Source organism: Macaca nemestrina, chromosome 5 (assembly GCF_043159975.1).
Source record: "Macaca nemestrina isolate mMacNem1 chromosome 5, mMacNem.hap1, whole genome shotgun sequence".
Classification (NCBI taxonomy): domain Eukaryota; kingdom Metazoa; phylum Chordata; class Mammalia; order Primates; family Cercopithecidae; genus Macaca; species Macaca nemestrina.
This window is the reverse complement of record NC_092129.1, coordinates 36,490,756-36,634,934: the sequence shown is the minus strand read 5'-3', so window position 1 is coordinate 36,634,934 and position 144,179 is coordinate 36,490,756. Positions and strand designations below refer to the sequence as shown.

The 144,179-nt window shown below is 39.0% G+C and overlaps 2 protein-coding genes and 2 pseudogenes across 3 annotated transcripts; 3 read left to right on the top strand and 1 right to left on the bottom strand.

The window, feature by feature from the left end:
- Nucleotides 1-10,229: 10,229 nt before the first annotated feature.
- CCN2 (cellular communication network factor 2) lies at nt 10,230-13,422 on the top strand. Of its 2 annotated transcripts, XM_011714145.2 has the most exons (5): nt 10,230-10,495; nt 10,610-10,832; nt 11,057-11,308; nt 11,440-11,651; nt 12,040-13,422. In XM_011714145.2, the coding sequence occupies exons 1-5, from the start codon at nt 10,430-10,432 to the stop codon at nt 12,334-12,336; spliced, it is 1,050 nt and encodes a 349-aa protein (XP_011712447.2). In that variant the 5' UTR covers nt 10,230-10,429; the 3' UTR covers nt 12,337-13,422. The 2 variants fall into 2 exon arrangements, with proteins under 2 accessions (XP_011712447.2, XP_070952578.1); XM_071096477.1 differs by having other exon boundaries at nt 10,289-10,832.
- Nucleotides 13,423-55,197: 41,775 nt separating this feature from the next.
- On the bottom strand, nt 55,198-143,952 carry LOC105465611 (ectonucleotide pyrophosphatase/phosphodiesterase 1). The gene is made up of 25 exons (XM_071096476.1): nt 143,713-143,952; nt 103,305-103,377; nt 100,975-101,091; nt 99,814-99,939; nt 98,846-98,906; nt 95,520-95,617; nt 93,377-93,456; nt 91,614-91,733; nt 90,415-90,524; nt 88,761-88,826; nt 88,397-88,469; nt 84,863-84,971; nt 83,486-83,617; nt 80,901-80,932; nt 79,722-79,849; nt 78,439-78,508; nt 76,845-76,932; nt 75,549-75,718; nt 73,908-73,959; nt 72,486-72,640; nt 70,112-70,241; nt 68,961-69,041; nt 67,662-67,794; nt 66,000-66,162; nt 55,198-62,502 (listed from the first exon to the last, which is right to left on the bottom strand). The coding sequence occupies exons 1-25, from the start codon at nt 143,950-143,952 to the stop codon at nt 62,332-62,334; spliced, it is 2,778 nt and encodes a 925-aa protein (XP_070952577.1). The 3' UTR covers nt 55,198-62,331.
- LOC105465612 (volume-regulated anion channel subunit LRRC8B pseudogene) lies at nt 123,165-125,554 on the top strand (annotated as a pseudogene).
- Nucleotides 131,463-131,842, top strand: LOC112423825 (selenoprotein K-like; annotated as a pseudogene).
- Nucleotides 143,953-144,179: the final 227 nt, after the last annotated feature.

The window sequence follows — 144,179 nt, the reverse complement described above, 5'->3', positions numbered from 1 at the left end:
AAGAGCGTCCATTTGGTTTCTCTAGGAACTTTTGTTGTATTTCTTTTTTTTCAAAGAGGCAGAGAAAATAACCATGTTTTCGACTGTCAGTGTTAAAAAATTAGGTTGCACCTTTTGTAGCTATTAAATGCAATTGTATTATTCAAAGGGACATTTCATTTTCCACTTGCACAGTTCTCTCTATTTTGGAATTGTCTCCTCTAGTTACTGAACTTAATAAGCTTAAATGCCCCCATATGTACAGAAAGGGTTCAGTATTATCCATATTGTGAGGCTGTATGACATCATTGTATCCAAGCCCTTTCATGCTCATTTTACACAGACTAGCACTTTCTCACTTTCTTTCTTTCTCTCCTTCTCTCTTTCACTTCATGACGTTAATGGCAAAAACTAGAAACTTACATTTTCTCCCTTCTCCTACAGCATCAATATTGCCCACATGCATGTGCACGCCCACACATTCACCCATGGGGATGTTTTCCAGATACAGCTTTTGCAACTATCACAAAATTAATAAATCCAATATTAAACAGTGCCTAATTTTTTTACTATAAATATTTCTACTTTCACATAGGTATTAATCTAATCTGTTTAGGTGCTTTAGACATGGACGTTTTTAATAATAATGACAATTGGTACCAAATTACTTAAACTGTATTTTTTGCTGCTTTCAAGAACTTATACTCCCCCCTGTGGCAATTTGATGACAAAAACAAAAACAAATAAAACAGAAGAAAACAGGATCCTGAAGACAGAATCATAGTTCATAAATCATTCACAAGTTCAAAATAATGGTATGTTTCTTGCTAGAAAAAGGCTGTCGATACAAACTGTCATGATATTCTTTTTTTATTTTAAATGTAATCTGCATAGTACCTGACCATGAAAACTACTGAGCTAAGTGCTAATACACAGCAAATGTGCTAAGGTAAAAATTTAGTATATAAAAATATTTAGAGATGAACTAAAAGGACAGTTTTATTTTACTTTAATGAACATTTATTGAGTGCTTAGTCTCTGACAAGCATTGTTCTAGATGCTTTAGGATTTCTTGTTATTTAATCCTTACAAATTGTCCCAACAATTCTATGAAATCTTATGAAGTGTGTGCCATTATTATCTCCAGGTTAACAGAAGCAGAGGCTTAGAGACATTAAGTAGTTTGCTTAATGTCATGCATTAAGCCATATTAACATTTAATCGTATTATTAAATAGAGAAATAGAGAAAAAATATCTCCTGAAATGGTGAAAAAGAGAAATACAAAGTACAGCAAATTCTATATTCAGATCAATTTTATGATATATCTATTTCTAAAACATTCTGAATCAAGATAAAAATTAGGCCTCACTCAATCCAAAATGGCTAATTTTATGAAATGCTTTAAATTATAAAATTAGCTTATTTTAAGTGACAAAATTTCACACTAGAATGTCAAGTTACAATTGTTAAAAATCTTGTTTAATCAATTAAATATGAGCCAAGTTTATGTGGGCAGGTTTTATTCTTAAGATCTTGAAAACGGCCGAGCGCGGTGGCTCACGCCTGTAATCCAAGCACTTTCGGAGGCCGAGGCGGGCGGATCACGAGGTCAGGAGATCGAGATCATTCCGGCTGACACGGTGAAACCCCGTCTCTACTAAAAATACAAAAAATTAGCCGGGCGTGGTGGTGCGTGCCTGTAGTCCCAGCTACTCGGAGGCTGAGGCAGGAGAATGGCCTGAACCCGGGAGGCGGAGCTTGCAGTGAGCCAAGATCACGCTAATGCACTCCAGCCTGGGCGACAGAGCAAGACTCCATCTCAAAAAAAAAAAAAAAAAAAAAAATCTTGAAAACAAAGTATAAACTCCAGTTTTTTTGTTTGTTTGTTTTTGTTTTCAATGATGTACTAGCATCTTCCCCACCTCACTGTACCTTTGCTTTTCTAGACCCAGCTTGGTGGAATATTCGGCTGCCAGAAATAGTACAACAGGAGTATTTCCCTGCCACCAGCAATGCCAGGAAAAATAAGGAAGCCCAAGCAAAATGACCCCCTGCAACACTTCACTAAAGGGTGCCAGGCGATGTAGTTATGACATAAATACATTTGGTGAATTGCTTCTGCCTTGTGGTCTCCTGCCCTCAGATGCAGAGTGTGAGAATTCCCCTCGTCCTTGGCGCTTACAGTAGACAAAATGGCTTCCAGATGGTGGTTTCTGCTCAACGTAAGCTCATTTTCCCTTCTTGGAAAGTTGAATATGATGCATGAGAAAGACAGGAGTTTGGACTTCTTGAGTTCACTTTAGATGAAGGCCAGACTTCAGCGTGTAAAATGAGAACACATGAGAGAAAAGTGGTCCCACCACACTGTGGGTGCCCCCTCTGGGGGCTGCTTCAGAAGCTGACCAGGAAAAACCAGCTTGACCCATGAGGGATAGTCCTGCCTCAAAAGCAATCAAAGCCAATCAGGGCTGGGATACATTTGACGGTGGTAGTGCTCAGCCCTACTGCAAAGCAGCATTGGTTCAAAGTCCATCTGAAGCTGGACTGGAAGTTTGCTTGCTTACCTTCTGAGCTGAAAGCAAATAGTTGGAGCCTCACGAATCAGTCAAATATGGAAACAGCAGGGAAAACCACAATTAAGAAGAACCAACATAGAGACATTAGAAGTGATAAAAATGCCACAAAAGATTCAGTTGAACAAAATAAGTGTTTATCATCTGTATGTGGCAAATAGCTTAATAGTGATGTTATTTCCAGACATTAGCAAGTCAATGGTTATATGAAATGTAATCCTGTAGTTGTTAACTTTCACACACATGTGCAGGTCAATAAGAAAATTCTCTCATTATAACCCCACCATTCCTAGACAACCTTCAATCTCTCTGCCATGTGTAGTTATGACAAATCGCATTCCATTAACAACATGAAACTAGTTATGATTCAAATCAAATCCTTCCATGGCTAAAGGAGAGAGGGAGAAAGCTGTAACCCTGAAACGCAAAGCATATCCAGTTTGAGAAAAGTACATTTTCAGTTAAGTCAAGTTCATAAAATAAATATCAATAACATGGCAGGACATGTTTATTAGGGGAAACTCATGAAAAACCTATGTTGATAGTAGACATTGCTTCAGGGCTGATGGTTTGTCCCAGACTCTGTCATGATATTTATTCCCACGGGTAGCTTATCAGTGAATGATGCAATTATTCAAGAAGCCCTTCATGATGTCTGTGGTTGGTCCCAGAATCAGCCTAAGCAAGACTGCACAGCGTTAGACTGAACACTTTCAGTGTGGGCTGAGGCTGACATCAGAGCAGAGCACACCCTGATATTAAGCCTCCCAAAGCATACCCATCATCTTACTCATGTTTTCTTTTTTTAGCTGCATCAGTTAGTGAGTGGATAAGAACATATCTTTCTACATAGCAAAGTCACAAAAATCTTAATTGTTAAAAAAAAAAAAAAGCAAATCTAAGCCCAAGTTTCTCTACTAATACAGATCAGTAAGCATTCTCTTTCTACTTCATGTTTATCTCAGACCACGGCACAATACAATATGGCCAGTTAGCCCACAGGCATTTTATATGTCTTCTAGGGTGTGTTCTGTAAGAGTTTAAGATCTGAGATAACTATCTTAAGGACACACAGTGTTCAGAGATCACTGTATATAGAATGTAAAGAAAAGAAGCTGTGAAGTTTGGAAGAAAAGGCAAGGGGTGTTCTCTTCAGAAGAACTGAAATCAAATTCACTTGTCCCTTCTCCACCTCTAACCAGGCTTGTGTATGTCAGCATTACTGGATCTCAATTTCCTCACTTGCAATATGGGTAGAATAACACCTAATGGGATTCTTATGATAATGAAGTAAGATGGTATCCGTGAAAGGGCTTTGTAAATTAAAAATTTCTACATAAACAAAAAAGAATGCAGTCAAAATTTTGAGTATCTATTGTAGGCACCCAGATAGAGCTCTAAGAAGCATTCCTGCTAAATTGATCAGATAAAAGTGCCATTGTGCATTCTAACGTCAAATTAAACAATGCATGAGTTGACTTTTACTTCAAATCTGATGATGTCAGGATTTTAAATAGAATGTGGTTTTTCTTCATATGTGGTGAAAGTTCTGACTTAGAAGATAAGATACCTTCCCAAAAAGCCTTATCCAGGTGCTCAGATTTTAATATATGATTCCCATAGGCGTGGTTATTTAAAGATTTACACACAGGAAAATGTTTAGAAACTCTTTGCATGATTTGAACAACTTGGTTTTTAGCATTCTAGACCATACTGGCTACCAAGTTTGCTTTTAATTTGAAAACTTACTTGTCACCATCATGGCAACACAGTTCACATTACAAAATGAAATGAAAGAAAACTGTCAACCCAAATACATGTAAAGGGTTAAAGTCTGTAGCATTACATTAAGTAAAATACCACCTTGGTTTCCAAGAAATACAAATCCAAAGAAAACATGACGGATACAGGCAATCATAATTTTTAGTTGTTTCTTTATTATTTGCATACCATATTCTTATTAGTGATGAGTTACACATTTTTCACTGAAGAAAGGAAGACTATTAGGAACTCCCTAACTCTCCCCACCCTCCAAAAATAAATGAAATCTATGAACTTATAATGGAGACAAAGGGAATAGATGCTATCAGGTGACAAAAATAAGCTGAGCACAGAATTTTATTGTAGGTAACCTGAAAACTATGATTAAAATGCATGCCCACATTACCATCGAAATGACAATATAAGGGATATAAGAAGCATAAGACAAATTTAAAAGTTTCATTTGTGGCCCGGCTCGGGGGCTCATGCCTGTAATCCCAGCACTTTGGGAGGCTGAGATGGGCTGATCTCTTGAGCTCAGAAAGTCGAGACCAGCCTGGGCAACATGGCAGAACCCCATCTCTACAAAAAAAATTTTTTTTTAATTAGCTGGACATGGTGGTGTACACCTGTAGTCCCAGCTATCCCAGCTACCCAGGAGGCTGAGGTGGGAAGATCACTTGAGCCCAGGAGGCAGCGGTTGCAATGAGCCAAGTTCATGGCACTGTACTCCACCCTGGGAGACAGAGCCAGACCCTATTTCAAAAAACAAAAAAGGAAAAAAAGGTTTTCATTTGTTAAATGTCTCTATCAATCCTGAACATCTAATCTAAAAAAATAAATAAGAGGTAGGATTTGATTTTCTCTGAGCTCTCACCTAGCTTTCACACTTTAAAACCCATGCAGAGTTGGACACTGTTATAAAATCAAACTGTGATGGGCTTTTATAGTCAATCTGAGTTGGGCTTAGTTTTAAGAGCAAGGAAGAGCCATTGAAGAATGGAAGAGAAGGGCAATTTTAAAACTCTAATACATTTATGAAAGTGCTTTCAGAAATATCGTCTCCTTGAGCTGTACATTAACTGTGAACACGTGGGAAATTTCAGGCTGAGAAACAGTGGGTGTCTTCCCTGAGGTCACCAGCAAGCAAATGGCAGCTATGGAGCTCACACCTTCACCTCCTAGCCAGTCCTGTAGGCTCTACCTAATGGTATTCCAGGGAGTTTGAAGTTGTGGGAAGGGACTTCAGGCCTCTTGGCCAGAGGTGGGAGCACATTTCCAAGGATGAATGATGGGGCCTGGTTTAATCTGCACCCCTTTCCCACCCCACAGCAGAATCCCTAGGAATACATTCATATATATTTCACACTAGTCCTTTCAAAATATTTATCCTTTCACTTACTTCTATTATTTGGGATAAGATAGCTAGTCCCAGTTCTCTCTTCCTCCTAAACCTATTGATTGGGTGTCCCCAAATCACACATCTTAAGGAATGCTTATTTCCTCTGTTTTTCATTCCCACTCACTTAAATATCACCTTAAGTATCACCAAGGGGATGCTTCACATTCAGCCCTGATGAAGCAAGGGGCTGTAAGTACTCCTGGTTGCTAAACCGTGATGAATTTGGGATTCCTACCCAGGCTCATTCCAACCTAGCAGCATCCTCATCCTCTGTCACTATCTTATGTGAACAAAAGCTGACTAGAGGCAATGCAGGATTCTAAGTAAACTATTTTTTTTAAGAGTCTAATTAACAAAATAAGTGAAACAAACAGTAAGTTGAAGGGATATCATCTTAAAAAACAAAACTTCTTTTCCTTTCTCACCCCTCTGGCCTCCAACTCCATGCACAAGCGAGGAACAGGCAAACATAGAACACAAACCACATGCAACGGCCTTGATAGCCTTCTGACAAATACCTTTGTGTTAGAAAATGTCCTAAGAAAGTCAGAGAACTAATTATAAGGAGGAAAAGGCATGAAGGTAATGAATGTAATTTAGATAGTAAACATCCGCATTTGTCTTCCCCCCCATGAACTCCCAGCGAGTACGCCCTCTCCTTAACCCTCATCTTAAGCAAACAGGAGGTCATGTAAGCCAAACCAGGGTCCCTGAAGATTTCAGAATAATATTTATTACTATTTTACAAAAAGCTTCTGGGATACCATTTTTTTTTGGTAGGATTAATTTACATTATTGAATTTGAGGCATGCTAGAAACATCGGAAACCTCTCCCGACCCACCATAAGGACAAATTGCTCACTGTCCAGATGCCCATATACGGCCAGACTTCCTATAAGTCTGACAGCTCCGTGTATGCATTGCGTATGGGTCTTGGCTCTGAGTCACATTCCTCCGGTATGTTTCCCTGGGAGCTTTGATTTCCGCTATGAGGGCTGGCACTGACTCCTACTTGCTCTTATAAGAAAATGTCTACAACTGAAAGTTGAAAATGTGCAAGATTCCTTCTTTAAGTACACAAACACTCCAACCCTGGCCACTTTTCTGTAGTCCTGCCAGGTTTTCTCTGTGACTGATACCTGATCAAGAAACTTTTTTTTTTAGGGAGGAAAAAACAACAAAAAACATAAGGGAAGGAATGTAGTACATCCACAGCTGAACATCTTACAAGACCTAACCAAACGACCGGTACAAATGATGCCCTAGCAGACACATACACATACCTTATATAGCTTGGTAAACAGGACTCAGTGGCCAGCTTAGTTAATTCCTCATTTTACCACGAGGAAAAAAATGCTCTCTAAAAAGCATTTGCTAGATAAATACTTGCTTACAAGTCAAAATTAGTGCATCTTAACCATTTTGCACACAAATTCAAAGACCTTTTTCTCCCAACTCTGACCTGCTGTCAGTCAAAAGGACTGAGGTAAGTCAAAGTTGGACGAAGTTATAAGAAGCCACTATTTCCCACTTTACCGCCCAGGCACACGCAAACATTTGCTGAGTCATTTATAATAGTGCAAGAATTCAGATCCCATGGCATGAATTAAGGATGGAGTGTCAGCCTTTCCCTTTGAGTTTCCTGGCATTTGATGGTCCATATCACAATAAAAACATACTTCTGAGTCTGTGAATGTCTTGGGTGTCTTCTCACATTCTCTCTCTCTCTGGGTGTGTGTGCCTGTGTGTGTCTGTCTGTCTCTGTGTCACTTTCTTAATAATAATCTTTTATTTTAACTCCTTCAAAAAGAGATTCGATCATAAAGCCTCAACCTAACCTGATAATGCACAGAATCTTTTTCTATCCCGAGATTTCACAAGTTCTATATATTTCAATATGCTTATTTTCTCTTAAGCAACATTAAAATCATCTATTGGGAACTGACTATAGATTTTTTTGAGACTTCGAAGGACTATGAGAATTTTATAGTAAAACCAAATTCTTTCTCTTGACATTTTTAACAACAGAGCAGAATGGTAATATACTTACTATACACAGACAATGAAAAAAAAATCAAGAAAGACAAAACAATAAAGCACCAATTCCCTAAGAATTTTCATCTACTCAGCTCTCACTGAACCCTATTAAATTAAAAAAATTATGATTACCTCCATTTTTTAAATGGAAATGGGAATATGGCTCCTACGTGTGACTTCCCTGAGATCTGTGAAAGGCAGTTCCAAGAATACAACCTAGGTCATCCAACTATAACCCAGTACAACAATTTATCCCCTCCATGAATGAGTCTTCCTGCTACATAAGTGAAGATGTTGGTGGTAGCTTTCAGACTTTCCTGAGGATTCAGAAATTCCCCAACCCTTCTCCCATCTACCTCATTCTGCAAGTTAGGCGAGCTCACCACCAAGCCCACATCCCACCTTAGGTGAGACTTGTACTGCACATCCCTACCCTTCCCCAGCCACCACACCTTTCCAACCATTAGTGGTAGATGTAATTGGGGGTTTAGGTCTTGAAAGGTTTCACTGTGGCTTCCCACATATTTTGGACTTTTAAAATCATCCACAAGGGAAGAAAAAGTTGAGGGCCAAGTCGCCTTTAATACACATGTGGCTATTAAGTTAACTTGGAATGTTCCTTCTTTAAATAGGAACTCTTAGGCCTCTTCTTTTTGAGGAATGCTTGGAAAGGACATTAAATAACAATGATAAAAATTCTTCCTGAGCTTCAGAGGGCACCCCCGCCCCCTTGCTGGCCATTCACACTACTGACATGCAACTACACTGTACAACATGTGGCTGGCTTAATGAAGTAATTGTGCACAGATGATATGCTCTGTGCTGAAGTTGGAGTGGTTCTATTTCTTCTTGGCTATTTTTCAATAGAATGTACTGAAACTTTAAAAATTTGATCAGCTTAAACAGGCTGTTTTCAAATGATAAATCTATAATACGTTGTTTCTAAAGCTGATCTTTGCACCAGAAATAGACATGCTTATCTTGAACCCATGCTCTGAAGCATCAACAACTTAAAGGAATCTACTCATTGGTAACACCAATGTCAAATGATGCGGTATTACAGAATACGAAAATGGTATGGCCCTAGAATCACTCTCCTTATATAAAATGGGAACTGGAGTTATTAATAAAAGCCACTAAACAATATAGATTCCAAATGAAAGCACAGTGAACTAATTGGGTCCTTAGTGAAGCTAAGTAGCACTATATTAAGAAATGGAGATATGCTTAGGTTTATTGGCCATATTCGACATCTGCACACACCAAGGGAGAATAAAACCTATTCTTTCCTTGTCCTGACCTCACTCCCTCAGGCTGCACGCTCCTTGGGTAATGAGAAGTCAAGTAATGAGAAGTCACAATCACTATTCATAGATGTGTGGGGAGTCACTAAAAATATATTATTCACTGTCAGTCTTAGTTTATATCCACATACAACGGGGTACACTGCTCTTGTTATGGAATTAGGCTCTTATTTTAACAAGACAAACCAAATCCAATCCACATTTGAAGATTATACGTTTTAATATAAGAAAATGCACTCATTTCTCAAAGACCCTAGTGAAGCTGTGTTTAAATGCCCCTAGGTGAACCCCCTTTGAATCCCAGTGTTCCCACCCTGACACCCAGAGCCCCTACCTACCCAACAAAGAATCATTTGCTCTGGTAGAACAATGGATCCATTTTTCTGGAAACATTCATGGCCACTCGTCCCTTGTCCTTCCCTATATAAAACTCCTACATATATTAAGAGAAAACTAAGCAAGAGTTCTGGAAATCTGCTCCAGGAGACTGCATCCTGAGTCAGACCCCCGGCTTTGTTCTCTTTTTTGTCCCAAACCCGTTACCTCAAGTGACAAAGGATCAAATCTCAAATATAGAATTCGGGGTTTTCAGGTAGGCATCTTGAGGATTTCAAATGGTCAAAAGCAACTCACTCTTTTTCTGCTCTTTGGAGAGTTTCAAGAGCCTATAGCCTCTAAAACGGAATCATTGCTAAGGAGGGGGGAGAAATCTTTTCGAATTTTTTAGGAATTCCTGCTGTTTGCCTCTTCAGCTACCTACTTCCTAAAAAGGATGTATGTCAGTGGATAGAACAGGGCACATTTATTCGAAAAAGAAACGATATAAGAAATAATTGCCAGTGTGTTTTTAAATGATATGAATCAAGAGTGGTGCGAAGAGGATAGGGTAAAAAAATTCTATTTGGTGCTGGAAATACTGCGCTTTTTTTTCTTTCTTTCTTTCTTTTTTTTTTTTTTTTTTTTTTTTCTGTGAGTTGGAGTGTGCCAGCTTTTTCAGACGGAGGAATGCTGAGTGTCAAGGGGTCAGGATCAATCCGGTGTGAGTTGATGAGGCAGGAAGGTGGGGAGGAATGCGAGGAATGTCCCTGTTTGTGTAGGACTCCATTCAGCTCATTGGCGAGCCGCGGCCGCCCAGAGCGTATAAAAGCCTCGGGCCGCCCGCCCCAGTCTCACACAACAACTCTTCCCTGCTGAGAGGAGGCAGCCAGTGCGACTCCACCCTCCAGCTCGACGGCAGCCGCCCCGGCCGACAGCCCCGAGAGGACAGCCCGGCGCGTCCCGGTCCCCACCTCCGACCACCGCCAGCGCTCCCGGCCTCGCCACTACCCGCTCGCCGCCACCGCGCCCTCAGTTCCGCCCGCAGCGCCAACCATGACCGCCGCCGGCGTGGGCCCCGTCCGCGTCGCCTTCGTGCTCTTCCTCGCCTTCTGCAGCCGGGTAAGTGCCGGGAGCTCCCGCTGCGGCCGGCGGCTGCCAGGGAGGGACTCGGGGCCGGCCGGGGAGGGCGTGCGAGCCGACCGAGCGCCGCTGACCGCTTGGTCCTCCCCGCAGCCGGCCGTCGGCCAGAACTGCAGCGGGCCGTGCCGATGCCCGGCCGAACAGGAGCCGCGCTGCCCGGCGGGCGTGAGCCTCGTGCTGGACGGTTGCGGCTGCTGCCGCGTCTGCGCCAAGCAGCTGGGCGAGCTGTGCACCGAGCGCGACCCCTGCGACCCGCACAAGGGCCTCTTCTGCGACTTCGGCTCCCCGGCCAACCGCAAGATCGGCGTGTGCACCGGTAAGACACTCAGCCCCCGCCTCTAGGTGTCCGGCCGCCTCCTCCCTCACACCTACCGGCCCGCTGGAAAAAGAAACTGCTCGTACTGAGTTTCTTTCACCAGCTGCTGCCAGCCCGCCCCCTGCAGCCCAGATCCCAACTCGCATCTCTGACACTCTGGATGTGAGCGCCCCAATGCCTGACCTCTGCATCCCCCACCCCTCTCTTCCCTTCCTCTTCTCCAGCCAAAGATGGTGCTCCCTGCATCTTCGGTGGCACGGTGTACCGCAGCGGTGAGTCCTTCCAGAGCAGCTGCAAGTACCAGTGCACGTGCCTGGACGGGGCGGTGGGCTGCATGCCCCTGTGCAGCATGGACGTTCGCCTGCCCAGCCCTGACTGCCCCTTCCCGAGGAGGGTCAAGCTGCCCGGGAAATGCTGTGAGGAGTGGGTGTGTGACGAGCCCAAGGACCAAACCGTGGTTGGGCCTGCCCTCGCGGGTGAGTCGAGTCTTCCTCTAAGTCAGGGTCGTGATTCTCTCCCAGGGAGGGAGTCCTAATTGTGCCAAGTGAAGGGGGTAAATATCTTATCCAGGCGTTTTACATGGTGTTTTTGTGCTCTGCTCTCGCAGCTTACCGACTGGAAGACACGTTTGGCCCAGACCCAACTATGATTAGAGCCAACTGCCTGGTCCAGACCACAGAGTGGAGCGCCTGTTCCAAGACCTGTGGGATGGGCATCTCCACCCGGGTTACCAATGACAACGCCTCTTGCAGGCTAGAGAAGCAGAGCCGCCTGTGCATGGTCAGGCCTTGCGAAGCTGACCTGGAAGAGAACATTAAGGTACATGTTCTGCTCCTATTAACTATTTTTCACAGGAAAAACAGTGGATAGGACCCAACTTAGGGCTCTTGCCACCCTTGTTAGTATAACTCCGTTATCTCCAAAACTATCTAGCCATTGAGCTGTTTTGCTGGAATGAGAGCTTGTGTAATAGCAACCACAAGTTTTCCACTACGAAATCTTCTGCAGGGTTAGTTAATTCAAGACATTCCAAGAGAGGCCCTGGCTATTTTTGGACATAGCAAATGAGACTCAAACTTCCTCCCCTCAAAATATAAACAGAAGTCAGACAACAGAAGACTAAAACACAGAGGGTTGAAGAAAGCCACTCCCCTTGTAGAGTTGTTGATTTTTTTTTTTCCTCTTTCTTTTCCCTTGTCTATCTTAGAAGGGCAAAAAGTGCATCCGTACCCCCAAAATCTCCAAGCCTATCAAGTTTGAGCTTTCTGGCTGCACCAGCGTGAAGACATACCGAGCTAAATTCTGCGGAGTATGTACCGACGGCCGATGCTGCACCCCCCACAGAACCACCACCCTGCCGGTGGAGTTCAAGTGCCCTGACGGCGAGGTCATGAAGAAGAACATGATGTTCATCAAGACCTGTGCCTGCCATTACAACTGTCCCGGAGACAATGACATCTTTGAGTCACTGTACTACAGGAAGATGTACGGAGACATGGCGTGAAGCCAGAGAGTGAGACATTAACTCATTAGACTGGAACTTGAAATGATTCACATCTCATTTTTATGTAAAAATGATTTCAGTAGCACAAGTTATTTAAATCTGTTTTTCTAACTGGGGGAAAAGATTCCGACCCAATTCGAAACATTGTGCCATGTCAAACAGTCTATCAACCCCAGACACTGGTTTGAAGAATGTTAAGACTTGACAGTGGAACTGCATTAGTACACAGCACCAGAATGTATATTAAGGTGTGACTTTAGGAGCAGTGGGAGGGTACCAACAGAAAGGTTGGTATCATCAGATAGCGTCTTATACGAGTAATGTGCCTGCTATTTGAAGTGTAATTGAGAAGGAAAATGTTAGCGTGCTCACTGACATGCCGGTAGCCCCAGTGACAGCGAGGATGTGCATTCTCTAGTCATCAAGAGACTGAGTCTAGTTGTTCCTTAAGTCAGAACAGCAGATTCAGCTCTGACATTCTGATTGGAATGACACTGTTCAGGAATCGGAATCCTGTCGATTAGACTGGACAGCTTGTGGCAAGTGAATTTGCCTGTAACAAGCCACATTTTTAAAAATTTATATTGTAAATATTGTGTGCGTGTGTGTGTGTGTATATATATATATATATATGTACAGTTATCTAAGTTAATTTAAAGTTGTTTGTGCCTTTTTATTTTTGTTTTTAATGCTTTGATATTTCAATGTTAGCCTCAATTTCTGAACACCATAGGTAGAATGTAAAGCTTGTCTGATCATTCAAAGCGTGAAATGGATACTTATATGGAAATTCTGCTCAGATAGAATGACAGTCCGTCAAAACAGATTGTTTGCAAAAGCGAGGCATTAGTGACCTTGGAAGGCTGATTTCTAGGTAGGAAATGTGGTAGCCTCACTTTTAATGAACAAATGGCCTTTATTAAAAACCGAGCGGCTCTATATAGCTGATCAGTTTTCTCACCTAGAAGCATTTGTTTCTACTTTGATATGACTGTTTTCCGGACAGTTTATTTGTTGAGAGTGTGACCAAAAGTTACATGTTTGCACCTTTCTAGTTGAAAATAAAGTATATATTTTTTCTATAAATGGCTTGGTTATTCAATTATCCTTCTAAACATTTCTGAGTTTTCTTGAGCATAAATAGGAAACTCTTGTTAATCGTAAGGTAATTCACCAATAGTTTTCTAAATATTTTTTATTCTATATATTAATAAATTGATTATTCCATAGAATTTTTATGTAAACATACTTCACACTGAATCAAGTATCACAGACTTGCAGGTACAAACACCACATTGACTACACAGTCATTTTTTTAACAAAAAAATGTGTTATCTTCACAGAACTTTATAGACATTTTAAATTCAGTTCTATCTAGAATTCTTCAGTCTCCATTAACCCTGCTGTATTATACTTGGTCCTTTTGGCATTTAGTATCTCTCTGGCCATTATAGGTTAATTTCCAACCCTTCACATCACAAACTAGTCTATGTGCCTTGTATGTGGAAAATGTTTAAATTTTTAAAAAAAATTTTATGCTCTAGGTCTATTTCTGAACCTCATTACCTGGCTGTTAAATCTGAAAATTATGAAATGAAGTCCTCATTTAAATGGAGCTATGTCATAAGTCTTGTTGTGTATAATTCTGTTTTCAGTTGCCATGATAACCAATGACAAATAGATGGCATAAATAGAAAAGGGAGGATGAGCAAATCTGCCATTCATTAACATTAATAGAAATTTGTTTTGAAAGTAATTCCTCCATTTGCCCAAATCTTTGACTTTATCAGACCTCCAGATTAATGGATCCTAACTTACCAAGTGGTTTATACATGAGAAAATGGAATTGTTCAAGAACACTGGTGTGGAAACAATATTGTACCTACCCAGGTAGGTTTTGACTAAAGAGTGAACCAAAGTGAATGGTAAACAAAAGAAACACACCAAAGGCAACTAGAGTCTTCTCCACACGAGGGTAGCTGGGGATTCTAGGGGAAAAAAAGATTGCAGACAGAATAACCTTTCCCAAGGTAATTAGCAATGTTGTAGTGCCAGTGTCATTTGGACAGACAAAAATACACCTGAAAATAAAGACTAGCTCTACAAACAAATGTCCACACCACAAACCAAAGGGGAAACTTCCCGTGTTCAGAATGTGAAGAGAATTTATAGTCAAAGCACGGGGCTTTAAGGATACACTCACATCTGTATACAGCAGTGCTGCCAGGAGCAGCACCCCACCTCCCCAAATAAATGCACATGTACACATACACCTAGGCATGCACACAGAGTACACTGTTAGTTCACACTTCCTCTCTGTCAATTCCTAACTGCAAAGATGAAGGGCCATACATGATGAACGAGCCTGACTGTGCTGAATGAGAGCATTCTGGAAATACAGAAGTAGCAGGAAAAGCATAGATTTCACAGTTTCCAAATACCCACATTAAAAAAAAAAAGAGTCACTAGATTGCAAAATAAAAGTCCCACAGGCAATATTTGTAAGAAAATTAGATGGTAATGCACACTTTCACCCCCCAAATATCAGAGGTAGGGAGTGCCAAATCATCAACCACCATAAGATCTGCACTGTGTCAGCACGTGTGTGAGAAAAGCAGAGAAACAACAAGGTATCTGATGCTTCTGAGAACCCGAGAGCTCTCAAACAGCCAGCAGGTAGTCACTAGATATATAGAAGGCCAGGGTGAGAGCAGCTGTTGAACCTAGTAGGGGTTTGGCCTAGCACTCCAACAAAACTTACAAGCCAGGGCTCCCCTCCCAGGAGAAGACCCCCACACTCTTGGAAGTGGAATCTAAATTGAGCAGGTCACCAGACAGATATTTCTCAAAAGAAGACACACAAATGGCCAACAAGTATATGAAAAGATGTTCAACATTACTAACCATCAGGGAAATGCAAATCAAAACCACAATGAGCTATCACTTCGCACTTGTTAAAATGACTACTATCGAAAAAAAACCAAAAGATAACAAAATTGTCAGCAAGGATGTGGAGGAAAAAAAACTCTTGTGCATTGTTGGCAGGAATGTAAATTAGTACAGCCATTATGAAAAACAGAAAGAAAGTTCCATAAAAAATTAAGAATACAATTACTACATGATCTAGTAATCCCACTACTGGGTATATACGCAATGAAAAAGAAGTCAGTATGTTGAAAAGGTATCTGCACTTCCATGTTCACTGCAGCACTATCCACAATAGCTAAGTTATGGAATCAACCTAAGTGTCCATCAACAGATGGATGGATAAAGAAGATGAGGCATATATACACAATGGAGTGCTCTTCATTAAAAAAGAAGAGAACCCTGTCATTTGTGACAACATGGAGGAACCTAGAGTACATTGTGTTAAGTGAAATAAGCCAGGTTACAGAAAGAGAAATATAGCACTATCTCACTTACGTGTGGAATCTGAAAGGTTGACCTCATAGAAGTAGAGAGTAGAATGATGGTTACGAGGGGATTGGGGTTGGGGAAGAAAGTTAGTCAAAAAATATAAAATCTCACTTAAGCAATAAGAATAAGTTCAAGAGATCTATTTTACAATGTGATGACTCTAGTTAATAATACGTTCTATTCTTTAAAAATGCTAAGAGAATGGTTGTAAAGTGTTCTTAGCACAAAACTCTAACTATATGAGGTAACGCATACGTTAATTAACTAGATTTAGTCATGCCACAATGTATATATACTTCAAAACATTATGTTTTACATGGTAAATTATGACTTTATCTGTCAATATAAAATAAAAATTGAGTGCGTCAGGGACAACAGAGACATTAAAGGATTTGGATTAAAATGAGGAGGGAAACAGAGGTTCAAAATCTCAGAAAGTAAACTGCAATATTTTTAATGCTGCATGAAAACAATAAAAGAGGGAGGTCTGTGAATTTAGAAAATTAAACCAAACCTCCTTCTTGAGCCAAGTTTAGTAAAACTAATTTTATATAAATTAGTAAAACAAAATTACTGAAGCCAAATCCCTACGAAGTCACTATATTTAAAAAAAGAAAATAAAGAATAGAATAACTTCTCTGCAGATAATAAAAAATGTGAGAAATACATACCTATAAAACATAGCAAAATATGAACTACTATTTCAAAAGAACATTAAGAAAATGATGTTGGACATAAATGATATTAATAGTAAGGAAATGACTAATGACATAAAATAGCAACATAAATCAGAATTACCATAACTTAAAAATATAGTGTCAGAAATCAATAGAGATTTAGAAATAAAGGAACTATATCAAACTAGAAGGAACATAAGAGTGAATAAACTCTAACAGATAAGAAGAAAAAATGTTTATATATAAAAGAAGAAATAAAAATGTTTAATAAAAAGCAATAAATATTGTGGATAGGCAAAGAAAATCCAGTATGTGGAGGGTAGAAATTCTTAAAGAAGGAAAAAAAAAAAATCCTAAAAGCTATAAGTAAAAAAAAAACTTTACTAGAATAAAAAAATATTTGAAAGCAAGTGTTGAAAGGGCGTGCCATATGCCTAAACAAATCAACCAACACCAAAACACATTCTAGTAAAACTGCTGGAGTTTAAAGAAAAGGGAAACGCTATTTAAACATGAAGACAAAAAGAACATGAGCCTTATAAATAAAAAGAAAATTAGCTCATCGTTAGATTTTTTTAATAGCAATACTTTATGCCAGAAAAAAAAAATGGAATAACTTATTTAAGATACTTAAGGAAAGAAAATGAGAGTCAAGAAACTTTTATCCTCTAAAACTGACTTTCAAGAATCAAGGATACAGACAAACTGTATGTGAAGGACACATACAAAATCTTGTATGTTAAAAACATACAAGAATTCAGGGCATATTGTTCCTGTGAGCCCTTCCTGAGGAACCTACTAGCAAACAAGCTCAAACACCACAAATGTCTGAGAGATATTAACCTAAGGACTGTAGTGAGAATTGAATATAGCTTAAACCCGGGAGATGGAGGTTGCAGTGAGCCAAGATCACGCCACTGCACTCCAGCCTGGGTGACAGAGCAAGACTCCGTCTCAAAAATAATAACAACAATAAATTAAAAATAAAAAGTAAAAAAAAGAAGAACTAATTGCTCACCTTCTGGGAGTGATAAGGAACTGATTCAATATACACAAAATATAATTTTTTCTGATGACTTCAGTATCATTTTGTGTGTGTGTGTATTACACATCTCTCAGTGCCTCAGAAAAGACAGGCTGAATCTTTGCCAACCCCCAACATCACCTAAAGATGGCTTTTTTAAAAAAATAAATAATCTTTTAGTCAATAGTGCTCATCTCATGATGGTTAGTTTAAAGTAATTTTCTATTTCTTTTAATAATTTTTAAACTTTTTCAAATTTTCTGAAATGAATACACATTATAGGAGAGAGATTTTTGAAAAAACAAATATTCCATCTCAAAAAAACAGCAAGGAAAAGTGTTCAAGTATTTTATGATTTTCATTTAGATGAAACAATCCACAATACATAAATAAGTAAATAACTTAGCTATTCAAACCACTATATCTTAATTAGCCACGTGCCTAAGAGTACATGCAACACACATAGAATCTCTAGGGAATGCACATATTCATTGTATATTCAGTGTTTAACTCCATTTCTCTATGCCATAAATAAAATGGTGAACGATTTTCCTCTGTATAGCTATCCCTTACCTCATGAATCATACTAATTATATATAGACTGTTCCTAAGACTAAGAATAAAATAAGCAAAATAAAATATATTCTTAAAATACTGTCAGATTCTAAACCTAAATATAGGATTCAAAGCAATAGATATGTAGACCCATCTTCTATATTAGATGTTTAAAAGATAGTCAAAGAAGGGTTAGTAAGAAATGAGGAGCATCATTGATTAATTCGAATTTCTATCTCAATAATATAAAACATTTATATTAGGTCAACAAATTCTAACACAATTTTTGTCAGCACAGTTAACATGTATAATTTAGATAACTACAATAACTTTTAGTCTTTGGTATATATTCAAGAGAAATGAACAAAAGACATACAAAATTCTCAAAGCAGTTTCGTCCATTCAAAAACTGAAAGTAAAAATCTGAATTCTGTAAACAGAAAAATTGATAGAGTGTAGAATATTTATATAACGGAACAATATCCATCAATTAAAAAGTGCATTTCCCCAAAACATGTTTCTTTGCCATATTTTGAAATGGCCCTGCAAAGTTGTTCTTTGTGGGGGAAAATTTGCACCTCTAAAGAATCTCTCTTAATATAGCTAGATCTTTTTCTTCCAGACTCTCCCAATCCTAAAGAGATGAACTATGATTTGAATAGGAAACATTTGTCACTTCTTGTCTCTAAGGGCAGCCACTGTAAGACTTCAAAAGAACTTGGGTTTCCACAATGTTTATCTTAACCTGAACATTCCCTTATTCCCTATCTATCCCAGGTTTTTGTTTTTTGGTTTTTTTTTTGATACAAAGTCTCTGTCTGTCTCCCAGGATGGAGTGCAGCGGCACGATCTCGACTCACTGCAACCTCCGCCTCGCGGGCTCAAGCGATTCTCCTGCCTCAGCCTTCCGAGTAGCTGGGATTACAGGCGTGCACTACCACATGTATTTTTAATAGAGACGGGGTTTCACCGTGTTGCCCAGACTGGTCTTGAACTTCTGAGCTCAGGTGATCCGCCCGCCTCGGCCCCCCAAAGTGCTGGGATTATAGGCATGAGCCACCGCACCCGGCCTCTATCCCAAGTCTTTAGACAAACTCAACCAATTGTCAATCAGAAAATGTTTAAATTCACCTCCAACCTGGAAGCCTCCCCTTCCCCCTACCACCCGCCCCACATCTGGACCAAACTAATGTATTTCTTAAAATGAATTTGATTGATGTTTCATGCTTCTCTAAAATGTATAAAACCAAGCTGTGCCCGGACCACCTTGGCCACATGTTCCCAGGACCTCCTGAGGGCTGTGTCCTGGGCCATGGTCACTCATATTTGGCTCAGAATAAATCTCTTACAAAAAACAAAAAGAAAAAAAGCACTATTATGGTGAATGAAAGAAGTCAGGCACAAAAGCATACACAGTGCATAATGTCATCTATATGAGATTGAAGAGGAAGCAAAACTAAGTAGTGATAAAGTCAGGGCAGTGGTTACTTTGGAGGTGGGGGCATGAGAGAACTTGGCTCACATTATTAAATCTATAATATATTTCAATTAAAAAGTTTAAAAATTAAATAAATATATTCAATAACTTTTTCTTTTTTTTACTTTAAGTTCTGGGATACATGTGCAGAACGTGCAGGTTTGTTACTTATGTATACATGTGCCACGGTGGTTTGCTGCACCTATCAAGCCATCATCTAGATTTGAAGCCCTGCATACATTAAGTATTTGTCCTAATGCTTTCCCTTCCTTCGCTCCCACCCCCTAACAGGCTCTAGTGTGTGATGTTCCCCTCCCTGTGTCCATGTGTTCTCATTGTTCAACTCCCACTTATGAGTGAGAACATACACTGTTTGGTTTTCTGTTCCTGGGTTAATTGGCTGAGAATGATGGCTTCTAGCTTCATTCATGTCCCTCCAAAGGACATGAACTCATTCTTTTTTTACGGCTGCATAGTGTTCCCATGATGCATATGTGCCACATTTTCTTTAGCACTTTTTAAAAAGAATTTTGCCAAAATATTAAAAGTGATTATTTAGGGGTTACTTTTTTCATCTGTATTATATTCCACACTTTCCAAATCACTTACAAAGAGTAGTTATTCCTTGTAATTAGAAAAAAAAAAAGTCTTATTTTTAAATATTTAAGATGAATTCCTGAAAAATAATGCTCATAACAAGTTTCACTGCATAATTAAATTTCTACAGCACCATATAAATGCGAGATTGGAAGGACTATTTAATGAGGATAGAAACTCAAAGATAGAAGTACCTATAAGAAGAAATTCCCTCAAAAGGTATAAATGTCTTAGGGAGTCACTGAATTTCCCTTTTAACATCCCATGTGTAGGCATATCAATTTTTATTTAAGTCTCAGAGGATGGGTTGCTCTCTTTCAACATTCATATTTTTATTAACTTATCAGCAGGCTTATTCATTGAGTCATAATTCCAAAATAAAACTAATGAATAGAAACTGCTGAAACTATATGTTTATGTATATATAATGGGACGGAATCAACATCATTTAAGTATAGAGCATGACAAGATTTTAAGGTTTCTGGAGTCCCATGAGGAAAATAACATCTCACTATGTGTGTTCCACTTCAGCAATAAGGGTTATCAACACATTACATCACGTGTGTGTGCACTACAGTAGGATACTGACAGGCAAATAAATAGAAAATACCACTTTTATGAAAAACAAAAATTGCTCTTATTTACTCTGCCTTTATCTATTTTTAAAAAAATACAAAAACTAACAAAACCAAAAATTAGAGACACTAGTTCATGAAATATCTTGGAACTGGCAGGAGAAGCCAAAAGAAGGGAAGAGATAACACTGTCAGTCATTTTTACTTACATGTGAATAGATATTTTAAAGCAAATTCAGCTTTTGTTTTTAAGTTACTCTACATAGACTCACTTTCATACAAGAAACCAGGTTTGATGAAGGGCATCTAGGTCCCTTCCCTGCAAAAGCTGGGCTATAAATAAATACTGTAGTAATTACATTTTTAGTCCAAAATACAATAAAGACAAAGAGAATGATAATAAGGCCCATGAATCTAATTGACTGAAAACCATTTTGTATTCATTATCTTGTATTTTCAAATAACCTTCAGTCTACCATCATCTTTATAAAAACAATGCACAAAAACATGTAAAGTGTTTCAGTTTAACTGCTCCTGTGCTCCACGAAAAAGTTGGAGTTTAGAAAATACAGACATGTAACACAAACCATATGTAATCCAAGAGTCAAAAAAGCAATTTGAATTGGGAAATTTTGATCAACATTTTGAACTTAAAAATCTTCATTCACCAACAATGTTGACTGTTCTCCATTTTTCAATCCCATATATGTACTTGGGATTGAAGTCCTTTAAAATGGAAACACTTAGCATTAAAAAGGAAAAGATAAACTGCCATTCTTTCAGTCTTTTTAAAAATGTTCTTTTATGTCATTCCAGAGGGATTTATTTTTAAATGAGAATAGGCCCAACTCCTTATTTTTCTCCCCAATCTGAATTCCTCCCCAGCTAAATTCTTTCTGATCTGTGTCATCCTTGTTCAGTATTTGTTATACCCTCTCTAGGGAGGTATGATCAAACTCTAAAAATGACATTAAATCCAAGAGCTTAGGAAATATTTTCTACAACGTAAGACTGGTTTGTGTGTGGGTTTTCTTGCATTTTATTTATTTGTTTGTTTTTAACCTTTAACCATAATTTGAGCTGAAGACTCCCAGTGTGAAGATTATTTTATGTCATTCATAATTTTAAACTCAGGGTTATTAGGCAAGCTTGCATATTTATGTTAAGGAGCCCTGGGAGGTCTGGGCTATTTGCCAGGACTCTGTTTACATAGATGCCTCAATATCATATCCGGATGTGGTTAGAGAAAGGAGGCATGTAGAGCATCAGCCAATGCCATGCTTCTCTTGCTTTTGCTATTTGGGGGAAGAAGTTATATGCTTTCTAGTGTGAACTTTAGGAGACAATTTCTAGGGAGGACAGGAGCTCTGCCTGAGCACTGGGAATGTATGTTCCTGTGTTTGGCCTCGGTGAACAGCAAAAGAAAGTGGGAAAGGCAACTAGGAATGGGATCCTGGATGGTATGAAACACACTCGTAGTTCACTCATAACATTTCTTGTTGGCATTCATCCTTTTTAATTTGAGTCTGTCAATTTTCTATCTGTGGTTTTAGTCTTTCCCTAACATGGTAGTTTAGTGACCACACATATGCAGAAGATGCTCAGCTAACCGGAGTACATAGAGGATCCGTTTGATGAGAAAACATTCACCAATATTTCAAGCCTGAAGCCCAGAATGTCTGTCTATGGGACTCTTCTATCAGAGGTATGTATAGTAGCCAATGGAGATAATAAAGGACTTTGAAAAAACAGTGTGGCATTCTAACTGCCCCCTAGGGCTTCGTAAGGAGCCTATTGAGACCTGGCTTGGGGGTGCTGCTAGAAATCAAATGCTCCCTCTAGCTATTGAAGAAATCCGACGTTTTGTAGAGATGTTTGGGATTGAGGTCCTTTAAAATTGAACATTTTAGGATTCACTGAATGAGATTCTAGGGGAATGGAAGTCATTAATCACTTGGAGCAGCATTCACCAGCAGGAAGATCTGCAGGGAGGTGCTGCTGGTGGTAAGGACTCAGGCCAAAAGGAGTGGCTGCTAGAAGCTGCTGCTATGGAAACCCATGCTAATTACTGTTGAAAGGAGCAACCAATGGAAGCTGCCATGGCCAGGAGCAACAGCCAAGAGGCTCTACTGGGAGATGTTTGAGAGCACCATTGGGTGTATCTAAAAGAGCTCAGTCAGGGGATCATCTGCTTGAAGAATCTTTAGGGTGGAGGGTGTTGTTTTGGTTCTGTTGAAACATGCTTAGGTGAATCATCTTTGATTTTGGAGAAAAAGAAAAAGACTATTGGTCTTATTACCCTCCACACTAAGACAGCATCATAATTTCCCTCAAAACCAGCTTTTCTGTGTGATTCTGTATTTCTATTACCAGAAGTACGAATCTACTTGTTACCCAGACAGAAACACCCCATTGTCAATGAATCCTCCATTTCCCCTTTTTCGGTTTTAATAATAGTTAGATTTTATTTCATTACACATCTATCTTGAGGAAAATATAAATGATAAAAGATCAGAGACATTCTTTCAATAAAAGCAATTAACTGATTAATTCAAACCCCTGTGGTATTGGGTTGCCATTAGTAGTACCAGTGGTCAAATTTTTTAAAAGCCAGATTAAAATAGAAATTTTATTCAAAAAGGCTACAGTTGGCCCTTGAAGAACATGGGTTTGAACTGCACAAATCCACTTATACATGAATTTTTTTCAATAATAGCTATGCCGAGGGACAGCAAAACCAACTCGTACTCTTTTCCCTTCTCCTCAGCCTGCGCGTCATGAAGACAGCGAGGATGAGGACCTCTATGATGATCTACTCCCATTTAATAAGTATTAAATATATTTTATCTTCCATATAATTTTCGTAATAGTATTTTTTTCGTTTTATTTTCTCTTACTTTATTATAAGAATTCAGTGTCAAATATATACAACACACAAAATATGTGTTAATCTATTGTTTGTGTTACTGGTAAAGCTTCCAGTCAACAGTCGGCCAGTAGTAGTTAAGTTTACGGTGAGTCAAAAATTTTACGTGAATTTTTAACTGCGCAAGGGGTCAGCACCCCTAACCGCTGTGTTTTTCAAGGATCAACCGCACTGCAGTATGGGGAAGGGGACTTTGCAATAGGGAGAACACTCTAATTGCAGGAGCGGCAAAGTCTAAAGTTTGAACAGAAAAAGGCCTTTCTTTTATAAGGAGAAGTAAATAGGGCTAGCAGGAAGTTTGTGGTTTGTGACAGAGTGGGGCAAGCGAATGGGGGTAGACAGATGGCATGAGAGTGGCATTTGACAGTAAATTTTTACTCTCTTTGGTCACCGGATTCTTGGAGCGAGCCACTGAGAAGATATTCTGTATCTTAGCATTTGCTTAAAAGCTTGGGTATAAGATAAAGTTCTGGGGCCTGTAGGGAGAAGCCTGACTAACATTTGGTCAAGCCAAGTCAATGAGCAATTGTGAGGCTTGAGCATAGCACAACTCACAGTTTCAACGTATGTATATGTATACACAGACATAAATATAGAATGGGTTTCTATATGCACGTAGGTGTATGTGTATTTTCTGTCAAGTGAACTGTGATCAATCCTAAGAGCTGTGACACCCCAGAACAATTAACATATGTAGAATCCAAATTTTAATAATGTCCAATAAAAGGAACTAGGGTTTTTTGGAAAAATGGCTGATTTCATGGCTCAGGCAAAGAAAATACAAGATAAACCTGCAAAAATCTGTGGCACCAGCAAGTAAGAAATTGCTGAAAAAATGTTAGTTTTATACTGAAAAGACACCTTGAAGGAGCTCCCAATAATTAAACCTGAGGCAATTTAAGCAAAAAAAAAAAAAAAAAAAAGTAATGAGTCACAAGTACCAGAATAACTCCATTTCTTTTTCACCAACACTCAAATATTTGAACTTCAATTTAGAGATTCATTTATATAAAAAGTGGTTCCAGATACAGTCATGGGCCCCCTGTCCCTCCACCCACACATGTTTTGGGGAGTTTTATCTCCCAAAATATTGGAGAAAAATTTCCTTGCACTTCCAGCAGTGGGAGGAGGAAAGTAACCCTTTTGAAATACATCAGAGTACCCTTCTGAGCAGGGACTACCCTCGGGAGAAAGTATTTTACTAGAATTTAACCTGTGGGTGTTTTGTCAGAGTCTAACCAATTTAACACGAGATTCTTACAGACAATAATTAGTTGGGTCTGATTTTTTGTTTGTTTGTTTTTCTTTGAGACAAGGTCTCCGTATGTTGCACAGGCTGGTCGTGAACTCCTACGCTCAGTATCCTCCGTGCAGTCTCCCAGGTAGCTGGGGTTACACAAGTGCACCACCACGGCTGGTGTGTTTTTAATCTACTCTAACATGCTCTGTCTTTTAATTGGCATATTTGGACCACTGACCTCTAAAGTGATTATTGATATAGTTGGCTTAATATCTACCATATTTGTTACTGTTTTCTATGTGTTGCCCTTGTTCTTTGTTTCTTCTTGTGTTCCACAGGGCTTTTGTCTTTTGTGGCATTAACTGAGCATTTTACATGATTCCATTTTCTCTCCTTTCTTAGCAAATCAATTCTACTTTTTTAAAAAGTTTTCTTTTTAACGGTTGCCCTAGAATTTGCAATACACATTTACAACGAACCCAGGTTCACTTCCTTTTTTTGTTTTTTTGTTTGTTTGTTTGTTTGTTTGTTTTTTTGAGATGGAATCTCACTCTGTCACCTAGGCTGGAGTGCAGTGGTGCAATCTCAGCTCACTGCAACCTCTGCCTCCCGAGTTCAAGCAATTCTCCTGCCTCAGACTCCTGAGTAGCAGGGACTACAGGCACCTGCCACCAAGCCCTGCTAATTTTTGTATTTTTAGTAGAGACGGGGTTTCACCATATTGGCCAGGCTGGTCTCGAACTCCTGACCTTGTGATCCACCCACCTCGGCCTCCCAAAGTGCTGGGATTACAGGCTTGAGCCACTGCACCCGGCCCAGCCAGGTTCACTTTCATATAACACTATACAGCTTCATGGATAATACAAGTACTTTACAATAACAAGTAACCCGAATTCCTCCCTCCTGTCCCTTGTATCATTGTTGTCATTCATTTCACTTATACATAAACATGCATATATACACATGTACACACACAGAGATATACATAAATGTACATAACTTCTCTAAAAAATACAGTTTATTAATTAAAAAGTAGTCTCAGGCTGTAGTACCAGCAAGGCAACTGGTGGGAGGATATACAAAAAATGCAAACAGTCTCTGGAGGAACACACCCTCATCTCACATCCCACCTCATTCCTCTTGTACATCTAGTTCCTAAGGGTTGAAGGGAGCTCCTGGAAGGATACAGAAGCAGGTTTCTCTTACATATCCGGTCACATGTAACTGGGAAGGAAGGCATCCCTGGTTTCACTTGGGATGATGCAGCTGCTGCTAACAGCTCCTACCAATGAGACTGTGAAAATATTGGGCCTGGTTTCCTCGGGTTGGTGATCAGCTTTCTTCCTGCCTCTTCAGTCATTGGGAAACCATTCCCAGAGAGACAATGACGCCTCTCTTTAGCCCCACAATCTATCCACACTGCCAAGCCTAAGTGCGGCTTCCTAAGGGGGCTGATCACTGGCTAGTCCTATCACTCCTGCTCTTCCTCTAACCCCTCATATGCTTCAGTGAGCAGTGGATACCAAAGTCTTCTTTCCTTTTTTCTCAGAAAGCTTCCTAAAAGTGAGACTGAGTTGGGCTTTCCCCATCTTATTCCCAGGCACGAGGTCCCTTCTTGCCCTGATGATGGAAGTCAACACTGCAGGCCATCCTATCTTCAGAAATTTCTAGACAAGAAGCAATTGCCAATCTCTATTCACATATTCACATAACTCCAAACTCAGAAAATCTCTTCTAAATCATCTCCAACTTTCCATTTCCATAGTTCTCATTACAGGCCTCACTATTTTTGACGGCAATGTGTGTATGAGTCGGCTAATTAGTTTTGCTGTTCCACCCTCATTCTCCTTCTTAATTACTGATGCCAGATTAATATCTCTGGTCACATAAGTTTGTTGCTCAAAAAAAAAAAAAGAAAAAAAAGAAAAAAAATTAAGTAGCTTCTTAACTATTATCAAGATAAATACTAACTTTTCTGTATGGTATCAAAGATTTTCTGCAAAATAGCCTCGAAGGAACGACAAGAATCTCAAATTACTCTTGGACATACCTTTTATGCAAAAACCAAACTGGACTTACTCGTATTTCCTAAATAGTTTCCACATGTAACTTCACTTAATCTAGTGTCTCTGCCTGAAGAATTCTCTCCTTGATCTTTTCATAATGTATGTGTGTATATGTATATATATAAGCACATATACATTTATATTTAAGTCAACTTCACTTAGGATTTAAAGCCCTTCCCAGAAGTCAATTCCATGATCTTTGAATACTACCCTGAATCCCATAACCTCCTGGCAGTTCTCTTTCCTTTAAGATGCCCTAACAAATACTGTTCATAACTTTATCATTTATATCAGTTTTACCCATATTCTAGTTTTTTTCTGTCCATAGTAGCCAATAGACAAATGTGGCTATTGCATTTAAATGAATTAAAATTAAATACAGTGTAAAAGTCAGCCTCTGTGTCACAGTAGCAATATTTCAAACCCTCAGTAGTGACATGTGGCTAATGGCTTCCACACTAGACAGCACAGATATAGAACATTTCCATCATCACCAAAAGTGACATTGGAAAGCACTGTTCTGGTTGTTTATTGAAGTTACTTTATTCCTTCTCCTTTCAGCTCCAATTAAAAAGGAGAGAGTGTTCGGAGATGAGGCTGGGAGGGTTGAGGAAGTCTAGGTCATAGAGACCTTGTAAACTATGCTGAGGTTTCGTTTTAAACACAAGGAGGCTGTGCATGGTGGCTCACCACCTGTAATCTTTGCACTTTGGGAGGCCGAGGAGGGCAGACCACCTGAGGTCAGGAGTTCGAGACCAGCCTGGCTGACATGGTAAAACCTCTTCTCTACTAAAAATAAAAAAATTAGCCAGGTGTGGTGATGCATACCTGTAGTCCCAGCTACTTGGGAGGCTGAGGCAGGAGAACTGCTTGAACCTGGGAGGCAGAGGTTGCAATGAGCCGAAATCATGCCACTGCACTCCAGTCTGGGTGACAGAGGGAGACTCCATCTCAATAAATAAATGAATAACATAACATATAACATAACATAACATGACATAATTAGAGGTCATGGGAGGATTTAGATGTTAGAAAGATCATTCTGGCTGCTGAATTGAGAAAGGACAGGAGCAAGAGGGAGGAGGGAGAGTGGGGAGGCTACTGGAGAAGTCCAGGAGAGGCACATGGTGACACGGGTGGGAGCTATGTTGGTGGAGGTAAACGCAGTGGTCAGATTTAGTGCATATTCTGCACTTGGGACTTGCTGATAGGTTGGCTGGGGGATATTAACAGGAAAAAAAAAATATCACCCCAGCCTTTTGCCTAAATGAATGGATAAACTGTGGTGCTATTACCTGGCATTGGAAAGACTAAGGAAGAAGTAGATTAATTTTTCTGAGGAGAGAGGTTTTATATTTTAGCATGTGTTATATCTAGAAGCAAATCATTTGATTCTGGGGCTGCTACTGTCCATAGGCTTGCTACCATGAAGGCTGCTACCTTTCTACCTGGATCCCAAGCATTTGCAAAAGCCACCACCTGGACACTCAGTAGACCATTTTAATTTGAGGTCAGGTGAACTTCGGAAGAAAAAGAGCTTCCTAAAGTCATCTGTTATGGCTCTTATTACAAAGAGAGAGAAAAGCTAAAGACCCAGAGAAGCAGGATGTCTATATTATTCTATGCATGTGGTGGACATTTGTTACTTGCTTTTATAGCCTGACTTCCAGTCTGATAAGTGTACTTAATCTCTCTCTAGTGCAGGAGTTTGCAAACTATGGCCTGTCATCTGAATCTGGCCTACTCTCTGATTTTGTAAATAAAGTTTTATTGGTACACAGTCATGCCCTTTTTAAAAAAAAAAAAATGTAGTATCCATGGCTGCTTTTGAGCTACAGTGGCAGAATTGAGTGACAGATTGTACGGCCCACAAAGGCTAAAAATATTTACTGTGAGGCCCTTTTCAGAAAACAAAAATTGCTGATCTTTGCTCTGGTGGAACCATTATTACCCAAGTTTCAGCCCATGTGCTTTGGGTAAAGCTGACCCCACTCATGGTCTCTAAGGCTTGCCTGGGCTAAATCAGCCTGCACATTCACTGCCACTGTCATGAGTGATGGCTTCAGAGGTAAGTGTTAGCCTCTGCCTGCCTAAACCATGAAAGCTCAAGAATTTTGTTGGGACTTCTGTGACAAAGATTGTAGCTTTTTGTGCTGGTTCTGAGTCCAGAAAAATCTAGCTCTGGAAGTGCCAATAGCCACCTTGGAACAGCTTATCTGAGGCTGAAGGTACCGTAAAGAAGAAAGAAGAGTTAATGCAGAGATATAGAAAGTACTAAATCCTGGTGATATGTTTTCAGCTTCTTTATCCCTCTCTGTCACAGTAGCAATATTTCAAGCACTCAGTAGTGACATGTGGCTAGTGGCTTCCATTCTAGACAGCACAAATATAGAACATTTCCATCACCAAAAGTGAGATTTGAAAGCACTGTTCTGGTTGTTTATTTTATTATTACTTTTTTTTTTTTTTTTTTTTTTTTTTGAGAGACAAGAGTCTAGCCCTGTTGCCCAGGCTGGAGTACAGTGGCATGATCTCGGCTCACTGCAATTTCTGCCTCCCAGGTTCAAGCACTTCTCATGCCTCAGCCTCCCCAGTAGCTGGGATTACAGGCACCCACCACCATGCCCAACTACCTTTTGTATTTTTAGTAGAGACGGAATTTCACCATGTTGGCCAGACTGATCTCGAACTCCTGACGTTAAACGATCAGCCCACCTTGGCCTCCCAAAGTGCTGGGATCACAGGCGTGAGCACTGCGCCTGGCCTATTCTGGTTGTTTATTGAAATTACTTTAAGCCTCCTCCACATGGGATAATACAGAAATGTTCAGAATAATGCAATAATCCCAAGCTTCCAAAGAAAGACAATCTCTCCGTTTAAAGTTTCATTGCCTGGTCAGATGGTTGCACAAGAACACTTAAAAGTAGCATTCAATCAGTCAATCAATCAATCAATCAAAATAAACCAGAAACAACAACAGCAACACCAGAATCTTAGCAGTTTCTACTTTTCTATAATTAATAAAAGGTTATGTTCTTCTGAGTCAAGGTACCTCATTTAAGCTCAGAGAAGAAAGAACAGATTCACACCATATGGAAATAAGCAGTGTGTTAAATGAAGCCGTTGGGAGCTGAATTGATTTATTTAATGCTGATTTTCCATGAAGTGCAGAAAGTACCTTGCAAAGAATTCCTAACACTAGCAAAATTGGCAACAAGAATATTTCACACTTGTAGTTGAAAAAAGCGAATTGCCTACCTCAGTAAATCCTAGGAGGTGTCATTAGAGACAAGTAACGTTATTGGACGCTCAAATACATCTATGACTTCACTCCCAGCATCCTGACGTGGAACCTAGTGACACCATGACAAGGATTCACTTCATGTTAACTCTCTAATTCTGTTAAAGTGCTAGTTACTGTAAGGTATGTACAACACTATTCTAGGAGAGTGGAACATACTGTTCTGTTGTTGTTGTTGTTGTTTTACCGATTAATGCAAAAAGCCCCATTTTTCAAATTGAATCATAGAAGAACTACTAGGGAGCTTTCCTCCTGAACAACTCTATCAGTCAGCGTTCCTGTAGAAACAAACGGCCCCCAAATCACAGTGACTTGTAACAACAAATGTTTATTTTTTTGCACAATTACATTTTGGCAGCTGTACCTCTGTTGCTGTGGCTTTGCTCTTTGCACCTTCTCATTCCAGGAACCAAGCTAAAAGAGTAGCCCCTACTGGGGACATACCATCTTTCCTGAGGCAGAGGGAAGAAAGTAAGAGGCAGAGCCAAATCACACAATTCCCCCTTCAAGCCGCTGCTTGGCTGTAGCATTGTACACTTCCAATGGCTGAAGCAAGTTACACGGCGAACCTGACCTGGTGCAGGAAGTGTATGCTGCCAAAGAGGGGCTCTGCAAGGAACATGGTAAGAGGTGAAAATGCATAATTATCTCACAGGGCCGAGAATGAATCCTTGGAACAGCAATGCAATCTACCACAAGACCAAATGTGTACAACCACCTTAACTGTATCCTTCCTGCAATAGACAATACCAAATTTCATCTTTTTAAAGTTTAAATTCACACAGGGTTTTGCTGTATTGCTCAGGCTGGTCTCAAGCTCCTGGGCTCAAGTCATCTTCCTGCCTTGGCCTCCCAGATTGCTGGATTACAAAGGTGAGCCACCGCTCCTGGACACACCAAATTTTATAAGGATAAGTATTTGATCCTATGTTCAATTCTACTCTTACGGAGAATTGAACAGCCTATTCTTCATTGTATACAAAGACTTAGCCCCTGTCCTCTTTTTCCCAGACTATACAACCAACCCACTGGGTAGCATCATCTGTAATCCTCCCAGAAATAAGAAATATCTGCATATTCAAATAAACGAAAGAACAGAAAGGCTAATGAAGCTGCCAAAATTCTTCTTCTTTTTTTTTTTAATGGAATTTTGCTCTTGTCCCCAGGCTGGAGTGCAGTGGCACCATCTCGGCTCAGTGCAACCTCTGCCCCTTGGGCTCAAGCGATTCTCCTGCCTCAGCATACCGAGTAGCTGGGATTACAGGCATGCACCACGCCCAGCTAGTTTTTGTATTTTTAGTAGAAACAGGGTTTCACCATGTTGGCCAGGCTGGTCTTGAACTCCAGACCTCAAGTAATTTGTCTGCCTCAGCCTCCCAAAGTGCTAGGATTACAGGACTGAGCCACCGCATCCAGCCACTGCCAAAATTCTTACTGCTAGAAATTTACATGTTCCACTGACTCTTTTTGACACACCACGCTACCTACTATGTGCAATTGTCCTGTCAGGGAAATGGAAAGGCCAGGTATGGTCTGGGTGGAAAGGGGTTTTCAGTGTCATTTTAAGGCCTTAATAAACTCTGAGAATTCTTACTGTGGAGGTTCCTCTCTATAGCATATTAAAAAATCAAAACAAACCCTCATCCCACATTAAATATAATTCAGGACTGTACATTTTTGAAGGGATGTTTATAATTTTGCTTTTGAAATCATTTGCCTCCAAGTGGCATTTGATTTATGATTGGCTATGATTTATTAGCTATCATCACCCCGTATACTTAGGAATTCTTTCAAAGTAAGAAATCCCAACTTCCAAAATTATTTTTGAATGTAATGAAATTCGTATGCATCCTAAATTTTACAATTAATACAGTTGACATAGTGTTATAGTCATAAGACTTTAATATTTATTACTTTCAATTTTCCCATTTCTAATATTATTTTGAGCCTATGCGTATTTTTTCAGGACTCAGTCATTTCATGGCCCTCTGAAAAGTCTCTGTGCCTATGCTGCCCAAGGAATAAAATAGCCCCAAAGATGCATTATCCCAAAACTATTCTGGATAAGAAAAAAATGCATCCCAAAAGTGGATCTCAGAAATAGAACCTTAAGAAGAAACTAAAATAAAAAGTCATTTTGCAAAGGTCAAAGAATAGAAGCTATGTGTGAGACAGCAGCACAAAAGCTAGAAACTTGAAATTAAAACTGAGGAACGGGAGTGAAGGGGAGGAAGTGGAGGGAAGGATGCTTAAGTAGTAAGCTGTAGACATTGCACCCCAGTGGCCTCATGGAAGTAGGGCCTGTTGAAGAGCTTGCTTTTAAGTATATTACATTTTTATGATGATCTGGAGCCAAAAATATGCCTTCATTTTCTCGCTCCAAATAACTACTCCCCCTGACTCCAGAACTCCTGCCCTGACACCATTCTTTCTCTAGTTTTCTGAGAGGCCTCTTAGCTCCCATTCCAGGGTCCTTGCATGATGCTTTCCCTCAGTGGGCCCTAGTGGTTCCTCCTTAGACACTGGGCTATCCTGAACTGATCTTTCAATTAAGAGTCTCTGACTCTTATCCCAGAAAAGCCTATATTTTTTTGGATGTTTTTCTCCTCTTGATTTGATTTGTCTAAAGCAAATTGTCACCCCAGTTGTTAAGGCAGATTCCTTCCTTAAGGCAAGTTGCACTTCTGTTCCCAAGACTCAAAAGGAAGTCTTGCTATCACTCTTTTATACTTATACTTCTAACCCCATTACTCTTAGAGTCAGGTGATCTCAGTGATTAAAGGATTTCTCTGACTGTGATGGAGCATCTCAGTCCTCTGACTTCCCATTTCCCACTGAATTCATGTTTCCAGTCTGAAGACCACTAAGTTTCAGGTTTTGAAGCAGAGACAATTGTTATACCATAAGTAAAATTATTTCCATAGATTCTAATGATAAAATCAGATGTCTCTTCACTCAATCTCAGAAAGAGAACTTCTGGAATCTAATTACTACCTTTTTTTCAGTTTCATTGTTGCTCTTGTTGTTGTTTTACTTTTAGTAATAATGCCCTGATTGATGAGAAGCAAGAGTGTAAGTCTGACCCTCAAGCCTAACCTCATCCCATCTTCTTCATGGAATGAGCAAGCAAGACACAAGCAGTCTCTGATCATGGAGCCATTGAGAAGTTGCTCGTTCATGGTAAAGAGTTCTTGGGGAAGGAAGTATCACCAGTGGAGCTGTGGCTGCCTGCCCTAATCTCGGGTGGGTTAGGAGGGAAGTTGAGGTGATTGAGCAGAGCACATCACGAAGGAGGCTGATGGAGAAAGAGGCCTGGAGTTGAGTGTGCTGGATGCCCCGGACACCCACCCACATCTGACCTGATGGTATCAGCTGGAGGCCACTAGCAGTGCACGACGGTGTGAGTGCCATCCCTAGAATTACAGCGTGTGCCATATGTGTCATTGCCCACAAGGGGCCTGACACAGGGAGCTGAGCCTGGTAACAGAAATGATGTTGAAAGCAGGACAAGCTGGCAGGAACCGGAAAAGCTATCCTCTAGGTCTATATGTGAAAATGCAGGTGAGATGCTATGGAAATCCTTTACCACTGCACTGTCCAGAGCTGTCGCCACTAGCCACACATTGTTACTGAGCATTTGAAACGTGTCTAGTGCAACTAAGGAACTAATTTTTAAACTTTATTTAACTTGAATGTATTTAACTTTAAAAAGCAATACTCTGTTCAGTTATTGAAAAAGTTTAATATATGACTAGAATAATTTAAGTATATGACTCTATGTTTCAGTCATTAATTTTATAAAATCTGTACACAAATCAGATATTTTCAATGGAAATTTAGTGTCTGAGTTGAGATGTGCTTTCAAAGACTAAGTATTAAAAAGTGTAAAATATATCAATTTTATAATGAATATGCATTGAAATAACAACATTGTATTGGGCTTAAATAAAATATATCACTTTCACTATGTGGCATTAACGTATTATTAATAGACTAATTTAATATATATTTAAATATAAATATACTAAACATTTGTATATTTTATGTAAAATATGTAACTATATAAATGTATAAAGTAATATATTTAAGAATATATTAACGTAACATTGAAACTAGTTTTACCTGTTTCTTTTTATTTTTTAATGGGACTCCTGAAAATTTTTCAATTACATATATGACTCATGTATTTCTTCTTCTTCTTTTTTTTTTTTTGAGACAGAGTTTTGCTCTTGTTGCTCAGCTGGAGTACAATGGCATGATCTCGGCTCACCGCAACCTCTGCCTCCCGGGTTCAAACAATTCTCCTGCCTCAGCCTCCTGAGTAGCTGGGATTACAGGCATCTGCCACCACACCCAGCTAATTTATTTTGTGTTTTTAGTAGAGACGGGGTTTCACCATGTTGGCCAGGCTGGTCTTGAACTCTTGACCTCAGGTGATCTGCCCGCCTCAGCCTCCCAAAGTGCTGGGATTATAGGCGTGAGCCACCGTGCCTGGCCTGACTCATGTATTTCTATTGAACAGCACTACTCTATTGCATGTTGGTGTGTATATCCATCTAAATTGTTCAATAAATGTAATTTTAATGGTTAAATACTGTACAAACTATTTGATAACTATTTTTTCCACTTCTCAATATGTCAAGAACATGTTGCCATAGCAATATTCATCTACAACCTTGCAAAGACTAAAATGAATGAGATATCCTTATCTGCCGGCATGAACTTACTGCTAAGCAAATTATTTGTATTGGACCTCCATTCCTCAATTAGACCTCCTCCCAAAACACTGAGGGCAGAGCAGAGAGGTAGCAGGTAGGGGAGCCCTGGACCATGCAATGAGATGTATTTCCAAGAATCTAAGTACGGACTTGGATGAAAGGAGTATTTACGAACTAAACTTTTCATAATACATCTGCCCTCGTTGTAGTAACAATAACAGACAATCATCTGTCAATAGTTTCTACAGGCTATTCTCTCATTCAGGATTATGATCAAGCAATAAATACCATTTTTAGGAGGTGACTGTATAGTTGACAAACCATACAGTACCCACAGAGTGCCTCTAAGCAACCAATACAAAACAGATTGACGAGACTTGCTATACTTAAAGTCTTGTAAGAGAACAGGGAGTAATAAAGTCTCAAAATAGATTCTCTAATAAGAAAAATTTTCCTTAAATGTCAACTTTTGAATTTCAGCTCAACTATAGCAAATCTGGACTTCTCATACTTAAAGAATAATTATTCTTAGATGGAAATATACTGTATTTGATATATTGAATATACTGGCACAAAAAGGCTAAATTATTTCACAAATTTTCAGATCCCAAAGGAATTGTTAATGGCACCAATACTCCTTGCACAATAAAAATTGTCTAGAGACAATATTCATCATCAATGCTACTTCTCAGAGATGCAGCATGGTATTGGGAAAAAAATTACGTGTTTCTAGTGTTTCAACAACCTGCATTTAAATCCTGGATCCCCATTTACCAGTTGTGTGGCCTTAGAATGTAATTTAATCTTCCTAAACCTTTCCCCATCTTAAAAGGAAGCAGTAATAAATGCCCTGTATGTCAATGTAAATATCAAAATTTAGTATTTCATTCAATGGATCCTTTGAAGCATTTATTTTGTGCTAGGTACATAGTAGCTCATATATAAGTGCTAAGTAAACATTCTTTTTTTTTTTTTCTTTTCCCCTTTATGTTACTTAACCATCTAACCCAGCTACATTGGAGAACACACAGGTAAAAGAGCAGAGATAGGAAGAAAATAAAAATAAAACATGACACCCTGCCATAAAAGACTAATAGGATTATATACAGTTTGGGTTTTTTTCCCCCTCATTTCACTTGCCCCTAATGATTTTGTTTCAAAAGACGTTGCAATGGAAGTCCACTGCAATAGAGTCATTTGCGCTTTCTTTTGTATTACACTGACATCGTGTGGCCATCTGAAGACGTCTCTAGAAATTGACAACTGTCATTCCCAGATTTTTAACCTTCAGCTGCAGAGATGCCGCATGAGTAGTTGAATCTCTATATTTAAGAACCAAATGACAAAACAAGTCCCTTTTGGAGGCTTTAAACATACTATACACATGGATAATTCTAAGAATTCAGATTAGTTGAATAATTTGACATATTATTCTTTTGTGCTTTAGATAGTTAATAAAATAGTTATAGTTTGTTTGTAAGTTTTAGGGAGACAAGGTTTCACTCTGCCACCCAGACTGGAGTGCAATAGCGGGATCATAGGTTACCACAACCCCAAATTCTTGGGCTTAAGTTATCCTCCTGCCTCAGTCTCTGAACTAGCTAGGACTACAGGCACATACCATCATGCCTGGCTATTTTCTTTTTTTTTTTTTTGGTTGAGACAGGGTCTTGCTATGTTGCCCCAGACTGGTCTCAAACTCCTGGCCTCAAGAAATCCTCGAGCCAGCCTCCAAAAGCACTGGGATTATAGATGTGAGCCACTGCTGTTGGCCCATTAGTCCTGATTTACACTTTAGTATTTTTCTTTTGTGATTTGGAGACAAAACTTTACAAACATTTTTGTAGGCCTTTAAAACTTTATGTCCATAAGCACTCCATCTGGAGTTCCTAATAGATGAAATATTGTTTTATGACAAGGCTTCCCAAACTTTAATCCAAATCATCAAAATCCTTGGCATAAGATTTGTTAAAACAAAGATTGGTGGTCTCCATCTCCAGAGTTTTTGACTCTGTAGGTCTGAGGTGGGATCTGAAAATTTGCATTTCTAACAAATTTCCTGGTGATGCTGATACTCCTGGTCCCAGCACTACATTTGAGAAAACCACTGGTGTTGTGTTTGCAACTGCTAGAATTCAGAGCAGACCATGAGTGAGGCGAATTCCACTTAGAGGAGCAAGGGTATGTGCAGCTGTATAGGAGATATTTGGTTTTTACCTCAAACTGCTTACCATGCAGCAAGAGATACTGTCCAAAAGACTTGGTGGTGGTGCAGTGGGCAGTGAATTTCCAGCTCTTCTATTAATTTGTAGATTCCCCTGGGAAGGTCATTGCCCCTCTTTGGGGTTCAGTACTGCCTGCATAGAGTGAGTTTTGAGGATCAAAAAATTATGAGATAGCAGGGCACTGTATCCATGAGAGTTATTACTTTATCTGTATTAAGTGAGAAGTGAAAAGAATGTGGAAGCATAATATTCTTGAAATAAATATATGCAGTCTAAACACTAACACAATGCAAGAGAACAGGAAAACCTAAGTGAGAACTGGTTTGACACAGCATTAGCTAAGGCTAAAAGACCCTCAGGACCAACTACTCTGCCATAGCATCAGAATACAATTGCTAAAAATCTGGAGTGAACTAAAGACTGTAACCTTATCGTACAAATGAGAGTACCAGCACAGATGATATCGCAGTGGCAGACAAGTGGCCTCTGAACCCAGCAAGACCCATGTCCAACAGCGACACCTTGTGGCAATGTCTGAGATAGCTGCACTGAGGGGTAACAGACTCCATTGCTCTCTGTCTGGGACTTGGAAGAGGACCACCTCCCTTGTATTGAATAATCCTTAGGAGTTCTTCAATAATTTAGGGGAGACAGTAAGACCTCAAAAGAGAGACACTGGATTATTGCATAAAGAATAAAATCCAGGCATCTGGATTTTTTAAAATTACACAGAAAAATTGTGACCACATTTGTGTATTAAAAATCAGTAATATGGGTCATGCCTGTAATATATTTGTTTCTGCCATTGGAGAGTGAAGAAGGGCTCAGTCTTCTATATCTAGATCTGCAAAGGACTCAGATAATCAAAGAAGGAGCAGTTGTCACTGGTCCTACTTTGTTGCTAAATGTATCTATGGATGCTGAGGACTGCTTGAATGAATGACCTCAGGTGTTCAGAATTCGCTGGATGGATTTATGTTTCTGAGCTGTAGATAAACTGAACATTCTCCCACTACAAACCTAGAAATGCTGGGTAAAATATAGCCAACATTATTTTAAATGCATTGTTGCGCTCTCAAGGAAAAAGAGGAATTCTACATGGTCTTCAAATAATAATAAACTTAAAACTATGGCTATGAGTGCCAAATAACACGGCGGCCACCCTGGGAGGGAGGAAGGTTTCCAGTCCCAGTCACCAAAAGTCTGCAGTCTTAGCATCCACATGAGCACAGAATGTAAACTCTGAACCCAGCAGATGAAGCTGAAACTACAATCACCTCCCCGTGACCATCCCCCCATAAAGCCAGAACACTTATTGAACCAAAACCTTATTGAAGGGGTGGCTTAGAAAAAATCCACCCACTAGCACAAGGAGAAACGGTTCGATCTGTCTGGATAGGAAAACAATTTTCCCCACCATTTATATCTGTGAGTCTTCCCATAAAACTGCTTGAGGTTTGAAGTAGCACTACCTATGTAGTCTGAGAACCCCCAAGACAGGAGATTAATATAATGTTAGTCTCAAGATACTAATATCTCCAGGGTGTCTGACTAAAGCACACTGGAAACCTCTTCAGAGGGGGATATTTCCAAGTCACGTTGTAGAGGATTTCCACAGATGAAGCCTAAGATGAGTTCTCTATTCAAAATTACAAAACATGATTTAACGTAATCATTTGTAAGAGAAGGTTGGGATACAAAAGCAGGAATGATAGACCACACGCCACGAGTTAACAGAGAGGAAAAGCAGAACATCAGTTAGGGATGGGGACGGGATAAAGAATAGGCCTCCACTCCATGCAAGTGGAAAATGGCTGCCAGTGGCTCTCGCGAGCTCTGTGTTGAGAATGTCCTGAGGCCATGTCCGGGCTCCATGGGAAAGCTTCATTGCCATATTTAGTGTTCTCTTCCTATTGGAAAAGTGTGTTTATTTTCTCTCTTTCTTTATTTGTCAATCTTCTCAGACAAATGAAAACAATTCACTTTACCCAAAGCACTAAAAAAAAAAAATAGACACATATATACATATATTTATCTATGTCTTCCCTCCCGCCCTCACCAGAACCTGTGACTGTAACACATAGAAGGCACTCACCTGATTTTTATTTTTAATTTTTGTGGGCACATAGTAGGTGTACATACTGATGAGGTTCATGAGCTGTTTTGATACAGGCATTCAATGGTAACTAAACACATAATGGAGAATGGGTTATCCATCCCCTCAAGCATTTATCTGTTGAGTAACAAATCATCCAGTTACACTCTTTAAGCTATTTTAAAATGTACAATTAAGTTATTATTGACTATAGTCACCCTATTATGCTATCATATAGTAGGTCTTATTCATTTTCTTTCTTTCTATTTTTTTTGTACCCATTAAGTATCCCCACCTCCCTGCCAGCCCCCTACTACCGTTCCCAGCCTCTGGTAACCATTCTTCTACTCTCTATGTTCATGAGTTCAATTGTTTTGATTTTTAGATCCCACAAATGAATAAGAACATGTGATGTTTATCTTTCTGTGCCTGACTTCTTTCACATAATATAATGATCTCCAGTTTCATTCATGTTGTTTCAAACAACTGGATCTCGTTCTTTTTTTTATGGCTAAATAGTATTCCCTTGTGTATCTGTACCACATTTTCTTTATCCATTCATCTGTTGATGGACACTTAGGTTGCTCTCAAATCTTAGCTATTGTAAACAGTGCTGCAACAAACATAGAAGTGCAAATATCTCTTCAGCATACTGATTTCCTTTCTTTTGCATGTATATCCAGCAAAAGTGGGATTGCTGGATCATATGGTAACTCAATTTCTAGTTTTTTTGTGGAAACTGTAAACTGTTCTCCATACTGTATGCACTAATTTACATTCCCATCAACAGTACACAAAGGTTCCCTTTTCTCTACGTCCTCACCAGCATTTTGTATTGCCTGTCTTTTAGATATAAGCCATTTTAACTAGGGTGAGATGATACCTGATTGTAGTTTTGACTTGTATTTATCTGATGATCAATGTTGAGCACCTTTTCATATGCCTGTTTGCCATTTATGTGTCTTTTTATAACTTTTATTTTAAGTCCAGGAGTATATGTGTAGGTTTGTTACACAGGTAAACTTGTGTCATGGGGATTTATTGTACAGATTGTTTAGTCACTCAAGTATTGAACGTAGTACTCATTAGCTATTATTCCTGATTCTTTCCCTCCTCCCACCCCCTTCCCTTTGACAGGCCCCAATAAATATTGTTCCTTCACATGTGTCCATGTGTTCTCATCACTTATAAGTAAGAACATGCAGTATTTGGTTTTCTGTTCCTGCCTTTGTTTGCTAAGGGTAATGGCCTCCAGCTCCATCCACGTTCCTGAAAAGGACATGATCTCGTTCTTTTTTATGGCTGTGGAATACCATGTATTCTATGGTGTATATGCACTACATTTTCTTTACCCAGTCTATCATTGATGGGTATTTAAATTGATTTTATGTCTTTGTTATTGTAAATAGTGCTGCAATGAACATGCAAGTACAGGTGTCTTTATAATAGAATGATTTATATATATCTGGTATATACCCAGTAATGGCATTGCTGGGTAGAATTATATTTCTGTTTTCAGGTCTTTGAGGAATCACCACACTGTTAACCACAACAATTGAACTAATTTACACTCCCACCAACAGTGTATAAGCATTCCCTTTTCTCCACAACCTTGCCAGCATGTTATTTTTTGACTTTTTAATAACAGCCATCAGCTGTTCTGACTAGTTTGAGATGGTATTTCATTGTGGTTTTGATTTGCATTTCTCTAATGATTTGTGGTGTTGAGCCTTTTTCATGTTTGTTGACTGCATGTATGTCTTCTTTTGAAAAGTGTCTGTTCATACTCTTTGCCCACTTTTTAATGGGGTTGTTTTTGGAAATTTGTTTACGTTTCTTAGAGATGCTGAATATTAGACCTTTGTTGGATGTATAGTTTGCAAATACTGTCATTCTGTAGGTTGCCTGTTCACTCTGTTGATATTTTCTTTGCTGGGCAGAAGCTCCTTAGTTTTATTTAGATCCTATTTGTCAATTTTTGCTTTTGTTTCAATTGCTTTTGGTGTCTTTGTCACGAAATTTTTGCCTGTTCCTATATCCAAGATGGTATTGCCTAGGTTGTCTTCTATTGTTCTTATAGTTTGGGGTTTTACATTTAAGTCTTTCATCCATCTTGAGTTGATTTTTGTGTATGGTATGAGGAAGGGGTCCAGTTTTAATCTTCTGCATATGGCTAGCCAGTTATTCCAGCACCATTTAGTGAATACAGAATCATTTCCCCATTGTTTATTTTTGTCAGGTTTATTGAAGATCAGATAGTTGTAGGTGTATGTCATCATTTCTGGGTTCTCTATTCTGTTCCATTGGTCTATGTGTCTGTTTTTGTACCAATACCATGCTGTTTTGGTTACTGTACTCCTGTAGTATAATTTGAAGTTGGATAGCATGATGCTTCCAGCTTTGTTCTTTTTGCTTAGAATTTCCTTGGCTATTCAGGCTCTTTTTTTGGTTCCATATGCACTTTAAAATAATTTTCTCTAGTTTGGTGAAGAATATAAATGGTAGTTTAATAGGAATAGCATTGAATCTATAAATTGCTTTTTATGATATTGATTTTTATATTGATTCTCCCTATCCATGAGCATTGCATGTTTTTCCATTTGTTTGTGTCATCTTTGATTATTTTGAGCAGTGTTTTGTAGTTCTCCTCGTAGAGATCTTTCACTTCTATGCTGAAGACTGGGTGCAGGGTACTGCCAGATGTGGTGTTGGCTTGGGGGCAGGGCACTGGTGTGAGCAGGTCTGGACACCTTCTCTGTGCCCCGCAAGCAGGAGTGATCACTCAGGGTGGGAGGAGGATCCACTGTTCTCTGCACAGTGTTAGCACAAGGGCCAGGTGCTGGGGCGGGGGTTGGGGGGAGTTGGCTGGCTCTGTGCCCACCAAGGCTCTGTCTTCAATGGCGGCCAGAAGGGGCAGGGGGCAGACTACACTCCCATGCACTGGCAGGGCAAGGAAGGCAAAACCTACCTGTGCAGACTTGTGCCAGCAAAGAGATATGAGGAGTTTCCTGGGCCTAGGGAAGCTGCAGTATGGGGAAGGGGTGGATGGGCTGGCGTGTTGCCTAGGGGCAGCCTTGCTGGAGTCTCCACCAGTCGGATACCGTCTGCCAGCACAGAAGCTACATTGTGGCCTCCAGGGCACCCAAGACTGCCCTGCAAGCAGGTCTGGCCAGGCTGGGACCCCAGAAAGGCCAGCAGACCAAGGGGTGCTCAGGTCGAATAAGCCCTGTCTGATGGACAAGACCACCCTGCAGAGTTCAGGAGGGACAGTTCCCTTAGGGCTAAAGTCTCCTATGGGAGCAAGTCAGGCCTGGGGAGATGGCCATCCCTGGCTGTGCTCCACTTCAGGCGCTCCCACATCAAACCCTCCTGGCTGACAGCTTGCTTGCCCTCCCACGACTTCTCTAAGGAGCATTTCCTGCCAACTTGAGTGTCCACAGTGATCAAGGGATCTTCTCCTACCGGGGTTCCAGAGGCCTGTGGAGAGATAAGGTTGCTCCTTGCCAGTTCAATTCACCCATTCTCCTGGAGCTGCTGTGGTCCAAAAATCAGTACCTGTGAGCAGTATCCCCAGGCAGCGTTCCCGGGTCTCTTCCCCTCCAACCCAGCTTCTGTGTCTTCCCTCCATCCACTCTCAGTGCCTTCCCTCGGAGGATCTGTTATAAGCATGCCAGTCATCTGGGTCCCTCTGTGGGAGATGTTCCACCTGGCTGTGTCTATCTGGCTATGTCTAGCCAGCTATTTTGCATTCCCCCCACTTGCCCCCATATCTGTATGTCTTCTTTTAAGAAATGTCTATTTAGATCTTTTGCCCTTTATTTTAATCAAATTATTATTTTTTTTTCCTATAGAGTCGTTTGAGCTCCTTATGTATTCTGGTTATTAATCTCTTGCCAGATGGTGATTGGTAGATCAGCTTTCATGAAACAAACCTTCTCTTCCTCTTTGCTAAGTTACCTGTCTTCCTGAAATTCTTGGCCTGAGTAGTGACACCAGCTGGTTAGAGGCATCAAAGGCAGCAATCAGCCCTCAGAGGACAGTCCCAGTGGGGCACAGGAAGTCAGCTAATGAAAGGGCTGGCCACCGAACCTCCTCATATGCCACTTAAAAGCCACTATTTTTACTCTTTGCAAGATATTTTCCACTTCAAAGCTGCTGCCTTTCCCCCCTTGATATAGCCCTTACTTCCCAATTAAACTTCAGGCATGCTTTCTTCCAGTTTCAAGCCAAAATTCCCTCTGAAAAGCTCTCTCTCCAAACATGGTTTTATGAAGAAAGCTAACAGACCTGAACTGTGGGGTGTTGAGGGCACCTTTGATATGGCCCAGAGCACAGACAGCCCAGTCTCCTCCAGGGAGCACTGCCAAACAGACAGCTACTTTAAATAGACAGAACTCCACCTCTGCCAGCCTTGCTCTCCTCCCCTTCACAACCCACATCCGAAATCTCTATCATCCACACTCCTCTGTTTGGTCTGGACAAGGGAGTGACTTTGACAAGGCTCTCAGAATAATCTTCATGAACGCCAGCATTCCTCTTTGTGGTCTGGTTAACCACAGTGGATGAGTTTAGTTTCCCCTTTTCATGGAATTTTAGAAGTTAGTGGACAGATGCAACACTGTAGAGATCTGATTACTGAGAGTGGCAGAATCAAAAAGAAAAGGAGAAAATAGCTTCACAGAGAAAACGGCATTTGAGCAAGACCCTAAAGGAAACATGAAAGGCTGCCCATGAGGAGGGAAGAGCACACACAAAGATGGAGAGAGAAGATGTGAGGTGGATATGGGGCAAACCAAGGGCCACAGCTTAAGAAAAATCTAGCAAATATCATGAAGATGAATAATAAAAAAATAATGTTATAGGTTGGTTGGGGTCAGATCATGGAACAAAAAAGAATTGAAAAGTTATTCTGTGGTAAAAACAAAAACCACAACCATTTAATGAGCATCTATCTACCATGTGCCAAGATCTACCATAGCCACCGAGGTTACCATGAAGTCACACGGACCTCAAAGTCCCCTCTAAGAACACAGAGGCTAATGTCTAGCCACTAAGTTGTTGAGAAACACATGTTATAAAATAAGAGTATTTTACCCTGTGACATAAGCAAAGAGCTTTAGGAAACCAGAGGCAAGGGAAGAAGAGGTGATGGTGGGAGAGTGGCCAAGTTCAGTGTCACTGCAGGGGAAGAATTTGGACAGAGCTTTGCAGAGTGAGATAATGAGAGGTTTGGGGATTGATGGTGTATTAGTCTGTTTTCACATTGCTATAAATAACTACCTGAGACTGGGTAATGTGAACCTTGACCTAAATCTCACACATTATTTAAAAATTAACTCAGATTTTTGAATCATAGATTTAAAAATAAAATATAAACTATAAAACTTTAGAAGAAATCATAGGCAAACATTTTCAGGACCTGGAGTATGAGGAAGAGTTCTTAGACCTGACACTAAAACCTGCTTCATAAAAGAAAAAAAAAATGATAAATTAAACTTCATCCAAATTAAAAGTGTTTGTCTTGCAGAAGACTCAGTAAAGGTGTGAAAATACAAGCTGAAGACTAAGAGAAAATATTTGCAAAACACATATCTGATAAAGGGGTCACGTGTGGAATTTATAAGAACTCTCAAACTGCAACAGTAAAAAGTTAACCTATTCACTTAGAAAATAGGCAAAAGACATGATGAGGTATTTCACCAGAAAGCATATATAAATGTCAAATAAGCACATGAAGACATATGCAACATCATAATCCAATTGTGAAATGCAAATTAGGATCACTATGAGCTATCATGGCATGCCTATCAAATCAAATCAATGAAAAATAATGACAATAATGAAAAATAATGCCAGTAAGAATATGGAAATACTAGATGTTTCACACATCACAGGTGGTGATGTTAAGTGTTATGGTCACTCTGAAAAATAGTTTGCAGATTCTCAAAAAGAACTAAACATTCACTTACTAATCAACCTAGCAATCATCCTCCTGGATATTTAACTCAGAGAAATGCAACTTTATGTCCACAAAGGAACCTGCATACAGTTGTTCATAGCGGTGTTATATGTAACCGATAAGAACTGGAAATAACTGAAAATGTCCTACAATAGGTGAGTGATTCAACAAACTGTGTACCTCCAAACTAGAAACATAACTTGGCAGTAAAAAAGCAACAAACTATTGATACACGCAGCAACTTGGCTTGATTACAGGAAAGTGCACTGATTAGGGGGAATAAAGTCAATCTCAAAGAGTCACATACTGCATGGTTTCATTTATATAACATTGAAGTTACAAGCTATTACAGGTTACAAGCTTGGTTTATTCTCTGCATTAGATTTGCATGATTTACTTGTCTGTGTCTCTGTTCGATGTCATCTCCAGTGCCAATGTCATCCTCTAATAAATGAACAGTTGCCAGGGTTTAACGATGCTAGAGGGAGGAGGTTAGTAGTATTGTAAAGGGGTAGCCCTGGGAGATCCGTGTGGTAATGAAATAGTCCTATATCTTGATTGAAGTGGTGCTTATCAAATCTAAACATATGGTAAAAGGACATAGAATTATGTATACATTTTTTATCGTTGTCAATCAACTCCTTAGTTTTGATGATGCAATCGCTGGGGAAACCAGGTAAAGGATACACATAACCTCTGTACTATCCACCTCCGCACTATCCACCTCTGCAATTTCCTGTGAATTTGTAATTATTTCAAAATGAAAGTCTTAAAAAAAAATCCAGCTAACAAAAACAGAGAGAGAATGTGGTGTGTGCCTGTAATCCAGCTACTCAGGAGACTGAGGCAGGAGAATGGCTTGAACCCAGAAGGGGGAGGTTTGCAGTGACCCGACATGCCCCTGCACTCCAGCCTGGGCAACAGAGCGAGATTCAGTCTCAAAAATAATAATAATAATTTTTAAAAGGGCAGGAATCCGATATATTAATTATACCCCTGCTGGATCCGTTTACTGCTTCCTTTATGCCCCAATTCTCATACTCTAGCACATAGATGGTTTCTATTACAGTTACAACTCCATCAGATATCAAACCTGGGTCCGCACCAATGTCATCTGTGAAATCCCAGTGTTTAGCACAACAGTGCATATTAAGAGTTAAATACAGGTCGGTGAATGGATGAGCTATACTCCAATAAATTGTACATTCATTTTAAGAAGTGGAAGAATTGGATTTAATCATTCCGCAATGTATACACATATCAAAAGTTTACATTGTACACCGTAAATATATATAATCTGTCATTTGTCAATTAAAATATTTAAAAGAAATAACTGGAAGAATGTATTAGTGAATAACTTCAGATAATAGCTATGGGAGTTTGGTATCTTTCTAGGAAATATTTTGATGAATGAAAGCACCCACGTTTTAATGACCAGAGTATCTTACTGAGAACGTTCTCACGCTAGCTGTCCTGGTTCCTTCCCCAAACTGAACAATTCCAAGACTTGCCAGCAGGGGGAGAGCAACTCCTTAGAATTGGCCTCTAACTACATACTACCCTGCATATATATAACATTGAAATTCCTATGTTCAATTTTATCTAATGTATAGAGTTAACAATGTTTCTGAAGTGACAATTGTATTTATTGCTGTTGTTTTTAGTATTGCTACGAAACATAGTCATAACAAACTTGCAAATTCTCCATCTCCAGTCAGGATTTACCATTTTATGCTGTCAACACGTCCTCCTCTTCCACCTCATTAAAAAAAAAATTGTGGTTAACCACAATTTTTTAAAAACCCACATAAAATAAAATTTGCCATCGTAAACACTTGTAATGATGTGGTTTAGAAGTGTTAACATTGTTGTGCAACAGATCTGTAGAACTCTTTCATCTTGTAAAAGTGAAAATCTACACCCATTAGCTCCCCATTCTCCCAGTTCCTTATAAGCACTATTCTACTTTCCATTTCTAGAAATTTGACTCCTTTGGATGCCTTATGTAAGTAGAATCATACTTTGTCTTTTTGTGAATGGCTTATTTTACTTAGCATAATGTCCTCAAGGTTCATCCATGTTGTAGCATGTGTGAGAACTTCCTTCTTTTATAAGGCTGAATAATATTCTATAAATATCCCACATTTTATTTCTTCATTTATCTGTCAATGGCCACTTGGGTTGTCTCCACCCTCTGGCTACTGTGAACAATGCTGTGAACATGGGTATGCATCTACTATGTCCTTTGAAGTATGGAAGCAATATGCTCACTCAAATGACTTGCCCCAATTCTACTTTTTTTTTTTTTTGAGATGGAGTTTCACTCTTTTCGCCCAGGCTGGATTGCAGTGGTGCGATCTTGTCTCACCGCAACCTCTGCCTCCCGGGTTCAAGCAATTCTCCTGCCTCAGCCTCCTAAGTAGCTGGGATTACAGGCATGAGCCACCACGCCCAGCTAATTTTGTATTTTTAGTACAGATGGGGTTTCTCCATGTTGGTCAGGCTGGTCTTGAACTGCCAACCTCAGATGATCCACCCACCTCAGCCTCTCAAAGTGCTGGGATTACAGGCGAGAGCCACCGCGCCCTGCCTCAATTCTTTATTTTTTTGAGACAGGGTCTTACTCTGTTTCCAAACTGGAGTGCAGTGGTATGATCATGGCTCACTACAGCCTCAAACTCCTGGGCTCAAGGGATCCTCCCACCTCAGCCTCCTAAGTAGCTGGGACTATAGGTGCACACCACTCTATGTATGGCTAATTTGTTTTTGTATCTTTTGTAGACATGGAATCTTGCTTTGGCACTTAGGCTGTGTCTCAATTATTAAAATTCACAAACAACTGATGGAAAGAAGTAAAACTGGACCTATTATTCTCTGAAATGTTAGATTTATGTCAATTGTATTTCTCAAAGTGTAGATCACTAGCCTCAGAATTACCTCGTGTGTATTTACAAGGAAGAGCTACAGACTGCTGTGAGAGTGATGGGCAGGATTCTATCCATCAGTAGGGTTTACTGAGTTTTACAGACTGTAATGGTAGAGAACCACAGCCTCAAGCCAAGTTTCCCCAAGCAGACCGTAATTAGGTTCACCCAATCCAAGGGAGAGAGGCCAAAGTGGCTTTAAAATGACACATTGTATTATAAGAATGAGCATAGCAGAAGAGTGGCTTATACTCCCTCTTAATTGGAGAAACAGCTAAACCTCCTGAAATAAACAGGAGATTCTGAATGTGAGAAGTAGAGCCAGAATTGGCTCTGAATTCTGCCCCAGCCTTTCAGAATCCTGATTTTTCTCACTAATTCCCTCAAATATGAAGAAAAGCAAATTGACTATATAGGTTTACCTGTTCCTTTTCCTGAATACTTTGGGATGGAAATCAGTTGTCTTATTTAGCTAATGCTACATAACAAATCATATGTCTATTTATTGGCTTTGCACAAGTTCCTATTTTTCACGATTCTGTGGCTTGTCTAGGCTCATATAGGTTGTCCTTCTTATGGGCTTTTCTGGGGTCACTTGTGCCGCAGCAGTCATCTGGCAGCTCTATTGGGACCGGAGGGCATAAAATGGCCTTACTCTCTCATGTGGGGCCTTGGTGCTGGCTGTGAGCCTGGGCCTCTCTACTGGGTGGTCTCTCATCATTCAAGTAGTTTAACCTGAGCTTTTTTTCATAGTGGTAGGAGTTCCATTTTTGGAACCTAAAGCAGAAGCTGCAAAACCTCCTAAGGATGCCTTATAAAATGCAAAATGTCACTTCTGCCATATTCTATTGGCCAAAGCAAGTCCCAAGGCTAGCCTACATTCAGAGGATGTGGAAACAGGCTCTGCCTATTGATGGGGGAGCAGCAAAGTCACTGCAAAGGAGCATGCAGGATGGAAAGATAAAACAAGCACTACGGAAAATGGTAACATGATGGGAAAACTGGTGAAACAAGGAAAGGGAAAACACAGGCCAGGGACAGTGGCATGCACCTGTAGTCCCAGCTACTTGGGAGGCTGAGGCAGGAGGATGACTTGAGCACAAGAAAAAAGTAATAGAAAACAGAGTTGACAGAGATGTGATATCTCCTGGGTAGGTGATAAATAAATGGGCCAAAGTACAAGAGCACTCAACACAGGAATTATTTATACCTCAAATGAAGAGAAACTTCATATGAGACACAATTTCAGAAGAGTAAAACAGCCCAGATATCACGGAAAGTCTGAGGACAACCTCAATCCATCCTTTCTTCTACCCCTAACCTTCCTTTGGGCTTCAGAAAAGTTGATAAGTTACAAAATGTTCCTCCCTGACACTGTAGTTTAAAAGAAGAAACAAACAACTCAGACACAATTTGGAAGATGGTCACTTATCCGTCTCAGAGTGAAATAGGATGTCGATCATGAATGGCATAAAAAGAAATGGCATTAAACTCAGTAAATATACTATAGGGTTAAAACAAGGAAACAAAGAAAGGAAGAGAGGGAACAAGGAAGGATGGAATAAAAGAAGGAAGAAGGGAAGAAAGAAATGGAGGGAGAGAGGAAGGGAGAAAGGAAAGGCTCATTCCACCTGCTCCACTTACAAGAAAATATAGGGGAAAATATAGGGGATAAAAAATAAGAATAAACACTGAAAAAACTGCTTCATGTTATATAACAGGTTGATAGGAAGGAACATAAATCCAATAAATAAAAATAAGCTCAAAGAAGAAATGATAAAACAACAGAAGGAGATTTTAAAACAGGGAATAGCAGGTCCCAAAAAATAAAAATATAGAAATAATAAACTACAAATAGCAGGTAAGACAATAAGTGTTGATAAAAAATGAAAGCAATGGGATATATAGGAATGTTTGAGATAATCACAGTGATGAAAAATATTTTTAAAAGAGATTAATGCAATAATCAAGAAGCTAACAAAAAAGACAGAACGTTAACTGTCGTGGGTTGCATGGATGCTTGTTATTTTCTTCCTTATACTTTACAGTATTATTTTTTAATTTTCAAAATAAAAATAAAATCTGTCCATTGGAAAATCACTATTATTTTTTAAAGGGAGGTTATGGGAGGTGGGGAGGTGTTGGGAGGGGGTCAAAAACAGACATATAAAAAAGGGAGAGCTTAGTAAGGAAATAAGCACAGAAAATATAAACCAAGCACTTATTAGTCCTGTCCCACAGTAAGAAGAGAAGCCTGAGAGAGCCAGAGGGAACAAAAGGAATGAGGTAAAGACAATAGAAAAATGGAAGGAAAAGAGCATATTCAAGAAGAGAGACGGAAGCAGTGCAGAGGTGGGAATTACAGGGCTCTGTGTGTGTGTGTGTGTGTGTGTGTGTGTGTGTGTGTGTGTGTATGAGAAACAAAGCCTTGAAGGAAGTGAGGTGTCAGGTGTGAAAGAAAAAGAGTCACACTTCCTCTATGAAGAACTAGAAAGAAGGTCAGCAGGTGTGAACTCAGAAATGCTTGAAAGTGGAAAAGAAGGCCGGGCGCGGTGGCTCAAGCCTGTAATCCCAGCACTTTGGGAGGCCGAGACGGGCGGATCACGAGGTCAGGAGATCGAGACCATCCTGGCTAACAAGGTGAAACCCCATCTCAACTAAAAAATACAAAAAAATTACTAGCCGGGCGAGGTGGCGGGCGCCTGTAGTCCCAGCTACTCGGGAGGCTGAGGCAGGAGAATGGCGTAAACCCGGGAGGCGGAGCTTGCAGTGAGCTGAGATCCGGCCACTGCATCCCAGCCTGGGCGACAGAGCGAGACTCCCTCTCAAAAAAAAAAAAAAAAAAAAAAGAAAGAAAGAAAGTGGAAAAGAAGATGATAAAATACAAATGTCTTGTGCAGTGCAGCAGAATTCAAGCCAGAGCGAGTCTTTTGGAAATCTGTTAACATCGCTGTCGCAAACAGCAATACAATGAGGGGATATCACGTATTCACCATGAAACTGCACCTAATCAATGTCATTAGGTACTGGATACTTTCTGCTGTTTGTACACTTACTATCGTATATATAGAGATGGGTAAAGATACTTCAAGAACTTTAGGACATTTAAAAATATCTTTTGCCTAAATGAATTTTACTGATCACTTCTTCCAGGTTATAAAAGTAGTTCATTATAGAGGAATAAGAATGTGAGAATCATCCTAAATCCCACCACTCAGATGTAGTAACTGTGAGCATTTTAGTGCATTAAGTTCCAGAGAGAAGAATAAGAGGGAAGAAACTGAAGACGGGAGATAAGGAAGCAGAGAAAGAGGAGTGGAAGGAAGAAAGGAAGAAAAAGAGATTCCATTTTTTCACTCATCAAAATGGATATATTATCATAAATAAGAGCTGTCATTTTCAATTAAGATATTGTGAAGTTTTCTACTTTACAAAATTAAATAAACATCAAATTTTTTATCATTAGTAAATTAAACATCAAATTGTTTTAATGTATTGTCACATAAATATACTGTATTGTTACCATTTCACCAATAAAAATAAACCATTTTGATTAAACTTCACTTTGTATTTTTGTAAAAATATACAATAGTTTCTTCTGAATAAATGTGAAGAACTGAAATATGAGTCATAGTTGAACAAGCATTAGAGTTTTGGAACACAATTATCAAATCGCCCTCAGATATGTCACAGCACCTTATGACACAAGATGTCCCCAAAGTATGACTGTCTATAATTGCACCTTCACGACACTGGAGATCTGCATCTTTTAAATCTTTTCCCATGTGGTAAGCACAAAAATATGTCACTTGTTTATCTCTGATTCAATTAATAAACTAAAACATTTTTATGTATCTGTTAGCTCTTTGCATTTGTTTCCTGTGAACATCTTAATTTCATCTTGTGCCCATTTTTCATTTAGTTAAAAGTTAAAAGAGTTAACTTTTATTGATTTTGTTTTCAAGTGTTCTTTTTTACTGATAATATTTCATGTTGTTAGCACACTATTAATAAATTTATTTCAATAACTGGTTTAGAATGCAACTACTGATGGTATAGAATTTAACGAAAGAACAGCAGCATTTTCAATGTGCTTTCAAAGGAGACAATATAATGTATTATTTAAATATATAAGCTTTGCCAAGTCCTGCGTTCAAATTCTCTCTTGGATAATGTAAATCATTTAGCACAATGTCTGGAACAAAACAGGCACCCAGTAAATGATAGCTATGATTATTTTCATGTTTGTATTTGATCTATTTCAGAGATATCTTGGTTATCACAGTATTACTGATTCATTGGGTCTATGAAAATTTATGTTCCATATTTTAGTTTCACTGTCAACTTTCCATCAGACACCTGATGGATGGGATGATTTGTTTACCTCTAATTCACTTCACTACTATCTTAGCCAATGCTAAACTCCATTGCCCTGAATTTCAAAGACAGGAGGGAGGGTGAAAAAATGTCTCTCCTCTTTGGTAAAGTGTGTGAAAATTGCCCAAAATCGATTTGTTCCAGATGCCCCGGTGTGTTTGCTACTGGGGTGCTAACACCGGTAACACCGACGTTCTTTTCCTCACAGCAGAAGGTGGTACCTGGAGTTGAGGGATGTGAGAACCAAGAGGCACTCCCCTGCATCTCCACCTTTGCCGGTGAATGTCTGTGATAGCTGGTCGCTGGAGAAACACCACGTGCTTTGTAGAGAGGTTTTCATTTGAGATGTCAAAGCTGAAAAGCTCGTGCTTTCCCTTCAGCTCACCAGGCAGCAGACTTTCCACAGGACAGATTAACTGAAACAATTGTGAATGGCTCTTGAAAAGTATTCTTATTCTTTTATTATTATTTTTAAAAATTCTGCTTTGTGCACTGGGATGATATCTATAAAGGAACTCTTTCAAAAAATATCCCATTGAAAGTGTCAACTAGCACTTAACAGCTAGGGAGGCAAGGAATAATTACTGTGAAATTGTCCTCTGGCTGTATTTCTATAACCTCTTATTCCTTAGCTATCTTTTTTTTTGTTTTTTTTTTGTTTTGTTTTGTTTTTTTGTTTGTTTTTTAATGAGATGGAGTCTCGCTCTGTCGCCCAGGCTGGAGTTCCTTAGCTATCTCAAGTGGATGTTTGCTATGATTGTACCTTTGGTTTTCATTCATCTGGACATTTTTTACTGAGCAACTCCTATGTGCCAGACATTATGCTAGAAATAACAGATGGATTTGGAGACATGACTGATATGGTTTGGATGTTTTCCCCCCTCCAGATCTCATGTTGAAATACGACATTCGATGCCAGAGATGGGCCTGGTGGGAGGTGTTTTGGTCATGGAGGTGGATCCCTCATGAATGGCTCTGTCCTTGCGATAATGAATTCTCACCTTATGAGCTCACACAAGACCTACCGTTTAAAAGAGCTTGACACCTCCCTGTCTCTCTTACTCCCTCTCTTGCCACGTGACATGCTGGCTCACCCTTTGCCTTCTGCTATGATTGGAAGCTCTCCGGGCCTCACAAGAAGCCAAGCAGATGCTGGCACCATGCTTACATAGCCTGCAGAGCTGTGAAGCAAATAAACCTCTTTTCTTTTTAAATTACCCAGTTGTGGGTATTCCTGTATAGCAATGCAAATAGACAAACACAGTGACGATAAACACACGAAAAGGAATCTATCTCTGAAGAAATATATGCCAATATGGTTTGGGTCTGTGTCCCCACCCAACTCTCATGTCAAATTGTAATTCTCACTGTTAGAGGAAGGCCCTGGGAGGAGGTGACTGGATCATGGGGGCAGACTTCCATTTCTTGTTCTCCTGATAATGAGTGAGTTCTTATGACATCTGGTTTTAAAGTATGTAGCCCATCCCCTTATGCTCTTGCTCTCTCCTGCTGGCCATGTGAATATGTGCTTCCTTCCCCTTCACCTTCTGCCATGATTGTAAGTTTCCTGAGGCCTTTCGAGAAGCAGAAGCCTGTGCAGCCTGCAGAACTGTGAGCCAATTAAACAACCTCTTTTCTTTATAAATTACCCAGTCTCAGGTATATCTTTATAGCAGTGTGAGAATGGACTAATACAGATTCTAAAATGCTAAATGAGAGTTACAGTCACTGAAAAAAAAAATCCCACAGTATTGAGCTATCGCCCTGTGAAACTGCCTTTGCAAAGATTATGACAGTGAGAGAAATCTAATGTGGCTGACTCTATCTTGTTTCTAGCCTCACAGGCTGGCTGTCTTCACTCAATTCAGTGAAGCAAATTTGTGACTTCCTCAATTGTCCCTATAGATAACGTCACTATTGTAGAACTTAAGATTGATCTTTTGATAAATTTTTCTGATTTTTGTGTTCTGGCAACTAACTGACTTCACCTGGACCTATGACTCATAACTTAACCAGTCCTGTGGTCTCCCACTCAGAGGTGGACTCAGTGCATGAGGACTATTTTCACACCCCTATGATTGCCTCCCCAACCAATCAGCAGTATCCATTCCCCAGTCCCATGCTTACTAAGCTGTCCTTGAAAAACCCTAATCTCTGAGCCACGTGGCAAGCCTAATATTAATTAAATGCTTTGTTCACTGCAATGTCACAATCTCAGTAAACTGGTTTTGTCTAGTCACTGGGCAGGAAGAACCCAGCTGGTGATTACACTTGTGAAACAGCACTCTTGGGACACATAAATCTCATTAGGGTTACAGTTTTCAGGAATATGCACACAGTATGCAGTCTAAGAAAATGTAACTGATGTTGACCTAAAAGAAGAAACTGGGCCGGGCGCGGTGGCTCAAGCCTGTAATCCCAGCACTTTGGGAGGCCGAGACAGGTGGATCACGAGGTCAGGAGATCGAGACCATCCTGGCTAACACGGTGAAACCCCGTCTCTACTAAATAATACAAAAAATTAGCCGGGCGAGGTGGCGGGCGCCTGTAGTCCCAGCTACTCGGGAGGCTGAGGCAGGAGAATGGCGTGAACCCGGGAGGCGGAGCTTGCAGTGAGCTGAGATCCGGCCACTGCACTCCAGCCTGGGCGACAGAGCAAGACTCCGTCTCAAAAAAAAAAAAAAAAAAAAGAAGAAACTGAAACAAACTTAATACAAGCAGAGTTTATTTGGGCCAGTTTTGAGAGTTGTAATCCAGGGACATGGATTCAAGTTTGCCCTGAATATGTGCTCCAATTAGCAGCAGTTACAAGTAGGTTTTTGAAGGACAAAAGAGACTGTTCTTAAATTGTTTACCAATTAGTTACATCAAAATAACATAAGCTATTGACTTGCTGTACATTGTTCTTTGCATCACAAACTCCAGGTACGTGAGGATAATGAGTGAGGCAACTAATGAGTAATGAAATGACTTTAAACAACTGCCCCCAGGCATGGGGGGAGGTGGGTGGTAAGAATAAAGTCTCGCACTCGCATCTCTCTGGGCCTAATAAATTCTACATGCCTCACACAGCTCAGGCTGCCCTGAGCTATTTTTCTTTTCTCACAGGATCACAGGCTGGGAAATGTTTAGGTGGCGCAGTTTCTCTGGGCTTTCCAATTTCCTTAAGAGGTTGGTGTACTCTGTAGGATAAGATCTTGCCAGGTCCCTGGAAGCCCCAAGTGGAAGCTAACAATCCTCTTATACCTATAACCACACCACCTTGAAATTATTTTATTTCATGTTAAGCTTGCAAAGATTGCTTTTAGCAAGTTGTGTATTTGGATTTGGAGTCTGCGTTCTGGGTAAAATTTCTTAATAGGCCACAGTGCCATCTAACAACATAGTGTGGGGGTTATGGAATAATCAACTGCATTACACATCTGTAGTTGTATTGCAACCATAATACATAACAAGAACTAGACTGAGTGCATGTACTGTCTGTTACCTCCAATGTTGGGAAAGTCTGACCACATGACCAATGGATCCTAAGGATATGGCTTTGGGCTGGACCTTGAAATAGAGGTAACACATTGATGAGAGCACCAAAGGGGCAGGCATCCCGTCTGCCCTGTTCTCCAACTTAACCCAATGCCTGACACAGAGTAAGCACAGCTTTGAAATCTACTGTCAACCCTGAGCTGGGAAAATCTATTCCAGTGCCAATGTCTTCAAGTGTGCTATTGAGTAAAACTGCAGAGACAGCTTATGAACAAGTACACAGACAAAAGACCCACAGATTTACCATCTTGTTTCTGTTTGGACCTTAATACAAGTGGTTAACTCTCCAGACAGTGACACTGTCTCAAGATATAGAATATAACAGAGAATCCAAAATTGTAGGTATCATCAGATTTTTTTTTTTTTTTTTTTTTTTTTTGAGACGGAGTCTCGCTCTGTCGCCTAGGCTGCAGTGCAGTGGCGTGATCTCAGCTCACTGCAAGCTCCGCCTCCCAGGTGCAAGCCATTCTCCTGCCTCAGCCTCCCCAGTAGCAGGGACTACAGGCACCTGCCACCACACCCGGCTAGTGTTTTTTGTTTTTTTTTTTTTGTATTTTTAGTAGAGATGGGGTTTCACTGTGTTAGCCAGGATGGTCTCGATCTCCTGACCTTGTGATCTGCCCACCTTGGCCTCCCAAAGTGCTGGGATTACAGGTTGAGCCACCGCGCCTGCCCAGTGATATTTACTACAAAAATTTGAACAAGATCCATTCATTGGACTGAGAAAATTTCAGTCTCATTTAAAATCCTTTAGAATTTTTAGTAAGTTATAAACTTTCAGTTCGGAGATCCCTGTTTTATTTCCTTTATGTCACAGCCAGTACAATGCCATCTAAGTAAATGCATACATTTTTTGACAGTGAAAAATATCTCAACACTGTGGGGCAAAACTATGAGACACTGTATGAGACACTGTAAAAAATTTATTTCCTATATATTTCTTCAATTGTTTTGTATCTCTACTATGTGAAAGCCAAAGTATATTCCATTCTGAGTTCTGAATTTCTGATATATCATTTAAAATATGTAATTTTAATTAAAATCCTAAAACTATCCCTTGAATCGAGAATTTACAGGCAAGTAAAAAGTTAAATTTAAAACAATAGCATTGGGTAGGATGAAAGAGATTTCTTCTATGTTCCTTCCTTTTGACGTCCCATGAGCATAATGCCTCTTCCAGGGATTCTTCCATTTCAAGTAGACTAAAATGTACTTCACGTATCTATGGGTTCTGGTATGAATATGATTTCTAGTAAACATTTTTTTGTTCAGTCACTATAATGGAGAGAATAAATACAAAAATTTCACATTAAAAGAATCTACAGAAGTGCCAAGTTTGGTTCCAGACCATTCTAAAGAATATATATGCCTGTCATTTATTTTTACTTGGAAGTATGATTAAATAGAATTAAAATACCAAGAACAAGGATATAGGTCACAGATCAGGAATGTTTACTCTACGAACCTGAAATGAACTCGCCTTTTAACATTACAGCTGTGGTTAACTGTCAACAACCCTTGGACTCAGTTTCACGCCTGCAGAGAAGCACCCTCGGCCGTGACCCTACCCATCCTCCACACACACACAGCCACAAAGGAAAGCACCCAGGGTTCCGTATATATGTTTTATTTGAACATCCACATTTCTTAGCTTAGAGACAATTATATTCCGTACACTTTTCTTCTCTCTCTCTTACAATATTTAGACTGGCCAAAAACCAGGGAAAATGTCCTTGGCTTCAGTCATTATGAAATTTTACTTAATGCTTATGAAAGCACTCCTGTCATAAGCTTCAGCGTGAAGTGTAATCACCACATTCAGTTTCAAAGTTCAAAGGCCCATTCCTATGATGGGTAAACACCTACCACAGTACAAAGAAGGAAAGTGACTGTGGGTAATGGCAGAGGAAAAGTGAAGGGGGTAACAACTTCTCCTAGAGGAGGCCGGGCGCGGTGGCTCAAGCCTGTAATCCCAGCACTTTGGGAGGCCGAGACGGGCGGATCACGAGGTCAGGAGATCGAGACCATCTGGGCTAACACGGTGAAACTCCGTCTCTACTAAAAAATACAAAAAACTAGCCGGGCGAGGTGGCAGGCGCCTGTAGTCCCAGCTACTCGGGAGGCTGAGGCAGGAGAATGGCGGGAACCCGGGAGGCGGAGCTTGCAGTGAGCTGAGATCCGGCCACAGCACTCCAGCCTGGGCGACAGAGCGAGACTCAGTCTCAAAAAAAAAAAAAAAAAACAACTTCTCCTAGAGGAGGGGATGGTCCCTGTTTCATGCCCATCTTGTCTCCTTAAATAGGAATGGCCAACAGGCCTAACAGTCCCTGAACTCTATGCAGCTACTTCCCTTGCTGGAACATGAGCATCTGCCTTCTTCTCCCTAAGGTTTGTCCTCTTCTCTCTGATTCTTGGAAACATTTTTAAGTTCTGCCAGGTTCTCTGTTCTTTCATGAATAAACTGATGGAAATTTTCTATGGAAGTTACTTACCTCACTTAAGAAGTAACAGTGGCTCACGCCTGTAATCCTAGCACTTTGGGAGGCCAAGGTGGGGGGATTGTCTGAGCTCAGGAGCTCGAGACTAGCCTGGGCAACACGGTGAAACCCCGTCTCTACTAAAATACAAAAACTTGGCCAGGCGTGGCGGTGTGCGCCTGTAATCCCAGCTACTCAGGAGGCTGAGGCAGGAGAATTGCTAGAACCTGGGAGGTGGAGGTTGCGGTGAGTCAAGATCATGCCACTGCACTCCAGCCTGGGCTACAGAGTGAGACTCCATTTCTTAAAAAAAAAAAAAAAAAAAAAAAAAAAAAAAAAAAAAAGAAGTACTGACTTGAGGCATGGCAGTAGAAATCAGGATAAGGTTTCACTTTGCATTTGAAAAGCTAAGAACAGCCTTTATTGGAGAAAGTAGGATAAAGACATTTCCATATATGTTCATGGGAATTTACCATTTAAATTTACCATTCAAATTTGAATTTACCATTCAAACTAGGGAGTAGAGATCAGTCACTTTTGCCATTTTATCAGTTTAAAACTCTTTCAAGAAAAGAAAAGAAAGGAGGAATCTCTGCCAAGAAAACAAAAGAAAAAAGTACTACTGTGTAAGAACCACAGAAGAAAAGCTAAGTAGGAGCAGATGTGGGTGCTCTTTCCTTAAGAGTCAGCATAGAATGTAGAGAGTGACATTTTCTTTAAGAGCAGATTATTATAACAAAGCAAGAAAAAGCATATTTGTACATAAGTTGGTCACAGTGACACTTGTAGAAGATATAAGTAGCTGTAAATGGGAAAATGTCAAAAATGTTCCATCCAAGGAATGTTAGAAGGTCCCTTCTTTGCCTTGCTCATCTGAAAAGTTCCAATTCACCCTACAAGCCTTAGCCCCAAGGCTGGGAAGCCACTGCCTCTACTACCAAGAAGAATCCAGAATCTCTTTTGTGCTGCGTGGCACCCGTCCTGTGGCTTCATGATAACATCTATCACTCTTTAGGGATCATTTACACTTCTGCTGCCTCTTCTCCCTAAGACAGAGAAAACTGTCACTAGTTCTTTTTTGTATTCTTGGTGTCCAGCAAAGGGAATAGGCATCTATCTATCCATTTAATTAAGCTCTGCTAAGATGCTTTGAGTTAAATTGTGTATGTTTGTGTGCTGGAAGAATATATAAAAATCAGTGAGACACTTCTACAAAGACAGAGTAGATATCCTTCTGCTAAATGCATATAAAAATCCTGGATATTATATTAAAACACAGCAAGACTCTGAACAGTACAGAGAAAACAGACAGGCTGGGAACATTGGGGCCCAAGGAACAACACTGTGATGAGTTCCCTGCGTTTTCTTTTCAGCTCATATATTTCCAACTTGGAGCTGAAAAAGTCAGCAACCTGGAAATGTCAACAAATGCAGGGGGAAAAAACCCTAAAAGAGTCCCGCTCTCTCTCCTGCCAAAGGACCAGAAAAGGGTAGCCAAGCAAGGGTAAAAATGGTTCTACTCCAACCAAACACCATGGAAAAAACCACAGCCCCACCCATACCAGCAAATGCTGAGTGGGGAGTCAAGACTTACACTCTCACCAAGCTGTAAAGAGGTGTCCCAGCTCCCCTATTTTTGTATTCTTAGTGTCCAGCAAAAGGGAACAGGCATCTATCCATTTAATTAAGCTCTGCTAAGATGCTTTGAGTTAAATTGTGTATGTTTGTGTGCTGGAAGAATACAACACCAGAGTGGTGTTGGAGAAGGCTGTGTAGGCCACTGGGAATTTCATTCTCACCGGTGTAATGAAGCCCTTCCTGGTCACTCCTGTCCCATAGCATTAGTGGAGATTCCCAGGGTGCAGCACAAGGTGCCCTGCACATCCCAGTCAGGGAGGAATCAATAGAGGCCTAATGGGAAACTGAATTCTCACCTTGCTCAGTAGTAACAAGCGGACCCTGTCACTCAGTGTCAAGGGAGGCTGACTGGGGAACCTGGACTCCCAGCCACACCTGGTAATATTGAAGCAGTACTCCCAATTCCCCTGCTGTGGTGGTATCAGAGACAGTTGCCTAAAGCAGAAGGTTTAAATAAGACGCATAGTCTCAAAACATAATACCTAAAAATATCCAGGTTTCAATAAAAAATCATTTCACACACCAAGAAACAGGAAAATGCTTCTGAATGGAAAAAAGACCATCAGTAGATGCAAACAATGAGGTGACAGATGTTGGAATTATCTGATAAGGATTTTACAGCAGCCATTATAAAAATGCTTCAACGAGCAAGTATAAATGCACTTGAAACAAATGAAAATGTAGAAAGTCTCAGCAGAGACAGAAATTCTCAGCAAATAGAAGATATAAAGAAAAACCAAATGGACATTTTAGAAATAAAACACACAATAACTAAAATATAAAAAATCAGGAATAAATGGGCTCTACAGCAGAACAGATTAGACAGAAGAAAGAATCACTGAACTTCGAGACAGAAGAATAGAAATTACCTAATCTGAACAAGAGAGAAGCAGGCTGAAAAAAATATCATATACAGAGCCTCAGGAAACTGCAGGACTTAAAAACAAAAACAAAAACAATTTCCTAAATTATTAAATAATTTTCAGTTGCAAATTGGATTTTCCAAAGGTCTTTGCAGCTGGCCCTTAGGCTGTTAAAGAATGATCATACGAAGGACATATAAAAATCTTTGGTGTATGTACTGATATTATACCTAAATTGGACCTAGGTAGCCTAAAAGTTAATGCAGTCTTTGAAGATTCACAGATAGGGACAAAAAGGTACAGTCAAGGTAGTAAAAAATCAAGATCACTGTGTCATTTATCATGTCCACCAAGAAGATGTGAGGTGACATGTTCTCTTCAATCTATGGAACTTCAAAATGCACTGCTTAACAGAGAACAGCTCTGCAGCTGGTAGGATAAGTCTTGTGCACAGAGAGAAACATTCCTACCATCTCAGTAAAAAATGGTACCTTGCATGTACTGACTGGTGCTCTGAAGTTTCGCCAAAGATAAGATACAATTTTAACAGTCAAAGGGCCACATTTAAAGCCATTGTAAACCTATGTTAATTACCAGTGAGCAGGATGGGAATATTTCTCTTTTTTTTATACAAATACAAAGTAAGATTTTGTAATAGGTAAGTATGTTCAAAGATCATCCCTCAAAGTTGAACTTGTTTGAACCATTAAATCTAAAGAAATCCAATCAAAAAATTAAAAAAAAAAACACACACACAAGATTAACAATTTGGCTTTTGAGGGGATACACACCAAAGACTGAAACAAGATCTCAGAAGTATTTTGGCTTCTGTTAATTTTTTTTTTTTTTGATTAAAATGAAAAGAAATGAAACTCCAACTTAAAAGAAATCCAGAACTACTTTAAAATTCTCGTAAAGATAGTCACGTAACATGGGCTACCCCAATCCTACTAAGTCTACTGTTTGCCCAATGCCATCAAGGTTTATATAGTAAGATTCAAATATCTGGTATCCAGACAATGTTCACAGCTACTTCTCCCTTAAGAGAAGCAGAAAGGCAGTTTTAGGTGTGGTCTGTCTTTATCCCCCAAACTTGATCAATGTATACAATGCTTACACATCCAAATATGTGCAAGATTCAACAGGAGCACTCTCCCACTGCCGTGCTGAGTACGCAAGTTTCCCTGAGATGTCCGCATCACCAAGGGCTCCGTTCTAACTCTGGTCGACAGTTTCTGAACAATGCGATAGTGTAGATAGAGGACTATATAAAATATAAGGTTCTCTCAAAAAGATTTATGGTGTTTGGGGATAAAAAAATATATCAGTCTTCTTGGCTAAAGGTTGGCAAATGTGTTTTCAACTTTAAAATGTCTGAAACTGGCTCTTTTCTTTGTTGATAGAAGCTGAGTCCAGTGATGTGCTCAACATCTGTGATCCGTGCTCTGTGTAACATTAACAATTCTTCAACCCATGAGGATTCATGCTTCCCATGCTAGCAGAATAAGAAATATAAAAGAAAAGTTACCAAGAGAACACTCAGTTCACTTCTATACGCGCTCCATCTTCCCAGTTTAATCATTTATGAGACTTCAGCCCTAAAGTGGAACATGCCATATGATTTGTTAGGCATCATCTCTCCTCTCGAGTAGCTTTCCTTCTAATACATACCATGTATGTTTGTTTAATTAGATGCATCAAGTTTGGGAAAAGAAAGTATACATGGAAAAGACGGTCCTGCATTAAATAGGTTTAAGAAACTTCAATGGTGTGGAGTTAAAAAAAGTCGGAAAACAGAAATTACATGGCATGGTAGAAAGAATATGGGAATTAATATAAAGAATCTGGTTCTCAGTCAGAATGACTATTATTAAAAAGTCAAAAAATAACAGATGCTGGCAAGGTTGTGGAGAAAAAGGAATGCTTTTACACTGCTGGTGGGGAGTGTAAATTAGTTCAACCACTGTGGAAGACAGTGTGGCAATTCCTCAAAGACCTAGAGGCAAAAACACCATTTGATCCAGCAATCCCATTACTGGGTATATAAGCACAGGAATATAAATCATTCTATTATACAGATACATGCACACATATGTTCAGTGCAGCACTAGTCACAATAGGAAAGACAAGGAATCAACTTAAATGCCCATCAGTGATAGACTGGATCAAGAAAATGTGGTTCATATACACCATGGAACACTATGGTGTATGTGGTCAATGATAGACTAAATAAAGAAAATGTGGTACATGTATACCATGGAATACTATGCAGCCATAAAAGATCATGTCCTTTGCAGGGACATGGTTGGAGCTGGAGGCCATTATCCTTAGCAAACTAATGTGAGAACAGAAAACCAAACACTGCATGTTCTCAATTGTAAGAGCGTGCTGAAGGATGAGAACACATAGACACGTGTGGGGGAACAACATACACTGGGGCCTGTTGGAGGGCAGGGGGTGGGAGGAGGGAGAGCATCAGAAAGAACAGCTAATGGATGCTGGGCTTAATACCTAGGTGATGGGATGATCTGTGTAGCAAACCACCATGGCACACATTTACCTATGCAACAAACCTGCACATCCTGCATACATACCCCGAACTTAAAATAAAAGTTGGAAATTTTTTAAAAAGAGACTGGTTCTGTGACTATCTTATCGGGTAAACTAAGGAAAGTTATTTAACATATAAATCTTGATTCCTTTATCTGTATCCTCCTCATTGGGTTATTTTGACAATCAAATATAATGATGTGTGCAAACATACTACAAAAATACTAGTTTTTATGAGAATGTGTTATCTACAAAGATGCATGAAGATGCCCACATGGGCCAAAGCCACATGCTAAGAACGGTGGAGCAGAAAGAGGGAAAAGTTCTGGGTCCCCAGTGGTGCAGTTTACCCAAAGCGCCATCCCAGGACTGTGTACAGCTGGACTTCCTGTTCTGTGAGGAATCCCTGACTTGCTTAAGCCACTGCAAAGGGGTTTCTGTTATTTGCTGCAGAACCCTACTCTAATTGATACATTCAATGACGATATAATCTCTCAAAATAAAGAAAGTAATGAAGCAGGCAATAGCTGCATGTATCTAAGAATGCTCACAAAACTGACAAATTTCAGCGGAGTCAGATCAGGCAACCAACTAGTTAAAGTCTTGCTATTCTGTATCTAATTCTGAAGAATAAGGGGAAAAATAACTCAATGAGAAATGTGCTCTATAGGAACAAGTAATTCTGAAAGTTTATCATAGAAACAAGGAGAGACATATCTTCATGAATTTTAACGATATATAGAAAGACTACTACCATCAAGGATGGCAAATGGACCACTGTATTCTACTCCTGGGCCCAGAGAAGAGCTCACTATTTTGTTTACTTCTGAGTCCTCAGTACCTAGAGCACCTGATTATAAATATCAAAGGAATGAATGGCTGAATCAAAGTAGTAGTGAATGAATGAATGAGTGAATGCAGCACTCTTCCCTGATGAGCTCATACTGGATCTCAAGATCCTAACTCCAGGTATACCTACCACCCATTCACTGGGACTGGTATGAAAGTTACATCTTTTTGCAGATTCAGGTCAAGACTTACTTGGTGTCACTTCAAGGGAAAAAAAAAAAAAACACCAGGAAATATGGGAAGTACTCTGAAAGGAAAATGTTTTGGCTCACCATAAGGGAAAACTTAAAAATTGCTAAAATGGGCCGGGCGCAGTGGCTCACGACTATAACCCCTGCACTTTGGGAGGCCGAGGCCGGCAGATCACCTGAGGTCAGAAGGTCGAGAACAGCCTGGCCAACACGGCGAAACTCCATCGCCATTAAAAATACAAAAATCAGCCAGGCATGGTGGCAGGCGCCTGTAATCCAAGCTACTTGGGAGGCTGAGCCAGGAGAATCGCTTGAGCATGGGAAGTGGAGGTTGCAGTGAGCGGAGATCAAGCCACTGCCCTCCAGCCCAGGCGACAGAGCGAGACTCCATCTCAAAAAAAAAAAAAAAAAAAAAAACGGCCGGGTGCAGTGGCTCATGACTGTAATCCCAGCACTTCGGGAGGCCGAGGTGGGCGGATCACGAGGTCAGGAGATCTGAGACCATCCTGGCTGACACGGTGAAATCCCGTCTCTACTAAAAAAAAAAATACAAAAACAATTAGCCGGGCGCGGAGGGGGGTGCCTGTAGTCCCAGCTACTCGGGAGGCTGAGTCAGGAGAATGGTGTGAACCCGGGAGGCGGAGCTGGCAGTGAGCCGAGATCACGCCACTGCACTCCAGCCTGGGTGCCAAAGCGAGACTCTGCCTCAAAAAAAAAAAAAAAAAAAAAAAAGGCTTAAATGTTATGCAGTCATGATGTCCCAATCTACAATGTAGATTTTTAAAATTCTGAGCAAATAAGATAATATAAAACAATTATTCCCAAATACACTGGTATGACAATAGGATAAGAAAGGAAAATATTTTTTATAATTAAGTGATACATAGAAAATTTGAAATGTTGTCTAACAACTTTAAGACTAATGTATAACAGTGCTGACACTTTGAAATTATAAATCCAGTTCTGAAATAAGAGAAAATCCATACTTCAGATAAACCCAGACTTTAGTGGTTAAGCCATACAAAGTTTGATTCTGATCTGATTTTTAGTATCTTTACCAGACAAAGGGGCCAGGCAGGGTGGCTCATGCCTGCAATCTCAGCACTTTGGGAGGCCAAGGCAGGAGGATTATTTGAGGCCAGGAGTTCAAGACCTGCTTGGGCAACATAGCAAGACCCTCTCTCTAAAAAAAAGAAAATGAAAAATAAAAGCAGACAAGGGTAGTCTTCCCCAAAGATATGTCATCTTAAAAGATCAAATTTAAAAGCATCCTGTAATTTCAAAGTCCATATATACTCAAGAGTTGTGCTTTCTCTCACTGTAATGTCAGATGTATGACACAAACAAATATGCATATGTCTAGATTTTCAACACGCAAAGAAAATATACAAAAGCTACTTACAACACAGCTCTCACTGTTATCAGTCCTGTGAGGCAAAATGAAAGCTAAGGTGTCTAAGTTTTCACAGTGCAAAGGAGTCTGAGATGCATCTTTACAGCTTGTTAGCACAATAAAGAAGTGAGTTGGAATCAAAATTTCTTGATTACGGATGACTCTTCTTTTTCTGTAAAATATGCCAATATTCATTTTAAGAAAGAAATAACTATCTTCCTTTTGATGACTATTTCAGTAGAGCATGCTTTTAATACATATAAAAATCAAATTCAAACAAATAATTAAATATAAGAAGCTAGTAATCACAATGCCTCAACATATTCTGCCAGATTCAGAGTAATAATTAGAAGACAGGCAGATAAACACAGTCCAAATAATTTTTGTTTTCTGTAGAAATTTATGGACTTTTGGAATTCTTTTAGTTCTACTTAAAGACACTGAAATTGAAACACTAAAGAAAAGAAAATACCATTTTTAAACACCTACGACCAAGAGTATAAACCATTATCGATAGTCTTAACTTCTAGGCCATTATAGACAAATAGTGGGCAGAGAAAGAACTGGTTAGGAATTTTTTATTTCAGCCCCTTCAGAGAGGACATGTTGTCATGAATTGTTTGTTCTAACTGGATTTTCTTCCTTATCTTAGTAACTTAATCTTTTAAACTGCAGTATATTATCAAAGAGGTCCCAAATATCTTTACCTCATAGTCATTCTCCTATTTCTTTTTGTTTTAAGGCTGTTTGTTTTTTTAACATCTTCCAAAACTTAAGGTAGTGGAATCATTGTTTTCAAATATGACCTTATGTAGAATCATAATCTCTAAAACTATTTAAACAGGGGGCTCTGGGTGAAGCCGTGGGTAGGAAGCATATGCAGTTTTCTTCTTTATCCTCTCTAGTGCTACAGTTTCTGAGGCGGCTTTATGCCTCAAGGGAAAGTAAAAAACTGTAACTTTACAAATTGATGTGCTCTCCCGTGTATTTGTAAGTCACATATATCTAAGTCAGCCTGGGAGAGTAGGAAAGTTCTGAGAGGGGATGAATCGCAGTGGAATCTCAGTCTTTTTCCTACGGACTTAACAGCGAAATTGCTTCCCAAACTACTGTAATTATTGTTTTAATAAAGATCAACCAGTTTCCAAAATGTTCTCTCCCTCTCTTTTTTTAAAAAAGCGCCACCGATAGTTTCCTTCAGACAGTTGCTTTTTATCATGCCCTTCCAGCCAGAGTTGGGTAAAAGCTGTTACATTCACCCAAGGCCACCAGACTCCCAAGCACTACAGCTTTATAACCCTATTCATTCCTAGACTCAGGATATGTGTAGCCACACCATAGAGTTCTTCATCTTCTGAATGACAATATATTAAGATCATACCTTAACAATTAGCCACACAGAGATCTTAAATGAGTTCAACATTTAAACTGAGCTCAAAAATTACTCAACTGAACTGAATGGGTGAGAAACACTACTTCTTTTACCTAAAAAATATTTTACTGAATGTTGAGCAAAACGCCAAAATTGATCAGATATTTCAAAAGGATTCCTGTGTAGTCAGAAATGTCATACACAAACATATGACACTGGGTAAAAAGGGTTCTGTTGACTCAACTGGATGGTAATCCCATTTGGTTCCTATTTTTAAGAGAAATGAAATATGTTCTTACTGCCTCAGAATCTCTAAGGAATCATAACGTCCATCATAATCAAAGTCAAACACAGGACCACTGACGACATTGACACCATTTCTTTCTTCAGCATACTTTCGCAGTAGGGTGTCATGAAAGTAGCGCCATATAACTGAAACGAGATAGAAGACAGTGTAGTTTCAAAAGAACAAGGTACCATGTTGTCATGTGAAATAAACTAACACCATGATTCAAAATTAGCATTTATAGTAAATAAAGATAAAGTCAAGTTTGGCTTCAGTCTTTGTTTTGTTTTTTGTTTAGAGACAGGGTCTTGCTATATCACCCAGGCTGGAGTGCAGTGGCACAATCATAGCTCGCTGCAGCCTCAAACTCTTGGGGTCAAGAGATGCTGCTGCCTCAGTCTCTAGAATAGCTAGGACTACAGGTGCACATCACCATGCCCAGTTAATTAAAATTTTTTGTAGAGACTAGAGACCAGGTCTCACTGTTTTCCAGGCTGATCTTGAACTCCTGGCCTCAAGCAGTCCTTCTGAGTTGGCCTCCCCCAAAGTGCTGGGACTGCAAGCATGAGTCACCACACCCAGCCTTGGCTCCAATCTTAGTGTGAGGCCAAAACTTCATCGTTCAGCCTTGGCCTTTGAAAGGACTCACAGACAAACGTTAAACCCAACTCTATTTGAGGCATCACTGAACAAGTACATCATGTTCATATTGTGATCATATGTCATCATTAAGCATAGCAACATTGCAGACACAAACGAGGCATATTATTCAGATTTCCTATTAATATCTGAATATTAACTTTGAAATATTCACAAGTATTCTAGATATAAATTAGAGTAAAAACCCCTTTTATGCTTATATTTTGATATTCTATACATCAATATAAGTAACTATATTTTTATTCCTGTAAAAGTCAAATGCTGCAAGTCAATGATGATGTAAAATCTATTTATTTGAAAGCACAGACAATTATCAAGAACTTCCAAAAAGTTAAATAAGGAAGCCGAATGAAAGTTAATATAAGCGATAGCAGACTGTATTAGCTGAATAACTTTAGGAAGCGCATCATATACTTTCTCACCAAAAATGTTTGCAAACAATTAAATACAAAGCAGAATGGATACTGAAATATACGATAATTCTAATATTTGTAGAATTTTTGTGTACTAGTATGCTCATAGTTAAATCTTTAAGAATGTATTTGGTATTAATTCATTTAATCTAGACTGTAAGTCCTATTACATATGAATTATGCCTATATGTGCAGAAGTTAATTAAAATTATCAAATATAGAGTTAACTTTTTTTTTACCTTGAAAACTCTGGTACATTGGCACTATATTTGTAGTAAGCAAAGCTTCAGAATATATTCCACTTGAATTTTTATTTAGTTCTACAAAGAGAAAAGAGGACAAGTTTTTCATTCTTCACAAATGACATAAGAAATTATAGTTTCTCATGGCAGAGGCGAGCATTTTTAAAAACTAGCTGAGTACCATCTTAAACCTGAAAAACTTTTCCAAGTACTGGGTCAAGGGAAAATGTAATGTGTTTGGTCAAGTCCTTTACAAAAATAAAATATTTAAGTCTTTTCAAGATGAGCATGTCAAAGAAACATAAACTTTAATAACAAGAGCCCCAAATTAAACATATTCAAACTTTATTGACCTTATTTCAACTAAAAGGAATTGTGTTGACAATCTTCTTTCCTTACACTTTTTCACAGTGAAAGAAGAAAGAGAACATCTGGCTCCAGAACAACACCTGCTACCCAGAAAAAACATCACAGGACGTCTGTCTCGAAACGCCATACAAGGCTTCTCTGTATGAATCTGAGGCTTGGACCTAGTCTATTTTTATAATGCAATAGCCAAGTTCTGACTTCAGACACACACTCTGGGAACTGAACTGGATGCTGATGGTAGTTGAGCACCTGCAGCTTTCGATTTTTGCCTTTTAAGGCTGGCCGCAATATGGCTTCTCATCAACATACAAATTTGCCATTTCAAAAAATAGTATACTTAGCTTCAAAAAAGCCATTCCCTAGAGGTTCTGGATCAGTGAAAAAGCAAGACTATTTAAGCCTCTACCTTTACCTACTTCTCTGACAATCTCATTTTCTTTATAAACAACAAAGTTAGATCTCCTTCCTAAGAACCTTGATATATTCTTCCAACTTGATATATATATATATTCCAATTTCACAGTATTCTCAAATTCTGTTATAAGGAACCATGAAGTGTACTGCCCACCACATCTGCACTAAATCAACTACCCCCCAACCAAAAGAAAATTTTATAAAATTCGTTTTAGATGATTAAAATTTTTCCTTTGGCAGTTATAGACCAAATCCACAATTTTGCACCAATAAATAATGTATGGTAGGATTTATAAACAAGAAAGAAAACAAAAAGGAGGAGAAGAAGATAAGAAAAGGGAAGGTCAGGAGAGGAAGAAACTTACGTGGTGGGGAGAGGAACCCGTAACTCACTTTGGTGTTATTTTTATAAAATGAACATTTATGGACAGGACTAAGAGAAATTCTAAAGTCCTGGTACAGACAGTTGGAAAAGTCTTCCGTAGAGAAACTGTCCTGAAGAACGAAATGAAAAGAACTCTCAGATATCAGGCACAGAGAAGAAAATTGCTCTATTAATATTTAAAGGTGAACTACATCATAAAATTATGAAGCTCTAGCTGTCAGCTCATGTCCTTGACTATTTTCCCATTTTCCTACTAGTATAGTCATCTTTTTTTCTAACTAAAGTGTAAAAACGCTTTAAAATATTAAAGATACTAATGGTCATATTTGTGCAAATATTTTCAGATTCTGCTATGCTAATATGAAATAATGTTTAGAATGTCTTTATCTACAATTTTAAATTTTTATTTATTTATTTATTTTTTAAGACGGAGTCTCTCTCTGTCACCCAGGCTGGAATGCCGTGGCGCAATCTCGGCTCACCGCAACTCTGCTCCCCAGGTGCAAGCGATTCTCCTGCCTCAGCCTCCCGAGTAGCTGAGACTATAGGCATCTGCCACCACACCCAGCTAATTTGTGTGTTTTTAGTAGAGATGGGGTTTCACCATATTGGCAAGGCTGGTCTTGAGCTCCTGACCTCAGGTGATCCACCCGCGGCAGCCCCCACAAAGTGCTGGGATTACAGGTGTGACCCACCACGCCTGGCTCATTTTTTGTATTTTTAGTAGAGACGGGTTTCACTGTGTTAGCCAGGATGGTCTCGATCTCCTGACCTCGTGACTCGCCCCCCTCGGCCTCCCAACGTGCCGGGATTACAGGTGTGAGCCACCATACCTGGCCAATTTTAAGCTTTTATATAGTAAAACGCTGATTTTTAGAGATCTGAGTCTATGTTCCATAGCCAACTACACTGCCAAAAGTCGCTGGAGCAAGGGAGCAGAGTCACTGAACAGCAACGCAAAAACCTCAAGCATCGCAATGACTGTAAAGTCATGCATTTTAATTATATAAGAAAACTGAAAATGCAATCAAGGAACACCATAATTAAGGTATAAATATTAATAGGATGGGGTGCCTATAAAAAGTAGTGTAGACTGATGAATCAGAAAGTCAAAAATTTTTTTAAGTGTTTGGTGTTTGAAGACAGTCTTGAAAAATTTTTAAAATCAACGTTCAAGAAACTTTATATAAATATATGTGTGTATTATATATTTGGAACATAGAAATTATACATAAACAGACATTTCCCTATCTTTTTATTTGGCCATTTCACTGATTAGTAAAAATAATTTTATTTTTTAAATCAAATTGCTGCCCTCCACTATGCTCTCTCAAATCCCTTTGTCATTCCCTTAGGGCATCCTGTACCTTGCCAGTCACTTTCAGTTTCATCCCAGTTTAAAATTTCAATTCCATATAAGACCAAAATCTCATCTTCCCTCTTCTCTCTTTCCAGCACCATCTCCTTCACCATTCCTTCTTCTACCAGAGCACCCAGGCGGCCATGAGTGAGGGAGAAGGCTGCTTTTATTCTGGGATATTTGCCCTCACTCTTTTCAAGGCCTAACTCCTCTGGTGTTGGTGGTGGGCAGGATTCTGGCCTCTCCCTGGTTTGGGCTCGTGTCTTCCTATAGATGGTACATGCAATGGTGTTACTGAGCTTTAATGGCTTTGCCAAACAGCGAGGGCTCCCTTAGATTTGAACAGCTGAGGGAAATACTTGTCCTCACACAGCCATGTATTTAGAAATGGGTAACTGTGACTGATCCTAAGGCTGATTTCATGCAATTATAAATTGGAATCATAAAATATTAAAATTGGGGTCAGGGAGGCAAAAGAGAATTCTTTTCTTTTTTCTTTTTCTTTTTTTTGTTTTTTTTGAGACGGAGTCTCACTCTATAGTCCAGGCTGGAGTCTCCTGCCTCAGCCTCCCGAGTAGCTGGGACTACAGGCGCCTGCCACCACGCCCGGCTAATTTTTCTGTATTTTCAGTAGAGACGGGGTTTCACCATGTTAGCCAGGATGGTCTCGATCTCCTGACCTTGTGATCCACCCGCCTCGGCCTCCCAAATTGCTGGGATTACAAGCGTGAGCCACTGCGCCCGGCCCAAAAGAGAATTCTTTACTGCACAACCCTCATTTCACAGAAGAAATTTGGTCTGAGTTCTCAAAGTCATGCAGTAGCTCAGTGGCAGAGCTTGAACTGGAACTGAATTTTTCTGACTCCCTGTTCAGTGTTCCTCTAATGCAGGAACTGATATAAAGCCAAGGTGAACAGTGAGAAACTATGCATTCAATGTTCTGCTTAATCATTAATTTGAAATAGCCACACATGAAGAGGTGACAAATACTTGCATTTCTGTCCACGGTATAGGATGTCCAAAGCGGCATTAAGATGTCTTGGCTGTATCCACTCATAAACTGGTGCTGGGAGAGAAGACAGATGGTGTTTTTCTTCTGGAGAACTCTGGGTCTTCCATAGGGTAAAGTTTCATGCTTAATATTCTTCTCTTGGGTCACAGGATGAAAATAAATAAATTTAGTTAGTGTGTATTATATGACAATATATAGTGTGATACCCTCATCTAATCCTTTCTTCTACTTAACCATATTGAAGATTTACTTTTAACTATTAAAAAAACTGATTACAAAGGGTAGAAGCATAAACACTTAAGAAGACACGTGAGATTCACTGTAATTTTTGCCTATAAAGATTCTGAAATCAATGTAATATCAAGATACCATGAGGACACTACATGAAATTGCTAAATATTCCAGTTAATTCAAAGTTATATTATCAAAAATTCTTAAGCATTATTTTAATTACGTATTCTCTAGGACACACTCCAGAAAGTAAATTTTTTTAATGATATGTATACTTGGAAAGCAAAAGTTCAGATGAAACTATGAGATTAAACTAAATAAAACAATAACAATATAGATATTATTTATTGCCCTTTTCCCAAATGTCAAGTGCTTGCTACACATCATATAACTAATTTTTACATTTCCATATGAATTAAGGTTATATGCCCATTTTACAGATGCGGAAACAGCAGCTGACAGGGAATACTCCTTCCATGAACATATAGTACCTAAGCTCATATTCAAACTTGGATCTACTCAATTCTGAAAGTGCCACCATTCACTACAATACTTTGCCACCTTGAAGATATCCTAGGGATTTTACAGAGACAAGCTCATATCAGAATTAACACAGAATTTACCTCTTTATTCTAGTAGAAAGAAAAAAAAATGTATGCCAGGTAACATAAGGATGAGAGAGTGTATTATAGTGACTCCAAACATTCAAGTCATAATTGAAAAATTTCATCAGTTGTCTGTATATCCTTGATTTTTGGTCAAAAGTGATGAAGAAATAGCTTTAGATCAATAAATTAATATATAACCTTGTATGATTAACTAAGAACCAGGTGAGATAGAAACTTAGGTATTTCAAATGGGAATCTGAGTCTCTACTATCAACCTATAGAAATCGTCAAAAATTTCAGAACACCTCCATTATGTTCATAAAGTGTGATTCAGCTTCCACTAAATACGTTACATACAATATCCACTGCAAAATATCTCTTCTTTCCTTATGTCTAACAGTCTAAACTGTCAAGCAAAGAAACCTCTATGTTTCATCAGGTGGTCCTCCAGAACTCCCTTTATTTTATTGGTTATTCTCAAATCATGTCCCCAAACCAGTTCTCTGCATTTCACACTGATGAGAAAATTGTTTCACATTCCAAGCTTGAGGGTAGCATGCCTTACCTTCTGCCACGGTCAGATTAAACTGTGTCTGAAAATCCTCAATTGGCAAAATCTAAAAAAGGTTATAAAACTATTTTTAAGAACTGAGAGACATGTTTTAATTTTTGTAACACAGAACTGCTATAGATTGATTATCCCAACATAGAACAAAGATCATTTACAATAGTCTTATATGAGTGGATTTTTTTTTTTTTTCTCTTTAAAGGCAAGAGTCTTGCTCTTTCACCCAGGCTGGCGTGCAGTGGTGCAATCATGACTCGCTGCAGCCTGGGCCTACTGGGCTCAAGCAATCCTCCCACCTAGGTTCCCAAGTAAATGGGACTCCAGGCATATGCCACCATGCCCAGCTAATTTTTTTAGCTTTTTGTACAGATGGGGTCTCCCTATGTTGCCCAGTCTGGTTTTGAACTCCTGGTCTCAAGCAATCCTCTCACCTCGGCCTCCCAAAGTACTGGGATTACAGGTGTGGTACACCATGCCTGGACAGAAGTTACTTTTTTGATGAACAGGACAGAGGAGAGGAATGACAGTTGCAAAAGACAAAATTGTTAGTATACTAACATAATTGTTAGTATACTAACATAATTGTTAGTATACTAACATAATTGTTAGTATACTAACATAATTGTTAGTATACTAACATTATTGTTAGTATACCAGCATTACGCCAGTAATTAAAAAATAAGAATATGATTGCTGCTTTGTAATTCTTATCTCGGTACCCCAAGTCTTTCTTCTAGTCTAACTCAAGTCTAAAACAAAATGTAAAGCATAAAATAAACTACTCTCCAAATTGCTATATATACACATATATAGTATATATACACACACATATAGTGTATATATGTATATTTTTGATATATATCAAAATATATTTATATATATTTATATTTATATATTATATTTTTAATATTATAATATATTTTATAGATATACATTTATATATGTTTTTGTATATATGTGTGCACGTGTGTGTGTGTATATATATATATTTTTTTTTTGAGACGGAGTCTCACCCTGTTGCCCAGTCTGCAATGCAGTGGTGCGATCTCGGCTCACTGCCACCTCTGCCTCCCAGGTTCAAACGATTCTCCTGCCTCAGCCTCCTAAGTAGCTGGGATTACAGGTGCCTGCTTATGGATGTTATCAATTTTGTTCATAACTTGTCTAGCATTTTTATCTTTTTATAATAATGATATATTAACATGGAAGTAAAAAAGGACAGTGTAATATATTCATTTCATACCAAGAAATCTTTTTTCCTCCCTACACTTAAACAACCTGAATTGTATTTTTAAAAAGGTACATTGTGATTGGTTTCCTATGTGCTCATGACCTCACTGCTAGAGTAACAGTACAGATTCCCTAATACAGGAGGCTCAAGAACTGAACTAGACTTCTTCACATCTGCACCCAAGTCAAGTCACAGCTCCAAGGAATTAAAAATAAGAGGATAAAATGCAAAAACTAGAAAAAGAAATATTACAAAAGATCTGCATGTGCCCCCTAGGATTAAAATATATGTTTACCTACCCCCACTCCTAAATTCTAATTTGATTATTAAGTATTTCTACAGCACATGCTGTGCAGAGGGTGCTATCAAACCATACATACTGGACCAAACTTCCTGACAATACTTACCGAAGGGTTACATGAGCAGCCAAGGTTATCTCTGGGGTTTCTTGTGAAGGGGCACTGTATCAGGGGGTGCACCTCTTTGGGATGCTTTGGTGTGTAAACAGGATTCTTTAGAAGGTGGTTAAGACTTCCATGAGTTCCGTTATTAGGAGCCGGTGTTAAATTCAGTAAATCTGCATCATTTCAAGAATGGTAGAGTTACTTAGATGTTTCAAATCAAACAAATAGTAGACTTGTGCCATGATCTTTACTTTTTTAAAACCAAATACATGAGTCCTTTACTCTTTAACTAAAAGAAAAGTATAAAACTCTCTTGAGTTTTAGAGTATTTAAGACTAGCTTCTTTTTAATAGAAGTACTGATATGTATATGCTGTATTTCAGTACAAAATTTCTGATTTTTAAAGTGTACAATAACTAGTCACCACCTGTTGAATGCATATTTTCTGCCAATCATGGTGCTAACATATTTTCTTATTTATTCCCCAAAACAATTTTATAAGTTATCATCAATATTTGGTAGATGAGTAATCAAAGTGTTTTGCCCAAGTCTCGAAGTTACTAACTGAACGATCTAGAATTCAAAACCATCTTTGTCTGAGTCTAAGACTCATGCTCTTAAATGTGATAACAGCAAATACTTATGTAGTAAGCACTTACTATATGCCAGGTGCTGTTTTAAGTATTTTAGGATATATTAACTCATTTAAACTATATAGACTCCCACCAAAAGAATTATAGTTAAGACATATTTAAGGTTTTTTAAATGCCTAGGACCATTATGAGAATAAGAAATTAATATTTAAAACACAATGCTTCACTATAAAAGGACTACTTCAGAAGGTACAAAGTAAACCAAGAATATCCCTAATGTGTCCTCCATCATTTCTACAACCTTGACATTGACTTACATTCAACCATTATGGCTACCAGAAGTTCCACAAGTTTTGTCCACCTTTCACTGCCCTCAATGTCTTTTCTCTGGCTTCTATCACTGCTCTGAGTCAAGAATCAAATAATTAAGCTGAGGGTCTAGAAAAGTGCTGAGCACTGGGGGTGTGCAGACCACCCTGCTGTGAGTGGTGTACTTTAACCAGTAAGCAGCCTAGTGGAACAAACAGATAAGTAATAAGATGACATGTTCCCCATATTTCTTCAGTGAGTCTGAGTCAGGAAGAAGGTAAAAATCTGTCTTGCCTCACCGTCCTCTCCACAAAGGTGCCTACAATGTGACCTGCTTTTGACAATCTTATTTCAGGTCTGTTTTCAGAAGGGAAAAAAGCCACCTGTTCACACTTACCACACATTAAGTTATAGACTTCAATGTTTTCAAAGGTGTCAACCTCAATGCCATGCTTGAATCCAGGTCCATAGCCAACAAAGAGGGCCTAGATGGCCAAAAAAGGAAGTTTATCAGTGCATTTCAGCTGTCTGCAGGTTAGTCCAAAAAATTCTGTTATCCAAATTGTACACGTACAAACTGGTTATGATAAGATAAGAGGAAAACTACCATGCTGAGTGGACTTTGTGGGAAATATAGTTTTAACTCTATCACACATATAATCTAAGAACATCTAGGATATGTCTCTTAGTTTTATTACAATTCTTGACTTGACAATCAGAACAGAATGAATGATAATTTTTTTTTTCATCTATGACATTGAATATAAACTTCACCCTGCCCACCTTACACAGTGCTGCAGGGATCAAATTAGAAAATTACTATAAGTTTATTTTGAAAACATTAAAGTGCTGGGTAAATGTAAGATACTATCTCTTCTAAGAATGTAAATATGATACTTTCTTATCTATCACTAGCTTTCTTAACTGTAAAGCAATATTCTTAACAGAGCACAAAAAACATGAAAAATAATTATTAGAAATATAATAGGAGATATGTCATATGCTTATGAAACATGAATATAAAATTTTATTAATTTTTTAATTTTTATGGATTTAGGGGTATGTGTACAGTTATCTTTCATGGATATATTGCACAGTGGTGAAGTCTGAGCTTTTAGTGTTACCCATCACCAGAACAGTGTACATTGAACCCAATAAGTGTTATTTCATACCTCACACTCCTCCCACCTTCCCACCTTTGGGGAGTCTCCAATATCTATTATTCCACTCTGTACGTCCGTGCGTGCCTACTGTTTAGCTACCACTTACAAGCGAGAACATGTGGTTTTTAGTTTTTTGTTTGAGTTATTTCACTAAGGATAATGGCCTCCAATTCCATCCACATTGCTGCAAAGGACATGATTTCATTTCTTTTTATGGCTGAGCAGCATTCCACGATATATATATATATATATATATATATATATATATATATATACACACACACACATACACACACATATACACACACACACACACACACACACATATACACACACACACACACCACATTTTTAATCCATAATCCACTGATAAATATTTAAGTTGATTCCATGACTTTACTTCTGTGAACAGTGCTGTGATAAACATATGAGTGCAGGTATCTGTTTGATAAAATGATTTATTTTCCTTTCGGAAATCCCAGTAGTGGGATTGCTGGATTAGGCGTAGTTTCATTATTATTTCTTTGAGAAATCTCTATACAGTGATCCACGGAAGTTGTACTAACTTACATTCCCTTCGACTGTGTATAAGTATTCCCTTTTCTCCACATCCTTACCACATCTGTTGTTTTTTGACTTTTTAGTAATAGCCAATGAATATAAAATTTTAACAAAAGTCTTTAATGTTCAAATAAAAATTGCTTTATGAAAGTATGTTTCATTAATTCTCATTCAAGACATAGAATCGCAGTCTGTTTTCAAACGTAAAACTTTGTATATCATTTTTTCTTTAGATTCAATTCAATTAAGTATAATAGGTTTACTCACTTGCATATTTGAAAATATATTGTCAGAGCCATGAAATCCACTTCCACAATATTTCCGTTCTGAGGGATTCCTAATGTTGACATATATGAATTAAAAATGTAAAGTCCTTTCATAAAACATAACATTATTTTCATTAATAAAAAGTATGTAACTATTTTGTTAAACCAACATAACGGGTAAATAAAACCACCTGGCTTTGAAAAGCATTAAGAAGTCACTTCTATCTTTTATTTCATGGACAAACAAACTATAAGCAATATAGTAGACAGAAGAAAAACCACTAGCATCAGGACAGAAGTGGTTTTGAACATTGGCTGTGTGATTAACTGCCCGTGAATTTAGATAGATTTAACTATCATCTTTGATTTCAATTTCTCATGTTGGTTATTTGTAAAAATTCAATGATGTAGCCTAAAGAAATGCTTCCAACATGGTGTTTAGATATTTACTAAATATTAGTTCTCTCACGAAGATAGGACCATTTCTCCTTTCATATTCTGTCTTTTTTTTTTTTTTAAACTAAAAGCCCAGCTCTCCAATAAGAGTGCAGACAGTATAATTCTGTTTACTGAATTGTGGTTCACTGCCTAGGTTTTGCTTGACAGGGGTATGTATCATGACTGGCTTCTTGGCAACCACCAAAACAGTTAATGAACAAATTGTGAGATATTAACACTATTAACCATCCAAATAATTTGCCAAACACACCAATAAACTAAAGTTTATTGATGGATTAGTATGAGAAGAATGAAAAAACAACTGTGTATAATGAAGATAGTTACTGATTATTATAAAGTAAAGTGCTTTTACCAACTGTTGGCTGGGCTTTGGTGGCACAATTAGACATACTGTAATGTGTAGAAGACATGCAATGGCAAGTGGTAACAAATGTAGATTATAAGAAGTAATCAATATAGATATGAAAAGCCAGACCAGTGATTCTTAGCCAAGGATGGTCTGGGTGATTCCTCCTTCCCAGGGGACTTTTGGCAATGCTGAGGGACATTTTTGGTTGTCACATTAGAGAAGAAGTGCTACTTTCATCCAGTGGGGAGAAGTAAAGGATCCTTGTCAAATATCCCACAATGTGCAGGATAGCTCTCCACAACAAAGACTTATCTAACTCGAACATCCATAGGCCGACAATAGAAATCCTGAGTTAGAGTGAAGAGAATCATACTTCTACAGTTTTCACATAACAATATTGTTAGAAAGGGCCCAGTGGTTACCCTGAATCACTAACCGATCAGGTTAAGTTTACCTGGGACACTGTCAGAACTTACAATGCAAGTTGCCACTGAGGGTCCAAATAGAATGTCAAGGGCTCAATTCTATCACTCTTAGCAAAGTGCAAACGCTTAGGTAAGAAATGTTTCAGGTAAGGTTTGAAGTGTTGGTTTGGTTCCCGGCACTGAAATTGCAAACAGCAAAGAAAAAGTATTATTTCCCTGTTATCTAAAGTGTTAACTTTTCTTGAAATTGCTTTCTAACTTCACATGAAATTTTTTTTCACAAACATTTAATCAGCCGGCCCAATAAGTCAGATGAAAAAACAGCTAAAAGTTCTTACTATTTGTATAATGTAAAAGGTAAATCTTCCAAACTACTTGAAACATTTAGAGGAAATCATAATTATTACTGCATAAAAGCCCCAGAACTCAGACAGTGTCACTAGATTATATTAAGTTACCACTGATGGTTCTATTTTCAAACATCCTTATAACTGCAATTTAAGAGTTTTCTTGCAGATTTAAAATGTGTGAGTATAAAATGTAGTATAGATAACTCAGCACTAGTATAAAAACTTATTTTTTAAGGCATAAAAAAAGACTGGAAGGAAATATATCATAATGCTAATGGTGTTTATGGTGGTACAGCCATATGGTTTTTCCTTCTACTTTAAAAATTATTTCTTGTAAATAGTTTTAAAATTATTTCTTCTTCTCATATACATTTCATAATGCCAATAGATAAATTCTTTAAAAATTTTCAAATCTACATTATTGGGACACAACCTTAAAGATCTTTAAACTACACAGCATTTCCATGTTGGCCCAGGTTACTAAAATTTTTTTTTTTTTTTTTTTTGAGACGGAGTCTCGCTCTGTTGCCCAGGCTGGAGTGCAGTGGCACAATCTCAGCTCACTGCAAGCTCCGCCTCCCGGGTTCACGCCATTCTCTGCCTCAGCCTCCCGAGTACCTGGGACTACAGGCGCCCGCCCCTGCGCCCGGCTAATTTTTTCTATTTTTAGTAGAGACGGGGTTTCACCATGGTCTCGATCTCCTGACCTTGTGATCCGCCCGCCTCGGCCTCCCAAAGTGCTGGGATTACAGGCGTGAGCCACCGCGCCCGCCCTAAAATATTCTAATCCTTCAATCCCAATAACAGATGCTGAAACTTTTCTCTGTATATATTATACAAAACTAAAAATAACTAGATAATGGAAAATAAAGATACTCACAGAAAGATTTCGGGCAATGCCTTCATAGTTAACTGGAGGGGAACAAACATAAGAATTAATAGTTGATTGTATGCTATAACTAAAACATAATACAAAAATGTAGAATGTCAGATCCAAACTCTATATTTAAACACCAAGGCAGGTTTTAAAGAGTTCATTTAAGTCATTACATTGTAGCCACTGAAAGGAATTAGACAGACCTTCAGGTATCATATTGTTAAATGGAAAGACAAGTTACAGAACATCTAAGTATCCATCCATCTGATAACCCACATGTCCATTCATCCATCTAACTATCCATCCACCTGTCCAACCATCTTTCCATCCGGTTAGTAACCAATATCCATCCATCCCTCAAAGTATCTATCCATCTAGATCTGGTATGGTTTCACTGGGTAAAAATAAAAACTGTATGTGTTTTGTAAAGCTGATTTGTACCTCTAGTTCCCTAGGAAATACTCAACAACAAAAATAATTATTCGAATATCACAATTATCCGGGAAGACATAATCCAAGCTTAACAACGGTTGTTTCTAAACAGGGGAAATGAATTGTCAAGTAGGAGGACTTCAGGTGGGAAGCTGTTACTTTTTACTTTGTATACTTCAATATTCAATGTCAGTTCTAGAATTTTCAAATAAGAGGGGTATGAGGAAACTTCAAAGAGAAGGCAAGTAGACTAATTTAAAAACTGAATTTGCATAGTAAGGCCATGGATTTACTTAGGGTACTTTCTACTACAAATCAATAACTGTCTAGCTTCCCAGATTTTATTTTAGCCAAACATTACACAAATTGGAGAAAATTATCCAGATAAGAGTATACATTTTATATACATATATGTTATATATTTATGTAAAGTGATATACATATATAGTTTTTGCTTTAATTTGGGAAACTTGAGGGCCTAACTGAGATAAGGGTATGGCACAGCTTAGCTATCCCATCCCAAACATCTCTGGAGACTGCTATTGCCCTAAACTTTTTTTTTTTTTTTTTTTTTTTAGATGGAGTCTCTCTGTCACCAGGCTGGAGTGCAGTAGCGCGATCTCAGCTCACTACAACCTCTGCCTCCCAAGTTCAAGCGATTCTCCTGCCTCAGCCTCCCCAGTAGCTGGGACTACAGGCACGTGCCATCATGCCCGGCTAATTTTTATATTTTTAGTAGAGACAGGGTTTCACCATGTTGGCCAGGATGGTCTCGATCTCTTAACCTTGTGATCCGCCTGCCTTGGCCTCCCAAAGTGCTGGAATTACAGGTGTGAGCCACCATCATGCCTAGCATATCTGTATAATTTTTAGAACAGGTTTTATAACAGTCATGTACTACTTTTCTAAATTAAAAAAATACTAATTAAAACTTGGTATTAGGCATACACAGCCTGTGCTTTGTAACACTGTGTAAATATATCTGCATAACCATTTTCCTGCAGTGAAATATATTTTCCTCATTAATAGTCAATAGTATCTATCTATTGAAACATATCTTACCAAATAGCCCAACCTAACCCAATTCTGATAATTGTCAGAAAAGCTTATTCTATTTCTGTTTCAAAGTTAACTATATCAAAAAGACAAACAAAATTTGCTCTACACATCTGAAAGTTATCATGTATGGTAATCAAAATGAGAGGGAGGTAACAGAGGTGGAAACAGTTATGAAATACACTTGACTGGCAAAAGAATAAATATTTTAAAACATCTTTTGGCAGTTTATGTTCCATATGTGGTCAAGAGAGAATGTGAAATTCATTCTTCCCTATTTAAAAGATACATTCTTTATTGTTTCTGAAATGGTTTAAGGGAGGACAGGAATCAATTGCCTATAGAATTAATCATTTCTGCCAGCATTCCTCCTCACAATAGAATATTATTCCCATACTAAGTAATTTTAATGGAGTGTCATTAATTAATTAAACTTGAATAAATGTAGTTGGATTTTTCTCTTAAACTTTTTTTCTAGTATAATCTTCACTCTGATACACAAGTAAAACACATACTTCAACATAAAATTGCACTAAGCTCATCAAATACTATGCTTAGTCCATGAATAACCAATAGGTAAGTTGTGTTCTCACATCCAGTCCCATAAAATCCATTTGTGTACAAAAGATCTGCATTGGAGATTTAATCATGAAAAAAATTAACTCTGATTCCCTTTAGTTTAGAGATATAATGATTTAAAGGAAGGTATTCTTTTTTTTTTTTTTTTTTTTTTTTGAGACCAAGTCTCACTCTGTTGCCCAGGCTGGAGTACAGTGGCATGATCTTAGATCACTGCAACCTCCACCTCCTGGGTTCAAGTGATTCTTGTGCCTCCGCCCCCCGAGTAGTTGGGATTACAGGCATCCACCACCAAGCCAGGCTAATTTTTATATTTTTAGTATAGATATAGTATAGTATCATATATGTATTTTCAGGGTTTCACTACGTTGGCTAGGCTGGTCTCGAACTCCTGACCTCAGGTGATCCGCCCACTTCGGCCTCCCGAAGTGCTGTGATTACAGCGTGAGCCACCATGCCTGGCCTAGAGGAAGGTATTCTTAATATGACCATATTCAAAGTTATCACAGAGATATACTTACATGAATAGTATTTATCTGGGACATCAGAGGGTCTCAGTCGAGCTGCAGGTCCATAGATAACTTTAATATTTTTAACATCTCCCAAATATTTATTCAGATATATGTATTTCTTACAACTGCCTTGTTCCATGCCTAGGAGAAAAAAAAAAAATCCCAAAACATGCTGTAACTTGAATAAAAAATTTAATATGCAGAGCAGAATTTCCTTCACTTCCAGAGTTAAATTCGTTAAACAAGGTTGTGTAGCACTCATATTAGTTGAACATCTGATAGGTAAGACAGAATTTCAGTTGTACCTATCGCTTCACTTTTTTCAAAATCTTTTCCATCACCCAAATTTAGTTTAATGTTTCTTTTTATTTATATATTACAATATCATCATGAGAGTAAAGAAGAATGTCTTATCACAGTTTTAGACTGAATGTGAAAGCCCAGTTATTTGCCCCAAACCACCTGGGAGTGGATGTGTATGAGTCACTCTCATTCCAAGACTGGACCTTCTTTAGTATGTAACTTCTTAGGACTGCTTCTAAACACAGATTTCTATAATTATTTCTGAAGCAAACAACAAGAACAATAACAAAAAGAACCTATTTTCTACTTTCTGTAGGCACACTGCTCCTATAGTCCCCAAACTGTACACAAGTGTGTTACAAAGATCACAGTAAGTACAAGTGAAATTAAAATACTATCAAAATTAATACATAATGCTTCTAAAGTCACATTTATCATGCTAAAGAAAATTGAAGGCTGGGCACGATGGCTAATCCCTGTAATCCCACCACTTTGAGAGGCAGCGGTGGGAGCTTGAGACCACGAGTTCGAGACCAGCCTGGTCAACATAGCAAGATCCCATCTCTACCAAAAAAAATTCTCTTTATTAGTCAAGGCACATGCCTGTAGTTCCACTACTCAGGAGGCTGAGGCAGGAGAATCACTTGAGCCCAGGAAGCTGAGGCTGCAGTGAGCTGTGATCATGCTACTGTACTCCAGCCTGGGTAACAGTGTGAGACTGTCTCAAAAACAAAAAAAGACAATTGAAGACATAATAATCAGTTCCAATTAAATCTAAAATTGTAGAGTTATAAAAATTTAATGTTGAAAATGTATATTTTTTAACTATTCAAATTCTTGGTGTATTCTTTTTTCTCAAATCAGAAGATTGGTACATTGTGCTTGACAAGCACTTAGGTTTCTGTGAATTCTGTGTTTCACTTACATTTTATATTTAATGTATTTTTTTCCTAAAGACTTTCCACAAGAAACTACATTTTTTAAAAAGAATTCACTATAACATTCAGAAGAAATTAGGAAACAATCAAGTAAACTTTGTTCAGCCCTTTATCCTGAAGAGCAAATAATGCAAATTCAGATTACCATGATCCGAAACAAGGATGAGGTTCAGGCACCTGTGCAAGTTCAGCTCTTTCAGACCATCCATCAGCATACCAACCATATTGTCAACCCTCTGCAAGGCTTTGATGACCTAAGAATGGGAAGCAACAACCTCATGCGATGCATTCCACACTAATGGCTATTTATACATAAAGCTATCTCTGTTAAAAATAAAAATAAAATAAAAAAAAGAAGAAGAAGAAAAAGAAAGAAAGATAGATAGATAAGGGCCAGTGGATGCAACTAGGATGAGCTGATTCACATTAGACTAAGACAGGTCAGGGTCAGAGATACAAAGAACAGTAAATAACAGCAGATCATTAACAATGCAAGAGTCCTAATTCTATACATGTTCAATTTTAAGTTTTGTGAATGAGATTAGCTGATCTACTAGTTCTCCCTTCCTGAGGTCAGAATGCTACTACTTAAATTAGACCCAACTTAAGCCAAAATAATAATAGCTCAAATCTACAGTGTTTGGCCAGAAACCAACATGTTCTTAATTACCACTTCATTTTCCTCAATTAATTTCTTCTTATACTTTCTGATCATTCAAATGGTCATTGTATAAATACGTTTCCTAATTTTCAAAAATGTTCAAATTATTCATGAAATGCTTCTTATAATTCAATGTATTGAATTTTCTAAATTAGAACTCATAGGACTACAACTCATTATTTCCTTACAAACTGCATGTATTTTACGTATGAATATTACAAGAACACAGAATGACAAATGATATTGGCAAATTGCTTTCTGGCACTCATTTTACCCTCTCTCCTTGCAAAACCATTTGAGAAAAATTCTTGTGCAGTTTTGTATGTTTTCTGTAACGTGTGGAATCAGTTTAATCTTCATTCATTGTCAGTATATTTCACTGTAATATGAGATAAGCTTTTTCACTGTAATATGAAACAAGACAAGGTCTTTCATTTAAAGATATCCAAGCAACATGAATTGGAATTTTTAAGCATTAAGATAAAGTGGGTTTTGTTGTGCCAGTAATGCTGGAGTTTACAGAGTTTGCAAATTGATGGATATGATTTGAAAAGTAATGGGCTCAACCTTAAATGAAGATGAGTCAGAAAAGCAGATGCTTTGGCACATTGTTAGTGAATTAGAAAAGGTAGCAATGATTTTAAACTGTATGTAACCTTATAAACAAGTATAAAACAATCCTTGGATTTTTCTGTAGCCAAATTGACCCAGACACAAGTCTTGGGTATCAGTGACTTTAGTGAAAGAGCAAAAATCAAACTACCATGTAGCCAATTGTTCAAATCAAGACAACAGCTACAAGAAACGTTTCCCTTTGACCAATTATGACATGTCCAAGTTGTTGGCATGCATCTTCCTTATCCTCCCTCTAAGCCAGGAGTATTTCTGCTAAGTTGAAGGACAGAATGAAAGGAAGGCACAATGGAGTTACTAACTACAGTGGAGCTGCTGGAGATGGATTTTGATGGAAAGAATACAAAGGGTAAAAAGGGACCTAGGTGAGGGTCAACTTCCTTCTCTCTTCACTCTCTTTTATCCAAGGTGATAGTGATCCAGGCAGTACCTACTTTTTAAGAGGGGCAAATCTAGGGCAGAATCAGGGAAAGGGAAATGAAGGGAAGATGGTTTAGGCAGCTGTTGTAAATTCAAGTGAGAAAAATAAGGATGCTTTTTTTTCCTCCCTCTGCTGTTGCTGAATTAGGCAAGCAGCACCCTCAAAAACAGGGATCATGACAGACATGTCAGGCTAGGCTTTAGTCTCGACTCTGTGCTGAAGAGTCCTTAAAGCTCACCAACTATCCAACCTGGGCTACCTGGGCAGGAGAACTGATAGGAATTTGAGAGTGAAGCCCTAGAAATTAAGAAAGAGTGTTTTTTTTTTAAATAGTCTATGACCTCCTTGGAATCACAGGCGGCACAAGATAACTACACAAGGATTCAGACAGGAGGGATCCTGGCAATACCTCTTTCCACTTTCATCATGACCCAAAATAGTCAAGATCCTTACTTTTTACTTCCTTTCATATCTTAGGTCACAGACAAAATATATATCAGAAGGAAAGTTAACTTAGAGGTACAAGGAAATATGCTCAAATCATTATCTTTTTCTTTCTCTCTCTTTTTTTTTTTTTTTTTTTTTTTTTTTTTGAGACAGAGTCCCGCTCTGTCGCCCAGGCTGGAGTGTAGTGGTGCAATCTCAGCTCACTGCAACCTCCCACTTCTGGGTTCAAGCGATTCTCTTGCCTCAGCCTCCTGAGTAGCTGGGATTATGGACACACACCACAAGGCCTGGCTAATTTTTTTGTATTTTTAGTAAAGATAGGGTTTTGCCATGTTGGCCAGGCTGGCGTCAAACTCCTGACCTCAGGTGATCCATCCATCTCGGCCTCCCAAAGTGCTGGGATTACAGGTGTTAGCCACCGTACCCAGCCTTCAAATCATTTTCTGTTCTAATGCTTCCCGTGTTCCAAAATACTAGGTTGGCCGGGCGCGGTGGCTCGCACCTGTAATCCCAGCACTCTGGGAGGCCGAGACGGGTGGATCACGAGGTCAGGAGATCGAGACCATCCTGGCTAACACGGTGAAACCCCGTCTCTACTAAAGATACAAAAAAATTAGCCGGGCGCAGTGGCGGGCGCCTATAGTCCCAGCTACTCAGGAGGCTGAGGCAGGAGAATGGCGTGAACCCGGGAGGCAGAGCTTGCAGTGAGCTGAGATCCGGCCACTGCACTCCAGCCTGGGCGACAGAGCGAGACTTCGTCTCAAAAAAAAAAAAAAAAAAAAAAAAATACTAGGTTGGTGCAAAAGTAATTGTGGTTTTTTGCCATTAAAATGGTAACAAAAATGATATGGCCACGTGAAAACTGAAAGCAGTGTTTGCTGTTTTAAAGTGCTATACAGATTAAAAACATAGCTAGGAGCTGGCTAAGTTCCTGAAAGGGTGTCAGATCAAACGAGATGTTACATTGAAAGTGTTAGTCCATGAGCTGTTTCATACCTCTAGTTTCCTAGGAAATACTCAACAAAAATAATTATTCAAATATCTCTATAATTTTGATAAAATCTCCCATCCTTCTATGGGACCTCTGTTGTAAGCATGGTCTCAGGTGGCCAAAGCATATCTCCTAAGCAAGAGAGTTCAGAGGAGGATTCCTCTACTATTTGACTTATTACCCTGTATTTTCTACTGGAGGTTTAGCTGTTTACAACATTCTCAAAAAGCACTTAGTATTTAGGCCAAGGTAGGGGGCGATGGAGTGGATAAAGGCTTTCACATTGAAAATATAGAAGCTAATTCATCATCAGTTCAATTTAGCACTGTGGAAAACACAGGCTAAACAATTCTCCCAACTCTTATTGTGTTTAAAGTACATCCTTTTATTTAGTAATATTGTGTATAATACTTGCTTTTTCCAGAAACCACAGAATCCTACAGAATGGTCCAGCAGCCTCCTTCAAAGCAAGGTTCAGTTTGATGACTGGGTTTAATGAAATAATTACTGATAAAAATGTACTTACTTCACTGCTGACGGGTCCATATGAATGACCTGAAGAATCTGGTTCTTCTAAATACAGAGTGTAAAAGTGTGGTCTAAATCAAACAGTATCAAAATGTAATATTTTACGAACACATTGAAAAACAGAATGGAAAAAATAATTCATCAATTGATAGGGATTAAATTTTATAACACTGGGGTAACAGTTCTACTGAGAAACAATTTACAACTTTGAAATTCTTCAAAATGTGGTATGATCATTAAAGAATTTATTTCGATATAAAACAGCACAGCAAATAGCAAAGTTTTGTTGTAGTCTATTTTTAAAATAATATATCGTTTCTACAAAATGAAGTATTTACAATAGAAATTAATTGCCTACAGACCTTTCATCTTTAGGAAGCTGTAGCCACTGAAGAACAGCCAAAATCCTTTCTTCAAATGGTACTGAACTAAAATTAAGAACAAACAAAAATAAAAGATGTCTGACAATTGTTCGGGTTTAAAATACAGGTTTTTTTTTTTCATTGAAAATGTCATTAAGAACTACTAAAAGCTATTTCATATCTATTGTGTTGGAAATCAAGTAGGAGTTTTATTTGAAAAATTTATTTTCCCAGTGAAGGAATGAAAGTTAGGTTTTACACAGATAAAAGTTGCAACTGGATTTAAAACTTTGCTTGCTATCTTCTACTTGAGGATAATATTCATGGGCCTGAAAACAGTCACTGCATACCACATGAATAACTCATGTGTTAATATACTTTGCAAAGCCTCCAGCACGAAGCACTCACTCACTGATGAGTCAGCACAGCTGTGAAGCAGGCACCTGAGAAGCAGATAGTAGTTCTCTAGGCAGTATTTCCTGAGCAGCATTGACTATGCCTTATGCCTTTCTCAGGCTTTGTTTACACACTTCTAATCAGAGTTCTTGCCACACCCAAGTACAATTAGTTGTGTACTGTTAAAAAGCCAACAGACCATATACTATTAATCTTTGAATCCCCTATTCTTAGTACATAAACTCTTTTTTTTTTTCTTTTCTTTTTTGAGATGGAATCTCACTGTGTTGCCAGGTTGGAGTGCAGTAGCGCGATCTCGGTTCACTGCAATCTCTGCCTCCCAGGTTCAAGCAATTCCCCTGCCTCAGTCTCCTGAGCAGCTGGGACTACAGGTGTGCACCACTACACCTGGCTATTTTTTTCTTTTTTTTTTTTTTTATTTTAGTAATGACGGGGTTTCACCGTGTTAGCCAGGTAATCTCCTGACCTCGTGCTCTGCCCGCCTAGGCCTCCCAAAGTGCTGAGATTACATGTGTGAGCCACCATGCCCAGCCCATAAACTCTTAATTACTGTCCATGGAATAAAAACAGTGGCAAATAAGAAGGTGAAGAAGAGGCATTGCACTGTGCTCACGGAAGCCATAAAGAACACAAACTAGCATAAGATCACAAGGAAAACTGCTATGCATTTCGTGTCTGGGATTTAAGGTATTTTCTGTTCATCCTTCTAAATGCATTGTATTGATATTGTGACAGAAATTTTATAATTTAAAAATAAATAAAATTATTTCAGTAATCTTGCTCAAATGGGCCAAAGAGTTTCTCCTATTAAAAAGTTTTTGTTTTTTTCTCAATGCATCATGGATCTCAAATATCACACAGAGGTTAATTCCAATCCATTTCTTACACTAGAAAGCATATTTACTACTTTAGAAATGGAAATTTTTGTATTTTTAGTAGAGATGGGGTTTTACCACGTTGGCCAGGCTGGTCTCGAACTCCTGACCTCAGGTGACCCACTCGCCTCAGTCTCCCAAAGTGCTGGGATTACAGGTGTGAGCCACCAAGGCCGGCCCACTTCTCTAGTTTTACTGTCCATTTGCCATCTATCTAAACTCTTTGAGAAAGAGTTCTTCAGTTCTCATTTTTCAGTCAACATATCACTCAAATGCTAAAGCTTAGGATTTGATAAAAAGGAGATTACATAAGAATAAGCTGTTCTATGTTACAGATCCTAGAAAAAGTTCATTTCACATACCCATTATACATTTTATAGATGTCTGGGAAAATTCCATTAATTTCCACATCTGATCCTGGCCAGAAAAACGTGCCAGACTTGAGGCCTTGATACTTAGCTGTGACCCAAATCTGGAGCAGATAATGAAGGAAAATTAAGAAATCATGCAAACATTCATCTCTCATGAAAGTATGTGTTCATGCAACACACCAATGAATTCCTCTCTAGTGCTAGAATGATTTTAAGGTCAACAAGCTTCAGCACTTAGATCACAATAATCATGTAATATGACTCTTAAGCAGCAACAAGATATTAAATAGTCAGAGATTAACTCCTGCAGCTTTTGGAGCTATTCCCCTAATTGACTGTTTTCTCTAAAAAGAAAAAAAAAATCACAAATATACATGTCTTTAACTTGTTGAGATATTTGTGTATGTAACTAACATTTATTAAGCACTTATTATGGCCAATCATGGTTCTAAATAGTATTCCTACAAGCATCCTACATTATTAATTCACATAATCCCACAATAATCCTACGAAGTAGTAAACAATATTATCTACAGTATAGATACGATAAAACGGAGGCAGAAACAGAATGATTTGCCCAAAGTCACACAGCTTTAAATGTCAGAGCTAAAATTTGAATTCATAACCTGCAAACTCTTATGCTCTCTGTCCTTCTAAGAGGAATATCGTGATTATTTAAATAGACCTTATATAATTATTGTGGCAATTTAAAATATTGTGGCAACTTTGTAAAAAATTTTTTTAAATTGTGGCAATTTTTAAAAGTAAATTGGAGAATTGGAGAATTTTAAAAAGTAAAAAGGAGAATACAGTTAAATCACAATTGGAAAGAACCTCCTAAATTAGCACACGTAAATCGAACCAAGACTTTCAAAAGCAACAGAGTTTTGTGTAGATCAAAGTTATTACCCCCACACTACTGCTTTATGCTACTGGTAGAAGAAGAATTGATCAGAAAAGAAAAATGGCCCAGCACAACCCAAATCCACCTCTGAAATAAACTACTCTCCTTTTACGCAATTATACAAATTATGTTTAGGATTATCAGCATTCATCTCCATTTACAAAAGAACGGCCACAGACACACTAAATGAAATCGGTTATTAAAAGCTCCAGAGAACTGGTTATTTTACTCTAATTGAAATAGATGAGAATAATAAACTATTTCAGTAGAAAAACAAAGAACTCACTGGTTCTCCTTTGTACCACTCAGGATTAAATTTCTCTTTACTTTTAAGTGAAAAGGAAGCATTCATTTTGGGATCATACATTTTATTGTCAATTATGCCATGAGATTCTGGATACAACCCCTAAAAAAGATAAAACAGATTATATGCAAGTTGTGTTTACTTAATGTTAAATAAATTCACAGAAAAAAAAATCATCAAAAAGAAACCGATAACTGAAGCCACATGGAATTATAATAAGTTTAAGGAAAGAAAAACAAAAAAATCAGGTAACGGCAAAACACAACCACTTAAGATTTTATGTAGTATTTGTGATTTAAATTATGTAATAGGAGAAAATAAGTCAGTAATACTAAGGATAAAGATCTATATAAAAAAGGCAGCCTTGGCCGGGCCCAGTGGCTCACACTTGTAATCTCAGTACTTTGGGAGGGTGAGGCAGGCAGATCACGAGGTCAAGAGATGGAGACCATTCTGGCCAATATGGTGAAACCCTGCAGGGAGCCGAAGGCCTGTGGAACATGACCAACTCAGCATTCCACTGGAGGCTGTATGATCAAACAGCAAACTGTTTATCATGAATGCAGGATGTGGGCAAACTCACACTGCCCTGCCACCAAAAGGTTTGCTGAGGGCCTCACTCCCTGGCGCCAGGATCCTTGAAGTTATCTACTGAAAAATCTAGCCTATTGTTCGAAGAATGCAGTCTCACAAGCCTGCTGTGAACCAAAAGGCCAACTGACAATTAGCCCCCACTCGCTATCTCTTTTGCCTAATAAATATGGAGGGCTGTGTAAAGCTCAGGGTCCTTGTCACTAGAGGCAAGGTACCCCCTGACCCCTTCTTCCAGATATACTCCTTTGACTTTGTCTTTTATTCCCACATGCCCTGCCTCTGCCACTTTGTTCAGTCCCCCTAGGCCCATGCAGGCAACAAAACCCCGACTCTACTAAAAATACAAAAATTAGCTGGGGGTGGTGGTGTGCACCTGTAGTCCCAGCTACTTGGGAGGCTGAGGCAGGGGAAGTATTTGAACTCGGGCAGTGGAGGTTGCAGTGAGCCGAGACTGCACCACTGCACTCCAGCCTGGTGACAGTGAGAGCCCATCTCAAAAAAAAAAAAAAAAAAAAGTAGCCTCTCAAATTTTGAAAACAATGCTGTTATCTTTTTAAATTGTTGAGTAAAGCATTTCTGCAGAACAAATTCCTTTTTTGGTGAGGTCCCAGAGTAGCTTGAATCAATATAAGCTAACATACTAATTTTCTGGCTTCAATTCTAAAGTTTAATGAGTCCTGCTGTTTTATTTGACTCAAATTAAATCTGGAAACGTTGAAACAAAAACAGGATTGTAATCCTATTCGGAGTCAGGCGAAGTGGCTTGCTTAAATTCATCATCAAGATGATTGGAAAGACAAGTTGTGAACACAGGAGTTTGGGACAGTTTTTTGGCTCAAACAAAGTAAGCCTCAAAACTAAGATACAAGAATCACAGAATATTAACACTGAAAGGAAACCAGGAAATCGTTTCTTGAGGTCTTGAGTCATCTCTTTTCACAGATGAGAAAATGGAGACGCAGCCAGTAAAGTGACCTTTCCAAAGCCACAGCTAGTTCGTGGCACAGCAAAGATCAGAACCTGGGTTTCCTTGCTTAACTACATACTGGAAAATAAGTTGTTTTTCTTTTATCTTAAATCTATTCTCTCAAAAACTGCTACAATCCCATCTCACTTCTGCAAACAGATAGAAGTTGAAATGCAGAGCTTACGGTGACAATGCTGTAGTGATTGGGGAAAGTTTTTGTTGGATATACTGGTCTCATGTTTTTAGTATATGTTCCACATTTTTCTAGAAGGGAAAAAAATAAACATTGTTATTAAACACATCTGACAATTGGCCTACCTCTTTTAGTGGTGGTACCACAACAGTCTAAATCACATAAAAAAAAAAATTAGCCCAGGAGGGATTTTACTCAGATAAAAATTCAGTATGAATATAATTATAAAGCAACACTGTGGATACAAATCCAATGTTAAAGATGACTTCATTTTTCTCTTAGTCAGAAAAACTTTAAAATAATTAAGCCAATTACCCATAACATTACTTCATTCAAGATGAACAGGTTATAATAAAATGATGCTTGTAAGTTCTTTGATACTACTTAGTGGTCAAATACCTAAATCATAAGACGTAGAAAAAGAAAACCCTGAACTAAGTCTAAAAATTAAAACAAGGGTGAAGGAGTAGCTGGGAAGACAGTGTCCCAGGCCATAGATCTAGAACCAGCTAACCTTGGACAAACTCAGCCGCTTTAAAGACAAAAGGCATCTTGTGGCTTCAAGTCCACGAAAGCGCCAAGGTCCGACTATTCCTGTTGGCCTGCTGATCTAGTTCTGGTGCCTCGTTCTTTTTCTCCTGCCTCTACTATTGAGGAGGGAACACATAACTAATGATTCTAGCATTCAATACTCCATTCGCCCAAAAACGTCCCTCAAATTGGCATGTGTCTATATTATCTCACTGCCTTCTCTCAGTTCAGAATTACAGGCTACATTCCCTAATTATTCAAAGCTAGGGCTTGGGCTCATTGTTTAATGATTTATTGTAAACTTCATATACAGGCACCTCCACCTCTCAACTCTAAACTCACAATGCCGCATTTGGTACCATAGAGACAAGCTCTCCTGATAATGGTAACAAAGGGCTGTATTTAAACTTCAAAGGCCATGGGCCTGCTGGGAAGAACACAGCTTTGTTCATGCAAAGCTAAAGACTTTTTATGCAAAATATTAAAACAAAATAAAACCATCTTCTTCTATGTAGAAATTAAAAACTAAACATTTTTAAAACTCTCCCAAAATTATTTTGGCACTTCATAAGACAAGCATAGTGACATACATATGAATATACAGAGAGTGATGTTAATGTTTAAAGCACCTCACATACTCTAATCTGGTAAAAAATAATTTAGAATTCCAGAAAAAAGCTAAAGTAATTGTATTTACTTACTTCTGTTTTGGTCCAGTATTACATTGTAGCTGCTTAAAGGTTGTTAACGTGATTTAAAACTTTAGCATCAATATTAAGAAAACATTCTACGATTTTATGGGGAATTTATAGAAAAACCACTTAATTAAGGCCTGATTGAGATTTAAAAAAAAAAAAAAAAATTGGAAGAATCCAATTCAATCCAAAGGAGAATACAGAATAACTGACAAATAGTCTGTCTGTACTTGTAATATCTCAGAAATACCTTTAGTTTTTGAAATTCTATTTCTGAAATAAAATATCTGTAAAATAAGGCTGGGCGTGGTGGCTCATGCCTATAATCCCAGCACTTTGGGAGGCCAAGGTGGGTGGATTGCTTGAGCCCAGGAGTTCGAGACCAGCCTGGGAAACATGGCAAAACCCTGTCTCTACTAAAAATACAAAAATTAGCCAGGCGTGGTGTCATGCGCTTGTAATCCCAGCTACTTGGGAGGCTGTGGCATGAGAATCGCTTGAACCTGGGAGGCAGAGGTTGCAGTGAGCCAAGATCACGCCACTGCACTCCGGCCTGGGTGACAGAGTGAGACTCAGTCTCAAAAATAATAATAATAATATTTGTAAAATAAATAAACAAGGGACTTTTTCACAAGGAATTCAAAATTCTGAGAAAGAATAAATACATATAAAAATGGCCAAAGGTTAAAATTCTAAGATAACCATATTAACTTATTTTTTTTGAAGGACAGCTTCAGAGTAATCACACTATTAAAGGTAAGTTCCTTATCACCAGGTTCAACTACTTTGCCGTAGAAAAGTTTAGTGAAACAATTAGGTTCTGCCAGTACTTTTCCAAGAAAGACTGCCTGCCTAGTCGATCGCACTGAAATCGTGATAGTCCAGCAGTAGACTCCGAAGTTACTCACTTAGTTTGCTAATAACAGGAAGAAGTCCACCCCAAGTGTGTAAATATTCTGCCCTGAATCCATCCAAAGAAAATAAGAGGGTAGGAGGCGTTTCAAACCTGGGTAATGAAAAAGAAAAAAAAATGTTTAAAGAAGCAAAGACAAGACATATCCAATGAAGATATGCTACCTTCTAGGCACAGGTCCAGTGAAGATTTTCCACTAAGGTCTGTGTGATCTTAAGAAAACTAACAAAGTCGGCAAGCATACTGATAAAGTATATTTTACATGCATTTATATCTATATTTATATACATGCTCTATCATTTCATAATACGTACATCATCAAATAGTATATATTAAGCATTCATATCATTTTGAGCCACCATACAGAAACATCATTCATGGTTCCTGCTGTTCGAAAAGCTAAACCAATTGCTACTGAAATACAATATTGTTTTCCCAATTTGCAGGAAAATAAACAATAAAAAAAACCAGCATATAATATTTCCGTAAATATTTTTCCTGAACCACCACTTTCTGATATGGACTCTAATATAGTAAACAGTACTTCATATAGTATATACATTACACACTATTTTATTATTTTATTTTTATTTTATTTTTGAGACAGGGTCTCACTCTGTTGCTCAGGCTGCAGTGCAGTGGCGCTATCACAGCTCACTGCAGCCTTAACCTCCTGGGCTCAAGTGATCCTCCTGCCTCACCCTCCTGAGTAGCTGGGACTACAAACACATACCACCACACCTGGTTAATATTTTTATTTTTATTTTTTGTAGAGATGAGGTCTCACTATGTTGCCCAGCCTGGTCTCGAATTCCTAGGCTCAAGCAATCTTCCCTCCTCGGCCTCCCAAAGTGTTAGGATTACAGGTATGAGCCACCCACCAAGCCTATGTATACTGTATTTAGTTTTTAGGCTTATTATATTTAAAAGATATAAATACTTAATACAAAATTTGAAAGATACTATATTTAAATATATAAACAACAAAGAAATGATTCCAAAGCTGGGAATGATCAATGAGGTTTCAACAACACATACATACATATACAAAGAGTTAACATGTAGTGTGGAAATTCCAAAGAGGCCAAAAACCACAGAGGATTCTAATATACTTGACAAATGAGAATAGCTATGGACGGTGGCTATGTGGCTACCCCCAAACAGCCATGGCTCAGACATTTTGTAACATCTAGTGATACATGGTAGGTGGTAGGGAACTTGTATAATGTTGGGAACAGGCCCCCCAAAATCTGGCCATAAACTGGCCCCAAAACTGGCCATAAACAAAATCTCTGCAGCACTGTGACATGTTCATGATGGCCATAACACCCACGCTGGAAGGTTGTGGGTTTACCAGAATGAGGGCAAGGAACACCTGGCCCACCCAGGGCAGAAAACCCACTTAAAGGCATTCTTAAGCCACAAACAATAGCATGAGCGATCTGTGCCTTAAGGACATGCTCCTGCTGCAGTTAACTAGTCCAACCTATTCCTTTAATTTGGCCCATCCCTTCCTTCATTTCCTATAAGGGATACTTTTAGTTAATTTAATATCTATAGCAACAATGCTAATGACTGGCTTGCTATTAATAAATATGTGGGTAAATCTCTGTTCGGGGCTCTCAGTTCTAAATGCTGTGAGACCCCTGATTTCCCACTTCACACCTCAGTATTTCTGTGTGTGTGTCTTTAATTCCTCTAGCGCCGCTGGGTTGGGTCTCCCCAGCCGAGTTGCTCTTGGCAGTTTAACACTGGATAACTGTGAGAAGACTTCCCACTGAAAGTTTACTCAGAAAATTTAAATTTGACAGCAAATATCTTACCTTGCCTTTTCAACTCTGCCTCCTCCCATCTTACCCTCATACACAAACACAAAAGCAACCCGACAAGGAGAAAATTTTTATACAATTTTCACTAGCTACTATCTGTAACATAGCTCCACTGAGAGACTCTACAGAACCAGTGTATATAGTCTTAATGGTCCAAATAAAACTATATAAAACTAGTTTTATTCAATCAACAGAAATCATAAAAGCAGGTTAGTGGGCCATCAGGTAAACACACTGGTAAATTATCCAGTGTAATAATAAGTGGCCTAAGTTACGATCTTCTTGTAAAGAAAGGGTTATGTTTTCCACTAAAAGATTCAATATTACAATTGAAAAATTATAAGCAATATTTAGAAGAAAAAGAAAGATTCGAAATTCACTAAGTCTAACATTCCTAGTATTCCTTGGATTTAAAAGACAGTTTAGGGTACATGAAAAGTTTTCCTTAAAAAAAGCTTCTTCTGTTGAAATCATTTGGTTGAGGTTTAGTTTTGGCTGCTGTTGCTCCTGCATATTTAAATCAAAAGTACTCTTCCTTCCAAAAGAAAAAAAGAAGACATATAACAAAAATTATATACATGAACAAAATGAACTAAAATACAGCTTAAAAATTTTAATAGTCTGAGAAAACTATCATTTTAAAGAGGTAAAAATACATTTCTGAAGATGAATAATTCAAATGGATGAGATGGTAGACCTCAAATGGAACAAAGATAAATACACCTAACACCTTTATAAAATCTTCACCCTTTAAATTCCACACACACTCTTTTCGACGGTGTCATATATGGAAGACCCTGTACAAAATATTTGAAGGACAAAAAAAAAAAAAAATACATGAATTATTTTTAAAAATGTATCATCTCTCACAAACAGGTTGTTTATCCCAAAAATGTATAAATGGACCAAAATACAAAAAAAAAAAAAAAAAGAACTTAAATTTTCTACAAGTTTAGCAGCTCTCAAAACTCCAAATGAAAGTAAAGATCCTTCCTTCCTGAAAAGGAAAATGCAAATATTTCTATCTAGCATTCTTCAATACTAAAGACTAAATATTCACGACCTCTCTTTTTTCTATAAAATTCCAGAATAGGGATAACTCCATAATAATCTCTGTTCCACCATTGCCAAACACAAGATCTGGCTAAAAACACAGGTTGGACATCCCAAATCTGAAAATCTGATATCTCAAATGCTTCAAAATCCATAACTTTTGAGCACTGATATGATGCTCAAAGGCAATGCTCACTGGAGCATTTGGGATTTTCAGATTTGAGATGCTCAAACTGGTAAAACGCAAATATTCCAAAATCCAAAAAAATCCAAAATCCAAAACAGTTCTCATACCAAACATTTTGGATAAAGGATACACAACCTGTAATGTTTAATAAATCAGTGATTTTATTATTTTTATCATCTTAATTTGGAAAGGAAAAAAATGATGCTGTACTTCTAAAAAAGAAAAAATGAATACCTCAGAATATAATCTTACCCTGCTGGGCACTGTGGCTCATTAATGCTCTCACATGGTTCTTCTACCCAACTTTTCTCACCTAAAATATTTTCAAGAAAATAAAATGAATTCAACACGCTTAACAGTAATAATAATTGTGATGCTTGTGAGACACATTAGGACAGACTCTAAAAACAAAGTATGCGAACAGATTGATAGATAACACAGGACATGATTCTGGAGGTGTATAATCAATAAAGATAATTATTCTGTTTCAAAATAAGAGTTAGTTGATATCAGAAATTAAAAATGGATGCATAATTGTAAGACTAAAACATACTACTGTATTTGTGAGAACTTGAAGGTATCTTTTCCATTTTCGAATTCTTAATATTTTCAGTCAAAATTTACAACCCTCTCCTTCTATCCACTCATCAAAATCCTTGGTATTTTGGTGTCTTAGTTCTCTCTCATATAGAGTCAAGTTCTGTTAAGAAATTTGAAAAAAATAATAATACCTGGACAAGACATCATAATAGTATCACCTTACAAAATGCCCTCGAATCTTTCTAAACAATTTCACATCGACTCTCTCAATGCACAGCAGACAGTGTCCCCATCTACTAGGAGGGAAGCCGGGACATAAAAGCCAGCCAGGACTGTAAGAAGGATCTTTCCACAAATACAGCATTAAGTATGCTGCTATTATCAAAATAACATGAGAGGGTGGTGGCAGGAGAATGCATGGTTATAGATAAAATATGATTTGCCATGTGTACATAATAATAATCATTAAGCTGGGTGATGGGTACAATGTTCATTACATACTTTCTCTCCTCATGTGTATGTTTAAAAGTTTCTTTAATAAAAAGTTTTAAAATTATTTTTTTCAGCTAATACAGTTGGCCAATAGCCATGACTCCTAGTATAAAAGATAACACCTATGTAAAGCCCAGCTAAGACGCTGGAAGATGCCAAGCTGCTGCAGAGCCCAACGAGCACCTGACCTTGACACACAGAACTGTAGTTGATGCAGCAGTCACCCTGGTCCTTGCAGTCATCTGAACAGGCACAGAGGCTTCTGGTCAACCTTTTCTCACCACACCTGAATTTGTTGCAAGTCCATATATGTTCTAGAAACAAACATCAGCAAAATGTGTTTTATGTCTCAAATTCAACATGTGCAAAGTGAACACAGAATTGCTGTCTTCCTGAGTGTGATCCATGAGCAACAATGAACAATTTCACAGCTCTTAGTCACTCACAGAATCTGCCGCTACCATGGCCACGCCAAACTAAGGGGGGTAAAATATGTAGGAACCAATTATTATTATTTCACTAAAACTCCAGAATTTTGTCATTTTCAAATTTAGATGTGCCTTACCACTATGCAATTCATATGCAGACTTGGCTTCTTCTACTTCCTAAAACTTAATCTAAGTCTGACTTTCAGGCCAAGGTGAGAGGATTGCTTGAGGCCAGGAGTTTCAGATCAACCTGGGCAATGTAGTGAGACCTCATCTCTACAAAAATTTTAAAAATCAGTTGGGCACAATGGTGTAAGCCTGTAGCTCCAGCTACTTGGGAGGCTGAGGCAGGAGGATCTCTTGAGCCCAGGAGTTCAAGGTTGCAATGAGCCATGATCGAGCAACTGCTCTCCAGCCTGGGTGACAGAACAAGTCCCTGTCTTTAAAAAATAAAAACTAATGAAAAATAGATAAATCTCTCTCATTTAAATATTATTCCATGTCATATGCAGAGAAGTCCAAATCTAACTGAGAAAATTTTCATATTCTGATAGTTTTATTTTTAAAAATATAGGTGGACATATAAGACCTCTTGCTGTCAGAGAACCATAATGAAAATATTCCTATATTTCAAGCAGGCTTTTAGAATTTGAATGCAAATTAGATTACAAAGGTTTTCAGCATACATTAAAAATAGGCAAAGTTCTGCTATCCATAAAATGTTTAACAAAGAATTCTGTAAATTTGTTTCTCTTAAGGAACTGTTGAAAGAAAATATAAAAGCTAATGTCAAAATGTGTATGTATGCTAAATAAAAAAACATTCAAATGAATTAGGTAAATCACATACCTGAAAGACACAGAACTTTCCTTGATCTTTTCCTAATGACCATAACTCCATTTTTTCCCTGCACATCCTTACCTGGTTCTATACATGTCTCCTGGTAATCTAAACAGCAGTTTCCAAGCTCAACACAGGCAGCATCACAGCGACAGTTCCCAAACGTTCTCTCAAAACAGCGACCTTTGCAACTTTTAACTGAAAATATTGAACAATAAGTCAGATGTTTCTAATCATTATATAATTCAAAGAAAACATCAACTAATACAACTAAGGTGTATACTAGTTTCAAATACCACTTTAGAAGATGCAGATGGAGTAATAAAGTGACCCAAAAGTCTTTTCACAAATACACACAAAAAGTGACACAAACAGAAAGTAACCTTATGTACCTGGTTTGTGATTTTTATATCTTGATGTAGGAAAGAAAGGGAACTTTATTATTATCATTATTACAAACCTTACTGGGTCTGATAAGACTTAAATACCTATGGTATGATAAAATAAAAGTCAGAATAAAGGCTTGTTCTGAATATTTCATGCTATGAAAAAGTTGGATTAAGCAGGCATGAGGTTCCCTAAAATTTCAAAATGTGGGGAAAAAAATTTTTTAGAAGTGATTACGAATATTTTAGAAAGGAAAAGATTACCTAGCCTGCCTCACTCTCAATCCTGGTGTAAAGAAGTAGTGGGTTTGTTCAGAACATGCTCCCTGGCATAGCTCTTCCCTCCCTGACCTGAAACACCCATTTCACCTTTAGATCCAGCCTGGCTCCCTCCAAAAGCTTTCCTAACTCCCCAGCTAGGCCTGATTTCCACTTTTTAAGCTCATATAAAACCTTGTCCTTCCCCTCAATTACTTAATTCTACTTGTAACTAGGTTATTTGGTTAATATCCCAGTTAGACGGCAAACCAAGACCACATCTGGCTTTTACCCAGCATACTGTACCTCTAAAACCCAGCCAGGTGCATGCCATGTAGTTAAGATTAGCACATTTTTGCTAAATGAATAAATGGTAGACATGGGAGGAAAGTACTTTTCATGACAAACAACAATTTAACTGTTGAAGTTCATTACTAGATACCTTGAATAAGCCAGGTTTCAGTGGAGAAGGAGAAAATTAGGACAATGAGAAAAAGAAGAAAAAAAGGAACACATGGAAAATAATGGACATCCAACAACAACGAAAAGGAAATAATCTTAGTTCTTGACTTTAACGGTGTTCTGACCCAAAAAGACACTGCCGTGGAATTTAACTCTCATTTGATACTGGGAAATCAGTCAATTTTAAGAAGATGAAGTAACAATAATAATTTCTAGTGTCAGAAATACGAACTTTCCTAACCTGGAGTGGGGTTCGGGGAAGTCTGTTAGAATAATGGCTATTACTTGGAGCTCATTAATATGTACCTAATAATTTTTTAAAATATGATATATACTATGTCGGGCTTGGATTAAAATTGCTATTTTTCCATTTGTATGTGTCAACTCAAGAGTGAATCACTTCCTGCTAAAAGATGAAATAGGTAAACAATAAAGTCTGTAACTGTTTACTTCAGTTAAACTTAGATACATGTGTTCTGAATAGTTTACTGAATACATAAAATGACTACCTTTCAACAGTGCATGATAGCTTAATAATCACTAAAAATTTTTTAAATAATTAATACTACAATCACAGAATAGCCAAACAGAAGAACCTGTTCAATTTTCAAAGCTGAATTCTCTAGGATGACCATCAGTGATTTTATTGCGAGGGGATCGGGGGGGAACTACCTCAAAGACAAAATAATAACCACTACAATTTACTGTGATCCAGTTTAATTATTTATTGTAATCTCATCAATGCTGGATAGATTTCTGCAATTGATGGAAAGAAAAAAATATATCTAGAAGTTCAAAAAATATCACTATGGCTTTGAAACAACCAATGTCTGCAATTTTGGAACCTTAAGAGCACGTACTGATAAGTTTCTGGTTGCCCAGGGATGGTAACCGTCACCTAGTAGCCTACGGGGTTGCTTCAGCAACTAACTCCTTAGGGGACAAGAGCAGTAAAGAATGCCCTCCGAGTCCATGGAGGAAGTTAAGGAGCGTGAGCTCCAGGACAACTGCATCAGAACCCTCGGCCGTGTCTGCTTATTCGTTCTTAATTTTTTATTATTTGAAGATATTTGTTTGTTTATTGGTCATAGCCCTTCCTCCCTGTTTGGGGATAAAGTTTTGTAAGTTTTGTTAGTAGAATTTTACATGGCTAATATAATACAAGAGTTTCAAGAAGAAGGCTCAAACCAGTGTTGACTTGACAATATCTATGGAGTACTCATAGAAACAGGAGATAATGTTTACCTCAATCACATTCTCAATAAGGCTGTGCACACACATACACACACACACACGACTAATTACCTTCTTTGGCACAGCTTGGTTTCAACCCAAATATACAACCAAGTATTGTTGTTAACACACATACTGACAATACCTGTAGGGAGAAAAGAGAAAATTATATGGTTTCTTTTTTAAAAAATATTTTATTATTTTATATTTTTAGAGATAGTGTCTTACTCTGTTACCCAGGCTAGGGTACAGTGGCATGATCATAGTTCACTATAACCTTGAAATCCTGGCATCAAGGGATCCTCCTGCCTCAGACTCCCAAAGTGCTGGGATTATAGGCAAGAGCCACTATGCCTGGCCTTATACAGTTTCAAAATCCTTTTATTTCTCCTTTTATTGCTTTTAATGTTTCTAAATTTGCTGGTGCTGTTCTTTTTTCCAACCTGGGGCTAGTCACATAGATGTGTTCACTTTTTGAAAATTCCAGCTATACACATGTGATTTGTATACATTTCTGTAAGTATTTTGTACTTCAATAAGAAGTTTACTCAAATGTCAACCAACCATTCTATACCATCCTATGTTAATGTAATTAGAAACTCTTCCAGTTAGTATAAATGAATTAGTCATAAAAATTATAATTATTAAGGGAAGGAGAGAGAAAACTCTATTTAGAGTCTGGATTACCCATGTATTAATCCATTAAAGGCAATATATGGAATATTATATGCCTCCTTTAACAGTTCTACACAAACCCAAACCTAACATCCTCACATGTACTGTGGCACCTTGTGGGAACAAGCCCTGAAGAGGGTCAACTGACAACCTCCCAGACCAAGTGTTACCACAAACTAGTTGTGTGATTTCAGGCAGGTTACTGAAGCTTTCTAGATACCAGTTTATTCATCTATACAATTTAAGGGTTGGACTACGTGATCTCTAAACATCTTTCCAGTGCTAACGCTTTGCCACTTTCCCATTTTCCACTCTTCTGGTCTTTGACATTTTAAAATAAGTGGACACACCCTACAACCCCTAAGAATCATGACGGAACTTCTATGAGTTAGAAGACAAAGGAGCAGAATAACCCACAAAACAATCCTCAAATTTTTTTTAGTGGGACAAAGTTTCCTTGAAAGCTCCCTGGAATGTCAGATTATAGGGCACCTTGATAAAATATTAATTGAGTACTAATGATGTGCAAAGACTGTTATACACAGAAGGAAAAAATAAGAGATAGCTCAAGGAGTTTCTATTTAGGTACAAGAAGTTAAAAACAGCACATCAATGGCCCATATTTGGTAGGCCCTACAAACCTCCTGCAAAGTTCTACAGTTGTTTAAAGAAGGAGAAAGGTTGGGGTGGTTGGGGAGAGGGATATCAGAAAGAGTTTCCTAGAGCAAGCTTTTGGCATGGCTCTGAATGGGGGGAAATGATGGCATGATGTTGCCAGGTGGAACTGGAGGAAGGGAAGAGAGGACAGAACACAGCAAACTTCTAGGAGAAAGGGCAGCGTAAAGAAGGGTTCCAGGAAGGCAGGCACATGGAAGGTGGCAGATGAATAATGAGCAGCCTATCTTAGCTGGAACCAAGAAAATGCAAAGGGGAATGGACAATGGGTGGAGGTATGGAAAGATGGTGTAGTATTTCCGGAAAGCTAAGGTGAAGAGACAGGAGGAATGGGTGAATAGGACCAAGTGGATGGTGGGTGGAAGCTTTTATGAATTCATTCCTTCAGATGAAGAATATCGAGTACCGACTATGTACTGGACATTCAGTAATAAAACAGACATGACCTCTGCTCTCAACTTGTCTACTGTCAAGTGACCGCAAAGACTTAAGAGGAAGTGAATGGTAAGGAAAGTGAGGCCGCAGGTCTAACTTACTTCAAAATAAAATGGATAAAAGAGAGGAAGAGTTTTTGCAAAGAGAGCAAAAGGTTAGCCTTCTTTAAGGACACAAAAACGTATGTTTGCGTGTGTGTGTGTGTGTGTGTGTGTGTGTGTGTGTGTGTGTGTGTATTCATTAAAATAAGGAGGTATCAGAGGAAGAGCTTGAACAAATAAGTTAACAAGGGCAAATAAGCAGAACAAGGTATCAGAAGAGAGTAGTAATGGATTCTCCTAAACCTCTGATGGTGGTGTAAACTGACACAACTGTATGGAAAGATAATCTCTAAAAATATCTATCAAAAACATCAAAAACGACCAGGCGTGGTGGCTCACGCCTATAATCCCAGCACTTTGAGAGGCTGAGGTGGGTGGATCACTTGAGGCCAGGAGTTCGAGACCTGCCTGGTCAACACGGTGAAACCCCATCTCTACTAAAAATACAAAAAAATTAGCCCAGTATGGTGGTGCACGCCTATAATCCCCGCTGCTTGGCGGTGCTGAGGAAGGAGAATCACTTGAACCCGGGAGGCGGAGGTTGCAGTGAGCACAGATCGTGCCACTGCACTCCAGCCTGGGCGACAGAGCAAGATGCTCAAAAATAACAACAACAACAACAAAAAGAAAAACCTAAAACAAACCAACAACAAAAAATACTGTTTTACTGTCAATTATAAATGTATAAGAAAATAAAACATAGTAAAACATCTATATTTAGTGTATTATAATTTAAAACATGAAGAATCGGCCAGGCACAGTGACTCATGCTTGTAATTCCAGCACTCTGGGAGGCCAAGGCAGGTGGATCACGAAGTCAGGAGTTAAAGACCAGCCTGGCCAAGATGGTGAAACCCCGTCTCTACTAAAAGTACAAAAATTTGTCAGTCGCAGTGGTAGGCTCCTGTAATCCCAGCTACTTGGGAGGCTGAGGCAGGAGAATCATTTGAACTCGCAGAGGCAGAGGTTGCAGTGAGCCATGATCCAGCCTGGGCAACAGAGTGAGACTCTGTCTTTAAAAAAAAAAAAAAAAAAAAAAATGAAGAATTGAAACTGAATTTATCTGTCAACTTATCTAGAATAGTCTAAACAGTACTTACCTTGTCTCATCTATCACATAACTCACAATACAGAGTGAGAATATTTTCTATGCCTTGGAGAATTATCATATTCCATATTCCTTTCTAAGTTTAGATCAGTTTCCAATGTTTTCACATAACCTTTGCACCTTCAACACTATGAAATGTCTCCAAGAGGAAGTTTTGTACCAGTGTCACTTCCTCTGGGATATCTTCATTCCTTTTCTCACAACCACTCCCGTCATTCGTTTCAAAAAATTCAGTTTCACTAGACTCCTCTGGCTTCATATCTGGAGTCTATCACACCTGGCAGTGTTACCATTCCCATGGTTAGCTGTTTCTTCCATAACTCCATTTACTTTGGCTTCAGTTTCACTTCCAGCATTATTACCTCTTTTCTTTTCTTTACTTTACTTTCATTCTTTATCAGTCCATTCACTTTTTCAATTATCTACTTTTTGAAAATGTCATATAGGTTTACGTAACTCCGAGAGGCAAAGCAACAACGCAACTACATGCTTTGCTGTCTGTGCATGAACTGACTAAAAGATGCCTAAGGGCTAATCACTGACAGACCTTGAAAGAAATGATGCAATTGGTCACTGACCATAATTTGCACTTGCTATTTGCACAGCGATTTGTGGATTGATGAGCTAGCAGCAAAGTCTGTACTTTATGCAATTACTCACAGTTAATATATCTTGGTAAATGAAATTTGAACTACATTGCTGGGAGCTGCTTTTATTTAATTAAACTACAGTAACTGAAATTGTGCATGCAGAGAATCATGCAAAGCTAGTGCCAACTGTACTCTCACAAATGGCCAAAATAGTTGTCCAAGGGTGTTTATTTCAAAACTATATTCATAAAACAAACAAAAAAATTAGGAACAATCTAAGCTCATTTTAAGGAAGATATCTTTAAAAAGATAAACATTTTAAGTTTAAGAAACACATGCAAGAAAAAACCCACCACATACACACACAAAACAAACTAAGGTATAGCAATAGGAGCTAGAAACAGCTGATGATGAACCTCTTCAATCTTCTTGGTCAAGTAAGAAGCATCTGGGTGGGAGTGTGGAAGGAATAGAGAGGGCTTAGGGCATCCCATGTGAAAGATGGCAATAAACCAGTGGGGACAATGAAGACTAAGTCAACGAGGAAAGAGTAAAAAGACCCTCAAGCTCTGGGAGCCCAGCTTAATCTGAAATCATGGAATATAACAAACTTGAATGGCTTGAAATTCTAGGAGTAGAAGTGGGAAAATGGGGGGGAAAAAAAAGATGATATGCCCTGGGAGAGGGAAAGGTGGCGAAAACAGAATACAAAAGGGGATAAGAGAATTAAGGCATGGGTGGAATGGCTGAAAGGGGCAGGACCAATTGGATATGGGTATTTGAGTAGGAGAACTAGATAGACAGGAAAACTACTGTGGAAAGACTAGGTGGTAAGCAAGCATTTCAATGGTAATCATTGGTTTAAAATACACATGGTTTATACACAGCCCTTTATCCTTTTGTTAAGTAGCTGAAGACACATGCTGACTTTTAAAAATCCCCTCTTCATTGTTAAAAAGAAGTTCTTGATTTATCTTTTATAAGATGAGGCATAGCATAGAACTGAAACAAAAGTATGATGATAGAAACGATCATTTCTCATTTACAGTCACATCCATAAAAGAGGAAATTCAGAATATCTACTACTCTGTTGCAAAACACCTAATCAGAATGATTTTTAGTAGGAAATTCCCCTTCAACAGTTTTCAGAGCTGTGAAATCTAATTTAGTTTGAATTTTCTTGTCAAAGTAGTTGAATTCATCAATGTCATAATCTACCATCCATTTTAATCTCCATAACAATTTAGGTATTTTTCAAATTTTAATATTTTCTAAGAAGCCATAGAAAAACATCTTATCTTAGAAAACAAGAAACTGGGAGACAGAAAGTAAAAGCAAAGTTTTTGGAATATTTGGAGTTTCCTGCTTCTTTAGTTAACTAAATCACTAGTTCTTAGACATTTAGTGAGTCAAAAGAAATACTCAAAAAAAAATTTTTTTTCCTCACCGATTCCCTCAAATACAATGGCATTAATATTATGTGTATTATTCTTTCTGTATCGGGCATTCATCGAAATATGAGTGTCTACAGTGTGCAGTCCCTGTACTAAAGACCAGAGATACAAAGAAAACAACTCCTACCCTTACAGAGAAACAAAGAAGTTGGGTGCGGGGAGCATTAAAATAAATGATTGCAATGGACTTTGGTAGAAACATGTAAAAAATGCTAACACACTAACAACACAGTGGAGAACAGAAAAGAAGAAAAGGGTTTCAAAAGGCTTTACAGAAAGAGATTTGGAGAAAAAGGGACCTTTCCCTCTATCAGTAAACAAAGGTTTGAGTATCTGCAAGATGCAATGTATTTAGATTCTGTGAGGAAATACCAAAAAAAAAAAAAAAATTGTGGTAAAGTCCTAATGTCAGAGTTTATAAATCTAATAAAGGCAACAACAACTTTGGAATGATGCTATAGGCTGATGACTATGACATAGTTAGAAACAACCTAAGAAATGACATAGTGGTGACCATATACGCTGGTGCTTCGTGCAAAGCCACAGAGGTAGGGAAGACAACACCAGCCTGGGAAGGAGAAAATAGCAATAACAATCATGGCTGCCACTTCTCTAGTAATTCCTACGTGCCGGGCACTTTTCTAAGAGTTTTATATTAAATCATTTATTCCCCACTATAACATTACAAGATAGATTATGATTAACACAGTTTAAGGAAGGTGCGCTACGGAGGTTAGTAACTTGCCAAGGACCGGGGGTTAATAAGCATCCATGGCAAGATTTGAACATAGGCAGGCAGAGTGTAAAGGAGGCAGGTAGGAGTGGGAAGGGAAGTGGCTGGAGGGAAAAGGGAGGGAACAAAAGGGTCCTGAGGCAGCCTGGGGGCGATCAGTGGAGTGTGTTCAGGCACTGAAATATGAAAGTGACAGGACTGGATTTCCAAATCCCAGAACAATCCCTTTGGATCATTGTGGAAGGCTATGTTATGAGTCCAGTGGGAAATAAGGCCTTGGACTTGCCGACCCCTCTTCACCCAGAAGATGCTAGCACCGTGTTTCTCTAGGTCTTTCCTCACCTCTAGTTACTGCAGCTCTTACCACGCTCCATAAGATTTGTCTGTCTCTGACTACACTGTGAGTTCCCGAGAGGCATGGATTTATTTACTCAGTCCTGTGTTTTCCATGTCTAGCACGGTGCCTTGCACAAAGTAAACATTCAACAAATAATCGTTAAGCTGAACATCAGCAAGCTGTGATTTAATTAAACATAATTGGGGAGAAATCTTAAATCCCCTAATTTTCCTCATCTAAGCTGACAAAGTCAGTTTGTTAAGTGACATTGTGTCTGCTTTACATAAAGCATACCTACAACAAATATACAAACAAAATTTTTTTGGGGAAATGGTAGATTGCTGGACGTGGTATTCCAATGTGACGGATGGTATGAAAATGCCATTTGAAATGAATTAGCTGACTACATTGCCTATCAGTCCTCTGACCTTTGACCAAAGTTGCGTGTTTTCTGAAAAAGAACTGTGAGGATTCGGACCAGCATGGTGCTGGGAGTCTTCCAGGGATTTCGTTTGCTGGAAGATGGGGATTCGATCCTATTGAGTAAATCCAGTGCCAAGAAACTTCTACTAGAGATTCAAAGGGAGACTCAAAGACAATACATTCCTGAAGAACTTTTGAGCATTACAAAAGCTCAAAGCAGAAGTTAGAATCTTCTAAAAAAAGTTCCTAAGTCCACTCAAGCAGTTGTTCATGCATGCTTGGTCTCTTATGCACTCAGTATCATTTTAGTTACGCTAGACTTATCTGAAGAAGATCCTCTCAAACTGCAGTGAAACTTGATGTGAAGCCACTTACAACGTAACTAGTCACATGAAAATCAGGAAAAGAGACATCCAGCAGTGAACAAGCACAGCACATAGGGACAAATCTCACAATCTCTCAGTGAAACACTAAAACTGAAGAAATTGACATCTGTCTGGCAGAAAGAACTTCAAGTTCAAAATGACTTTGGTTCAAATCCCACCTTTCGATTCATGTATTCAGCATTGAACAAATATTTCTTGAGACCTACTATATCTCAGGCACTGATCTAGTGCGAGAGAGACACCTGTGCACAAAAGAACTGCAGAGGTCTCAGGCGGTTTGCATTCTTCTGACTTCTAGACAACCAGCAGCTGTGAAAGTAGGGAATGTTTCAAATCCTCACTAAGCCTCATTTTTAAATCTATGAAGCGGTGATAATACCCACCTCACAAAGTTGGCAGGAGCCTTCGGCGGAATGTACCAAACATGCCTAGATTGGTGATGGGGGCACAGGGTTACTGAATAAATGGTGGTTCCCACTAGAAATATCCAATCGCTGAAAGGACTGGGCCCACTACAGGTTCTTCCAAAGGGATAGTACAACTTTACCAATGTTTGTCAACTGTAGGACAACCTAGTTCCTATTTTCTTAAATGCCATAAACCAGTGCATTAACACTTTTCCTCTTTTTGTTTTAGTTCTACAGTAATCTGTTTTCAACAGCAGCTGAAGACCATGCAGGAGAAAGGAATCTGAGAAGAAATACAACATATTATTTTGCAGGAAATGATGGTACTAGACATTTTAGTTATAGGTATACAGTGGCCAAGCAGCCCATGCTACTGAAAAGGGAATCCATATAAACACCAATTTGTATTAATATATTAGAGATTTCTACAGATTCATATCTATCTGCACTTTTAATATATTGCAGCCTTAGACTGATCCAAGCATTTTGGGTACAAGTAGCTGTGAAAAATCCTAAAACAAATGCCATAAAACATATTATTTGCACTTCTGGGAGTTTATACTAAGGTTAAGAAAGCATGTACAAATATTTAGATACAAACATCTAACTGTACATTATAGTACTATGTATAAGAAAAAATAGACATACACATAATATCCAAGAGTAGGAAAATAGCTAAAGAAAATGTAGACCATTTATATAACTGGCTGTTATACAGCCGTTAACAGTGATGATTTAGAAGAATATTTAATTGACATGGATAAATGACACATTATTGGGTACAAAGAACAGATTGTAAAACAGAATGGGTAATACGGTCCCAATTTTTGGTTATATATAAATCTACAGTTGATGGATGGGCTTACAAGTTATTTTGTCATCTTCTTAGTGTTTATATTTATTTTCCAAAGTTTCTCCAATAAACCCATGTACTTTTGGAATCAGTACACAGGACAACCACAGGGCTAGTATGGGTATTAGTGACGCAGAGTAAACTCTTCCTCATTCTGGCATTTCAGGGGTTCTCAGCATAACAGTAAGCTCCTTCTCTGCCTATTTACCTTAAGCAAACTCCAATAAACAAATTCTGCCTGAATACTCAAAGCTCTATGAAATCTACCTAATCTCTCATTCTTAAATATAAATGAACCACCATGATTCACCAGTCATTTGAGGTAAGCCTACAACAAAAGTCTAAGATCAACACAGAAGGGTAAAGGGGAGAGGGGAAGAGAAAAAAATTAGAAATAAAAAGACATCTTACTAAGTATATTCAATGGGATTCAAAAAGACATATACAAAACTTCACATCAAAGAGTCCTAATATCCAAAATAATAAATCATAGAAGAAAGCTCATACCAATTCACATCATTGCAAAATTCCAGGACAACAACAGTAAAAAGATCTTCAGGTGAAAGGCCACACTAACTTCATAAACTAGGCTGTAAGGATGGTAAGATTAGAGTTCGCTTCTCCTTGGAGGTTTAGAAGAACTCAGTGGTAAAGGTATCTGGGCCTAGAAAAATCTGTGTAAGAAGTTTATTCATTTGTGGTTCAATCTCTTCATGGGTTACAGAATTACTTAGATTTTCTAATTATTCTTGAGTCATTTTGATGAGTTGTATTTTTTCTTGTAATTTTTCATTTCACCTACATTTTCAAACATATTGTTATAAAGTTGTTTATAATAACCCTTTGTTATACTTTCAATGTCTGGAGCACCTCTATTCATGTTCTTTTTCATTCCTGATATTATTTGTACTGCCGCACTATTTTTGTCTGTTTTTTGCTTAATCAGGCTAACCAGGAGTAATCTTATCTTCTCTTTTGTATGCTTACTGTTATTTGATTAATTTCTGGTCTCACTCTTATTTTTCTTTCTTTCCATATCTAGGCTTAATGTTCTGGGTTTGGTTTTTTATTTTTTTCTTACTGTTAATATGGATGCTTAGATTATTGCTTTTCAGACTTTTCTTTTAATATTACTATTATTCTAACTCGTAAACCCCTTAAGACATCATTGTTTTACAAGTTCATTTAAACTTACCAAATATTTACCATTTTCTTTATGCATTTTTTTTTCTCAGCTTTCATCTGTAATCATCAGCCTAAAGTACATCTTTTAGATTTTTCCTGATGGCAGACTCTCTCAGTATTCGTTAGTCTGTACATGTCTTTGGTTTATTCATGTTTTTGAAAGATATTTCTCCTGGATATACAAATTCCAGTTTGGCAATTATTTTCTTTTGGCACAGTGATGATATCATGACACTACCTTATGCTTTAATCATCACCACTGAGAATCCAGTCATCAGAATATCATACATTTGAAGTGAATCTGTCTTATTTTCTCCAATACCTTTAAACTTTTTTATTTTCAACTTTGTGTTCTACAATGTTATTCTGTTGTCAACATATATTTATTTTATCTATTCTGCTTAAGATTCAATAAGCTACATGAATCTAAAGATTGGTGTCATTCACGAGTTCCTGAATTGTCATCTCTTCAAATAGTGTTCAAAATAAGAAATAAGGCAAGATAGAAAATAGTAACAGAAAACAGTATGAATAAAATTAACTCAATGTTTTAAGAGCAAAAGAGACATGGTAGAAGACACTAAAGATTAAATATTAATGCCTGACTATATGATGCCTGGGAACATCTAATATGATTATTGCCTTAGAGCAGAATGCCCTATATCCTCATAATCACGTCAGCCTTGGCAATTATGAGAATAGTAATATTTACTATCTCATTAACAGGTCTCAAGTTTCACAGAAATCATTATAGGAATATCTATCAACTTACAGCCATCATAGGTTGAAAAAGACAATGATAGAAGGAAGGGGAAGTAGTAAAGAAGTAATGGAAGAGTTATTTTATAAACTTTTGTTTGTTTGTTTGTTTGGTTGGTTTTTTTTTTTTTTTTTTTTTGAGACGGAGTCTCACCCTGTCATCCAGGCTGGAATACAGTGGCAAGAGCTCACTGCAACCTCCGCCTCCCAGGTTCAAATGATTCTCCTGCCTCAGCCTCCCGAGTGGCTGGGACTACAGGCATGCGCCACCATGCCCGGCTAATTTTTGTATTTTTAGTAGAGACGGGGTTTCACCATGTTGGCCAGTCTGGCTTCAAACTCCTGACCCCAGGCAATCCGCCCACCTCAGCCTCCCAAAGTGCTGGGATTACAGGCATGAGCCACCGTGTCTGGTCTTTATAAACTTTTAAGCAATTTATTAAACTACACACACACACAATGACAACAGGAACCCCAAATAAGCTAGAAAACTCACTCTGGTTCTTGGTGGACAAGGCCATTTATTACCAAACCGCTGCTTGTAAAGATTGACAAGGAGCAATCAGTAGGCTAATGGCAACGTAACAGAGGGGAACCCTACTGGTTTCCTTTGGCTCTGCACAGATCCACACATAAGGTAGTACTTGCCACTACCTGCTCAAGTCCAACTGCTAAAGCACGTCTAGGACCTCCCCGTGTGAGTTCTAAGCAAGCTAAGATCACAAGCACTTTCCCTAAAAAGGGATTCCTGCCTCTATGGATAAAAAGAATCTCTGCCTTATGGATGCCAGCCAGTACTGCACTTTCCACAAACATAAAAGGAAGAATATCGGCTTGAAAATGAGTAATGTTAAGACAGGAGTCCACAAAAACATGGTTCAAAGACATATCACAGCAATTTTGTTTGACTTTCCAAGAATCCACCATCAACCCATTTTTTTACAATAATGATTAATGAAATTGCTGGACGCATGCCATCATGTCAAACAGTACTTGCTTCTAATTTGTGTCAGTGTCATGAATCTCGTGCATTTAAAAAAACGCCAAGTTCTTTTATTATTTGGTAAGTGGGGAAAATCCGGTAGCAGGCTGAGTTTAATAGATTTTATCTAAGTGGATTCTAATTGTGAATAAAGAGAACAATAAGATTTTATCTAAGTGGATTCCTATTGTGAATAAAGAGAACAGTATTCATATAAAAAAATAAAAATAAAAAAACACACTCGGCTGGGCGTGGTGTCTCACTCCTGTAATTCCAGCACTCTGGGAGGCTGAGGCGGGCAGATCACCTGAGGTTAGGGGTTCAAGACCAGCCTAACCAACATGGTGAAACCTTGTCTCTACTAAAAATACAAAAAATTAACCAGGCATGGTGGCGGGTGCCCGTGATCCCAGCTACTAGGGAGGCTGAGGCAGGAGAATCGCTTGAACCCAGGAGGCAGAGGTTGCAGTAAGCTGAGATCACGCCATTGCACTCCAGCCTGGGCAGCAAGAACAAAACTCCGTCTCAAAAAAAAAAAAAGAAAACCACACACTCTTTTTGGGGATCTTTTGTGCTTTTTGTCACATCTTTCTTTTAAAAGAACAGAAGACAAGAGAAATAAAGTCAGAGAAGGTTGAGAAGTTTTACGATTATGACATGAAATAGAAATTCTTAAGTGGTCCCCATATGTCACTTAGGGGCTCTGGGCCTTTAACCTTTCTTTAAATGAAAAATTAAGATAAGAACACAATCCCCGGCCAGGCACGGTGGCTCACGCCTGTAATCCCAGCACTTTGGGAGGCCGAGGTGGGCGGATCACAAGGTCAGGAGTTCAAGACCAGCCTGGCCAATATGGTGAAACACCATCTCTACTAAAAATACAAAAATTAGCCGGGAGTGGTGGCGGATGCCTGTAGTCCCAGCTACTCGGGAGGCTGAGGCAGGAGAATCGCTTGAACCAGGGAGGCAGAGGTTGTAGTGAGCCAAGATCAGGCCACTGCACTCCAGCCTGGGAGACAGAGTGAGACTCCGTTTCAAAAAAAAAAAAAAAACAAAATAGAACACAATACCCTAAATCTAATATAATGTTAGGAGTCACTGGTAATAGAAAATGCAGCTCAAAACAATTATTTAAATTATGAGAACACATGGATACATGGGGGAACAACACACACTGGGCCTGTCAGGGGTGTGGGGAGGGAGAGCATCAGGAAGAATAGCTAATAGATGCTGGGCTTAATATCTGGGTGATGGGATGATCTGTGCAGCAAACCACCATGGCACATGTTCACCTATGAAACAAACCTGCACATTCTGCACATGAACCCCTGAATTTAAAATAGAATTTGAAGAAAAAAATAATAAAAATAACAATAAACAATTATTTTAGATAAACACAGTATAGATTTGGTTGGACTAGTATCTTGGGCAAATAAAACTATCAGATTCTTCTCTAAACTAAAATTAGTAATCCAGGAAAGGTATTTTAGTACCTCTGATATTTAAGCAAAGAATCATTACATCATTTCTCTTTTAAATTAATTATCCTGATAAATAAGTATTTGAAGAACAGACTCAAAGAAAACTCCTATCGGTAACTCATGGGAGCTGGTAATGACAATTGACAAAATAATTTTTATTAGAAGGAAAAGTTAAAATGAAATACCAAATTAAAAGAATGGCTTAAGAAAGCAGGAATGACTCATATTTTACCGGTTAAACTGTAAGTAAATTATACATTAAAATTCCAGCCATATTCAATTAAAAATACTAAGTTTGGTGAAATTGTGACCATAATCACAAGGGACCAGTAACTCTCAATGACTTCATATCTGAATTAAGACATGTATTACTTTTGGAGCTTTGTGATCTTGAGAAAGTTACATTATTTATGTCCCTTTACCAATAAAAATAAAGAGTTGGACTAAATATCTTCTGTGGTTCCTAATAAATGTAAAATGTCTACAAATTTACTTCTCTCTGGAAACTAATTATACCTTTATTTGGATAAACCCTGACCCTACATCCTGTACCCTCTTCTCTTAAAGACTACTACCTCGGCTGGGCGCGATGACTCATGCCTGTAATTCCAGCTCTTTGGAAGGCCAAGGAGGGTAGATCAGGAGGTCAGGAGTTCAAGAACAGCCTGGCCAACATGGTGAAACCCTGCCTCTACTAAAAAAAAAATTAGCCAGACGTGGTGGCACACACCTGTAATCCTAGCTACTCAGGAGGCTGAGGCAGGAGAACTGCTTGAACCCAGGAGGCAGAGATTGCAGTGGGCTTAGATCATGCCACTGCACTCCAGCATTGGTGACAGAGTGAGACTCTGTCTCAGGAAAAAAAAAAAAAAAGACTATTACCTCAAATATGTACATGCATAAAATTCTTGGTTGAACACAGGCTATTAGAAGGAGAAGCTTGTCTTGAGAAGCTCCTGAAACACCAGCCCAGGAGCCTCACTTCCCCAGTTAAAGGAGAAAAGTGGTCAGAAACTCACCTGCAGCAGGCCCTTTATATTTGAAATCTTTCCTGGGTTTCTGCAAGCCCTTTAGACAGCTGATATTTCTAGGGCAATTATTCTCCTCTCCTACCATGCTCATTCATTTTTGTTTCAGTAAGTTCCAAACATTTTCAAAGAAAATATAACCAGCACCTATAACTTCTGCCTCAGTGGGCAAATCCCTTCTTTACTAATATCTCACCAAGTGCTTTCACAGGTCATTTCTCTCTGAAGTTAAAGGTCAAAGAATAAAACATCCATCTCACAGTATAAAGTAATGGTTTCATTGAGCTTTGATGTTCACCTTCACTCCATGACTTGTAGACCGACATTGAATCTTAAGACACAAGCATCTCATCAATAAGGAGAGTGACAGAAAACACTTCAACTGCACAGCAGAATCACTCTTCAAAAGGCTAATGGGTCCCTCCTCGGATACACCTCCAGCCACTGGAACTTCTATTTAGATTCACAAATAGTTAACCCCCAGAAGTAATCACAGAATTATCAAATATCCATTCTTCTGTTCTTGGTCCGATGGTTTAACTGTCTCCTGTCTTCAGTAGGACTGTCACTGTAGCAAAATGCTGGCTTTGTGGCTTTTCTTTATCTATGGTACTGATTTACTTCAGCATCTTAAGAAAAGCAATCTATTGGCTGGGCGCGGTGGCTCAAGCCTGTAATCCCAGCACTTTGGGAGGCCGAGACGGGCGGATCACGAGGTCAGGAGATCAAGACCATCCTGGCTAACACGGTGAAACCCCGTCTCTACTAAAAAATACAAAAAAAAAAAACTAGCCAGGCGAGGTGGCGGGCGCCTGTAGTCCCAGCTACTCGGGAGGCTGAGGCAGGAGAATGGCGTAAACTCGGGCGGCGGAGCTTGCAGTGAGCTGAGATCCGGCCACTGCACTCCAGCTTGGGCGACAGAGCGAGACTCCGTCTCAAAAAAAAAAAAAAAAGAAAAGAAAAAAAGAAAAGCAATCTATTGAGAAAAAACATCTTGAGGAAAGTGCTTAGTAAACAAAATTTCTATCTCTTGCTTGATAACAAAATTAAATGGCAAATAGAGCAAGTGTTTAAACGTATAAAATAAAATCACCAGAAGAAAAGATGAGCAAATATTTTTACAATTTTGCTTTACATGTATGACACAAAATCCAAAAATTATAATGGAAAAGTTGATACATTTGAGTTCATAAAAATTGAAAATTCCTGTAAAGCCAAAAAAAAAAAAAAATCCACCACATTAGGATGGGGGAACTAGGATAAGACATTTTTGGTATATGACAGTAGACAATAGGGTATAAAAATCAAGTAGAAAAAAAAAACCCAATTTTTAAAAATACCAAAAGTAATAAACCAACTATTTAAAGAAAATGGCTAATAAACATATAAAACATTCACTTTCATTAAAAAAATCAAAGAACTAAAAATCAATGAGTCCCTTTTCTACCCAACAAAATGAACAAACATTAAAAAGACTGATGATCACCAGTGCTGACAAGCACGTGAGGAGAAATAGACCCTTTCACACTGTCTTCACAGAAGTGTAAGTTCCTTTCTAAAAGGTCATTTCAATGAATCTATCTAAATTCAAAGTGTGCACATTTACCACTCTTGCAATTCCATGTCTATTATCTGCTAGAAATATTCACATAAGCACACAAAGATATGCACACAGAGATATTTATTGTAGCAGTGTTTGGAACTGCAAAAACTTGCAAATAACCTACATTTCTGTTTCTAAATAATGGAGCAAATATAATACAATGTGGTAAATCCAAACAACACAAAATACTATCCAATTCCTTTAAAGTTATGTAGATCCATCCCTGGAATACTTGCTGTGGAGGCCTTCAGCCTCCACATAAGCAGTTACCCTTACACAGAGGCCACCATGCTATGAGGAATCCCAACCATTCCATGCATAGAGACCACATGAGGAGGCCCTAAGACTGCATGAAGAGAGAGAAAGATGCCTGGCCAGCTCCCAAATGCCCAGCCCTTGCTGTTCCAACTCTAAGTCACCATCTAATTGCAGCTGCATGAGAGACCCTGATTCACACAGGTTCAATCAAGCCTTTTGGGGACTCCTGACACACCAAAAACTATGAGAGATTTTTGAGTCTACAGAGCTGATGACCAGGTGCTGAACAGAGATTAATTTATCAAGTTGTTCACACAAATCAAGATGGCTCCCTGCCCACATGAGGAAGCATGCTTGCCTTTCTCCTTCTCCCACATTTTATGCCTAAATCATTCCCAAGGTAAAGTGCACATCTGGCCAGCTTCATTCTGAGGTAATAACCTGGTTGTTCATCACTTCATTGGAGAAAGGGAGATGTCTGAAAACTAATCCACACATATGGTGCAATGGAGGCATGGGTGGTGTGATGTCGCCTTTGGGAAATGCACAGAGTTCAGGCACAATGGTTTATGTAAGTCTACTCCTAATTTTCAGGGTGGAGAAATTGACTTTTGATTATACACACTAGTTTTATGTAAGAAAAACAAAAAACAAAAAAAAACAAGTCAAGAGAACCTAAAAGCCTGGAACATCCTGTAGGGGCAGAAAGTAAGGAAGTACCAAACACATACAAACACACACACATCAAAGGGTCACAGAAATTAACTGCCAATTGGCCATGGCTGGAACAAGTTGAGCAAAAACATGGAAAACAGAGTACCAGGTTATAATTCAAAGTATAAAATAGACATTAATGACTCCATACTGAAAAAGACTGAATAAATAAATATAAGGGGGAGAACAAATTTCTAATTCAGAACAATTCCAAATAATGTATGCAGATACTCCACCATCAAGGAGGTGGAATGTAACTCTCTACCCTTTAAGGTGACTTCTTTCCAAAGGTACAGTATGGAAAGGGACAAAAAAGAGTATATTTACAGCAAAGAAACCTGAAAAAGACTACCTCAGCTCGGTAGTCAAGGTTAACATCATCAATGACAAGATGTATTAATAGCAGATACTCTCGACATGATGTGTTAAGAATGGCATTTTACCATCTGTCATGTGCTTCCCAAAAATACATCAATCAAGTATAATCATGAGAAAAACATCAGACAAATCCCAGTTGAAGGACATTCCACAAAATACATGACTCATACTCTTTAAAACTGTCAAGATCATCAAAAACAAGGAAAGTCTGAGGCGCTTCACCAAGAAAAGCCTAAGTAAACCTGACAACTCAATGTAATGTGGTATTCCTGGATGGGGTACTGGAACAAAAAAACAAAAAAAGACATTAGGGAAAAAATAAGTAATTCTGAATAAAGTATGGACTTTAGTTAATAATCATGTATCACTGTTGATTCATGAGCTGTAACAAATGTACCTTAGTAATGTAAGATGTTAATGACAGAGGAATTGGGTATGGAGTATATGGAACTCTGCACAAGCCTCACAGCTTTTCTGTAACTCTAAAACTAGTTTCAAACAATATGTTTATTGAAAGGAAAAAGAGAAAAGAGAAAAGAGAGACAGGCATGAATCCATATTATTCTACCAAAAAATTTCTATTTCATTTTTTTAAATTTTTGATCTATTTTTCTTTTTCTTTTTTTTTCTTTTTTCTTTTCTTTTTTTTTTTTTTTTTTTTTTTTTGAGAGATGGGCTGTCACTCTGTCACCCAGACTGGAGTGCAGTGGCGTGATCTTGGCTCACTGCAACCTCCACCTCCCAGGCGCAGGTGATCCTCCCACCTCAGCCTCTCAAGTAGCTGGGACTACAGGCACATGCCACCATGCCCAGCCAATTTTCTGTATTTTTGGTAGAGACGGTGGTTTCATCATGTTGCCAAGGCTGGTCTTGAACTCCTGAGCTCAAGCAATCCACCCACCTCAGTTTTCCAGAATTCTGGGATTACAGGCGTGAGCCACTCAGCCTGGCCTTATTTTTTTTTTTTTTTTTTTATTGTTTTAAATGCATTTACACACTCAAACCCATATATGTATATAACTGAGAAATGATTCTATATGCAATTTTTGTTTCATCTTTTTGCATGTAATGCTATTTTTAAAATATTTTCTTATCAACAAATCTTCTAAAATATACATATTTTAATTCAGGTAGATCTACAGGCTGGGACATGGAAATATGTAAATCATAAACAGAATTAAGTTTAAAAGGCAAACTGAACTTTCACTTTATACATTTCATCCATGTATGATTCTTTTAAATCAATAATGTGCAGACAGTGCTTTCACATCCTTTCCCTGCCTGTGATGGACACTCTGGTCAGGTGCCTCGACTCCCCTTCAGAGATAAAGGCACCACTGCTCCTCTGGCTGCTGGGAGTGGTCCCCTATAGGGAGTATCTCAGCTAAAGACAGCTACTTTGCCCAAAGTCTCTCCTCCTTCCTGGGGCATCTTGCTCCCTCCTGGACCACTCTAGAGGGTCTCAGACTAGTTTAAGAAGATCCGTAGAGTGGACATAGCCTCCAATAAGCATCACATCCACTGAGCACTGCAGTTCACCTTCACCCTCTGCACAGCCCTACTTTCCTGCCTTGCCTTCCACAGGTGCAGAGCCTCCAATGAGCATCACACCCAATGAGCACTGCAGCTCACATTCATTCTCTGTACAACCCTAATTCCTCGTCTTGCCTTTCACAGGTGCTGATCTCAAGAACATACTCCAGTGAAATCCCAGGCATGCTCATTTCCATCTAATAGTCTGTTTCCCAAAAAACCCACGTCGTGTTACTGCCTTTCTTTTGATCTGCCAGCTCAGAGAAATAAGTTTGACTACCACATTTCCCAGGCTCCCAGACTCCAAGCATCAGGCCAGGGTAAGTCAACAGGAAAGAGAACATTGGAGGGTGGGAGGAAGGGAGCAATCAGAATGTATCTACCTTGTCCTCCCTGCTCCAGGTGGGACCCCTGCAGTGGCTGCAGCTCCCCAGGGTCCCAGCTGCTACAGCAAAGTCCTAGCTCCCAAGTTCTGGTTTCATCACCTTTTTCTGTTGCCCTTCCTGCTCTCCAGGTGGTAGTGGCTTCCTTCTGTTACTCTTCTCAGGGTTGCCTAAGGGCCCCACCATTCCCTGTTTGACCATTAGCTCTTCTAACACTTTTGGCATTTGTTTCCTATATTAAATTCTTTTGACTAAGCTACTGAGTATGAGCTTTGTTTTTCTAATTGGACTCTGACTAACAGTAAATAATCAGAGCAAGACAGATAAATACATGGATGGACGGATAGACAGACAGACAGACACACATCCCAAGGCACAATCCAAACTAAATTTAACATAGGCAAAGAACGCTCCATTTTGAGGGTTATCTTGGTTTCTAATTCTCAAATCTCTTTGATGCAAAAACATATTTTAATTAGATCTTTCTTCAGTTGGTTTTAAAAAAAAAAAGAAAAATTGTCCCCCAATCGTTGGTCTATTTTGCAGCAACTATCAAGAAAGGTATATCGTTAAGTAAAAGTAGTATTAAATTAGTTTAGAAAATAATTATAAAGTTTAGTTCAGCTCATAAGATAGGAAAGGGAGGAAAGCAGTTTTATTAATGGTGCAGAACAGCTCTTTCTGCTTTCAGGCAGAGGACCCAACAGACGGACCGAAAGGAGAAGCCTCATGAATCTTATCCAAAAAACATAGTTTTTCCTGCCTAGGCAAGTATCTTGCCTACGCAGATAGTAGGTCAGAGACGAAAAACAAAGTGTGGAAAGAACATAATGTGCAGTTAAGTTTCTGTAATTTATTTGCTGTTTTTATCTGAAATAATTTTTGGAACATAGTCATTTGGGCACCTTGTGTTTATCCTTGAAAGATGGGCTCAGTAGAAACAAACAAAAAGACAACTAAACAAAGGATTTCTAGTAATTCTTCCTGCGGACAGGAAATGGCAGACACAAACCACCACTTAATTTCTGTAAAGGCCTAGTATTTACTCAATCACAATTACAGTGACAACTTAAAGACAGAATTTTAAAATTGGTAATGGAAGGGAATGTGCAGGCCCGGGGCCGGGGCTGGAGTCACACAAAGGCTCCGGCTTATTTTCCAGCTGCCTACTGGACCTCACTACCTGGATGGCCCACAGGTACTGAAAACTCCACGTTTTCAATACCACACTCATTAGCCTTGTCCACCATTGACCCTGTGGCTAAAGACAGGAAATTTTTCAATTTGAGACTGATTGCAGGGTTTCAGTTGGCCATCATTCATAGGAATGAAGACAAACACAGAGATGGTATGTCTAAGAAACTTCAAAAGGTGTAGACCACCTGATTGAAGCATTTCTGATTTATTTTATATTTTTTCATTATATTTCTGTCCTCCTACAAGGGAAAGTCATGATTATACTAACTGAGCTAAAATGTTTATTAGCAGATGCCCAGTCATCTTCTCACATCTTAAAATCATAGTAGGATGTCTTCTGGTGTTACATCATGTTGATCACGTGGACACGCTGGCTGGAGCTCTCCAGCTGACACAGAGCAGGGTTCTGTGCTGTCTTCATACAAAGTGGAATTTGACAATCACTGCGCCATGCCTTGGGACATCCTGAAAGCCAGCATAAACACATCCTCTAATCCTGGGACACTACTTTCCGCTCCCACTGGGAATCCAGAATGACCTCCACTGACAGCAGCACTCCTACATCAATGCTGTCTGTTACGAGACACAGCTCCATTGGTTTGCAAAGTTTTTCCCCTTCCTGGTGCTCTTGCACACACTCTTTTTTGCAGCCTGCAGCAACTTTTGGCTTCACTACCCCAGTTACCAGATCCAGGCTTGAGCATTTTGTGGCCATCTTTACAAGTGCTTTGATTCTCCATGGACCACCCGCGTCCTGTCAGAAACAGTGGCCGAGCAGTCAGTGATGCCTCTGAAACTCTCCCAGTTCGATTTTGCTTTTGTCCTCAGGGTGTTTAACTGACATAGATTCCAGCAAGCAGTCATTGTCCTACCCGCAGCCGGGTTTGGAGTCAGCTGGTATAGAAAGCCCAACTTCCAGTCGCCTGGACAAGAAGGAGGGGCAACAGGCCACAGCCATCTTTGAAAAAGTGAGAAGATTCCGCATGCGCGTGGAACAGGACATCATTTATAGCGTGTATCTGAAGCAGATAACAGTCAAAGTCATTTTATTCGTGCTCATCATAACTTATGTTCCGTATTTTTTAACCTATGTCACTCTTTAAATTGACTGTTCAGTTGACATGCAGGCTTTTACAGAATATAAGCCTACCAGTGTGTCTATTCCTTCACAGAAATCTTGAAGCTTCTGGCTTAATTTTACGCCATTTTGGATATACTCTACAGTCTGACCTCCTCCTACAGGCTGTGGTGGATGCTGAGGAGTTCCCTGAAGCAATATTCCTTTGAGGTGTTAAGAGACAAAAGCAACTATAGTGACATCCCTGATGTCAAGAATGACTTTCCTTTCATCCTTCATCTGGCTAATCAGTATGATCCTTTTTATTCCAGACGCTTCTCCATATTCCTATCAGAGGTCAGTGAGAACAAACTGAAACAGATCAAGCTCAATACCAAATGGACAGTTGAGAAATTGAAACATTAGCTTGCGGAAAATGCCCAAGACAAGATAGAACTGCATCTTTTCATGCTCAACAGTCTTCCAGACAAATGGAGGTGCTAAGCCTGGAGCAGATCCTGGAGGTGCAGCTGCCCTCTACCGTCTCACAGCTGATCAACCTCAAGGAGCTTCATGTGGACCATTCATCTTTGGTAGTAGACCATCCTGCACTGGCTTTATGGAGCAGAATTTTAAAATCCTCTGCCTGAAGCATCCTGAAATGGGAAAAATCCTATGCTGGGTATTTCACCTGAAGAATCTGAGGGAACCTTTTCTCTCCCACACAGGGAGGCTGTGTTCTCCCTGAACAGTTGAGTACTATGCAGTTAGAGGGCTTTGGGGACTGAAAAACATCCAAGGACCCTCTACTTGAAGGGCAGCCTCTCCCAGATCCCACAAGTCATTGCAGACCTCCTGCCTTCACTGCAGAAATTGTCCCTTGACAATGATGGATGCAAACTGGCTGTGCTGAACAACTTCAAAACCATGGTCAATAAGAAAAGTCCAGAACTGATCAGCTGTGACCTGGAACGCATTCCATACTCCATTTTCAGCCTGAATAATTTGCATGAGTTAGACCTAAAGGAAAATAACCTTAGAACTGTGGAAGAGATCATTAGCTGTCAGCATCTTCAGAATCTTTCCTGCTTAAAGTTACGGCACAATAACATTACTTATATTCCTGGATGAATTGGGGCATTATCTAACCCAGAGCAGCTCTTTTGGGGTCTTATTAATATTGAGAATCTGCCCTTGCAGATTTTCCTATGCAGCAAACTACATTATTTGAATCTAAGCTATAACCACTTGACCTTCATTCCAGAAGAAATCCAGTATCTGAGTAATTTGCAGTACTGTGCTGTGACCAGCAATAGTGAGATGCTACCAGATGGGCTGTTTCAGTGCAAAAAGCTGCAATGTTTACCTCTGGGGAAAAATAGCTTGATGAATTTGTCCCCTCATGTGGGTAAGCTGTCAAACCTTACTCATCTGGAGCTCACTGGAAATTGCCTGGAAACACTTCCTCCTGAACTAGAAGGATATCAGTCCCTAAAACAGAGCGGTCTGATTGTTGAAGAAAATTTGCTCAATACTCTTCCTCTTCCTGTAACAGAATATTTATAGATGTACTTAGACAAATGTTGACCTAATGAAGAGACCCATGTTTCAAAATCATTTTTAAAAGTATGCTCCAGGGCTTTAAACAAGAAGTAAAATTTTCTAAGTTAATAAAGATGAAAAATGGGTGACTATTATGAAAAAAATTAGTAATTGATACATGAGTTTATAATTAGAAAGGGAACACAATTTTAGAAATGTGTCACCTCTTCATGTATATATTTAGGCTTAAATCAACTTAATCATATTCAATAATCATTTGGATAAGGAATCTTAAAATAATATTTATAAGAACATTGATACGTTAACCCTTTTAATTTGTCTTCTGGTAAATGTTTCTTGAACAAGTACTATGTACATTTTCATCAGTGTTAATTGGAGAACTATCAAGGTATTTTTTAAAAACTATAATATCACAATTTTTACATGCTATCCAAGATAAGATTTTAAGATGCTAAAAATGTTCCACACATCTATATCGTCAATATGAAAGTGACTAGCCATGTGCCATTGCACAGCAGTACGGATGTGGCAAATGTGATTGAGGAACTAAACTTTTTACTTCATTAAACTTTAATTAAATAAAATTTTAATTTAAATAGCCACATGTAGCTAGTGGTTATCATCTTGGAGTGAACACATCTATGAACTCAAAATCTGGCAGGAAAAAAAAAGTTACAAAGTGGTCAATTAACAACAACAAAAAAAAAGACAATGTGTTCTTTTTTTTTCAGGCTCCCTTTGATTTGCTAGTGCCACTAAAGCTATTACAGTTTTCAGGCTCCTGTTGATTTGTTTGTGCCACTAAAGCTATTATAAAATAACTTTTCCAAAAGTAAATCAGAGCCTGTCTTGTCATTAAGAACAAAAGTAAAAAGAAACCAAACAGAAAAATATTTCAGTGATTTTCAATGGCTTTCAATTGCTTTTTTTTTTTTTTTTGAGACATAGTCTCGCTCTGTCACCCAGGCTGGAGTGTAGTGGCACCATCTCGGCTCACTGCAACCTCCACCTCCCGGGTTTAAGCAATTCTGGTGCCTCAGTCTCCCGAGTAGCTGGGATTATAGGTGTGTGCCACCATGATGGGCTAATTCTTGTATTTTTGGTAGACATGGGGTTTCACCATGTTGCCCAGGCTGGTCTTGAACTCTTGGCTCAAGTGATCCGCCTGCCTCGGCCTCCCAAAATGTTGGGATTACAGGCGTGAGTCACTGTGCCCGGCCTCCAATTGCTCTTAAAACAAAAATCGGCTGGGTGCAGTGGCTCACACTTGTAATCCCAGCACTTTGGGAGGCCAAGGCGGGTGGATCACGAGGTCAGGAGTTCAAGACCAGCCTGGCCATCACAGTGAAACCCCATCTCTACTAAAAATACAAAAATTCGCTGGGCGTGGTGGTGGGCGCCTGTAATCCCAGCTACTCGGGAGGCTGAGGCAGGAGAATCGTTTGAACCTGGGAGGCAGAGGTGGCAGTGAGCCAAGATGGCACCACTGTACTACAGCCTGGGTGACAGAGCGAGAATCCGTCTCAAAAAACAACAACAACAACAACAACAAAAATCCTGCCTTTAGATGGCTCTGGCAACATTTCCCACCTCACCCCCATTACACTCCACTCAGCGCTGCATACCAGCCATCCTGGCCTCCTCCAAGCTCTGGGATGGGCCATGTCGTCTCCTCTCCCAGGGCCTTTTCCCTGCTGCTGCCTTATCTCATAATCCTCTTCTGCTTGCCTGTCACTTCCTAAGAAATGCCTTCTCAGACCTCCCGGACAAGGCTAATTCCCCCTCACTATTCCCTCTCTAACCCGTACACAGCTTCTGGGCTGCAATTATTTCAGCTGCAACTTGAGATATTCTTGTGTAATTCTTTGATAAGTATCTGGTCCCCTCAGATAAAACCCAAAAAACAGACAGTAAGTAAACTTTCCCTTTGACCATTTAGCCCCCAGCCTCTTGCACCAGACTGCCCACACAGTAGAAACTCTACATATTTGTTAAATAAGTTACAAGCTACAGAAATAACAATATTGAACCCTGATCTAGCATCTACTATCAGGCATTCTTCTCATTAGTTTATAAATACGAATCCATCTAACCCTCAAAACAAACCTATGAGGTACCTACTATTATTATCTCCATTTAATAGGCAAGGAAGCTACAACACAGAGAAGTTAAGGGACCTGCCCAAAGACCCAAAGCAATTATTGGCAGAGTTGTGATTTACACTCCAGTAATCTGGCTCCAGGGTCTGGCCCTTACTCACTAAGCTCTATGGCCTCAACAGGATTCAGTAGCAATTGAGTGGTTCTGGGACAGGAAGATGGGGCCAAAGAGCATCTAAGGAATGTTTGTTTTGAGAGGACACATTGAGTTGGGTCTTGGTGGGTGCCTGATGTTGGGTGAGAAAAGGAGAGGTCAAACAAATCACTCTGGGGTAGAAAACAGATATAATCTGTACAGAGTGTATTTGGAGAACTGTACAAGGCTGAGCCGAACGTCATGGAAGGCATGCTTCAGAGGTGTGGAATGCTGAACAGAGATATGCATCTTCAGTCCTTTTTTGACTCTCTAAACTGGCAAAGTGCCATCAGAGCAGCAGTTGACTGAAACATATCTGAGCCCTACAAACTCCTAAATACAAAGTATGCACATAATATATGCATATACTATACAACATACAGGATACTGAGTCCCACTGAGGTATGGCAGCTAGGCCAGACAGACAATCCCAAGCCAACAGGTTTGCTCCCTCCTACCTCACAGAACTGTACCCATTAAAGGAGATAAGTGCTTAGCATAGGGCCAGACAAATAGTAAACACAAATATGTATGTATGTATTTAATGAACACACATAGCACTTACTACCAGTAAGGTCTACTCTAAGAGGTTGACAAATATTAACTCATAAATGACTGAACACATATGTCACAGACTTTCAGCACTGCTACGAATGGATGCAACTATTCATGGTGAGCCCCACAGTGATTAACGTCTACTCTTACCCCAAGTGTGGGAAATAAAAACTAGTCTCAGCTTAGGAGTATATATTTTCTCATTGTGTGCTGTGGCAGTCCCAGAAAAATTCTGAGTGGAAACATAATGCAGAGAAGTTATTATTTTAGAAAACCTAATACTCTAACCATGAGAAAGAGACATGAGCAACAGAGGTGGAGCTGAGGAATGAATAAAACAGAAAATAAACACATACCAAAAAGCTGAAAATTCTTGGGGACTGAGAATGTCTAAAGTATGCATAGAAATAGTTTCAAAGATTACCTATTGAATTGAGGATACTAAAATAAAAATCTCAAAATCCTACTTATGAAAAGTACATTAGAAAGCTGTCTATCAATAGTAAACTTTCATAGTGGATTATAAATGAAAAAAGGCAACAGAATAATATGCACAAAGTTATCTCATCTTTGTTTTTTTTAAAAAAAAAAAAAAGTGATACATACACACAGAAAAGTCCTGGAGGGGAAAAAATCCAAAAGCAATTTTCATTTTCTTCTTTATACTTTTTTATATTTTCTGAATTTTTTGCAATAGATAGTATTTTTATAACAAGTGGGAAAATATTATAAGTTCTCAAAACAAATAGTTTAGAACTAGAAGGAACCCATCTAATCCAACCTCTCATATTACAGTTAAGGAAACTGAAAGTCAAAGAAAGAAAGTAATTGTTCAAAGGTCACATAGCAAATGATTCTTGTGATTCAAGTTTAGACCCTTTACATGATCCCTGTCTCTGAAGACCTTTGCTTGAATCATTCCATAATAGTCAATATTCTTTTTCTTTGAAAGTTTCTAAGAGATAACAAATGTATAAATACTTATATATGTCAATATTCTTCACATTTACCTCCTCTATGCTGATTAGTAAGGTATTCAAATAAATCGTGTCCAAGTAGAGTTGTCTCCTGCTTATTTCCCTGACTAATTCAAAAGTAGATAAGACCAACAGAGTCTATCCATAATGCTCCTAAACCACACGTTCCCACATGAATATTTCATTCACCCATTTCCTAGGATCCCAGAGATTCTAATCAAAATGGTGCTGGGTGGCAGTTTATAGGAAGCTAGTGTGTTTGGATGATAAAGTATTATGGAATAAACTCTGGGTCAAGGACATTTAACCTCATTTTACATCACCTGAAAAAGCATTGGTATAAGATTCCTTTGTTTTGGTTTTGTGTCAAGTATACTGTCGGTTGTTGAGAGGGGACTGCCGTGGAAACTTGGAATTGGAAAGTTCCATTGATGGTGCAATGAAAAGCACCATCTACATGATATTTTAATAGATGGATGGCTGAATTGGAAAAACATCTGAATGTTATCAGGTAACAGCAAAGATAGAAGACTGGCAAAGCTAAGGGCAATAAAGAGCAATTAAAGGACAAGCCAGTGCAGAGTAAAAGAAGGTAATTAAATTATAAGCAACAAACGAGAGCACAGGCAGATTCCTGAAAGACGCAGACTGCATATACAGAGGGAGGAGACTATGCCGTGTTCTATATGTGCAAAAGCAATCAGGCTACTTGTATCCATGTGCCACTGAGGTTCTCAGAAGGGGCCAAATGCAAACCACGGTAGCACCAATTCAACCTAATGCAATTACAGTTGAGGTCATGGAGGCCCACTGAGTTTTTTCATTTTGTTTTAGGTTTCTAATCACAACATCACGTACGAAGTCAGTGGCACAGCGAGGGTTCATTAGAATTCCCAGCTACGGAAATTCCACATGTGGTGCCTTCTGTGCTGTCTCATAGCCTTATGGAGTGTTGATACTCAAACTTAACTGTGCGGACAAACCTCTGAGGATCTATGAAAATGCAGATCTTGGTTTGGTGGGTCTGGGGTGGGGCCCGAGATTCTGCATTTCTTACAGATTCTAAGAGGATAATGCTGATATGTCAGTCTGCAGACCACACTTTGGGTAGTAAGGATATAAAGTGCCTTCTGAGTAAGGAAAAATAAAAAATTCTCAGTCACACTGAAGCTTATCAATAACAACAACAACAACAACAAAAAACACTTATTCGGGGTCCATTATGTACCATTTTGTACACATTACAATTTACTTACCCTAACACACTCTAATCTGATTTTGTCTCTATGCTACAGTTGTGGTACTATTTGGGAAACTTTTTGGTCTATATTCAAACAGCTAGTAACAGTACCAGGATTTAAGTCTGACTTTGTCTGACTCCAAAACTATTCACCAGTAAACTACAGAGATGAGATTAACAGAATTATTAATTTTGTGATCTTGGAAAGTCTCCAAACTTTCTCTGAGCCATGAGTTTTTCATCTCTAACACGGGGATGGATAACAGCAGCGCTGTGGTTTGGACTAATGAGGTAGGAGGTGCAGAAGTATTTTGAAATCTATAAAAGAATGTAAAGATACAATCATTGTAACTAGGTTAATTTTCACTCTCCTCTCCCCAGTTCTTGAGAGTTTGTTTGGAGGTTCTAGCAGGGGAGTGCAGCTACTCATATACCCTTGGCCAAAGACTGGTCCTCGTCTATGGAAGATGGTCGTTTTCTTCAACCGAGTGCACATCTTCGGGAGGGACACGCGTGGAGTAGTGAGGGAGGAAGGAGACACCCGCCTAGCCAGCCACATCAGCCAAATCAGCCCTGGTGATCAATGAGGTGATAGATGTCGCAGCCAGATCGCCCTCACATCCCCTAGTTTTTAAAAATATTACTGAAAATATTACTGAATATACACCTATTTCCTAAATATTTGTAAATATATTCACAAAATTTTTCTTATCAGGATCCCATTATACTTCTAAAAGTTACTAACAACCCTGAGATGCCTTTTCAGATGATTATGGACATTCTTCCTTAAAACCACACCAAAATTCTAAAAGTAGTAATATCTTAAACTGTGGTTAGTTGCTCCGAAGCAGGGAAGGGGGGCAAGATGGTTTACATCTCGAACTGACAAGTGTTGGACAGCTGGAGTCAGTCTCCATGGAGATTATCTTTGATAACAGATTTCTTCTGGGGAATAGCAGAGTTTGTGGTTTTGCTTTTCAAAACCCTGCTTCAGCAAGATGTGGGAAAAAAAAAAAAAGAAGCTATGGAAACTCATCTGATTCCAGATATGATGATGGAAGAGGGCCACAGGGAAATCCTCCCCAAAGAATGGGTCGAATCAATCATTTGCGTGGCCCCAGTCCTCCAATGGCTGGTGGATGAGGAAGGCAAATGTCTGCTCTACGAAGAAGACAACTGGACATGCACATTCACAGCAGGAAAAAACCATCAAGAAGTGGGGGGCTGGCCATGCTGGAGCAGTAGACAAATGTGTGTATCTAAATAGGGACTGCTCTGTGTCCTCACAGATGAATGAGGTAACGTTGAGAATTCCCTCTGCAGGGAACTGGCTGACGGACATGCAGTTCCACAAATGCACATCTGTCTCATTATCTTTTTTATATAGTTTATTAAAGTATTAATACAGTTTCAATAAGTAAATATTTTTAGGTTGCAAAATGAACTCCTCATCTTTATATTAAATGCACAAAAAAACCTGAATCTGAAGAATATAAATAAAAGGCTGTGTATTTAACACTGTTAGTGTCACCTTTTCAACTTCTGAAATACTGTTCATTGGTAATTTGTTCTCATTTATAAATCACATTGTATTTATTTCAATAGTATGCATATATCTGTGCTCTTGAATTAATTTTATCTTATATTTGTCTTATTAAAAAAGTAAATTATGGCATAAAAATAGAAAAGGTATTACTGAACTTTTCATACTGTTACATTAAAATCCATTAGTGTATCTTGCACTTTGAATTGAAATTATACCAATGCATAATTTTGTAACATCATCCACTTGTCCTTTGGAAAATATTGGTTCACTAAGTTTTATCATTCTTCCAAATGTTAACGCATGTCATTAAACAACATGAAAAAAAACCACACATTCCTCGCTATCTTCATCAATTTTGTATAAGGATCAATAAGCTGTGACACTCAAATGGCAAATACAAGTTTTTCAAAATTCAAATTTTTGCTTGGAAGCTCAGATTTTATCATAGACAACTGATAGCTTCATAGGTTTTCCTTGAAGGGACAAGCTAACATCACTCATTTTTGAGAAAATATGTCAAATGATTAAGTCTAAATAAAAAGCTTGTCAGTTCTTTCAAATAAAAATGGTGTTCTTCGAAAAAAAAAATTAGTTCAGCTTGCAACTTAAACAACTGCACAGCTGCTTTTCCTCTAGAAAACAGTACTTCAGTATGCAGCAGATATGCTACATGCATACTTCCAATTGTGTCACATAGAATATCAAAAAGACAGGCAATCTAGGTTTGAGATTATTAAATCTGCTTCATCAAGGACATTTATTTTTTTGAGATGAGTCTTGCTCTGTCGCCCAGGCTGGAGTGCAGTGGCGCAATCCCGGCTCACTGCAACCTCCGCCTTCCGGGTTCATGCCATTCTCCTGCCTCAGCCTCCCAAGTAGGTGGGACTACAGGTGCCCGCCACCATGCCCAGCTAAGTTTTTTTGTATTTTTAGTAGAGACGGGGTTTCACCATGTTAGCCAGGATGGTCTCCATCTCCCGACCTCGTGGTCTGCCTGTCTCAGCCTCCCAAAGTGCAGGGATTACAGGCATAAGTCACTTGTCCTTGATGCCCGGCCTCATCAAGGACATTGTTATTGCTTCATCTAAGGTGTTCTTTTTAGTGAAATGGCCTTTTTTTTTTTTTTTTTTATTGCAAGGGCATGACTACTTGTACACCTGGTGCCACTGCAATGCCTTCTACTAAGGTGCCATCACTCCTTTAATACCACAGTGTAAAGGTCAACATAGTGAAAGGGCAAATAATGTCTTAATCTACTGAGTTTCTTTTCAGTTCTCTCTGTCTAACCATAAAAAATCATCAAGACCCCCAGATGCTTGCTAATGTCAAAAAAACTTTTCTAAGCAGGAGGGGGGTCGGGAAACACACCATTAGGAACAAGCTACTTTCTCAGAAATATTCACCTGAAAACCAAGATAGAGTGATTTTTTTTTAAGACTCTCAAATCACAACTGTGATAGGATGTTTGCCAGTTAAGTCTGTGCAAAGTCCTGAAATACGGTGAGAAAATGGTTAATCCATAAATGAGAAACACTTGTGACAATTCGCTGTGACAATTTACTTCCTCCAAAATGACTTTCTTATACATATTACATATATAAAATATGGAGATATGTACATACACACTGTGTGTGTGTGTGTGTGTGTATATATATATGGAGAGAGACAAAGAGAGACAGAGAGAGATTGAGAGAGAGAGAGCGAGACATGGGGTTTCATTATATTGCCCAGGCTGATCTTAAATTATGGCCTCAACTGATTCTCCTGCCTCGGCCTCCCCTTTAGAGGCATGAGCCACCTCACACAGCCCAAAATCACTTTCTATCAAAGCTCTCTATTTTTCTATTCTACTACACTTAAAAATAAGCCAAGAAGGAAACTCTAAGAAGAAAAGCATAATTTCCCAAAAGTATACCTACTTTGGAAGCTCACAGAAACAGCTGATTGTTAACTTCATACTAATAAAGTGCACTAATTTTGGCTTCCACCCAGGAAAATGTAGTCACTGAACTACCAAAGACACATGTATATCTCAATATAGAGGCAATCTTTAGCATCACCACACCAGAAATTTCTTAGGTTCTAATTACATATTGCTATACTGAAGCAGGCAAAGGAGAGTTGGAAACCCAACAGCAGGCCAAGCTTGATGAATAGGATATAACATTTAGCTATTAGTCCATGATAAAAATCTGTAGATAAAAGTCCTTCCGGTTACCATCATAGTCTATTACTTACTAATGGTGTGGCTTTTGCCTATAAATTTAGCCCATTGTTGCTAGAAGTAGAGTAATTGAACCACCTACATCTGAATAACTTGAAGTGCTTGTTAAAAAGTAAGGATTCTTTGGGTCCATTCCAAATCTAATAAATCATAATCACTGAGGTTGGAGCCTAGGAATCTCTGTCTTTAACACTTCCCAGGTGGTTTTTATGCACAATACTGTTTGCATGGAAACCTGACTGACTCCCTGACTTAGTCTCAGCTTCCTTATCTGTAAAGCAGAATTGACTGTCATCATACTTTCCTATTTCACAGTTATTGAGTATTGAGGATCAATCAAAAATATATGGGAAATGCTTTTTAAAACTGCCAAGTGCTACAAAAATGATTATAACCATCTAAACTTCTACCACCTACATTTCTACCAACTCTTCTAAAAACTAAAAGAAAAGGTAAAAATAATTTTTCAAAGACACTACAGATATTATCTTAATTGTTATAACTAAATCTCAGATAACTAGAATACTCAGAAAATAGTCTTCTCGTTAATATTTGACTGAACATTCTGGTCACTCTTTTGAAAAACTTTAAATGTGTTACTACACTGTCTTTCCTTGGTAAATGTGTAACTTAGTTTTTATCTGATGACAAGGGATTTTCGAGTTGGGTCAGAATTCTGAGTATCAGGTTTTGCTGCACAAGATTTATGCTTAGAAGAGTAATCTATGTTCGGCCCTGAGCTCATTTGCTAAAAGGTTTCTTGTTTATTTTTTCTTGTTTGGGGGATATTTTATGGTTGATGGAGGCATGCTTATTTTAACCAAAAGCAGATCTCTAATTACAAGTTGTATTCCAAACGCTTATTTGTTCCTAAGTTGTCTGGAACTTAAAATGCCTCTCCCCATAGCAAGAAAAAATAAGAAGTTATAAATCATGATAAAGTTCTCTGGCTTGTACAAAAAGGCCACAATATAGATGAAATACATTTGCTGTATCTTAACTATCACACAAATATTTTACAGTGGTATTCATCAAGCTTGAGAGCAAAATTGAATATGAAACTATTTTCATTTACCTTTAATATTGCTACTTAAGATAAAAAGAGTCAGCTGGATGAAGATGAAAAGCTGATAGAGCCGGTGCAGTGGCTCACGCCTGTAATCCCAGCACTTTGGGAGGCCAGGGTGGGCAGATCACTTGAGGTCAGGAGTTCGAGACCAGCCTGGCCAACATGGTGAAACACTGTCTCTACTAAAAATACAAAAAAAAAAAAAAAAAAAAAAATTAGCCAAGTGTGGTGGTTCGCGACTGTAATCCCAGCTACTCAGAAGGCTGAGGCAGGAGAACCGCTTGAACCCGGGAGCCGGACAGAGGTTCCAGTGAGCCAAGTTCACGCCACTGCACTTCAGCCTGCGCAACAGAGTGAGACTCCGTCTCAAAAAAAAAAAAAAAAAAAGCTTACAGATAAAAGTTTCTGTAAATGTTCTAGAAAGGTTAATGGCCGGGCACGGTGGCTCACGCCTGTAATCCCAGCACTTTGGGAGGCCGAGGCGGGCGGATCACAAGGTCAGGAGATCGAGACCACGGTGAAACCCCGTCTCTACTAAAAATACAAAAAATTAGCCGGGCGCGGTGGCGGGCGCCTGTAGTCCCAGCTACTCGGGAGGCTGAGGCAGGAGAATGGTGTGAACCCGGGAGGCGGAGCTTGCAGTGAGCCGAGATCGCGCCACTGCACTCCAGCCTGGGCGACAGAGCGAGACTCCGTCTCAAAAAAAAAAAAAAAAAAAAAAAAAAGAAAGGTTAATGGCCCCAAGTTTTTTATTATACAGAACACATAAGGTCTCTCAATGTGTCCACCAGGGATTTTCTTCAGAGTCATGATTAGGATATGATAGGGACAGGACATGACAAAACTGAGTGTCCAAAGTTAACTAGTGAAACAGAAGAGAAATTAGCAAAGTGTTTTTGAAACAGTAGCTCTGTATCCCTGAGAAAGAGACAACATGAAGTGGAAACAGCTGAGCTATAAATGGTGAGAAAAAAATACCAGAACAAGATTCAAGGCAGAAGAAAAGAAGGGACAGAAAGCAATGCTGAAGAAGAGCGTGCTGTCTACAAGAATCACAAAGACCGAATTCAGGATGTGGCAACAAAGTTACCAAAACCAAAGAGGCCTTGGTGTAAGTGAAGGAGGCTCTCCTTCATACATGGCCACTGCCACACTTGGACTGTTTGGACCTGAGAGAAGGTTCACTGACTAGATTTCTGATTCTGAATCCAAGTTATCAGAGGCCCTGTCTGCCTTCTTCTTAGGCACCCTCACCTTAGTTGGGTACTTCTGTTCCTTCACTACCTCCTCCATTTCCCTATACCCAAATAAAATTATATCCCAGTTTTAATCTTACCCCGGAATTTATATCCAAGTGTCATCTCTATTTGGATTCCTGACCATCACAGACCCTATGGGTCCCTGCTTGTGTATTCAGTCTTCCCACCTTCCTCGTTTCCAAGTCAAAGTGGGGCTCAGTCTAACTAAAAATGCAGTACATTCATTCAAGCAATTAAAAGCTGACACTGAGTGTCAGGTACTATCTTCTGCCTAATAGTAAACACAACAGTCTTGGGTTCCTAGGAATCCTTTATGTATTTTATTAGAACATGTGAAACAAATACCATAAAGGACACTGTGGACACTTTTCTAGCCTCTTAAGATGCTCTGGTAATTTTGAAATAAAATGTTCAACTATGGCTGGACAGACAAATTTTATAAACCAAAGGAACAATGTCAACTCCAAGTCTGATTAAGAGCAGAGACTTAGCTTGAACATTCTTCCTTCTGTATTCTAGAGTTCAGATAATAGATTATAAGGGAAGGAAAAGGAAGCTAACTGAATTTTAATTTTTACACCCAAATCTCAAATAACACCAGCTTCTGCCTCTTAGAAAGAACTCTCACAGCACACACTCAGGGCAACTTGAATCTATGCTCCTGGGTTGCATTCCTCAAACTTGGCCCAAATAAAACTCTTTAATTATATTACTTTAGCCCTGGTTTTTTTTTTTTTTTTTTCTTTAGGTCAGCAGGATTCACAGTGACTTCCCACCACCCCCTGGTGTTTTTCTCTAAAATCAGTGCTTGGTACCAGCATGAACTCACTGCATTCTCCATTCTTGAAGTCCTACCACATGTGGTGGAGATGAGGTCTCACTATGTTGCCCAGGTTGGTTGTGAACTCTTGAGCTCAAGCAATCCTCCCACACCAGCCTCCCAAAGTTCTGGGATTTCAGGCATTAGCCACTATGCTCCGCCAGAAATCTTATCTTGTGTGGTTGAAGCTGATTGAGATTGGATGGATCGGCATTTCCATTGTGCAAACCACACTCAGTCTTCCAGAGTGGAAGAATAAATAAATAGAATAATGAAAAGTTAATTGGCAAAGCTTACAGAAAGCTTTAACCTTCCCTGGCCTAAGGCTCTTCCATTTGCTTAACTTACATTCTACCCTGCTTGGAAAACATCAGCTTTCTCCTTTTGAAATAAGAATGGAAAGATCCATGCACCTGGATGAAAGAGCCTATGAACCAGCTCTCCTGAAAAGTTGTAAACTAAAAATAAAATCCAAAGCCCTTGACCAACTGAGTGGACCCACTCTTTGCCAAGGAGACCCCAGAGAAACCTCAAAAACTGAGTTCTCAGTCAAAATAGGAAAAGAGGTCAAACACAGCTCATTATACTCCCTCCCTTTTGGAGATTAGATGCAACAATTGACCAGCATTAATGTTACAATAGAAATAAGACTGCAAAAACAGTTCTCTGTGGCAATAAGATATCAAGTTATAAAAAAGACCTTAAGGCTATGCCAGGAGAGGGTTAAGTCATGTCTGCAAACGATCAATCTTGCTACATAGCATGCTTAACTTACATAACTTTTTTTTTTTTTTTTTTTTTTTTTTTTTGAGACACAGTCTTGCTCTCTGTCACCTGGGCTGGAGTGCAATGGTGCAATCTCTGCTCACTGCAACCTCAGTCTCCCGGGCTCAAGCGATTCTCCTGCCTCAGCTTCCCAAGTGGTTGGGACTACAGGCACGTAATACGATGCCCTGCTAGTTTTTTGTATTTTTAGTAGAGATGGGGTTTCACCATGTTGGTCATTCTGGTCTTGAACACCTGACCTCAAATGATCCCGCCTGCCTCAGCCTCCCAAAGTGCTGGGATTACAGGCTTGAGCCACCACACATGGCCATAACATCCCTTTCTGTTGATACCAAGTTTCAGACAGAGTCTTACTCCTTTAATCAACTGAAAATTAAAGAATCTCTGAATTACCAGGCACGGTGGCTCACACCTATAATAACAGCACTTTGGGAGGCTGACAGGGGTGGATTGCCTGAGCTCAGGAGTTCAAGACCAGCCTAGGCAACACAGTGAAACCCTGTCTCTACTAAAATACAAAAAATTAGCCAGGAGTGGCAGTGTGTGCATGTAATCCCAGCTACTTGGGAGGCTGAGACAGGAGAATCACTTGAACCCAGGAGGGGGAGGTTGCAGTGGGCTGAGATCGTGCTATTGCACTCCAGCGTGGGCAACAGAGCACGACTCTGTCTCAAAAAAAAAAAAAAAAAAAAAAAGTATCTCTGAACACGCTGAATAAATAATCTGTAAGCCCTTGCTCTAAGACATCCCACCTTTTCATATGGAATCAATGTATACCTTTCATGTACTGATTTATGTCTCTGCCAGTAACTTCTGCCTCCCCAAAATATATAAAAACAAACAGTAATCCAACTGCCTCTGGTGCACGTTCTCAGGACTCCTCGAGAAAGTGTTTCCCTGAGCCACAGTCACTCATCTTGGCTCAGGATAAACCTCTTTAAAATATTTTACAGAGTTTGGTTTTTCCATTAACAAGGTGATAACTCTTCATTATTGCCAAGGCCTTATAAGTTTCTCACTGAAAATTCTAAATTAATTAAGGATTCTTTTAACAGCAAGCTCTCAGGAGAGAAAAACATCAAAGATCATGGTCTCCAACCTGGAGATTTTGTTTAATGGAAAATGCCATCAAATAAAGGACTCCCTCCAGCCATGTTAGAAGGGCCAATATCAGGCTGCCCTTCCTAAGTGGACATCTTTCTCAGTGGAGATCTTCAACACTTTGTTCTTTAGACCCCGACAAGAAGTGGATTAAAATATTCATTTGGTTACCTTCGGGAATAGAAACACTTTTCATATTTGTATTTCAAGTTGTTTTGTTGATAATTGTCCTTATTTGTGTCATCTTTTTGATTCTTAAATTGATTATGCTTTGTATTTCAAGATGTCTAAAGTCTACCACAAAATTCTATAACAAAAAACTTATCACAATAGCTAGATGCTTAGAAATGACCCAACACGCCTCAACTCCAGTGTAAGTGAATGGCCTGAGACCCCACTGCTCTGTCCCCTTATTGTTCAATCCAATCCCTGAATTGTTGCCAACCAATTTAGCCTTGGAGCCTCACTAAGTTCTTAAGTTATATACTTCTGCCCATCCCATTCCCTCTGACATGGGACAAGATTATCCGGAAATGAGCCTTACTGGCCATGTGGGACAAACTTACATCCAAAATGCTGATCAGTATTTTCAGAAGAGAAAGATTTTTATTAAAAGGAGGAAATGAGAAAGAAAAATTGCTCAGAGCCATCTGAGATATGTGAACTATGCAAAATGTATCAGGCCCAGAGGGACACAAGCATGGGACTTCTGTCACATCTCACTGCAGCCATTCCCAGGGGCAATTATTTAAAAGCATTTTATTCCTGACAGCTGCTTCACCCACTGTCTAGTGTTCCTGGAATCTGTGATACAAAGAACAATGTATAGCCAACTAATAGCTTGTTATTGTAACATAAATGCTTGATAAACAACTTAGGAACTGCCTCTTCTCTTTTCCTTTAAAAAACCATTTGTAACTGCTGCTAATAGGAGCATATACTCAGGGCAACTTGAATCTACGCTCCTGGCTTGCAGTCCTCAAACTTGGGCCAGACTCTCTACTTTTATTTAAAAAAGAAGAAGAAGAAGAAAAGAAGAAAAGAGAAGAAGAAGAAGAAGGAGAAAGAGAAGGAGAAGGAGAAGAAGAAGAAGAGGAAGAGGAAGAGGAAGAGGAAGAGGAAGAGGAAGAAGAAGAAGAAGAACAAGAAGAAGAAGAAGAAGAGGAGGAGGAGGAGGAGGAGGAGGATGAGGAGGAGGAAGAACTCTTTTACTGAAACATGAAAGTAGTCTTCAGTGACCACCACCATACACAAGCCCTTTACACATACACAGATACACAGATATATGTATTCATAAGCATAGCAGAAGGTCACAAAGACACAAAAAAAATGTTTTTGAGGAGCTACCTGGAGAAACGTATTGCAATGCAGTTGAGAATTACATGACCCTGTAAAACCACGCCAAGAAACAAAAGGGATATTTAAATACATCTCCAAGTCAATACATCTCGGTGGAAGTCTACACTTCAGTTCAAAACTTCATTTACAAGCAAGGAAAGGCATCTAATATTTAACATACCTACTGACGCATGTAGAGAATAATACTTGTTTTTCCCTCTTGCTGTTTTCCTCAGTTTGGCTCAGTACCTAGGCATTACCTAGATAAGCATTCCAGGGCCCAGGGCCAAAAGCCTCTAAAGCAGAGCTTGGTAGCCCTCTCCTAAGATCAAACACCACACTGGGGAGAAGCCAGGGAAGGACAGCATCCTCACTTCTTCATCCACTCTCACACATCTACATCATTTTAGTTTATCTGAGAAAACTGCAGAATCATGTAAAAATTACATTGCCACCGCAACATAGTTGCCTCTGCAAGGCAAGGCAACTTTTCTATTTATCCTGCTAAATTAAAACAGTGTAGCTGAGGGTCACAGTGGTGGGCCTCTCCCAATCCCAACCCCAGGGTGCAATTAGTTCAGTCCATTTCTGCAGCTTTATGAAAAGTGTGCTGAGGTTTAGTCTGAAAAAAAGGAATTCTGTAATTGCAGCTCCTCTCTAGAAGACATGTCCCAGAGCTCTTTGACAATTGTCAGGTTGTTTTGGGGGCCTTTTCCCTTCAGAAGCCCATTGTTTGGGGAAGTTCTGGGGAGAGAGGGAGTTGGGGAAAAAAGGTATTGAAGTAGGGAAGGGAAAGAAGAATACGAGTTTGCACTTTATGTTCAGTCGCTAAATAGCAATTTCAACAATAAAGGGTCTCACCGTGTCACCCAAGCTGGAGTGCGGTGGCACAATCACGGCTCACTGAAGCCTTAACTTTCCCTGGTTCAGCTGAATCTCCCACGTCAGCCTCCCAAGTAGCTGGGACTATAGACGCATGCTACCATACCCAGCTAATTTTTGTATCTTTTGTAGAGACGGGGTTTCATCATGTTGCCCAGCTGGTCTCAAACTCCTGGGCTCAAGCAGTGGAACTGCCTCAGCCTCCCAAAGTGCCAAGATAACAGGTATGAATCACAAACCAGGTGTATTTGGTAACATTCGCATGTTAATGTCTCAGAGTGTTCCATCAAAAGATACAAAGTAAGAATTCTTTCCAATTCAATAGATGCAAAAGACCCCAATTAATGCGATAAAAAAAAAAAGGTCCATAATAGTCCTACTTGTGGAAGTAAGTCCTAGGACACTTCCATGTCAAATGCTGACAGTAGCATCATCACACAGAATGCTGTTTGACCAGCTGACTGCAGGTCTCAAAGACTGGACAACTTGCTCCAAAAGTAGACCTTTGCTGATATCTGTTGTGGATGGATAAGTAAATGAGCAAGAAAAATTTAAAAACTGAATTTTGCAATTGGAAAACCTGTAAAGATTGGTAGGCACGTAGAAATGGTTTTACACTAGAGTTACACACAGATTCCATATACGATTACTGACTACCTCGTCGTGTGTGAAACACCCTAAGATATTGATACTAAACAATTTAAGTGATCAGGTTGTAAAAGCTAAGGTCTTCCATTAACAAAATTTTAAAAAGGTGACTCAAGAGACTAAGTTATCATCAATATAGTGTTATTATAGACTCAAACAGTGTTACAAGATGCAAAATTTTATCTTCAGATGCAAACATCATGTGGCTTGGGATACTTATTCTTTGAACCTTAGGCTTCTTTTTAAGTACTAAGTATATGACACCATCTCTTAAGTCTAGGAAGATTGATTGATTCCTCAAAGTATTATAGCATCTCCATGATATCCCAAATACGGTGAAAATGGAAATGCATACAAAATGAAAGGAGACTTCAAAAATTAGAAATTTTTCTACAAAGCATTGTTCAATCATATGTAAAGGGATATATTTTAGGGTGCAGTATACATAGAAATCTGTGATTTCCATATAATACAATAAAAATGATTCTATTTCCTTGTGGTTTTCAATTTACTTCCCTACATACTTCAGCTTGATTTTCACAATTTACTTCCCTACATACTTCAGCTTGATTTTCACAATAATCCCATGCAATGCACAAGGCAGCTGATGTTGTCCCATTTTCACACAGAAGAAATTGAGGTTTGGGGACAGTTACGCAAGGCCTCAGCAATTAATAACAGCCAGGAATCTAGGCCTTCTCTCAATCAGCACTTCCCACCATGAATTCAGAATAAAAACCAACCCCCACATTTCATAAAGTTGACTGTGGGTCCTGCAACTGTCATAGCAAAATAGCAGAGGAGTAATAGGTAGCTTTTGTTAGCAACACAAACCGTGTAGCCTATGGTTAGAAGAGTGGGCAAAGAATCATAAAGGTTTCTTCACAGTCATATAAATGTGAATATCCATGGAATTTCTGAGCAGCTGCAAGGAAATTCCAAAACGGAGCCAAAGGGAAAAAGTGTTCCCTAAAGTTCCTAATAAAACTTAAAGAGCTCTGCGAACTCTTCAGCTGGAATCAGTTAACCCAAGTGAAGTCATGTATACTGCACCCAGAGACCCCCAAAAGAAGCAACACATTGATGCACCTTCTTAAGACCAACAACGTTCGCGTTTGTCATTTTTCTCCTCTAAAAACTCGTACTCTCCTGGGGCAGGGGGTCGAGTATTGCTACGGATGACGATTTTGAACAGCCTGCTTTCACAGGCATCCGTAATTCAAGTGAGAGTGAACCATCCTGCCCTGCCAGGGTACCGGGCAGAGGCGGCGGTGTAGGGCACTTGTAAAGGCTGCGGAGGAGAGCGCGCGGGCGAAGAAGCACTCCCGGGTCACGCCTCTCTCCGGGGCCCGGTGCTGACTGCGCTGCGAGTGCAGGAGCTGGGCGCCGCCCTCCCCGTCCTCCCAGCCCTCCCGGGCGCCGGGGCCTGGCCGCGGACCTACCAGCGAGAGTACTTTATAGGTGTTGGGGTCCTTGGCAGTGCGGGCGCGCGCCGCCTTCTCCAGCGGCTCCTCCCCTACGTCCATGGGGGCCAGCAAGGACGCGGCCGCCTGCGGGTCCCCGGGCGCCTCGGCGGCGTGGCTGCGGCCCCGATCGCGGCTGTTCCCCGCCGGGCCCTCCCGGGGAGCGCGCCTGCCCTCGCCGCCGCGGCTCCCGCCCCCCGCGCAGCCGTCGCGCTCCATCGTGGCCCCGGGCGCTCCGGCCCCGCCGCCCGGCCGCGCCTTTAATAGGCCCCGCGCCGCCCCGCCCCGCCGCGCCCGCCCCTCGCGGTCAGATCCTTGACTACCCGCCCTGCACCAGGTTCTCGCAGTCAGGGTAAAGCGACTCAACGCCCCGGATTATTTGGCTTCCTGTCTGATTTCGGGCACTCTGCGTGTCGGTTATTTTGGGTCCCTTACGTGGGCGTGTC

Excerpts from the sequence above, each read along its gene's own strand:
- CCN2 (XM_071096477.1), top strand. The coding sequence starts at position 10,430 with ATGACCGCCGCCGGCGTGGGCCCCGTCCGCGTCGCCTTCGTGCTCTTC. Across the intron at positions 10,833-11,056 it reads CAAGATCGGCGTGTGCACCG|CCAAAGATGGTGCTCCCTGC; the intron begins GTAAGACACTCA and ends CCTCTTCTCCAG. Across the intron at positions 11,309-11,439 it reads GGTTGGGCCTGCCCTCGCGG|CTTACCGACTGGAAGACACG; the intron begins GTGAGTCGAGTC and ends CTGCTCTCGCAG.
- LOC105465611 (XM_071096476.1), bottom strand. The coding sequence starts at position 143,952 with ATGGAGCGCGACGGCTGCGCGGGGGGCGGGAGCCGCGGCGGCGAGGGC. Across the intron at positions 78,509-79,721 it reads CCTCAGTGGCAACTTGCATT|GAATCCCTCAGAACGGAAAT; the intron begins GTAAGTTCTGAC and ends TGTCAACATTAG. Across the intron at positions 76,933-78,438 it reads ATATATTTTCAAATATGCAA|GCCCTCTTTGTTGGCTATGG; the intron begins GTGAGTAAACCT and ends TTGGCCATCTAG.